This window comes from Ambystoma mexicanum, chromosome 10 (genome assembly GCF_040938575.1).
Source record: "Ambystoma mexicanum isolate Mex_15411 chromosome 10, UKY_AmexF1_1, whole genome shotgun sequence".
Taxonomy (NCBI): Eukaryota; Metazoa; Chordata; class Amphibia; order Caudata; family Ambystomatidae; genus Ambystoma; species Ambystoma mexicanum.
Genome location: NC_090932.1, coordinates 443,998,118 through 444,142,296, shown reverse-complemented (window position 1 = coordinate 444,142,296; position 144,179 = coordinate 443,998,118).

Genomic DNA, 144,179 nt, shown 5'->3' with positions numbered 1-144,179 from the left:
AAAAACCCAGTCCATGAACTGTTGAAAAACATCTGGAGCATTCATCAAGCCAAAAGGCATGACCAGATATTCGTAATGCCCATATGGTGTTCAAAAAGCCATTTTCCATTCATCACCGGACCAAATCTGGGCAAAGTGGTAAGCATCCTAAGATTGAGTTTGGAGAAGATGACAGCTCCTTGCAGTAACTCCAGAATGTATGAGATAAGGGGTAGAGGATACTTGTCTTTTTGAGTAACATGGTTCAAGTCTTGATAATCTAGACAAAGACAAAGTTTGGTGGTATCTTTCTTTGGTACAAAAACAGAGAAGCCCGGCAGGTGATTTAGATGATCTAATAAGGCTGTTCTTGAGGTTGAGGTCTAAATATTCCTGTAAGGTGGCTTTCTCGGGTGCTGACAAAATAAAATTCTCCCTAAAGGAATGATGACATCTGTAGTCTTCTCAATAGCAACATCCTCAGGGTGATGCATTGTTAGCACTTTTTCTTGGGACAAGGAAAATACATCAAGGTAGTCCTGGTATTCTGCGGGTACTTGATGCACAGAGACTTTGCAGACTGTCTTTCAGTATCAGTGGACATGCTAATCACAGTGTCTGGTGAGTCTCCTAGACAAAGGGTAATGCAAAATTCAGATCCCAAAAACAAAGTCCCAGCAGCCCAGTGAATGTAAGGGTTATGGCCTTGTCTCCAGGGTATCTGTCCTGATTCGCAGACCATGGCGAGTATGGGACCACTGGAGGAGAAGCTAATGCTGTCCGTCACGTCTTTGCATATTACGTGAGCCGCAGTCTAGTTGTTTCCTATGGTTGCCGTATACGTCTCTTTCAGCACGCTGGAAGAACATGCAGGTGCGTTGCAAACCTTTTCCATGGGTGATCTGCACTAGTATGTTTGTTCCCGCCTATGCTATCCCATTTGGCATTCCCTCGCTCTGCCTCTGTTCGACTCAATCTATTTCCTCCTTCTAAGATTTGCGTGCTCTGCGCGGCGCTCACCTGTCTTCTGTGACTGTGAGTTTACCGGCTCTCTCCGGTTGACCCTACCCTTGTTCGAGTGATTTCACTCATTCGTTCCAGACCTTGCTTACTCATAGAAGTCTTTTCCAGCTGCTTCAATCGAAATTTCTCCCGTACCATGCTTCCCTACAGTCTGCTGAACACCCAGTGCATTCTGGGATTTGTGGTAAATCAGTGATAGTGTTCCCCGACACTACCCAACCTTGTTACCAGGCTATAATTATAAGGAAGACCTAGCCTCTCACTCCAAGGACTGCATATCCATCACCTACTCTTCAGTCATCGATCCAGAGTTTTTCAGCACTTTCTTTTTCCTGGTTTGGGGTGGGCTCCCGGAGTCCTCGCTGCCGGGCACATTGCTATTAGGCAAAGTGGCCTCCGGGGGAACCCGTCCATATCTCTACAAGAAGAAAGGAAGTAAGAACGTGAGTCGAGCCTGGAGAGAAAGGAAAGAAACCTCATCGGATAAACCTTCTGAGGACCTCACCGAGATCTCAGGTGAGGAGGAAGCTGGTGGAAACGGTTATTGTTAGTGGCAATCAACCTACAGTTCATGAGAGTTTACAATGCCCTAGAATCATGATCAGCTTAGAGCAATACCAGCAGTTGTTTAACGCCATCCAAGGTCTTACAGTTGAAGTACAAACATTGAGAGCCAACAATACGGCATTAAGACAAGTACACCAGAGGGATGAGCACCGAGGAGATCTTCCACCATTGTCCTTGCGGTAAATATGACGGCAATCTTAGAAGACTAAAGGAATTTTTTGGATGCTTGTGTTATCTACTACACCTTTCACCCCAAGCCTTATGAGTCGGATCGGGCAAAGGTAGGTTTTCTCATTTCTAATCTAGTGGGCAATGCCCTAGCATGAGCAACTCCATAAGTGACTAATGCAGACCCTTCCCCCATTGATTACAGAACCTTTGTACAACAGTTTCGGACTGGGTTTGAAAGACCTGAAATATTGTATTTGACATATGAGAGTCTACTAGATATCCGACAAGGGTCTTTGATGTGCAGCAATATGTATCTTGTTATCAGAAGGTAGCCACTGAGGCTGGCTGGCCTGACGCTCCACAACAAACGCTCTTTCGGCGAGGTCTTCAAGAAGACATAAAGGAAAAATTGGCCAGAACAGCAAAACCAACATCATTCCAGGAACTTGTTTCTCTATCCTTACAGACAGAGTATCGCTTAATGGAGTGCAGAGCCTAAAGAAAGAAGCCAAGACATAATACCCTATTTACTCCCAGCCTTCCATATTTACCTGAGAAGACACCATCAGGAGTACTTACAGACAAACCAATGCAAATAAATCGGAATGGCCAGAGGTCCACTTACAGCCACTGAAAGAAAAAGACACAAGGACTTAGGTCTTTGTATGTACTGTGGTTCAGACAAACACCTTTTACGAGATTGCCCTGAGGTTCCTCCCAGGAGACAGGGAAACAACAGACCCTGAGCCTGATCAGGGACAAGGAAGGGGTTTCCGCTGCCAATCCCTGTGTTACTGCTCCACCAGAAGTAGCTGACTTCTCTTGTCATTTTATGGTCTTCAAGGTGGCACTCGAATGGACAATAGGATTCTCTGTAGAATGCTTGGCCATGATTGACCGCAGAGAAGCAGGAAACTTTGTGGATGACAAATGGGCCAAGGATCATCATATCCCGAGAAGACAGAAGTTTCGACTGGTACCTGTGGAGGGGAGGGTGTAGACGGTACACCCTTAACTTCAGGACCAATAATTCAAGAGACTCAAGAACTATGTGTTAAGATGGACTCACACCATGAAAGACTTGCATTTGACTTGATAAGATCAGAACACTTCCCAGTAATATGTGGGTATTCCGTGGCTCAGAAGACACAACCCTAGTATTGATTGGGGATCCAACATGGTCAAATTTCAGTCTCAGTATTGTTTTCAGCACTGTCAGAACCTGGAAGAAGGACAAACCCAGAGAGGATTCACAGCTCCACTGTCTTGTCCTTGTATCAATTCTATCTAATTATCCTACCGGAATTATGAAGATGTCTTTGCTGACGTACAACCCAGACAGTTACCACCTCATGGAAAGGAGATTTGGCCGTATGTTCCCATTGTCCATACCAGAGAAGGAAGCATTAGAGTATTTGGCAACCAATCTACAGAAGGGTCTAATCAGAGAATCAACCTCATTTCCTGGAGCTTTGCTTTTCTTTATTTCCATGAAAGGTACAACAGAGCTCAGACCACGCATAGGCTTCCGGGGGCTCAACAGCCTGACCATAAGGGACAGATATCCCATGCTCCTTATGAAAAACATCATGGAGGCAGTGCAAGGAGCTAAATGGTTCACCAAACTAGACCTTCGAGAGACATCCATCTTCTAAGGATACAAAACGGGGATGAATGGAAGACGGCCTTTAGAACACCTCTAGGTCACTACGAATACAGAATGATGCGTTTTGGTCTTGTTAACGCTCTGGCACAATTCCAGCGTTTTATGGACAAGATTTTTGCGGACTTGCTTTTCTCATTGGTGGTTGTCTATTTAGATGACATATTGATATACTCTTCCACGCTTGAGGAACTCTGCCAACATGTGAAGGAAGTACTACATAGACTTCGCCAACATCACCTGTTTGCCAAACCTGACAAATGTGTATTTGAGGCCTCCACTGTTCCCTATTTAGGCTTTATACTATCTGCCGATCAGATACAAATGGATTCAAACAAGACCAAGGCCATTACCCAATGGCCAACACACAACATGGTTAAAGACACACAGAGATTTCTTGGTCTATCAAATGTTTACCGTAAGTTCATTCCAACGTTTTCAGACATAGGGCCTCATTAGTACCCTGGCGGAATGGGTTTAACAGCGCCGGTATTGGTGCCTGTGCTGTTTAACCCATTCCTCCCTATTACGAGGTTCCCTCCTTTGGACCCGCTCTGGACGTCTGGTCTGACCAGACGTCCTTTGCGGGGCCCGCGAGGGAACTAGCATGCTAACAATGGGCCCGTCATTAACGGGCCCCTTGTTAACATGCTCCCCATTCCCATTGAGCACTATGGGGGCTCAAATGGGATCGGGGATTGTCCGGGTCCTGGTTCCCTGAATGGGAAAGTAACGGGCCCTCCAAAGTCGGAATGGCCCGGTAATTCCCCATTCAGGGAACCCGGACACGAGTTTGGAGGCAGCCATGCCCTTATTGGCTGGCATGGCTGCCGCCAAACTCGTAATGAGGCCCATAGTCCTTCCAATCACTGCCTTGCTTTCAACCAACTCAAGAAGGCTTTTGTGATAGCCCCTATTCTTAGGCAACCGGACCAGTCACTCCCATTTATGGTGGAATCAGATGCTTCGTGTTGGGCAATTGGATCAGCTCTGCTGTAAAAAAAGATGTGTTGGAACACCCCACAGCCTATTTTTCAAGAACAATAAACACCAGAGAGAGTAACTATTCAGTGTTGGAAAATGAAATCATGGCGATACGCCAGGCCTGTGAAGAGTGGAAACATCTGCTACTCATCCATATCTAGTACGCACGGATCATACTCCATCACAGCGGAGGTTTTTTTCCGAGATGTGGTTTGGCTTCATGGACTTCTGCACAGCATTGTGTCCGACAGAGGCACACAGTTTACCTCCAAGTTCTGGGCCCCTCTCTGCAAGCAATTACAGATCCATAGGGCCCTTTCATCAGGATTCCACCCAGAGAGCAACAGCCAGACAGAACACTTAAACGCCACCTTGGAACAATACATCAGATATTTTTGCAATCAGGTTCAAGACGATTGGTACTGTCTTCTGCCAATGGCCGAATTCTCATACAACAATGCCAAACACTCTGCCATCGGAATTAGTCCCTTCTGTTGTAATTACGGGTACGATCCACAGCACATTCCTTTATCCGGTGTATTGCCTACCACATTACCTACAGTAGATCAGTTTTGGACACATTGAAACAAGTCCACAGGAAAGCACAAGCCAACTTAAAATCAAGCCGTCAAGGCTATAAGAGATGGGCTGACCAAGGAAGACGGCCCAATCCTACCTGGAGTCCTGGAGATAAGGCTTGGTTATCAACAAAATTCTTACCCAGATGGGTGCACCCAGGCAAGTTTTCTCCCCGATTTATTGGTCCATTCACCATTGAAACCAATATTAACCCAGTGGCTTTTCGGTTGTCATTACTGCATCAATTGCATAGGATCTATCCAGTGTTTCACACCTCACTGCTTAAGGAGTACCTACCTGATCCTCATACCAGACGAGTCAAGAATAAATTGAACCCCTCTACTGAGACCTCTAAGGAATATGAAGTATCTCAAATATTGGACTCCAGGTACAAGAACAGGGTTTTACAATACATAGTACTTTGGAAAGGCTATCCATGGGTTGAAAGATCCTGGGAACTACTTCGGAACCTAAGGCGCCCAGACTCCTCCGCCAAATTCATAGACTACATCCCGGTAAACCGGGAGGGGTGCCTTTGAGATGGAGTCATACTGTCATGATCCACAGACCATGGTGAGTATGGGACCACTGGAGGAGAAGCTAATGCCGTCACGTCTGTGCACGTTATGTGAGCCGCTGTCTAGTTATTTCCCATGGCGGCCGCAGACATCTATTTCAGCATGCCGGAAGAACATGCAGGTGTGTTGCAGCTCTTTTCCATGGGTGATCTACGCTAGTGTGTTTGTTCCCGCCCATTCAATCCCACTTGGCATTCCCTCATTCCGCTTCTGTTCTACTCAATCTATTTCCTCCTTCCAAGTTTCCCGTGCTCTGCGAGGCGCTTACCTGTCTTCTGTGACTGTGAGTATACCGGCTCTCTCTGGTTGACCCTACCCTTGATCGAATGATCTCACTGAGTCGTTCCAGACTTCGTTTACTCATAGAAGTCTTTTCCAGCTGCTTCAGTCAGAATTCTTCCTGTACCATACTTCCGTAAGGTCTGCTGAACTCCCAGTGCATTCTGGGATTTGTAGTACCTCAGTATTACTGTTCCCCGACACTACCCAATCTTGTTACTAGGCTATAATTATAAGGACGACCTAGCCGCTCACTCCAAGGACTGCATTTCCATTACCTACTCTTCAGTCATCGATCTAGGGTTTTTCAGCACTTTCTTTTCCCTGGTTTGGGATGGGCTCCCCGGAGTCGCCGCTGCTGGGTACATTGCTATTAGGCAAAGTGGCCTCCGGGGGAGCCCGTCCCTATCTCTACAAGAAGAAAGGAAGTAAGATCATGAGTCGAGCCTGGAGAGAAAGGAAAGAAACCTCATAGGATGAACCTCCTGAAGACCTCTCCGAGATCTCAGGTGAGGAGGAGGTTGGTGAAAAGGGTATTGTTAGTGGCAATCAACCTACAGTTCATGAGAGTATCCCTGAACAAGCGGGTAATGGGCTGCTTTAATTATGTTGAAATGCAAAAGTTCTAGATGGTGATCAATCTTTACTCAATAGATTTTGTTTCCTCAATTATTGATCCAGAAGACAAAGGCTGACCATCTATGCCTTCTACGGTCTGCACTGATGACTTAGCCTGACAGGATATCAGGTTTTTGATTAACCCAATAAGAGACCCCTTGCTTCACAGTCTACCAGACCCAATACTGAGATAGGATCTACATCCTGTAAAAGGACCTCTACCTTGAGAATTACCAGAGAAGTCCATGACAGCGATTGTGTTAGAATTGAACTGGAGTCAGGTACATTCTCCCACTTCCTTGCTCTATTCAGAAACGGGAGCTGGCATTTCCCACCTGTCGAGGAGTAGCAACGGGACAATACCGAACTACATGATTTGAGGAGGCACAGTATAAACACAGCCCCTGGTTGAGCATGCAATTTCTTTCTTCATGGGACAAAGGGCCTCGAAGAGAGCCCAACTGCATGGACTCTGGATCTGATGCCAGCTGATTCCCTGTCATAGAGGTTTGATGCAGGACTTGGATAGGAGCAGACTGTCTCGATGGTTTGCCTACGTATTTCCATTGTTCTGCCTTCCTTTCTTGAATGTGGTAATTGGCCTGAAGAGATAAGTCCACTAGTGCCTGAAAACTGGCGTGTCTGGATATTCTAGCAAGTTCATATTTTACACCCTCATTGAGACTGCTGTGTAATAGTATAAAACATGCACTCTGGGATCAATCAGTGCCTTTGCTAGTGGTTGGAATCTAGTCACATATGAGATTGTGCATTAGCACCTGGACCGTATCAAGTGCTTGGTGGGATTACCACAATGACTGATTTCAGGCCCAATAAATCGGACAGACTAAAAGAATATGGCAACATACTACTTTATTATAAATTCAATAAAGTAGGTAAATCTGGCAAGCATAACAAATCGCTTCTCACACACTCTCGAATTAATTTCAGTTATACAAAGACTTTATACATCAACCTACATCAGCTATAATGTCATCCTATGTCGTAAATAGTAAAAACCTATTGGGCGGAGGGATAGGTTAGGGGAACATATATGTGTCTATAACTTATTTAGGTGTTAATAACATCATTGGATGCCCCTTATCAAGTAGGCACACCTGGAACAACCTCTAACTATGTATAATACACCTCCTAGAAACACTTGTGTATAGGCACTTTATAAATGCCATATCATATATCACATCATAATAGTAGTACAATAGCAGTGGATTGGATTCTGTAACAATGTGTGATCCATCATCATGTAGGCCATCCTAATTGGTTGGCACCCTCTTCCAGTCTTGGACATTCGGCTCGTTAGCAAAACATAAGCAGAACGAATCTCAGGTGCGGCTAACAACATCAGACAACTGCCCACTTGGCCAATTAGACTCCCATCTCTCATCAGTTAGGCCTAAGCAAGGCCTCTTCTTTGTACTTGACCTGCTGACTGTTCTCTTCCTCAGAACTTTAATGGGAGTGAAGGTGCATTTCTATCTTCGTCTGGAGCATTATGAATAGGCCTATTTTTCAGGACTTGCACCACGTTTGAGGAGACCAGGATTCTGTCCATTTTATCCTCCTATTTAGTCCTATTTGATTAAATTATACTAGATGCTATTACTCTTCTTGGCCTCTGGAGACTTGGGTGCTCTGTCTTACATATGCTTTCGGCATTTTTAACTGTCCAATACTTGGCACTCGCAAATGTTTACTCCTTATATCTTATGTACATGGCTTATCCTCTTGTACTACTTTTGTGTCTTGTAGTTGCTTCTTGCTGTGGCATCCTTGATCTGGAGCCAAACAAATATAATTTTTTCTTGCACAAATGTGTATTTCAGACCTGTCAGCTCTGCAGCCTTGGTCTCTCTTCTTGGGGCTTTTAACTTACTATTATACAGAGTCGACGTCCATTTTGTCATCATGGATGCTTTAGCTGTGTTATATTTTGTACTGCAGCAAGCTACTATATATCTCATCTACCTTGCGTTTCTTCGTATATGAATCTTTTGCATTTCTTCTCACTTATCTTAGTATATATGATTTCTTCGTATCCACATCTTTGTTTACTTTGTTACTTCAGTCACATTCCATTCTTTAAGTACATGTATATCGTATCAGTGCATGCTCGTCTTTTCTGTTACGCTCACCTGACTCCCACGGAGGCGCTGGCCAGGATCGTGCTGCTGTGACCTCTTCTAAGGTGTTGCGCGGGGCTCAGAAGATGGACTGGACCGGACTCCCAACTCCTGCTTGTCCGGCTTGCAAAAGTATCCTTCTGTAGGCGAGAATAAGGGATTAACTGTCTGCGGGGAATGCTACCAGCCTCCCCCTTTCCCCTCTCACCCTCCTCGAAACCCTTCTGTGCTTCCCGTGGCGTCTCACCTTAGGGTCTTGAAGGGCGAGCTCTCCTTCCTGCTTCTGATGCAGGGGCGCGTTGGTATCCAGTTACTTCACTGGATTCTTGGTTTTATGAGAACCAAACTTGCTTGGCTTCCAGGTAAGTTCCTTGAAAGGTTCCCCTTTTGTCCTTGCATCAATATGCTAATGTCAATGTCTTTTTCCCCATAGGGGCCGGGGTACGGAATGCCGGGGAAAAGGCACCGACCCGAGATGCGAGGTGCAATCCTTGTAGAAATCAGGTAAGTCTTGATGAGCGTTTTTGGGTAATGTCTTTTCATTCGCTCATTGACGCTAATGTCTTTTTCCCCATAGGGGCCGGGGTCCGGAAACGCCTGGATGCAGCGCCGACCCGAAATGAAAAGGGAATGACCCAACAGGTAAGTCTTAACATGGAGGTTTAGGTTTCCTCATTCCCTTCTCTCTCTCACCTTTGCTCTTGTCTTTTTCTCCCTAGGCGTGGAAGCGTGGCTGCGAATCCGGGTGATCGCTGCTGAACATGGAGGCGCCCTGTGAAGGTGAGTGGAATGCGGCGCTGCGGCGGTCGATGCGATGTGCTTTTAAATTAAGTGTCTTCCTTTGCAGGATCGTCGGCGAGCTGACTCCGGAATGCGGATCTTGCAGGTAAAGTCTTTTCCTTCTCCTATTCTCTCTTTCTCTTCCTTTGTAGGTGATCAGGATGCTGGCAGGCGTGGCAGAAGTCCGAATGCAGGAGCAAACACGGTGAGCGTCCAGCTGCTAGATGCAGAACAACGCGAAGCATGTGCTGCTCTTCGGGTGTGGTTTAAATAGCCTGTAAAGTAGTTCCAGGTATGTATCCTTCCACTCAGATATGTATTCTTCCTCAGACCACACCCGAGTGATAAAGTAGTCCAAAAGATAAAGTAGTCCCATTCAGTCCTCAAGAGGGCCTGGATGTAGCAGCACGGTCTGCTTCAGGTAAGTGCACATTAAAACACTTACACACATGTCTTGCTTTATGAGCCTGGCGCCTAAGGCGCCAGGACTGGGGTCCAGAATGAGCCTGGTGCCAAAGGCGCCAGGACTGCATCCAAAAGGCCCCAACTTGGGCCTGCTGAGACGTCCTTGGGGAAAATGATGTCTGCCTCTGGGGTTGCTGGGCTGGGCCTGGCTCCTTGGAGGTAGGCATCATGACAGTACCCCCCCACAAGGCCCCTCCCAAGGTTGTTTCCTCCGGGGGTTTTGGCTTGTTCAGGAATCTACGGTGGAACCTTCGTATTAATCGAGGTGCGTGAATATGGTTACTAGGCTCCCATGATCTCTCATGAGGTCCATAACCCTTCCAGTCAACAAGATAGAAGAGTTTTGACTTTAACATTTTGGAGTCTAAAATGTCTTTCACTTCGAATTCTAATTCCCCATCAATTTGAATAGGATCTGGAGGCTTGGACAGTCGGGTTCCTGGTTGTACCGGTTTCAAAAGTGATGTGTGAAAAACGGGATGAATACGCATGTTGGAAGGCAAATCCAGTTTAAAGGCCACTGGGTTGATTATGGCTTTGATGGGGTAAGGCCCAATGAATCTGGGATTGAAAGTCCGTGGGCCCTTGAGAGATAAATGTCTAGTTGCTAGCCAAACCTGGTCTCCTACTTGGTAAGGAGGTGTTTTACTTCGGTGCAAATCAGCGTTTTCTTTGTACTTTTTCTTGGCTTGCTGTAAATGAGTTGTAGCTTCTTTGAAGGCTCGGGTTATTGTGGAATGCAGATGATTTACTGCGGGCATTTCCAGGGTCAGAGGTGGATCTAGGTCAGAGGTTCGAGGATGGTGACCATACAAAGTATAAAAAGGAGTTTGACCGGTTCCGGAATGCATAGAATTGTTGTATGCATATTCTGCGATCCAAAGAATGTCTTTCCAATTGTACTCGGATTGGTGCAACATGCACCGAAGATATTGCTTGAGAGTCTGATTTGTCCTCTCGGTTTGTCCGTCGGTCTGGGGGTGGTGGCTGGTGGATAATCGCACATTTATTTGTGCTAGTTGGCAACACTTCCTCCAAAAATGGGAAATGAATTGACTTCCACGATCTGAGACTAGTACGGAAGGGAAACCATGTATTCGAACTATATTCTCCAGGAATTCCTTGGCCAGGATGGAAGCTGAAGGCAATCCTTTTAGAGGGATAAAGTGGGCCATTTTGGAGAACAGATCCACGATTACTAGTTTAGTGTTGTAACCACCACACGGAGGCAGGTCCGTAATGAAGTCCATAGACAAGGTGTGCCAAGGTGCCGGTGGAATCCCCAAGGGTTGAAGTAGGCCGGCTGGCCTGTTCCTTTGACCTTTATTTTGGGCGCAAACTCCGCAAGACATCACAAAAGACTTAATGTCTTTTCTCCAAGAAGGCCACCAGAATTGGCGTTTGATCTTTTCTTCCGTTTTAGCGATACCAGGGTGTCCTTCCATTAACGATTCATGATAATGAGCAATAACTAGTTCTTGCAATTCCTTACTTGGCAGAAATAACCGCTCTTGGAAATACGGTAAGTTATCCTTAACGGTGAAGTGGGGACCCTTTTGAGTCCATTCCAGTAAGGCTGAAGGGTCAAAAAGTAGTTTGACTCGAGTTTCAACGTCCTCGATGGTTTGCAATGAAGTCAAACCTAAGATTCTTTGTTCAGGTATTATCGCCACAGGTTCTAAACACGAATTGGGTTCTTCCATGCCAATCCGGGATAAGGCGTCCGCTTTGCCATTCTTGCAGCCAGGGCGATAGGTAATTATAAAATCAAATTCTGCAAAGAATAAAGCCCATCGGAGTTGTCGTGAAGATTGGGCTTTGGCCGTCTTTAAATACTGCAAATTTCTGTGATCCGTAATTACAGTGATGGTGTGTCTTGCACCGAGGAGGTAATGACGCCAAGCCTTAAAAGCAGATTTAATGGCCATTAACTCTTTGTCGGTAATTGCGTAATTAATTTCAGGAGCTGAGAATTTCCTGGACCAAAAGGCTACAGGGTGTAGCTGGTTAGTTTTCGGATCCCTTTGCGACAGGACAGTTCCCATGGCTAAACAGGATGCGTCAGTTTCAACAATATACGGGAGATCAGGACCCGGGTGCTTCAACACAGGTGCGGAAGTGAATTTGGTCTTTAGGTCTTGAAAGGCTTGTTCGGCCTCTGGAGTCCATTCAAAATGTTTATTCTTACGTAAAAGAGCAGTAATGGGTTGGACTATTCGTGAAAACTCCGGGATGAATCTTCGATAGAAGTTGGCAAAGCCAAGCATACTCTGAACCCCTTTCACTGAACCGGGAGATGGCCATTTGAGGATGGCGTCCACCTTTCGTGAATCCATTCGAATTCCTTTAGGAGTCAGAACAAATCCGAGGAATTCAACCTCAGTGGTATCAAAGACACACTTTTCCAGCTTGGCAAATAGTTTGTGCTGGCGCAATTTCTCTAGAACTGCTCGAACATGTTTTCGATGATCTGACTCAGAAGATGAGTACACCAGGATGTCGTCGATGTATACGATGACACAAACATCGATAAGTTCTCGCAGAACATCATTCATGAAGAATTGAAAAGCTGCAGGTGCGTTGCACAAACCGAAGGGCATAACCTGATATTCGAAGAGCCCGTATTTGGTGCGGAAAGCTGTCTTCCACTCGTCACCTTTCTTTATTCGCACTAGGTGATAAGCTCCCCGGAGATCTAACTTGGTGTATATACGAGCATCTTTTACTTGATCAAGAAGTTCAGGGATCAGAGGCAGGGGATAACGATTCTTTATCGTTATCTGATTTAAAGCGCGGTAGTCAATACAAGTTCTAAGGTCTCCTTCTTTTTTAGGCACGAAAAAACAAAGCGGAAGAGACCGGGGACTTTGATGGGCGAATAAAGCCATTGGCAAGGTACTGATCCAAATACTGACGCAAATGCTGGTTTTCAGGTTCAGTGAGAGCATAAATCCTACTACACGGCGGTTGAGCATTGGGAACTAGATCGATCTGGCAATCGTAAGAACGATGAGGGGGTAGCGTGTTAGCCTGTTCTTTCTGAAAAACGTCCTGGTATTCAAGGTATTCTGCCGGTAGTTGAACAGTGGCAGGGGTTACTGTGGCTAAACCAATAGCTGGATTTCTAGGATAACAAGTGGGACCACAATCTGGAAAAGTTATTCTCTTTGCTCGCCAGTCTATTCGAGGATTGTGTGTTTCTAACCAAGGAATTCCGAGGATTACTTGAAATTGTGGAGCCTTGATTATATCAAACACTATTGCTTCCCGATGTCCATCCTGACTCACAAGTGTCACTTCTGTGGTGGAATGCGTTACCGGCCCAGAGGCTATTTCGGTACCATCAACCGTAGTAATGACATCCTGGTTTATTTTTGGATGCAGAGGAAGGTTCATCCTGGAGGCCAATTCGCGGTCCACGTAGTTTCCGATAGCTCCGCTGTCGACGTATGCTTTGATGGCATGCAACCGTTGGGGCTTTTTTGGATCCACGAGCACCATTGGCAAGACAAAATGCGAGGTCAGAGAGTTTGTTTTCAAGCTCGGCAAGCGGACCTCTACGCTTGTCGAGCCAGGTCGTTTCCCGAAACAGGTTCCATTAAGTTGTTGTCAGAGGCACCAACCACCTTCCTAGGTGGTTTTACCGGACAATCACGAAGAAAGTGACCGGAAGCCCCGCAATAGAGGCATAGTTGCTTTTGTCGCCTTCTCTCGCATTCCTTCTGAGTTAACGGCCCCTTAACTCCCCCTATTTGCATAGGTTCCGAAGCTTCGGTATTCCTGGGGTTTACGAGGGTTCTGATCGGTACTCGGGTTTCAAACTTGGACCGATCTGCTTTCCTATTCTGAAGTCTGTGATCCAGTTGTACCACAAAGTCAATATATTCTGCGCAGCCCTGGGGTGGATTCACTACTTGGGCCAGAATGTCTTTTAGCTCTCCGCGCAGACCCCGGTGAAATAAAGTGATCCTTTTATTTTCAGGCCATCCGGTTTCCACCACCAGTCTGTTAAAGGAGGCTATATAAGACAAAAGATCTTGACTACCTTGTCGTAGAGATAGCAGTTCGTTGTCAAGGGCCTGTCCCTGCGAGTGTCGAGCGAACAACCTTTCCATGCTGGCCTGAAAGCCCTGAAAATCCTGGAGAATTGGATCGTTCTGGTTCACCAAGGGAACAGACCAATCGGCAGCACAGCCACTTAGGTACGATAACACGAAGGCCACTTTGGTCCTATCATCAGGGAAGGCTCCTGGTCTGCATATAAAATGTAAGCGACATTGGTTCATAAAAATGGCATATTTCTTTGGGTCCCCCCCAAAACGTTCAGGCGGTGCTAAAGGCATGGATCCCAGCAGATTGATCTGAACAGGGTTACTCGAACCCAACGAAGTGGAAATTCCCCCGGGACTAGGTAAAGGAATTTGTCCAGCCTGACTCTGTAGCAATCGTTTGGCCAGGTCATCAGTTTGTTCCTTGGAGAGAATGAGTTCTCTTTTGAGGGCATTAGTCTCTTGGCGAGCTGAGTGTACCTCTGCCATTAATTCCCCCAACAGCTGGGCCAGCTGGTCTGTCTCAGAAGTCTCCATAGCGCCCGGGTGGGAAATTGTGGGTAGGCTTCGCGTTCTGTTACGCTCACCTGACTCCCACGGAGGCGCTGGCCAGGATCGTGCTGCTGTGACCTCTTCTAAGGTGTTGCGCGGGGCTCAGAAGATGGACTGGACCGGACTCCCAACTCCTGCTTGTCCGGCTTGCAAAAGTATCCTTCTGTAGGCGAGAATAAGGGATTAACTGTCTGCGGGGAATGCTACCAGCCTCCCCCTTTCCCCTCTCACCCTCCTTGAAACCCTTCTGTGCTTCCCGTGGCGTCTCACCTTAGGGTCTTGAAGGGCGAGCTCTCCTTCCTGCTTCTGATGCAGGGGCGCGTTGGTATCCAGTTACTTCACTGGATTCTTGGTTTTATGAGAACCAAACTTGCTTGGCTTCCAGGTAAGTTCCTTGAAAGGTTCCCCTTTTGTCCTTGCATCAATATGCTAATGTCAATGGGCCTCATTACACGGACGGCGGTAAGGGTTAACGGTCACCGTTAATGGCAACGGTGACCGTTAACCCTTACCGCCGTACTACGAGGTCCCTTTGCGGGTTGGAGGAATCAACGCCTGCTTCTTGCAGGCGTTAAGTACCAACCCGCTAAGGGACCTCGGAGCTAATTACGGCACCGCAATATTGCGGTGCCGTAATTAGCGCCTTCCCCATTCCCATAGAGCCCTATGGGGCAGAAATGGGAATGGGGAAGGGCAATGGCGGAAGGGGGATTTACCGCCCCTCCAACCTTGGAATGGGGCGGTAAATCCCCTTTCCGCCAAGGCGGTGCCGGTAATTTACCGGCATGGTCCAGGGTGCTAATAGCACCCTGGATTACCGCCTTCCGTGTAATGAGGCCCAATGTCTTTTTCCCCATAGGGTCCGGGGTACGGAATGCCGGGGAAAAGGCACCGACCCGAGATGCGAGGTGCAATACTTGTAGAAATCAGGTAAGTCTTGATGAGCGTTTTTGGGTAATGTCTTTTCATTCGCTCATTGACGCTAATGTCTTTTTCCCCATAGGGGCCGGGGTCCGGAAACGCTTGGATGCGGCGCGGACCCGAAATGAAAAGGGAATGACCCAACAGGTAAGTCTTAACATGGAGGTTTAGGTTTCCTCATTCCCTTCTCTCTCTCACCTTTGCTCTTGTCTTTTTCTCCCTAGGCGTGGAAGCGTGGCTGCGAATCCGGGTGATCGCTGCTGAACATGGAGGCGCCCTGTGAAGGTGAGTGGAATGCGGCGCTGCGGCGGTCGATGCGATGTGCTTTTAAATTAAGTGTCTTCCTTTGCAGGATCGTCGGCGAGCTGACTCCGGAATGCGGTCCTTGCAGGTAAAGTCTTTTCCTTCTCCTATTCTCTCTTTCTCTTCCTTTGTAGGTGATCAGGATGCTGGCAGGCGTGGCAGAAGTCCGAATGCAGGAGCAAACACGGTGAGCATCCAGCTGCTAGATGCAGAACAACGCGAAGCATGTGCTGCTCTTCGGGTGTGGTTTAAATAGCCTGTAAAGTAGTTCCAGGTATGTATCCTTCCACTCAGATATGTATTCTTCCTCAGACCACACCCGAGTGATAAAGTAGTCCAAAAGATAAAGTAGTCCCATTCAGTCCTCAAGAGGGCCTGGATGTAGCAGCACGGTCTGCTTCAGGTAAGTGCACATTAAAACACTTACACACATGTCTTGCTTTATGAGCCTGGCGCCTAAGGCACCAGGACTGGGGTCCAAAAGGCCCCAACTTGGGCCTGCTGAGACGTCCTTGGGGAAAATGATGTCTGCCTCTGGGGTTGCTGGGCTGGGCCTGGCTCCTTGGAGGTAGGCATCATGACATTTTCTCTCTATGACATCACTTTACATCTGTCAGATTTAATTTACAGTTCTATGTTCAGTGGTGTCTGCAGACTTCCTTCTACCACTTCAGTTCGAGGGTACATTTGATAGGGTTGTCTGAGAGCATAACGTCTTTCATATCTTCGATGCAGTATTGGGATGATACCAGGTGTCACGCACTGTGCTTTCTTGCTGCTCTTCCAATATGACATAGGTGAGGGAGTGGGCTCCATGAGTGACATGTACATCTGCTTCTCTGGAAGAAAGTTTCAAGAATTGTATTAGGAATCATGTCCTGACAGTGAATTGCAGGTGTTTTTCATGGTTAAATGTCTGCGTAACCAGGTATTTCTACTGTTCCTGTATGAAATTCTGTTTTGGATAGTGTTTGGAACCGTGAGTGTTTTCTTTCAGTGACACCACTGTTTCATGCTTTTGGGTGATGTGTGTGGACCAGCTATGAGACTGCTCTTAGGTATACATGTGAATGAAAGAGTTTGAGTTTAGTCATGATTATCTGAATATTTAAAACATTGCATTTTTGCACGGGTGGTCCTTCAAGTAATCTATATCTACTTTCTGTTTGTCTTCTGACAGATTTGATCTTTAGCACAACTAAACAATTATTTTTGTATTTCATTGCAGAATTGTGTTTACTGACATACAAAGGAATACGAATATGGCAGACGAGATTGCATTTTTATGTTATCTCAACAAGATCATGTCTCGAGGGCCTTGCTGAAAGTTCTTTTTTGTTGAGCAGAGAAAACAATGTCTGGACAATCAAACATTGTCTTAAATGCAGCGATGTAGGTGGGATAGGTGTCCAGCAAGGGGACCCGAGCCGAGACCAAGGGCATTGCCCAAGTTTGTGCATTAATCATAAAATGTGACACAAGAAAACCCACTTTTGCCCTATCAGTGGTATACACATGGGGTTTAAAAATGAACTGCACCATACAGAAGTCCAAAAATGCTCATAACTTCTTGGGTGACCCATCATACTTCTTTAGAACTGTTGCCAGAGATGGTTGCCCTTGTGATAGGACATCCATGGTTAGAACCAATTGTCGGAGAGCAGCATTTTCTGCTTTTAAATGTTGTACCTCTGTATTTCGTTCCTGCATATCTTTCATAAGCTCCTGCATAGGCTCAATGTCAGGTGTTTTATCTCGGCATCTCAAACTGTCAGGATTTGAGCTCACCTGAGAGTTCCTGCATGAAGGGATAGATGGTGTGTGCTGGCTTGCCTGCCCTGATCTGGAGTCACAGAGGTAGGAGCAAGCCTCTCCAGAAGCCACACTTCCCACTAAGTGGATACTACAAGAAGGGAAAAAATCTTTGTAAGTCCCAGGTTGATTGAAGGAGCAACACAGCAGCAATATGGCAAGAATTCAGAGTGAAGAGGAGCAGGTTTAAGGTAACCCACAAAACAACGACGAAGCAGCAGATCAATTGTAGAATCCAACAGGAGGCTGGATAACACGGGAAGGGCAAACAAGATAAGAGGGAAAACAGAATGCCAGGTATAGAACGAATTTTGACATCCAGGCTTTAACAGGCCCATAGATGTGTTCTAACCTGTTGGAATCTTTGCTGTATTCCCCACTCAGCTCCATAAGGAGCTCAGTGTCGTCAGCATAGTTTTTAAAATAGATTCCCATAGATGTCAGCAGATCTCAGAGAGGTAGCTTTGAGACACGATGAGGCTGATCCAAATAATGGCATAAGATCCACTGAAACTGGAAATTCCCAGAAAGCAAGATGGCTGTTGCAGACATCTAGAACGGCAAAAACAGCCCTGTGATCCGATGGAGGGCACCATGTTGGAGAGGATCACAACTTACAACAGACGTGGTGACAAGCTCCAGGAAGACCACAAAGACCAGGGCCTGAAACACATGACAATCTACCTCTTAAGACCAGGTTTACAATTGAAAGAACAAAAGACCTCAATAACGACAATAACTTTGGATGGCTAGCTATGCATAAGGTGAAAAAGGTGCTCCAAAGATACACAGTTTCTTAGACCCTATAGCACTCCTTACTTTCTTGATCACATTACTGTGTGTGCCCTACGGGACTGTCACCGAGGTATCCATATGGACCTTTTCCAACATCTACAATAAGGATTGTGAAAACCTTGACTTTTGAGAGTTTTGTCCATATTTTGTTGTGGGCGACTGAGGCAAAGGCTTCATATAGTTAAGTCAGGTCATACTACAAATAAAAACAATACAGAATAAGAACAATATACTATAGTACATAAATGATAAGTACAAGATGTGCGCCACCCATATATGTTACAGAACATCTTGGATGTAAAAACAACATGGCATACTTGATTATAAGACTTCCAAGAATGCAACAGTGGCATAATATAAACTACGCTAAAAGCTAAATGGAGGGTGCAGCAGGCAGAGATCAACAATGGTGCTCGCTGCCTTCAGAGTCCCTCTGTCCTGGATGCTGGGCCCCCTGCTGTGAGGAACCATTTTCAGGACCCCCATGATTTCCAGATAAAAGTGGCAACCACAAAAACAACAACTGTACAATCAATACAAAATGTGTACATAAATGCCTCTAGAAAGTGTGCTTCCTTGCCACGAAAAGGACGAGTCTAAGAGTTGACCACCTAATAGTGCTGTAATTGTTGCACAAATAAATCAAGTGTACCACAGATACCTGCCACAAGCCACGCAAGCAAATAGAGCCATGAAGATCATTCTAAGCCACTTGCCTGTAATAAAATGTAAGGGTAAGATACCAAGGTGATCTTTGAGTTAAATAGTCCACATCTCTCGGAGCTAAATATCATCTATATATGTTTCTTGCTTCTCATGGCCCTTAAGATTACAATAGAGATTGAGTAACAAATGTGACCAGCCGAGTTCTCTACTGCCTAAAGCTGTCATCCCTCAGTTGGACACCTTAACAGTATTTAATTCTGCTGAGCAAATGGCATTAGATGCTTCTCTAAGGCGAGCATGATTGAGGTAATCTAATGGGATTTTAATGTGCCTAAACTGAGGGAGGATTGATGCACCTCTAAATGCGATTTCATCCTGCAAATGGATTGTAATGATTGTATCCCCTCCTAAAACTGTTCATACTCTTGCCCACATCAGAGCATCTATCAAGGCAGCCACCTAACTAATCTGTTCCAGACAAAGCTACTTGTGCACCAGAATGATTTCTGAAGAGTACCACAGCTGGCTTCAAGAATTCACAGATTAATTTAGATAGTTCTGATATGTTAGCAGATTTCACAACTTGGCTGACGATAGATTGCAGAATGGCCAGACTAATGGGAGACCATGGTCTATTCCTCAAACTCCCATACGTTCCCTTCACCCTATGCCGGGCTTCCCTACTCGCCAGTCGGTCACAAGGCACGACTAGTGGTAGGTAACCCCTATTATCTATTTCTATGGTGCACTTCAATGAGGGCCTAAAGGGAGTAGTCTTCTCTATTTTACTACCTTTGGGGTTATACTGAGGAAATCCCTACTCTGATGTTCAAGTGGTGCTTCTGTATCCCGTCACCCGAAATTGGGCTCAGCTAGGTATGGCTGCATGCTTCTCCCACATGGGAAAAAAAGAAAATAAGACACAGACACTAGAGTGTAGGGAAATATTTTATTTGATGTTGTTTTATGTAGTGTTTGTGTACTTTTACTTGAATCGATTTAACTGGACTAAACCATCTAGCCATGGGGCTGTAAGGAATATGCAAAAATACAAACAATTGACAGAGTGCCCCTTCCCAGAAATAGGCTGGGCAGGGGATAATGAAGATTCCAAGAGCAGACAGTTGGGAAAAAAAACATTGAGAGCGGAGGAAAAATGAGCAGGGTGTTGCAGGTGGCTTTCTGAGGGTTGTGTCTTTGATTGGCCCCCTGGGCTGGAAACTCTTGCAGTAATTGGGCTGTGTGCATATGTGTGGCCCAGCACCTTCCACAGGCCCAGGCTGCATGCCCGGAGCAGCTGGGCATTCATAGAGCCATTTAGAGTTAAAGGCCCCCCTGGGGGCCAGACCAAAAGGGCCTAACCGGTGAAATCCACAGACCACATGTGGCGGCTGTCTGGGTGAGAAGGTGACACCCCCAAATCCAGGCCGCATGGGTGTTTTACCCAAACTGAGTGCTATGGTGGTTCCCTGATGGAACGACCTCCCAAGCAGCGTTGCTAAGCACAACCCATGAGATGAAGAGCATAAGAAGGTGATGGAAGTCTGCGCTACCACGTCGGGCGGAGCAGTGAAGGAAAGCCCTATGCTGGCCTGGGTAAAAAGACAAGTCCTGGACCCCTCAGTCCTTGCTAAACAGGTAAAGAAAGGAGCTCAGGCACATGGGATGGAGGTCTGAAGAATGTGGTCCCACCCCCGTATGCCATGCCAATGCAGAGAAGAGAGGGAATGGGGCCTAAGAAAAATAGAGTTCACCGGGGTATGGTGGTGATGTGGGTGGCCCCCTGGGGCATGGGAGCACTGGAGAATGTCTTGAGCAGCACAGAGTGTGGCAATAAGTGCAGCAGCCCCTCAGGTCACCAGGCTGCAATGAAGATCAGCACGTGCGTGGTGGTGAGTAGGGGGCCCCAGGTGGCTGGCATGTCCACACTAAAGCGACATTGACATGACACGGGCAGGGGGTGGTGATTGGGAGACCCAATGTGGTGGACGGACCCACCCTTAAGATAACAAACAGCGTGGGTGCTCTGTGGTGCCTCATATGGCGAATATGGCACCACCAACAAAAAAACCTATGGCTGGAATAGGACAGCCCATTTTCCAGCAAGTGGCAGCTCCCCAACCACCACTGTACCACCCAAAAGGTACTGAGAAGTGGTGGATGATATTTATGTGCTAATGTTTATAATGTTGTTAAGTGTTTATTTATATGTTTGTGTTTATAGTTATTTATAATAATACGTATTAAGATGCTAGTGCATGTTGTTATGTAAGCAGGGAAGCAGATTTGGTAGAACTGTATAATCTAAACTATAGTATTGTGGTGCACACACCTGTCTTTTTCTAAGTACTGTTTTGAAATATTTAAAACTACATGAGTTTTTTGTGGGTGCTGGGGAAAAAAATGCAGCTCTGGCACAAGAAGCTGCTGCTTTGTTCAAAAACCAATTAAGTGTCCTTAAGTGGCGGACACTCCCATCCCATGCACACCTCAAATACTGATAACAATCAGTCAAAATTAATATAACTTCAAAGATTATATCATCACTTGTGAGGAACCTGAGAGCGTCCTCACTTCTATTTCCCCAGGATCCTCGTCTCAGCTGGCCAGGGAAAGGCCATTGCTTTTGGATCCTGACCCTGGGGGAGAATATGCGAGGGAGGATCACCTGGATGGAGGAACCTGGGGAGTGAGGAGAGGACGTCCTTAGGTGAGACATTGTGCCTCATTATAACATTGCCGGTCTGGTAACAATGGTGCCGGTAGGACAAGTAAAGGACAAGTTTGCATGCGGGATGCCCTCCTGCCCACCAGGTCTGATCTGGTGGGCGGAACATCACCCGCCTGCAGTCTTTGACGGATGCACCGCCACTGTAGCACACAGTGCCGGTGCATCTGGCCTCCCCATTTCCATTCGAGTCGAATGGGAATGGGGAGTGACATTTTCGGGTGCCTATCTTCAGGGACCGCCAGGGCTGTAATGCCCCAGTGATTCCCCATTGCCAGGCGCCGGAAATAATACAGAACTCTGGCGGCAGCCTGCCATTTTTACCGGCACAGCTACCGCTGGGGTTGTAATGACCCCCATTGTATCCACAATTCCCTTTTCAGAATGAACCCTCAATTCCTCAAGCCTCTGTAGACTACTGTCAACCTTTTCCCTTTCTTTCCTCCCGAAAAGTCCCCCAGAAACGCCACTTCAACAATGGAACAAGGAAGAGACTAACTAGGAGGACACACCCTCATCTGGGTGAGATAAACACACAGCAGCCTTATATTGTTAACGCAGACACATATCAATCAGATACCAAGAGGAGCGGGAGACAATACTTATTTAAGAGTTAGACGAGTGTGCCTCTGATGAAAGAAAAAAGCTTCACTGTCAATGGAAAGCAGTGGGCAATTGTTGATGGAAAGCAGATAAGAAAGGATATCGGTTGTATGACCTGTAATGGGTGGATCATATGGTCAGACAGCTGCACCTAGACCGAGTGCCGACTCTATGGAAAAGCCAATGAAAGTATCCATAAAGAAGCTTGTGTTTAGCTACAACCTCTTATGTGAATTTGCAGTCAAGAAAAATAAATACTTATGTGAACCAGTGAAAAGTGCTGATGTTAAGAGAGCTGGGTAGTATTCCCAGGAATTGTGTTGTTTTGAAAAGCTGGAACATTTTAACTCTTGGGGAAGAGGGAGCTCATTACAAGCCAAGAGCTGGAAGACACTCTGAACACTATTCATTTTGATGCTGATATCACTACACATTGTATACAGTTAGTTGTGGGTGCAAGTATAGGTTTTGGACACAGACACTCATTTGATTGGGACTTCCTGATACAAACTATCAATAGTTTTCTTTAGGTAGGGAAATCCCACCTTAGCAAAGTGCAAGATAGGACTTACTCCATCCTGCCTTTTAAAGTAATACAGCTATTGAGAACTAATTTTGAATCTGTTGTCTGTGTCTACTTCACTATGCCTTCACACACTATGACGAAAAAACTTAGTGTTGAAACTTCAAGTATACATTTGTGTTTTAATTCATAAAAACAAAAAGCTCAATGTGTTTTGGGAATTTCCCTTAATCAGGGGTACATTTCAGTATATTGAATCTTCAGAGTTCTTCAATCATCTAAAAAGTAAGTACAAAGAAAATCAATATCTTCTGATTTATAATTCTCAAGGAGCAAACGTGTTTTGCTATTGTTCTCACATGGGGTTCTGTTCCCATTTACCTGGTTGACTCTTGCAGTGGCTACACCCGTAGGATCTGTTCTCATGGGACAGAAGGATGATTACATTTCTCAATTCTTAATCAGTGTCTATTCAACAAATGAGAAGTAATAGTGGTATTTCTCTTAGATTTGTGTGTGTACAAAATCTATTGCCGGAGGAATAGCATAACGCTTACCTCTTAACAGAGCATTAAAGTTCAGAATGATCCTGTACTTCACAGTATTGAGGTCCAAAAATTAGAAAGGCAATGTGATTCAGGTTTAAATATAGATCTGAAAGTATATGGGGTGGATCGAGTAAGGTCCTTTGCTCTGTCCAGTAATGGAATGGTATCTCCAAATGTGTTAAAGGTGTACAATGCCACAGAAAGCTGCAAAGAGACATATACGTATGGTTTCACTAATAGTGGGGTTCATGATGGATTTCATTGAAGAAATCATGGCAAGTTCAACAACTGAGTTTAGGCAGTCTCTTGTACAATCTTACCTCATGTGTGTTGGGTTTCATCAGACAGGGTTCAACCCCTTTGGCAGTCTTGTGTATAAAGAGAAAGTGGCCACCATTTATTGAAATGTCAATTGGACATGTTCACATAGTAACTTGATGACGTCACATAGTTTCTGATCACAAGTGAAATTTCATGATCAATGTTTAAAACTATTCCTCTGTTGCATAACTATATTAATGATGCAATTAATAAGCCTGTTTTAAGAATACGTAAAGGAGAATATTGACTTTAATTCTCTATTACACAGCCACAGTAGTGGCTGTGTAGTTATGGCTAGGTTGCTGTTTCCATAGGAAGAGCACATTTTGGGCGGCTTATAACTCCGCTCCCCATGGACGAATCCTCGCCAAACTTTGAAAAAAAGGTATATGGGCCACTCTGACTTTTTTTGCAAAGTTTGGTGAGGTTTGGTCCAGGGGGGAAAACATTATAGGGGGGTCCCAAAACGTCTTTTTTTCCCATAGACTGAATGGGGGAAAAACTTTGCGCATGCCTACAGGCCAAAACGCTGGACGGATTTTCCAGTCCAGTAGTTTCCTTGAAAATGACCAAAAAGTATGTCTCAAAAAAATTTGTGATATCTATGTCCGCTCCGCGATCAAACTTCCCTGTTCGCTCCGCCGACAAGATACCGATTGGCTAAGGGGCTGGCGTCATGACCGCAGACACACAACGTCTCCGCCGATTGGCTGCATTGAGCTGTGATATGCGTCAGATTGTTTGGATGCGGCCGACATCTTGGATCCGCCGACAGCGCAGCGGCGACCAGAGGCAAACTGCTGTTTCGGAAACTGTTTTGGTGTGTCAGAGTGCTTGGGGAGGTTCAGAGAGTAAGAGATGGGTGAAATACTGTATTTGTTTAGGCGGCAGGTGTTAATGATGTATTCCCTATGCCCGCCTTGTCCGGGATGTTTGTAAGTACTGAAAATGAGGGGTCTCATAAGGATAGTACTTCAGTCCGTGCTGTGCGCAAGCAACTTGAAACTGTTCTAAGGACACGCGTGGTGTTAGTGAATATTAAAATTGAGTACATGCCATAGTTAAAATGTTTGTTTCTATGGGTGTGCTCCTGATTTATACACCACCATGGGTGTGATATGCTGCGGTGGTTGTGGCCAGGGCCTAGAGTCTTGGGTGCATGGCCGTAGGCCGTAGGCCATACTCCCAAGACGCTAGGCCCTGGCCACAACCACCACAGCATATGACAGCTATAGATACACCCGTAGTATCGCATATCGATCAGGTGGTTGTGGCGAGGGCCTAGAGTCTTGGTTGCAAGGCCAAAGGACATGCACCCAAGAACAAAGTTATAAGCACTGTACTTATAAGCCAACAGGGGTTTCATATACTGGACGCCTACAGATTCAATTATCTATGCCTACACACCCAAGACTCTAGGCCCTGGCTACAACCACCACAGCACATCACAGCTATAGATACACCCGTAGTATCGAACATCGATCAGATGGTTGTGGGCAGAGTCTAGAGTTTGGGTGTATGGCCGCAGGCCACAGGCCGTAGGCCACACACCCAAGACTCTAGGCCCTGCCCACAACCACCGTAGCATTTCAAATTCACACATCACACCCATACAATCAAATATCTATCTGGTATGTGTGGGCAGGGCCTAAAGTCCTGGGTGCAAATTGAGTGTATGTTGCAGTTAAAATGTGTCATTCTATGGGTGTGCTATTGATTTATAAGCCACTATGCATGTGATATGCTGTGGTGGTTGTGGCTAGGGCCTAGAGTCTTGGGTGCTGGCCGTAGGCTCTAGACCATACTCCCAAGACTCTAGGCCCTGGCCACAACCACCACAGCATATCACAGCAATAGATACACCCATAGTATCGCATATCGATCAGGTGATTGTGGGGAGGTCCTAGAGTGTTGGGTGCATGGTCGAAGGACATGCACCCAAGACCAAATTTATACGTAGTGAAGTTTTAAGCCACAATGGGTGTGATATGCTGTGGTGGTTGTGGGCTGGACCTAGAGTCTTGGGTGCATGGCCAAAGGCCATGCACCCAAGAACAAATTTATAAGCACTGCAGTTATAAGCCACAATGGTTGTGATATGCTGCAGTGGTTGTGGCCGGGAGCTAGAGTCTTGGGTGCATGGCCAAGGCCATGCACCCAAGACTGAAGTTATAAGCACTGAGGTTATAAGTCAGCATGGGTGTGATGTGGTGCGGTGGTTGTGTGCATGACCTAGAGTCTTAGGTGCATGGCCTTAGGCCATGCACTGAAGACCAAAGTTATAAGCAGTGAAGTTATGAGCCACCATGTTTTGATATGCTGCGATGGTTGTGGGTAGGACCTACAGTCTTGGTTGCTTGGCTGCAGGGTGTAGGTTGTAGGTTATACATCCAAGACTCTAGGCTCTGCCTACAGCCACTGCACCATATTACTGCCATAGATCAGACGTATAGACTCGAATATGTATGACATGTGTGAAATTAAACGTACTGTGTACTTTGTTGAGATTCGATATATTTCTTACATGACTTTAGTACTTGGCAGAAATATCCTTTTTTAATTTCTGTGATAAAAGAAAAGAGCATGTTAGTGTTTTTATTTTATAAAGACTTATTACATTGTACAATAGACATTTTAGCTTTTTTTACCCTCATATTTAGTTTACAAACCAGTGTACTGTGCATTTTGTGACACATGACCGTGTGTGAATCCAGTCAGGTTGCAGTTGTTTTTGGTACCATCTGCATTGTAAAGTAGAAGCATTAGTATTATGTAGTTACTATGGGCCTCATTACACAGATGGGGTAAGGGATTACCGGCACTGGTAAGGGCACCGGTGCCGGTAATCCCCTACCACCCTACTATTAGGTTCCACAGCAGGTCTCGTCCTTAACGTGTGGTCAGACCACACATTAAGGAAGGGACCGCTGAGGGACTTCAGAGCAAATAACGGTACCGCAAATTGCGGTACCGTTATTAGCTCTTTCCCTATTCCCACTGAGCCCTATGGGGCCTCAAATGGGAATGGGGAATGGTATTTGGCATGGGGACTTACCGGGTCCCCAAGGGTCAGAATGACCCGGTAAGTCCCCATACCACCAACCCAGAACCAGAAGGTGGTAAGGGGTAGCCATGGTGCTAATAGCACCATGTCTACCGCCTACCGTGTAATGAGGCCCTATGTGTTTGTATCAGTAAGGTGGAGCGATTATTTGAATTGCAGATAGTACATAATCTGCCATGGTTTGCATTCTGTAGAAGTTGCTGAAATGGAATGGATTCACAATTAGGTATGGATGCATACACAAATCGCTCATTTGGGATTTGTTCCAGTGTCACATTGTTGCAGAGAGTGTATGTATGTTTCCACATGTATGAAATCTGGAAGATTTCATTTATAGATATGGTTTTGTTTTCCAGTACTTGTAGCAAGTACATTAGAAATTCTTGTGGTTATTTTGTGAGTTAATAGTGAATCTCACCATTCCAGCACAGTAGTCCAATTCTTGTCTTATTCCGTGAACACTATACGTGTTGTCAGGATTGTTTTTTGCGTTTCTATGAAGGACTAACATTTGCAAACACAATGGGGCTGATTCATGGAATTATTTGCTCTGAAAAACGGGGATTTGTGCGCCATTCTACCCGCGAATCCCTGTTTAACAAAAGGGGATTTCCGGGCAGAATGGCGCACACATCCCTGTTTTTCAGCGCAAATAATTCCATGAATACACCCCAATTGGTCTGTACTGTGTAAGTAAATGTTGTTAACAATTGGTGGCAATTGAAATAGAATATTCATTGCTATATTTGCGTAGCAGCTTACACCAGTTTCATTTGAAAATTTGAATGGACCAGCTAGTTCTGTCTCTGAGTGATTTTTTCTGAGTTTCTGTTCCTTCTTTGAAGAAGTACCTGATTTACTTTCCCTAATAGGTTCTTCTTTGCTTGTGGTAATTGATGAAGTTTTAGATTCTTTTGTTTTCTTTGAAAGATTTGCCGTCAGATTCTGTTGCATTTCTGTTTGAATTAGTTTTCTTTTACCACGTTTTCCTTTTTCTGGAACAGGATATGATTTCAGATGGGGGGTGTACAGTGAACGCAGTCTATTGTATTCTAAAATGCAAGGAATATCAGCGTTCACTTTACTTGTATCAAAGTTGATTAGAAATAGACCTTCAATTGTACGTAAGCGTGATAGTGCTACATAGCTCTTGCCTTCTTTAAAGACTGTGTTTCCTATATGTATCAATGCTTTATCTAGGGTAAGACCTTCAAATTTATGAATGGTGACTGCATATGCAAGAGTTAGAGAAAATTGTTCTGTACGTACATACATGTCTTTGAAGAGAAGGAATCGAGCTGTTGAGCGCCCTATCCTTTTCACTTCTGAAAGTTTGTCAAAGCGAATATTGACAAACTGAAGGTTGTTGTCACGTGGATATGTTTGAAAGCCAACAATTGTACCCAGTGCCCCATTAACTAGCCCTTGCTCCACGTCAAGGTTACATTTAAGCATTACTCTACAATTTAAGGATAATTTTAATATTTTCTCCAACCCAGCTGTGTTGGAGATTGAATTTTCTAAGGTATTTATTCTTGTTGTGGCTTGCTGACACATGGGTAGTGTTATACCATGCACGTCCAGTTTGTCTGTGGAGTTAATTTCCATTATTGGTTGCATTTCTTTTTTTAAAATTGTTTAGTTGAATTTAAAACAGCTTGCAAGAGTTGGCATTAAGGCCATACAATTGACATTTTTGTGCGCTAATTGTTCCATAACATCAGTAGCACATGCGTTATCGCCATAAAGTGCATGAATGTGCCGGTTTTTCAATATTGCTTTTGCTTCTTGAGATAATACACCAACTCTAATACTTTTTAAAATGTTGGCGTCAGTGAGATATGCAGATTGACGCATGTTTTCTGTTAATTCTCTGTATTGGAAATGTTGCCAAAGGTTGACATTTCCTATGCTGCCAACAGTTTTACGGCAGAGCTTGTGTCCTAAGGTTTTAAAAATAGGTTCACCTTTCACTGGTGTCAATTGTAGAAGATCTCGGAAAACGATAATGTGTTTCCCTGCAAAGAGTTCTTCGTAGTTTGTTTTAAGTACTTCTTGTAATCTCAGGTGAATTAAAGCCAACATTAGGTTGGAGACCATGCTCACTTCATCTATTAGTAGCATTTTCATTTGTTTTAATACTCTGCGTAGTTCCATTGCAGCTTCTGCAGAAAGTTTGCAATAGTCTAATTTGTTTTGGTGTTCTACTGGAAGAAGTAGTCATCGGTGTAAAGTGACACCGCCTATGTTGTAGGCAGATAAACCTGTGGGGGCAGTCACAACAGCTGACAGTTTGTTGTTTGTCAATTGTTCAAGGAACTTGCTGATGATTTTGATTAAGAATGTTTTTCTTGACCCAGCTTCACCACTGACGTACAGCAGTATAGGTTTGTAATTTTGGCAGGTACATTCTTTATTTTCGTGTTGTACACCATGTGCAATTTCTTTTATTACTTCTTCAAAAATGGTGTGCTGATCTTTGTTAAGTTTTGATTGTAGTACAGTTAACAGGGTAATTCATAGAATTTCGCAGAAAAGTGTCGCAAGCGGCTGGCGCAGAGTGTCCGCGTGCGATTGTCTGTGCCAGGCGCGTACACCAAAACCGATTTCCGCGCACAGCGTATTCATGGATTTTAGGCTCCCAAACCAGCCGTGGCGCAGAGTATTGCAGCGACCCTGCAGCAGCGCCAGTAACGCCCTCGCGCAAGGAAAAGCCATCAAAATCGCTAAATCATCGCAAAGGGCTGCGCTAACCCTGGACCAGTTGATAGGGCTGCCAAACAAGGAACGCAAAGCGGGTAACGTTCATATCAGGGGTACGCGGGAAGTTTTACATGCGATTAGCCAGGGTACGTGTATGAAAGGGGTACGCGTGAAGTTAAACACGCGATTAGCCAGGGTACGTGTATTACAGGGGTACGCGGGAATTTTCACATGCGATTTGGCTGGGTACGTGTATGACAGGGGTGCGCGTGAAGTTTTACACGCGATTAGCCAGGGTATGTGTATTACAGAGGTGCACGGGAATAATCACACGCGATTTGGCTGGGTATGTGTAGTACAGGGGTGCTTGGGAATTATCACACGCGATTTGGCTGGGTACGTGTATTACAGGGGTGCGCGGGAATAATCACACGCGATTAGGCTGGGTGGGTCCTCACAGGTGTACCCTTTACACCCTCCACGGCCCCTGAAGGCAGCCCACAAAACAGGGGACTACCCTGCACACCTGCTCATGTCTCCCACCCCCCACCCCCCCAGCAGTGTGGGGCACCCTCCACCAGGCCCCCACCCATGTCTCCCACCACCCCCACCCCCAGCCACCATGGGCATCCCCCACCAGGCTCCCACCCATGTCTACCACCCCCCACCCCCCAGCCACCATGGGCAGCCTCCACCAGGCCCCCACTCATGTCTCCCACCACCCCCACCCCCCAGCAGTGTGGGGCACCCTCCACCAGGCCCCCACCCATGTCTCCCACCACCCCCACCCCCCAGCCACCATGGGCAGCACCCACAAGGCCCCCACTCATGTCTCCCACCCACCCCCACCCCCCAGCCACCATGGGCAGCCCCCACCAGTCCCCCACTCATGTCTCACACCACCCCCACCCCCCAGCCACTATGGGCAGCCCCCACCAGGCCCCCACTCATGTCTCCCACCACCCCACCCCCCAGCAGTGTGGGGCACCCTCCACCAGGCCCCCACCCATGTCTCCCACCACCCCCACCCCCCAGCCACCATGGGCAGCCTCCACCAGGCCCCCACTCATGTCTCCCACCACCCCCACCCCCCAGCAGTGTGGGGCACCCTCCACCAGGCCCCCACCCATGTCTCCCACCACCCCCACCCCCCAGCAACCATGGGCAGCCCCCACCAGGCCCCCACTCATGTCTCCCACCACCCCCACCCCCCCAGCAGTGTGGGGCACCCTCCACCAGGCCCCCACCCATGTCTCCCACCACCCCCACCCCCCAGCCACCATGGGCAGCCCCCACCAGGCCCCCACTCATGTCTCCCACCCACCCCGCCCCCCAGCCACCATGGGCATCCCCCACCAGGCCCCCACTCATGTCTCCCACCACCCCCACCCCCCCAGCAGTGTGGGGCACCCTCCACCAGGCCCCCACCCATGTCTCCCACCACCCCCACCCCCCAGCCACCATGGGCAGCCCCCACCAGGCTCCCACCCATGTCTCCCCCCCCCACCCCCCAGCCACCATGGGCAGCCTCCCCCAGGCCCCCACTCATGTCTCCCACCGCCCCACCCCCCCCAGCAGTGTGGGGCACCCTCCACCAGGCCCCCACCCATGTCTCCCACCACCCCCACCCCCCAGCCACAATGGGCAGCCCCCACCAGGCCCCCACTCATGTCTCCCACCCACCCCCACCCCCCAGCCACCATGGGCAGCCTCCACCAGGCCCCCACTCATGTCTCCCACCACCCCCACCCCCCCAGCAGTGTGGGGCACCCTCCACCAGGCCCCCACCCATGTCTCCCACCACCCCCACCCCCCAGCCACCATGGGCAGCCCCCACCAGGCTCCCACCCATGTCTACCACCCCCCCACCCCCAGCCACCATGGGCAGCCTCCACCAGGCCCTCACTCATGTCTCCCACCACCCCCACCCCCCCAGCAGTGTGGGGCACCCTCCACAAGGCCCCCACCCATGTCTCCCACCACCCCCACCCCCCAGCCACCATGGGCAGCCCCCACCAGGCCCCCGCTCATGTCTCCCACCCACCCCCACCCCCCAGCCACCATGGACAGTCCCCACCAGGCCCCCACTCATGTCTCCCACCCACCCCCACCCCCCAGCCACCATGGGCAGCCCCCACCAGGCCCCCACTCATGTCTCCCACCACCCCACCCCCCCAGCAGTGTGGGGCACCCTCCACCAGGCCCCCACCCATGTCTCCCACCACCCCCACCCCCCAGCCACCATGGGCAGCCCCCACCAGGCCCCCACTCATGTCTCCCACCCACCCCCACCCCCCAGCCACCATGGGCAGCCTCCACCAGGCCCCCACTCATGTCGACCACCACCCCCACCCCCCCAGCAGTGTGGGGCACCCTCCACCAGGCCCCCACCCATGTCTCCCACCACCCCCACCCCCCAGCCACCATGGGCAGCCCCCACCAGGCCCCCACTCATGTCTCCCACCACCCCCACCCCCCAGCAGTGTGGGGCACCCTCCACCAGCCCCCCACCCATGTCTCCCACCACCCCCACCCCCCAGCCACCATGGGCAGCCTCCACCAGGCCCCCACTCATGTCTCCCACCACCCCCAACCCCCCAGCAGTGTGGGGCACCCTCCACCAGCCTCCCACCCATGTCTCCCACCACCCCCACCCCCCAGCCACCATGGGCAGCCCCCACCAGGCCCCCACTCATGTCTCCCACCACCCCCACCCCCCAGCAGTGTGGGGCACCCTCCACCAGCCCCCCACCCATGTCTCCCACCACCCCCACCCCCCAGCCACCATGGGCAGCCCCCACCAGGCCCCCACTCATGTCTCCCACCACCCCCACCCCCCAGCAGTGTGGGGCACCCTCCACCAGCCCCCCACCCATGTCTCCCACCACCCCCACCCCCCAGCCACCATGGGCAGCCTCCACCAGGCCCCCACTCATGTCTCCCACCACCCCCAACCCCCCAGCAGTGTGGGGCACCCTCCACCAGGCCCCCACCCATGTCTCCCACCACCCCCACCCCCCAGCCACCATGGGCAGCCCCCACCAGGCTCCCACCCATGTCTACCACCCCCGACCCCCCAGCCACCATGGGCAGCCTCCACCAGGCCCCCACTCATGTCTCCCACCACCCCCACCCCCCAGCAGTGTGGGGCACCCTCCACCAGGCCCCCACCCATGTCTCCCACCACCCCACCCCCCAGCCACCATGGGCAGCCCCCTCCAGCCCCACTCATGTCTCCCACCCACCCCCACCCCCAGCCACCATGGGCAGCCTCCACCAGGCCCCCACTCATGTCCCCCTGCCCACAGGCCCTGACAATCCTCAAGCATGGGCCTCATGGCCAGCCACCACAGCCCAAAGACACAACCAAGTATTACATGCACCCATGATACTACTCCAATGGAAACAATGTAAATTAACACATGTGTCTCACACACACACAATGGTTGCAAGTGAACCTGAAAACCCATATCATGACGTGCATGAAAACAATGAGATGAAACCACACATTGAAGAATGAAAAAATCCAAATAATGTATTAATAACAACAGTAATGGCAATCAAAATTAAACAAAATACACAAGTAAAAAAAAAACAAAATTAAGCTGGCTGTTCCTTTTCAAATTAAAATCAATAAATGATAATCTAAAACAAGTCTTCCAAAGTTCAAGTCCATTAAAAGGAAATGAAGGGAAAAAAGAAATAGAAAAACATTGCTCCATGGGAAATAATATTCATAGTAAAAAAATGTCCAAATCCAAAGTCCAACTATGTACAAAGTATTCAGGGTCCATCATCCCAACAGAAGAAATGAAACCTACCAAAAAATCTAAAATGGAACTATATACAAAAGGTGGAGCAGTGTCCGTCGACTCCAAATAAAAATAAAATATAAAGGAAACCTATCACTAAATAACTATATACAATGGCGGCGGGCCAGTCCAGCGCTCACTTAGTGGTGTTCCGGGCCAGGGCATCATCGAACTCCTCGTCTATGTCCCGGAGGCAGTCCTGTTCCATGACCCTGAGGGTCTGCAGGGACGCCGACATGTTCACCTCCAACTCCCTGCGGATTGCCTCGAGGCACTCGGCCCGCCTCAGGGCCCTCCGCATGGAGTTCTCCGCCCTGACCATTGTGAGCCGCGCCTCTTCCGCCCGCCGCCGCTCCGCATCTATGGCGTGGCCCATCCGCTGCCACACGGAAGACACTTCCCGTCCAGGGTCCTCCTGCCCTCAGGCCGATGCCTGCCCCTCCGATGTTGAAGGCCCGAGCTATTGTGGCTCCCACCTACAGCCTCCTGCTGCTGCAGCTGCTGCTGTCCATGTGCCCTGTCTGATGGTGCCTGCACATCCTCCTCCAGCTGGGGTGCAGTCATTGATGTGGCCACCCCTGCCTGACGTCCGACTCCCGACTGTGGCAGGGATCTGTTGTCCACCAGCCTGGCCGCACGGTCGGAGGCAGCTCCACAGGGCACCCAGGTGACACATGGGTGGGAAGATGGCATGGAGGACGACTGGGGCATAGGGGGTTCCGTGTAGGAGGGGGTCGGAACAAGGTCCAGGAAACGGAGGAATCCAGCCCTGGTGAGCTGTCCCAGTGGGTCAACGCAGTCAACGAGCCATGCAAGAAGACGTGCAGACTCATCATGGTCAGCTCGCATGGCCCGTTGACGCAACGCCACCCCACCCTGGACACGCTCAACCTGCTGCAGGATAGCCATATCCGCTGGGAGAGGAAGGCCAGGTGTTGTAAACCAATCCCCTCCCTGAGAACGGGTCTGGAGGTAGGCATCCCCGCTGGTGCAAGAAGATGCAGTGACAGGAGCAGGGGCAGGATTGCACACAGGCACCTCTGCGGCGGCCTGTGCTGCCTCCTGTCCCAGATCCTGCACTGCACCACTAGCACCAGCGGAATCCCCACCTCCAGACCCCGTCTCTGTCGCTTGCACGGCCTCCTCCTCCTCCAAACCCCTCACCAACCTGGATGACTCCGTGCCTTCTTCCTCCGTTGGGCCCTGTGGGGTCTCAGCTCCCCCTTCTGCTGCCGAGGAGTCCAACTCCAACCTCCACCTCTTGGACCTCCCCTCGGCAGCTGCAGCCTGGGACACGGCACCGGACTCCTCACTCCCCGACGAGATCAGAACCTGGGAGGGGACCCGGGCCTTGCGTCTCCGGCTGGTGGTGCGACCCCTGCCGTTGTGCTCCACAGCACCTTCTCCGCCCTCTTCATCAGTTGATGCTGCAGACAGGGAGAAAGAAAACACAGGCATCAGGGCACTGTCCAATGGACTCATACACACATGACAGTCATACATGAGTGGCATTGGTAAACCTCAGACATGGCATCACAATCCTCAACATACATGTCATTTCAACTTGCACACATGAGCCATACCACAGGCATATTGCAACAGCCAGCACCATCCATTCACATACAACAGCATGAGCAGCCAAAGGTCATCCACACATCACATGCAACATAGGGAGTACACTACACATGCACACACACCACCAAACTTGCATGCATGTGTACACCTCCGCCAACTGTCGCAGTGTTCCGATCGACATCCATGTCACACCTGACAATCATTCCTCCACATCCTGTGCCATGCAAGCCCACACACACAAGCACCATCCATGTGTCACACATGAGACCTCTCGCATGTGTCACCCTCACGGCCCTGTACCCCCCCCTACTTGCCCACATAAAAATACATGTTCAACCTGCACACTCCTGGCACACCACACGCACAGCTTACAATCAGTATGCATGTACACTTACCGCTCGACTCCAGACGGGTCTGCCTCTCAAGGACCTGGACGTGGAGCGCTGGGGATATGCGTTCCAGGACCCTCATCTGATCTTCCGACAAGTGGCCCGGCGCCCCTTAGCATCCGCTGCCTTCAGGAGGCGCTGGGCCTTGTTGAGGGTCCTGTACCTGAATTCCTCCCAGCGCTTCCTGACACGTTCGTAGTCGCGGACTGCCACCTCCTCCGCGTTGATGGCAGTCACGATGTCCATCCAGATCCGAGTCCGTCCTTCTTGTCAGCGCGCAACCTTCCGAAGAGGGCATCATACTGCCCCAGGACATGCTCCACCAGGACACCAACTTCGGTGGCAGTGAAGCTGGTGCCCCTCTGCCTCCTTGGCTGGGGGTTGCCACTGGTGCCAGATGTTGCAGTGCCCGACATGGCAACCCCAGAGGCAGGAGTGGGTGGGCAACTGGGTCCTGGGGCTGGGCTGTGGGGCGATGGAAAAGCAGTCGGGAGTCTTCGGTTCCAGCAGGGGTGGTCACAGCAACAGCACCCCTGGCTGATGTGCAGGCAGCAAATGGCAGGGCACGTGGGCAGCAGGCAGTCAGGCAGCAGCAGATGGCAGGTGGGAGCGTGCTCAGGGCTCTGGGGGGCAGTAATTCGGCCTTCTGGGCAGGAGCATGGTCTTCCGTGTGTGAACGCGTGGCCAGCTTGATACGGAGTGATTTTGCATGTGAAAATCCAGCACGTCTGCGTGTAATTCGAGGAAAGGCCCTTAGCGTGTAAGTGCGTCAGCACACGTCTGTACATTCATTGGCCCAAAGGCCACCAGCGTATGCGCGTCTATGAAGTCACGTGCACGTTGAATATGGCACACGTTTGAAATGTTGCGTGTTAAAAAAATGAAAGACACGTCCGAGTGTCAAAGCGTGTAATTGGTGGAAATGGCCTTAGCGCGTACACACGGAAGTGACAAAGCGTGTAATTGGTGGAAATGGCCCTACAAGCGGAAGTGACAAAGTGTGTAATTGGTGGAAATGGCCCTAGCGCGTACACGCGGAAGTGACGTGCACGTTGAATATGGCACACGTTTGAAATGTTGCGTGTTAAAAAAATGAAAGACACGTCTGAGAGTCAAAACGTGTAATTGGTGGAAATGGCCTTAGCGCGTACACGCGGAAGTGACAAAACGTGTAATTGGTGGAAATGGCCCTAGCGCGTACACGCAGAAGTGACGCTGGACGTGTGGGCCTGCATAAAAGGTACGTGTAGAACACCATTTCCTTGTATGTGCTTTTCGTGGAGAGCGAGTGGGTGAAATCTGTACTTCTTGTCATTTCACACGCGATTTACTTCACGGCGTTTCAAGTTCGTACTCCCTGTTACCTCTGACAGCTTTTTCTCTTTTTTCTCTTTTTCTGGTTTTCCTGGGCCTGTTCCCTCAAACAGCGTTCCCTTCTACTGTTGTCCTGTCTCCTCAGACAGCGTACAATTCTTCTTTTGGCGGGGGTGTTGCCAACGCGCAAACGTGCTTCTTTTTCATGCTCTTTTTCCTGGCAGACGGTGAGTCACGCACGTATCTAACATCTGTGCTTGCCCCGTGTGTAGCCTACCCCTTCAGAGGTCATTCTAGGCTGCGTGTGACACGCATACGTTCATTCTTGTGTTACTACGCCACAGCGTAGTGCAGGTTTTTTTTTCCGCACACGTGGTCTAGGAGGGGTTGCGTGCACGTCATCTCCCTTTTTTGGGCTTCCTGTGCGTTGCGTGACCCGTCATCTTTCCCCAGGGGTCACATTCAGCCTTGCTAGAGCACTAGGGTACAATTACCATCTGGTACCCAACCCCTTTCACCCCCAATTGCCCAGGACAATAGTTTACAGCCACTCCCATACGCACATTAACATCAGTGCCATGGTTGGGAGGCGAGGAATCTGTAAGGGTGGCAAAGGTGGACGAGCCACAAGTGGTGGCCGGGGTGGATCCGGTAGGGGATATGGTCGTTACTTGCAGGGTGACCCTGTCCCCCCATGTGTGGAGGACCAGTCAAGGGCACCCATAATCCCCCCCGCCCCCCCTGGTTGAGGCTGATGTGGCTGACACCATCCATGCTCAGCCCTTGTTGGACCAGCCCATTGTGGCACCAGACCTGGCTGACTCCATGGCTGACTTCCAGGTCAGCAGGCCTATGACACGTGCGCTGGTGCACGTTGATGTCATCAGGCCACGTGGATCAGGGGCAGCAAGGTCATCTACTGCCCCAAGTAGGCAGGGTGGAGAGGCTGCAGGGGCAGCTGCGGCTCCATCCACCCCAGCTCTCACACACCCAGCCAGGACAGTGTCAGTCCTAGTCCATCCTGCTGACATTCCCCCTGACACCATTACACTTGAGCCAATGCCTGCACCAACGCCCATGCTGAGTGTGCAATCCCACACTCCTGATACAGAGTCCACCAGGGCTCGTGCCCCTAGTGTCCAGAGCGGCGTAGGACACTCAGGATCACCACCACCTTTCAAGCGGAAGAGGAAGAGTGCTCGTCCGGCACAGGCTGATGCCCCAGACACGGCTACGCAGTCCGGCCCGTCGAGGAAGCCCAGCTTCACGGATGCCGAACTGAATGCACTTGTCGAGTATGTGTCCGCACATGATAACGAGATGGTCATTGTTGCAGGATCCAAGACCACACCTGCACAACGCCAGGCACACTGGCAGACCGTTGCGGACATCGTAAGTGCCCTTGGAATCATGAGGCGCAGAGCCAATGATTGCTATAAGCGCTGGAATGACCTAAAGCGCAGGGCAAAGAATAAGCTGGCCTCAAGTCATGCCGCAACTCTAGTGACTGGAGGTGGGTCTCCAGTAGAAGACATGGAACTCACTCCACATGAGTCAGTCGCTGGGACCTAAGTCACGGAGGAACAGATCCAAGGCGTGGGAGATCTGCCTGATTATGAGGCATTGTCCGGTGAGTGCACATGCATGTGTGTGTCATCCATGTGCATGGTGTGTGTGTGAGGGCTTCTGTTTGTGTGCCAGGTGAGGGTGTGTCGTTTGGGTCACCCATGTGCTTCATGCAATACATTCTGCGCAGCAGCATTTGGCCATAGCAGTATCCCTTCTGCCAACAGTAGACATCTAGCCCAACAGCACGCCAGTTGCCCTTGAAGTGTCACCTTGCCACAACATTGTTGCTTATTTTTCTCTGTTCATTCAGGCAGATTGTTTGCATTCCACCACTTTTACTAGGCATTTCTCAGTCCTCTAGTCACATGTCTGACATGGCTATGGTAAAGTGGAGTGACTTCGTTACCTGGATATCATTTGTTTAGACATGTCCCTGTGCAATCGGACCATTTTGGACTGGCAGCTCCAGGTGAAAAATCAGACCTGTTTGAATTAGAAAAGCTATTACATGATGGAACTGGACTGAATGAATAAGTGCTGCCCTCCTCTCCATCTTCACTCAATAGCAATGGTACATGCCATCTGTGTGATGGCATGTGTATTTCACCTGGCAATCACAGGCCAATGCGTGATGCCACTGCCAGGCAGCATGCAGAAAATGTGTTCATCTTCCATCTTGGTGTCATCAGTGTGTGCCATTTGCCTGCCCTTCATACGCAGTGAGGGTGCATGCATGGGAGGGTTTTAGTCATGTGGGACATGTGTCAATCAAGTACTGGTTCTGTTGCTTCTCAGCCCTCATTGTGTGCCATGGTGCTAATGCCTGCTTCCATTTGTTTGCTTTTATGTCTTTGCAGGGGAAGACACACCTGATACTGCTGGGGTTGTGGAGATGGTGCAGACCCAGGAGGGGTCCGAGGGCAGACCGACCACCAGTGAGGGACGTGGTGTGGTGGTGGGTGAGAACCCACAACTGCTGCAGGTCGTGCTCTCAAGGGGTGTCTCTGGCTGCACCTCCCCCGAGCTGTACTCAGGTGTTGATTCGGATGATGAGACCTACGTGCCGTCGCATTTGAGTGTTCCTGGGAGGGATTCTGTTCTGTCCCACCCACCTGCACCAGGGTCAGAACCCTCAATGGGGATGTCAGTGTTGCCAGCTACGCCTTTGGTGGTTACGGATGCAGGGTCACACTCCGCGACATCTGATCCTGTTCCTGGGCCAGCAGATCAGAGGGGGAATGCAGTCCTGCAGCCTCAGGCAGTGCCGGCACAGCAAGGTGCAGTTCGCCTTGCCCCAGACAGGTGTGGTGCCCGCCGACATGGTGGCCGTACGCCACCTGGCAATACCGCATGGGAGCAATCCATTTACGGTATGGAACCCAACAGGCAGCATCATCAGAGATGATGGCTCAGGCCATGGATAGGGTAGCCACTTCCATTGTCCCCCCCGAAAGGCTGATGGAGCGACTACAGCAGGCAACCGACTCCATCTGCCAGTCACACAGGGAGGACATGTTGGCATCCAACAGGGACAGGCGGGCGGCACTGGCGACTCTGCAGGAAGCCATCTCCATAGAGTCCCAGGGCCACAGGGAAGCCCTGAGGCTGGAACTCCTTCACCTCAGGACGACTCTTGTTGAGCTTGAGGCTTCAACAAACCGAAGGACAGAACAGCAGCTGGAGCGTCTCACCCGTACGCTCTCAGCTGAGATGCAGGCAACTAGGGCAGAGGTCCGGGCATCCCGTGAGTTGTTGCATGGGGACCTCCGCACACTCATCCTCCAGAACGAGACCTATCACACCCGCATGCTTGCAGCCATGGAGGAACAGACTAGGGCCTTGCGTGGGCTGCCTCCCATAGTGCCACCACCTCCGGATGCAGCTGCACAGGGTGATAATAGCGACAGCAGTAATACTCCCACAATAGGGTAGCCGTGTGGGCCATGAGCCCATGGAGGTGTTTTTTTTTCACAAGATCCACACAGGTGGGTTTTGGTGTGCACCCTGTCCTCGGACCTCCTGGGTGGCCTCCCCAACCCCCCCCCCCGGGCCCATTAATGGCCATTTTTGATTTTTTTTTCTTTTTTTTTTTCTCTTTTTTTTTTTTTTTGGGACAATGTGTTGCCTTGTGTGGCTCCCGTGGGCATACGCTGCATTGTGGCTGGGCACATGCAGGCTTGTCATGTATTTGGTTCAGATGCTTGGGTTTTTGTCACACACACCCTTCCTGCTTCCCGTTTACATGGGCTTGCAAAGGGTGTGCCCAAGTGACATTGACGTACATGGTGACAATGGACTCCCACTACATGTGTGGGTAGTCTAGTCAATACTGTGTATACATTCCTAGTGCATATTGCTGTTGTGTTGTACACTGCATGTTGCATTGATGTGTAACTCATCATCCGTGTCTACCTCCTAATTTGCAGGTCCTTTCCTCATGCCTACACAAGGCCCTCTACTTTGGAGATGGGGTCCATGTTGGCAGCAGTGCACCTACAACTCTACATGGCGGCAACACTGTACAGTTGGAAGTGGTGGGAGTGCAGGCATTTCCAGGTGGTGAGACTACTAATTCCTTACATTCGTAATGTCATGTTAATGGTAGTTTTGAGTGTCAGTAGCTGTTAAGTGTTATTGCTAAATACCTGCTCAAGTGTGTTGTTGGTCCTGCATTACTGGGAGCATTTCAGGTGTCGCGAGTTTCAATTAGGGACACTGTACATTGTGACACTTGTGTCATGTTGTGGGGATTACTTTGTTTACCTGCACATAGCATGACATGGCACGGTGTGTCGTGTGGCGGTGCTGGGGATGGGTTGGGTGACATGGCACTGGCCTCATGTTGCATTTTGCAAGTGGGTATTCATTTTAGCTGCATGAATGTGTTTTTTCACGAAACTGCATTGGTGGTGTCTGTGTAGGTAGGGATGCACACATTGTAACACTTCCAGGTGAACAATCTCAGGCTGATATGGTTTTGACGGTTGATTCTCCAGACATTCAGGATCAGTGTCAGGTTGAGTCATCATTGATTGTCAGATGGTATGTGCCAGGGCAGTGTGCACTCCACAGGGGTGTGATTTCTATGTGAAGTAATTAGCCACTAGCTGTGTACGGGCTGCCTCCCCCGTGCCCTTTCCCCTCCCATGTGCAGCGAGCGTGCATGTGGTTGGGGATGTGGGGGCACCACCATGTCCACGGCCAGGCCCCGGCGTGTTGCAACGTTGTGCAGGACACATGCTGCCACTATGATCCTGCACACTACTGGGGGAGCGTATAACAGCTGCCCGCCAGAACGGTCAAGGGAGCGGAAGCGTGACTTAAGCACTCCGAATGTGCGCTCCACTATGCCCCGGGTTGCAATGTGGGCTGTGTTATATCTTACCTCGGGTGGCGTGGTGGGGTTCTGAATTGGCGTCATCATGTGGGGGCTGAGAGGGTAGGCACTGTCCCCTGTGGAGGTGGTGATTGGTATCATTGGTGGGGTTGCGACCTTGGTCAGTATCTGACATGCATGCATGTGCAGTGGCATTCATACTCACCAAGCAGCCATGTATCGCCATGCCGCCCAGCTTCTAGGTCCCGGCTTAGGGTGGACATTCGGTAAATGAAGCTGTCGTGGGTGGACCCGGGATAGTTGGCATATACTGAGGTGATGATTCCCTTGGCATTACATACTACCTGCACGTTGATGGAATGCCAGTGCTTGCGGTTCCTATAGATGTGCTCAGATGCCCTGGGGGGACGTAGAGCCACATGGGTGCAGTCGATGGCACCTAGCACTTTGGGGAATCGTGCCACACCGTAAAAATCCAGGGTGGCAGCATGCCTTTCTGCAGGTGTTCTGGGCAGGTATATGTGCCTGCGGACTGATGGGCGTGCAGTGATGATGTTCAAGACCTGGTATAGGCAGCGTGACTGCGTGGACTGTGACACCCCACCCACTATGGCACTTGTCCACTGAAATGATCCAGTGGCTACGAAGTGCAGTACATTGAGGACCTTCTCCAGGGGGCTGAGTGCTTGGGAGCACAGGGTGGGTGATGTGAGGTCATCCTCCCACTCACTCACCAGGTCCAGTATTATGTGTGGTGGAAACCTGTACCTCCCATATACCTGGTCATCAGGCATCCCGAAAAGGCTGGTTCTGGGTGTGAGTATTCTGGCCCTGACTATCCTCCTCCTCCTCCTTTGGTAGCCCACGGCCACTGCTGCTAGGAACGGTATATTCATCCTGGCGTCTGAGCTTGTTATTTTTTTGCGCGCAAATGTATGCGTCGCGGGTCGACGTATGCCTGCTTCCTAATGGCGTGTTTCTTTGCGCGTGTTGTAGGCGAGCGTGTGAAACTTCCCGCGCACCCCTGAAATCCAGTACCTAGGCCAATAGCGTGTGGAAATTCCTGCGCACCCCGGAATACACGTGCGCTGATGTACTCGCGTGTGAAACTTCCCGCGCACCCCTGAAATCCAGTACCCAGGCCAATAACGTGTGGAAATTCCTGCGCACCCCGGAATACACGTGCGCTGATGTACTTGCGTGTGTAAGTGGCCGCGCACCCCTGAAATACACGTACATAGGCCAATCGCGTGTACCACACTTTTGTCCAATTACACGCGATGACACTCTGACGTGCAGTCTTTCCACGTGTGCTCCGTCATCACGTGCTATGAGGGAAACACCCGTGCGGGTCACGTCACAGACGCGCTTACGCGCTGAGGGCCTTTGGTCCAATAGAATCCTGTATGCGTGCTGACGCGCTTATGCGCTAAGGGCCTTTCCTCGAATTTCACGCTGACGTGCAGGATTTTCACGTGCCAAATCACTCCGTATCAAGCTCGCCACGCGAAAACACACGGAAGACCACGCTCCTGCCCAGAAGGCCGAATTACTGCCCCCCCAGCGCCCCGAGCAGCCTCCCACGTGCCATCTGCTGCTGCTGCCTGCCTGCCTGCCTGCCGCCACCGTGCCCTGCCATTTGGTGCCTGCACATCAGCCATCTGCAGGGGTCCAGTTGCTGTGTCCACCCCTGCTGGAACAGAAGACTCCCGACTGGGATAACATCGCTCCACAGCCCAGCCCCAGGACCCAGTTGCCCACCCACTCCTGCCTCTGGGGTTGCCATGTCGGGCACTTCCACATCTGGCACCAGTGGCAACCCCAGGCCAGAGGGGCAGAGGGGCACCAGCGTCACTGCCACCGAAGTTGGTGTCCTGGTGGAGCATGTCCTGGGGCAGTATGATGCCCTCTTTGGATCGTCCCGCGCCAGCAAGGAAGGGTGGGAGAGGATCTGGGCCGACTGTGTGGTTGCCATCAACGCGGAGGGGGTGGCAACCCGCGACGTCCAGAAGATCAAGAAGCACTGGGAGGACTTGAGGTCCAGGACCCTCGTGAAGGCCCGGCGCCTCGTGGAGGGGGGCCGGAGCCGCATGAGTTCCATCCAGATGAGGGTCCTGGAACGCGTACACCCAGCGCTCCACGCCCAGATCCTTGAGAGGGAGACCCGTCTGGAGTTGAGCGATAAGTGGCCAAGCATTGCTGTGTGAGACAGGGCATGTTGCGGTGTGCTGGTTGTCTGATACTTGCCTGTATGTGTGACATAGGCCATGTATGCATGTATGTGTGCAGGGACATCATGGTAATGCATGTGCGACCAGTGATGTGTGAACCACATGGTTGTTGCATGTGTTTAAATGTGACATGGGGAGCCCTATGCAGATTTTACACATGAGAGCATGCCAGTCTCTGTTCCTGGACATGGGTGGGGGTGAGGGATGGGTGCTGATGCCAGGTACATATATGGTAGCCATGTCTGTGTGCCTGACCTGCGTGTCTGTGACTTGTGAATGCCATGGATGCATGACACATGTGTGTGACAATGCACAGATTCACTGATGCAGCCTAGTTATCCTTGTATCCGCTGTGTTTGGGGTGTATGAGGCCAGATGGATGTGACTGAGGTGAAGTGTGTGCATGTGATAGGCATGACCCATGATGCATGTGAGTTCCGTATCATTGTATGTTTCAAGAGTCCATTGGACATGTATGGAAATGTCCATGGCATGCACCATGCCTGTTACTGTGTGTGTTTTGCCTGGACTGACCCATGTGTTGTGGAGGGACATGATGGAAGTGTACTTTGACAGTGGTACTCATCTGCTATTGCTTCCTGTCTAGGGGACCATTGAACAGTACCCTGATGCTTGTGTTCTATGTCTCCCTCTACGCAGCGGCTAGTGAAGAAGAGGGCGGAGACGGCGCTGTGGAGCAAGGCGGCGGGGATGCCCCCACAGCTGCAGCGGAAGGGGTGGGTGAGCCCCCACAGGGGCCTGCTACGGCGGAAGACGATGAGCAGCCATCCAGGTTGGTGGTTTCCACAGAGGAGGAGGAGGCCGCCACTGAGGCACACATGGGGCCTGGTGGGGGCATCCCTGCTGGTGCAAGTGGTGCAGTCCAGGGGCAGGGGCAGGAGGCAGCACAGGTCACCGTGGAGGGGCCTGTGCATGTCGCTGTCCCTGACCCTGTGAGTGCACCACCATGCACCAGCAGGGATGCCCCGTCCCAGGCCCGTCCGCAGGAAGAGGGGATGTCCATGTCACCTGACTCCCCTCCACCTGCGGACGAGGGGACCCGTGGCCGTATGGAGAAGGTCCTGATTGGGGTCGCGATGCGCACGGGTGCAATTCGTGATGACGTGCGTGCTTCCCGGGAGGAGCACGCACGTCATCACGAAGAGCACCGTGCCGACGTGGCCCAATTGGGATCTTCCATGTTCGGGGGTTTCCTGCATGTGTCGGCCAATCTGGCGGCCCTCTCCTCCTCTGTGGAGGCTATACGCTGGTCGTTCTCCTTGCCGTCTTCCGGCCCAGATGCCACCAGGGCCCCCTGTGGACCTGCCCTGACCAATGCAGCCAGCTCGGTGGGGATCCCATCCCTGCCACAGTCGGGAGTCGGAGGTCCAGCAGGGGTGGACACCACAGCAACTGTACCCCAGCAGATGGAGGATGTGCCGGCATCATCAGGCAGGGCACGTGCACGACGTCGTCAGTGGATTCCATCAGCCTGGATGCCGTCGTGCTGGCAGAGGCAGTTGCGTCAGAGGCAGCAGCAGAGTCAACGTGGGAGGCATCATGGCTCGGGGCCATCAACATCGGAGGGGCAGCCATCGGCCGGAGGGCAGGAGGACCCAGGAGAGGAAGTGCCTTCCGTGTGGCTGCGGTTGGGCCAGCAGATAGGTGCGTAGCGGCGGCGGGCGGAAGAGGCACGGCTCACGATGGTCAGGGCGGAGAACTCCATGCGGAGGGCCCTGAGGCGGGCCGAGTGCCTCGAGGCAATCCGCAGGGGGTTGGAGGAGCAGATGGCGTCGTCCCTGCGGACCCTCGGGGCCATGGAACAGGACCGACTCCGGGACATAGACGAGGAGTTTGATGATGCCCTGGCCCGGAACACCACGGAGTGAGCCGCTGGACTTGCCCGCCGCCTTTGTATATAGTTCTTTAGTTTTAGGTCTCCTTTGTTTCTTCTTATGATTTGGAGTCGACGGACACTGCTCCACTTTTTGTATATAGTTGCATTTTAGTTAGGGATTTTTGTAGGTTTCCTTTGTTCAGTTGGGCTCATGGACCCTTGGATGTTTTGTACATAGACATGAGTGGGGGCCTGGTGGGGGCTGCCCATGGTGGCTGGGGGGTGGGGGTGGTGGGAGACATGGGTGGGGGCCTGGTGGAGGGTGTCCCACACTGCTGGGGGGTGGGGGTGGTGGGAGACATGAGTGGGGGCCTGGTGGGGGATGCCCATGGTGGCTGGGGGGTGGGGGTGGTGGGAGACATGTGTGGGGGCCTGGTGGAGGGTGCCCCACACTGCTCGGGGAGTGGGGGTGGTGGGAGACATGAGTGGGGGCCTGGTGGGGGCTGCCCATGGTGGCTGGGGGGTGGGGGTGGTGGGAGACATGAGTGGGGGCCTGGTGGAGGGTGCCCCTGGATGCTGGGGGGTGGGGGTGATAGGGGCCATGAGTGGGGGCCTGGTGGAGGGTGCCCCTGGATGCTGGGGGGTGGCGGTGCAGGGGGACATGAGTGGGGGCCTGGTGGTGCTGCCCCTGCACTGCTGGGGGGTGGGGGTGATAGGGGCCATGAGTGGGGGCCTGGTGGAGGGTGCCCCTGGATGCTGGGGGGTGGGGGTGCTGGGTGACATGAGCAGGTGTGCAGGGTAGTCCCCTGTGGTGTCGGCTGCCTGCAGGGGCCGTGGAGGGTGTACAGGGAATACCTGGGAGCACACAGCCAAATCTCGTGTAGAATTTCCCGCGCACCCCTGAAATACACGTACCCAGCCAAATCGCGTGTGGAAATTCACGCGCACGTACCCGGCCAAATCGCGTGTGGAACTTCCCGCGCACCCCTGAAGTCCACGTACCCTGCCAAATCGCGTGCGGGACTTCCCGCGCACCCCTGAGATCCACATACCCAGCCAAGTCGCGTGTGGAAATTCCCGCGCACATACCCGGCCAAATCGCGTGAGGAACTTACCGCGCACCCCTGAAATCCACGTACCCTGCCAAATCGCGTGTGGGACTTCCGGCGCACCCCTGAGATCCACGTACCCAGCCAAGTCGCGTGTGGAAATTCCCGCGCACGAACCCGGCCAAATCGCGTATGGAACTTCCCGCGCACCCCTGAAATCCACGTACCCTGCCAAATCGCGTGTGGGACTTCCTGCGCACCCCTGAGATCCACGTACCCAGCCAAGTCACGTGTGGAAATTCCCACGCACGTACCTGGCCGAATCGCATGTGGAACTTCCCGCGCACCCCTGAAATCCACGTACCCTGACAAATCGCGTGTGAGTCTTCCCGCGCACCCCTGAGATCCACGTACCCAGCCAAGTCGCGTGTGGAAATTCCTGCGCACGTACCCAGCCAAATCGCGTGTGGAACTTCCCGCGCACCCCTGAAATCCATGTACCCTGCCAAATCGCGTGTGAGACTTCCCGCGCACCCCTGAGATCCACGTACCCAGCCAAATCGCGTGTGAAAGTTCCCGCGAACCCCGGAATACACGCACACGTTATTTTTCAGTCAGCGGGTGTCCGTGTTTGTGGGTACCCCTTTCCACGTCATTTGTCCTGGAGGGCCACAGTATAGGACATTCATCATGGCTGTATATAGGTGCTATTTGTTGGTGCACCTTTTGGCGCACATTTATTACAGGCGCAGAGACGCTACCGCCTGCTTTCTTGTGGCGGTCGTGTTTGTGCTTGTGCGCTGGTTTCACCGTGCGCTTTTTTGCCCTATTCGATTCCATGAATATGTGTTGTAGGCGAGCGTGTGGGCGTTACGCGCACTTGCACCCTGTACTTCCTCCGTGACGCCCACATTTTGTTCCCCATTCCGAGTGTTACGCCCCGTGTTCCGCCTACTTTTGTTGTGTGCGCCACGCTATGTGCGATTTTCGCTGTGGCCTGTGCGATTTTCGCTGTGACCTGGCGCACGCCGTTAGATGGCCTGTGCGCCAACGTTTGCCGTGCACTTTTTTAGCGCACATCCGATGGTTTTCTCGTGCACGGCCTTCCATGAATCGATGTGTGCTGCTTTTCGTGCGATTTTCTTACTTGCACTGCGATTTTCGCTATTCCACTGCGAATCGCACCTTTTTGGCCACTTGCGCCGCGCTAATTATTCCATGAATTGGCCTGAAAATCTTCTATATCTTCTTCATAGTGACACATGGTGTTTTCCACTTCTGTCATAGGTAATTCTGCCTCATTTGCTATTAGCGGCTGTCCTAGTGGTTCTTGACTTCCTGTTACAGAAGGTTGACTACTGTCGGAAGTGTCCTTATCTAGTAGGTATTGAAGATCTTCTTCGTGTTGCTGTTCATTGTGCAACATTGTTTTGTACTGCGTAAAGTTCACATCGGTGATAGTGCTTTCATATGCTTTGAAAGCATCTTCATAGCAGTCACAGTTATCTAGAATCTCTTCCTCTTTTCTCCATGGTTTAAAATGTTGTAGCAGGGACATCTAATATATTTCTTTCTGTTCAGGAGTTTTTAATGACAATTTGACATGATTAATTAATCTTCGTTTCGTAAGTTTCACTAAGCTGCCTTCACAATCTGTCACTCTATATCTACCTTTGCTTTAATTGGGTTTTATATTATTTTTGTATGCAAAGCTTTGAGCTATGTGGTATAGACACATGGTTTCCAAAGTGGTACTCCTGTTCGCGTAGTATGTGTCCAGTAAATTGTTTTTTAAAATGTCTTGGCTGTTGGGATCATTTTTGGCAACTGTTTCTATGTCCTCATATGATTTCAGAACTCTTTTTCTAGATTTCGCAGGACCAAGACTTAGCCATACTATGTTTTCTGATTTTCCATACAAAGCAGTACGGGTTAAACGATCTGCAGCTTCATAGGCACCACATTCTCTATGATAGAGCATTTTTATGCCTGGGCTGTATAATTTCTTAGATAGAGTTTTGTCTGATGAAAGGTCATTCGAGAGGTCTTGAAGCTCTGTTTTTTCTGCTTTTGTTAAGTAGGCTGTAACATATAATGCAACTGCAGTGGAATTGTCTGCAATGTACTGCACATCTATGTTTGCATTCCATAAGAGGGCAATGATTGCATTGTAATCATTGATATATTTTGATTCTTCTGTTCTTTTTATGTAATACGTGTTCTTAGGTGATTTACCTTTAACACTATGTCGAACTGAAGACATGAAGTTGTTCACTTCACCTGTTTCTGTAAACGGTCTAGGGAAACCAAAGCGGCATTTGGTGTAGTATTTCCCTTTGCTTTTGTATTTGCGACGACAATATTTGCCACATGTGTGTCTTTGAAATTATAAAATCTGTCTATGAAGGTCACTATGGCCCTCATTACAAGTAAGGCGTTAAGGGATTAACGGTGCCGTCGGCGCCGTTAACCCTTAATGCCTGATTAAGAGGTCCCGGGTTTTAACGCCTGCTTTTTGCAGGCGTTAAAACCCATGCTGCAAAGTGACCCTGGTGCTAAGTACGGTGCCGCAATTTGCGGCACCGTACTTAGCGCCTTTCCCCATTCCCATTATGCCCTATGGGGCAAAAATGGGAATGGGGAAGGGCAAATGGGGAATTACCGCCCCATTCACCTTGGAATGGGGCGGTAATTCTGCCATCCACCATGCCGGAGTCCGGCATGGACCATGGTGCTAATAGCACCATGGTCCAGCGCCGGACTTGTAATGAGGGCCAATGTGTCCGTTGTAAAGGGATTTCACAAGTGACATATTTTTGGATGAACTTCAAAACAGTGGCATCACTGCCCTGACCAAATTTAGGTGCACCTTTGATCCATAAAAGCATGTGAATATGTGGTGCTCCTCTGGCTTGGTATTCTTTTCTCCAAAAGAAGTGTTGCACTTCTCCAAGGGGCGGAACAGTTTTATTACAAATAAAGTGTAGCATAGCAATGAAACGATGATGGAAATATCTTGACACATTAACAGGATCTAGAGAGCAAAGTTCTCAAGGTGTTAGTATATCTATGTTGGTTTTGTTGTTGTTTGATATGCGTAAGAAATCATGTAAATCTTCGCATGCATACTCTGCACAACTTAATGTAACAAACCAAGTGGGTGGTCCAAGGTTTCTGATCATAAAACGTACATCTCCGTGTCATCGGAAACCAGTATTCTTTCGTACCACTCATGCTTGCAAACAGATTTGTTATACTTGATTGTAAAAACTCATCTTTTTCTTGCACATTTTGTATTAATTGCGTAGCTGACATTTTGAAAGTGGGTTCCAGATTTCAATATGTGTGCAACTCCGTAACATAGGGTTGCTAGTTCACTTTCAAAGAGTAGGTGGAATATGTATTCCAGATTTTGTCTAAATCTGGGATCTTGAGAATACATTAGTAATGAGCGGTATCCTGATGTGTAATCTGAGTGTGTCTATCATGGTATCTTCCACCTTTGCCAGTAGGAAATAGCAGTGGAAAAGCACGTGCTTCTATACTTTTTTCCCATATGCTCATTGGTGACCCTTTGGTTTGTCACATTTGGTAAGTTTCTAGTGCATCATCTATGCTCTCATTAGAGTGCAATGGATGAATTGTGTAATGGTCCAAAAGAGTGGATACTGCAGCAGGATCCAGAAGATCAAAATGACATGTTTCTGATGACTCTTGAATTATTTCAGTTGTTTCCCTTAAGCTTTCTTCAATATTTATTTCTTTGTAGTATTCGTTATTGTCTTTCAGATATTGCAAGGCCTGTCTAACTTTATGTAAGTCCACCAGTTGTTGCCAATTTTTTTTGTCTTTTGTTGGTACACCATGTACTAAGACACTTAAAGAATGCTCTATTGGACTTTGCACTCCTAGAGTGTGCACATTTTCTGTCAGATCTAATGTCAAATAAACTACTTTGCCACGAATGCCTTTCACCAATTCAGAGGCAGGTAATTTTGCTGTTTTTGGTTGAAGGCGTATTATTGCTTGAAATGGGTGAACTGTTTGAATTATGATGCACTCATACAAATTGAGTTGTTGCAGGGGTTTTGGTAATGGGAATAATTCCAAATTATTTGTGATAGCACATGAAGGACTTTGGTTGTTGTCCAGTTTTGTAGTGCAGTAACTGCAGCATATTAGCGGTTCACTTATTTGGTATCTGTTTTCTGCTAAAAGGTAGAGAGCTAATTCAAAACATTTTGAATCTTCATTGTCTTCTATTTTGTATGTTACATGTATAGTTTTTGTGTTCCTTTTGTAAAACCTTCTGCGGCAACACACACACACACATGGTTTGGTACTTCAGCTGATGTACTTTCAAATTTTAGTATTTCTTTTTTCTATATGTGTAATAGAAAGTTGCTATGTGCATAATTGTTGCTAGTCTGTTCTAAAACTATTGCATTTTGTAAGTGGCTTTCACTTCCAAAATATTTTCTCTGGATACAGTGGACTTCTTCTTGTAGGTATTTGGGCGTACCATGCAGAAGAGTGTTATTTAAATTGGCTAATTCTAAAGCTGGACGTATAGCATAGTACAGTTTTTACACTAGATTTCTTACATTTGAATGATCTATTGATATCCTTTTGATATCATGGAAGGTGCTTTTTCAAATAGGTCCTGAAATGCAGACTAATGAATGTCCTTGTAGTCCGGTGTATTTGCGCACTGGACAGATATCCATATTTTGCAGCACTTACATTTTGATTTTGTCTTTACCTTTCACATACTGATTGAGGAACTGACATAAAGATTTGAAAGATTTGTTAGGAATGTTACACATTGACGTGCACAGCCATTTGTATACTGGCCGGTCTGCTTCAGTCGAATGGAGAGGTAATTCTCAGGGGATACTTTTGTAAGCAGTGTTTCTTGTTACATGATGGTATTATTGATATTTTCATACCCTCGTCCACTGCTATGGATTGCAATTGTGTTTGTTTGATTTTGTTTGTATGCTTCTTCATTAAAATATGGTTCTGTGGTTGTTGTGTGACTCCATTAACCTCCACAAATATTTAACAAGTTATTTTTGTCGACATTACGTTTATTGAGTTTCTTTTGTAGTTTAGTACTTAGTTTTGTTAGTGGTTTCATCCTATTTAACACTAAAATAAATAACTTCCTTTTGATAAGGATTGCACTGTCTACGAGAGCTTGTAGGATTAATTTTCTACGGTAGATTTTAAGGGTTGAGGATGATTTTGCTCCTCTTCTTATTAAATTCTGAAGGACTCTGTGGTGAAACATTTTTGCTAAAATACTTTTTTTGCTATGGATTCTTGCTAGTATATCAGGATTCATAGGAGCATTGTTAGCAGTACTGGTAGCGGAATTTTTGTAAAGCGTTTTCTGTTTTGTGCCACATTTTGATAGAGGAGCCAAAGTTTCAGTAGTTGAAGCTTCCTTTGTTTTGCTAAATGACTGTGGGCCTCATTACGACCCAGGCGGTAAGTTACCGCCTGGGCCGTGACTTTACCACCATGGCATAAACTACATTTACGCCATGGTGGTAGGCGGACTTACCACCCCATTCCAACCTTGGCGGGGCGGTAAATCCCCATTTTCCAATTTTCCCTTCCCCATTCCCATTTTGCCCCATAGGGCATAATGGGAGTGGGGAAGGCGTTAATTACGCCACCGTAAATTACGGTGGCGTAATTAACTCCATGGTCCCTTAGCGCCATGGATTTTAACACCTGCTAAAAGCAGGTGTTAAAACCTCCATGGCGCTAAGGGACCTCGTACTCAGGCGGTAAGGGTCGGCGCTGTTTACGCCGCTGTAAAACCCTTACCGCCTGAGTTGTAATGAGGCCCTGTATTAGCTGTTTTGTTTCAACGTTCTGTACAAACTTTGCTAGAGATTGATGCTTACTGTGGACACTTTTATTTTTATTTGCTCTATTTCTGCGTTCCTTTCTATGGACTTGCCTTTTGGTAGGCATTCTTTGGGGTCTGTTGAAAAAAAAAGAAGGCACGGTTTGATCTGTTTTACAATGTATGTGTGCTGTGTGCTGTGTGCTTGCGTGCATGAGTTTGATGGGGAAGCTGTTTGTGGTCGTGCGTGAATGTACATTGGGCAATTACAATGTGTTGGGAAGGCTATTTTTCTGTTTGTATATTACTACACGGTGCTTCAGATGAGAGTAGAAAGTGAGCTATTTGTGAGGAGAAGCATTAATAGTAAACGTAATGGTATAAAATGAAAACAGCTATTTGTTTTGTATTACTAACATTCTAAGGCTTCTGTATGTTATTTGTGTTACAAAAACACAGGGATTTGTGTACCATTCTGTCTGTTATTCTTTGTTTAATAAATGGGGATTCGTGGGTAGAATGGGTCAGAAATCAATGTTTTTTTTGGTGCGCAAATGACATAAATAACCCACACACTCTCTTTGAGGAACAGGAAGAATGTAAAGGTAGTACGGTACTTACTTTCTTTTGCAGAATGTCCAGGTTTCTTTGGATATGTTGTTTGCAGTGTAGATGCTGTTGATTTTCAGGCGAGTAGTCTTCAGTGAAATTGTAAAAGGAAGAGGTTAGTAACTTTGTGTGTTTAAAGCAGTGATGTTAATGTACACGTTCATTTTGCATCTTTCGTCGGAGTATTCTCCTTTGGTATCTGAACACAGTGCATGTGTGCATTTCATTTCACTATGTGCAGCCTTTATATTTTATTTGCAGTATGTTAGTTGAACCTGCTTCACAAACGAGTACAATTTTCAGTTCATGAAATTCCCTTGGTTTTTTAAAGCTGTGTTGTCCATAGCAGTGAGGTTTGGAAGTGATAGGTCATTATAGTAGATGGGAAAAATGTGACTACTTTCATATTATAAGTATGAATTCGAAAAATCGAGAGAGCCTCAGAGGGAGATGTCTCCACAGTAATCGGGAATGTTTATTTTTCTCATACGATCGCTTTGGAAGTAGCATTAATTTAGGCAGAAGACAGTAAACAATTGTGACATTTTCTAATGGAAAATCGAGTTTCGCGCCTAAATCGGGAGGGTTGTTACGTATGTATAGTTTATGCGGGAGACAGTAAGAAGTAGTGCGGTTTCTCAATGAAAAATTGGAAATCTTGCACTTAAAGGGGGAGTGTTGGTATGTATAGGCTATGCAGATTTAGTGGCATTAATTTGTTTAAATGGAATCATAAGGGTTGCACATGTTCTCTGAATAAAATATGCATACCTGTACTTTGTGCTCATGCATGTGCATATGCATGGAGCTGTAAGTAGAAATCTGCGACACTTGCACAGTAATTTTTGAAGTAGGTGCTTTGCAATGATATGCGACTAGCATTCAGAGTGATGAGCAGTACATTTGAAGTGCGGAACTCTGATGACGAAGTTAGATGCAGACATCTTGAATGTGATTGGTGGATGGTTGTGTGACTGCTTAGCTGTGCCCAATGATGGAATGGATTTGCGAGTGATGTGGAAAGGGTAGAAGGACAGGCTAAGAGTTACGTGCCACACGGACACCGCGCTTGTCTGTGGGTAGGTTGTGCCACATACCGGGTTCTACAGCAAATCCAGCATGGAAAGAGGACTGTAGGCATCAGCCAATCAGATGTTCACATTCTTCATTTGTGTCGAAAGACAGTGCATGTAGTGAAGATGGCAGAGGTGTAGACAGTCAGGGTGTTGATGCTTGGAGATATTTTCTTCCATGGTTTACAGCACTATTCCAAAAGTAGGCATGTAGCACACAATTTCGATGTCAGAAGAGTGGAGGTGGTGTAGAGTGCTGCAACTGATTGCAATGTTGCGGCAATTCTCCAGTTTGTAGAGATATTAGTAGGACCACCAGTCCCCATGTGGTAGTTTTGCACTACGGTGCTTGCCATTTGGGCTACGTGAGTTCACCTACTTTATTGGAGGATTTGGAACAGTTGGTACAAGCAGTCATTAACATCTTTCCAACTGCAAAAGTATTTTTTTTCTGGCTTACTCCCTAGAGGAAAATGAGACAACAGTTCTGTTTTTTGTTCTGATCAAAGTATTGGGAGGTGTACCATCAATCGCGGCATGCATGCTTTCATGTTACGAGCTGGTATGCTTTTCTGCAGCCACGAGAACATTGTATCCAGTTATGCGGCTTATTTTGAAGCAGATGGTGTTTCGTTACCTTTTTTGGGAAATGCCATGTTCTTTTGGAATGTAAGGCTTACTTTGGAGAAGGTTCTGTAATGATTGTAGGAGTAAAGTAAGAAGAAAAAAAAAATACAAAATAACAGGTGTCTGTCAGGCATCTGCCAAAAAAACTAAAAAACCTGTCTCTTTTCAGAGCCCACCTTAAAGGGGAAAAGGCGAATACTACTTAAATGTACAGTCGTCACCCTCAGATCCTCTACGTGTCCGCGGACATGGCAGTAGTCTGCAGGCAGCGCGTATTACCAACGGGGTTTCTGGGATGGAGACGCATGCAAGTGAGAATGAGCAAAGCTACGGATTGGTCAGTAAAGTTCAGTGGGTGTGTTCTAAATGGAGAGATTTAGTGAGAACGTCTTTTTCCTGACAGGAGACCAAACACCTATGGCTCTGTGTGCTCGAAAACAGATTATTTGGATTTTGGGAGACTCATAGATACATTGGTTGAAGGTGCATGCAGAAAGTTGTGGTATATCTGCGGATCTTGGATTTTCTCATGTGGAAGTGCACTGGCATGGAGTGCGTGGAATGAAGCGGCTGGACTTGGTACCTCTCTGTGCTACTTTACAGACAGAGCGTCATCCTGATATAATTATCATTCATTGTGGAGGAAACAGTGTAGGGCATGTCTCTGGTATTTCTTTGCAATTTGCAATGTAGGAAGGACTTGCGAAGGTCATGGACATGTTTCCAAATTGCCAAGTAGTTTTTTCCCGTATTGCACAAAGACAACTGTGGCTGCGTTCTTCTGCATTCGGTCCATAAATGGAGAAAGCGAGGCGCAATGTAAATAAGGCTTTTTGTGCCTTTTTAAGAGATGTTGGCATGTTCTCTTTCCACAATGAAAATATTTTGTTTCGCAGCACTTCCATTTTTCGCAGAGATGAAGTCCATCTCACATATGCTGGCAATTAGATTTTTCTTTGAAATATACAAAATGCATTGCAACCTTTTTGGATTCATAGTCACCTATTTTGCATTACGTTTTTTCGAATCCACAGTTTTTCAACAACACAAAACACCACCAAAAGGCTCTTTTCAGAGCCACCACCTACTCCCAGGGAAAAGTGCATTGGGTTTGCTCCGCTTGCACCCTCCATTTTTGTGCATCCTACGACTGTCCGCAGACTTTTTGAAAAATGCGCGGAGGCCTACACCGGTCATTTGATAGTTCCATTGTTAAACTGAGAAAGGTACTCTGAAAAGAGCCTTTTTGTATTTTTTGTTGTTTTCCATTTTTTTATTTTTTTACACCCGACACACTAGGAGAGGAGGGTAAAGGAGGGTAAGGAAGGGACACCAACCACAGGGATAAGAAAGGGCAGGTGGACACAGAAAGATGTAGGGTGGGCCTTACTTAGGTAGGGAGCAGTTGTTCTGGTGCTCCGTGACCGTAGTCTCAAAAGCACTTCAAAGACTTTCTCCCCTGCAGAGTACTGCATCGCAGTACACACACAATATTGTGACCCTCGAAAGGTAAGGGTCAACAGCATCGCAAATGGCCTGTGAGGCAGCTGGAGGGATGCGCTCTCCCACAGGAGTGTCTCTTGTGGTGAGTAGATAGGACACAGAGGATGGTGCGGAGGAACTCAACCTACTATGTTCTTCACATGGTACCACCTTGCGAATGTCCGCACTGTGGAACGAAGTTAGGTGTCGCTTCATGGTTGTAGTACCAAAGCTGTATTCACCAGGTCTCCCGCGACTCAGCACCAAGTTGCACTGGTTACACATGACCTGGTTCGCACATGCTTTTGGTGTGTTTCCAAAAACAGTAAACAACCGCCACACCCACGTCTCCCGGCGAGTGCTTGTAGTGCGGAGTTCCTCCACCTCATTCTCTTCTTCCTCTTCTTCCTTGATCTCTACATCCGCACGTGTATTTCCCTCTGCAGGCCCTTGGGAAGGTGGTGGCGGTGGAGGGTTTGGGGGTGGTGCTGAGGCTGATGAAGCAACAGCAGCCATGGATGCCATTAGGGTTGGTCGGCTAATCTTTGCTACAGCATTAAAGGCAGCAAAACTCAATGCGCTATAGCCAGAAGTACAATGAAGATGAGCTCGGGGTGTGGCCTTTTATAGGGGTGGAGAGGTGCGCCTCGTGACCATATCGATCACTGAAAAGCATTGCAAAAATTCTAAACAATACGTTGAAAGGTAGGGCCATTGTATGGGACATGTGAAATGGTGATTTTATACTGTAAAATAATTTCCCATGTCTGTATAAGTTGTTTTGAAATGTTATGGAAGCAGACAAACTGTGCAAATTAGGCCACACGCTCAGTGTGGGTGCGGTCACATGATGACATCGTGAACACATCCGCGAATGACATGGGTGCCTGCTGGACACCAAATGCAGAGTAACGGACTTGCGCATGCACGCGGGTGTTCTACAGACAGTGTTCAGGTCCTGAAACTAATTAAAAGTGCGACAGAAGTGAGACGGACAGGCGCGATGTTCGCAGTACTTATGGGTGTGGTGCGCATGTGCGTAGATGTTGTGCTGACTGTACGGCCAGGTACAGTGTCCTTAGGACACCTCCATTTTGTTTGATTACGGACATGCCGGCCACCGCGCCTTTTCTACGGACAGCTCCATCTTGGCTGCGGATGGTACGGACAGGTATAGTGTCCTTAGGACACTCCCATTTTGTTCATTTACAGACATCCCGGACACCTAGTGTGTTCTAAGAACAGTTTTATATTGGGTGTGACCAGTACGGAGAGGTATAATGTCCTCAGGATGCCCCCATTCTGTTCATTTTCAGACAACTTGGACAGCTGGTGCGTTCTAAGATCAGTTCCATCTTGGTTGCGAATGGTACGGGTAGGTGTATTGCCCTTAGAACATCCATATTATATTGATGACGGCCAGCCCGAACAGGCGCGCTGTCCACAGACATTTTAACTCTTTTTAAAAAAATGTTTTTGATTCAAACCATTCCACTACAACTAACATAAAACATTTTTTCATTCACACACATACATCAATCAAGAGAAAGATGGTGAAGCAGACACTGAAACAAATATAGGAGAATTAGGGTTCAACACGGGCTGGTTGTGAGGGGATGAAGGGATGGATGTTTCGTCAAAATGTTTATGTTCTTCTTGAGGGTTTGGGGATGGTTCACTAGGAAATGTAGAAGGGGGATAGGTACAGGTGGCACAGTGATATCTTATTTTTCCTCTCACATATTCCTCCACAAATTACCTTAACCTGTTAAAATTCTCATTTAGTATGTCCATTTTATCTTCTATCCATTTCAGGCTGTCTTGCTCTGTGTCCTTTGGTGGACTTTCTTCTTTTTTTATCTGGTCTGCTAAAAATAAATATATATATATATATATATGTTAAATGCCCATAAAATACTGACTATTAATTTGCTTATGCAGAGAAGTATGTACCATTATTATCACTATCTTCCGACATTTCCCCATGCGGAAAATTCTCCTCCAGCCACTCCAAAGTACTGCACATTTCTGTGTCAAAACAACAGAAATACATTATTTGTTCTGCACCTCATACAAAAAAGTATACACACATATATAAGAAAAATGAAGTTCACTTACTATTTCCTTGTAATTTGTTTTCGTTGTGCTGTGTGTGTTTACTGTCGCTCTTGGCTGTAAAGTTTCTGTGAGGTAATTACGTTGGAGGCATATCTTTTTTGTTATGGTATAATCCATTTAATTCTACATGGTAATTAAATGCATGGGTAATGTTTGAGACGTGTACGTTCAATTGGTTACTTATAAGTACTTATAATGTGTTTGTGTTCTTTTTTTAACTTGTGCATTTTTCATATGGCACAATAGTACAATTTCAGATTCCCCCTGACTGTTTGGGTAGTGTTGATCTCGTCTGCGCCCGTCCGCACACAGGCGCTCCGTCTGTGCCTTTCAAATATCATTAGCGTGGGGGTTCAGTATGTTCTATGTTAAATGTATATAAAGTAAGGGATTTATAGTACATATCTCCTAATTTCACATGATGAAAGTGAATATTCAGTAAACAAACTTTGTTAATGGGATGTTATGATTAAGTTGCACTTCTAAAAACCCGTAAAATTCACTAAAAACACTTTGTTAAGGGGACGTTATGGGTAAGTTGTGCTACTAAAAACCTGTGAAATTCACTAAAAAAAAACTTTACAAACGTGACATTATGGTTCGAAGCAAAACCGAAAAACCCCTGAAGTTCACCAGTTATGGTAGGCTAAGCAACCATAACTGCCCGCACCACTGTGCACTTCTAACACTAACTGATGACATCACATGTGCATTCACTTTTCAGACAAGGGGTTGTGAATGTAATTTTGGGAAAAAAGTATCAGGAATTATCGGGACATGTGTAATAAACTACATACTTCATCACGGAATGTAGTGTTCTAAAGAAAATTACATTGCAGTGTTCTTTCTAGTACAGGAACCTAGTCATACAGAAATGTAGGTATTGGCTGCAGCATACACTGCAGAGGTGCTATATTTGTAATTTTCCAAAGTTATATAATAAAACGGTGAATGCTTATGTATCAGACTTTTCTGGTCTGTATAAAGTTGCTAATAATTCATCACTTACTACATATTTCTAGTAACACACACAAAACATAAATAGACTACAATGCATACAAATATGGGGCTTATATATGGAGAGTAAAGTAGGCAAACAAGAGGCAGTAACATTAGCAACTGTGTATAATCTACATGATTGTATTCACACACAAAAATTATTGCTGTGTTTCAGACCTGCTTTTTCCCCTATATATGTACATCATAAGATGCAATTAAATTCTAAGGAAAGTATTGTAAGAACATGCGAGAATAGTAATATCTATAAATGTAATACCTTTTGAAAGTTAAGTTTCTGACTGTCAGTAAATAAACCCACCTGGCCTAGATATGGCAGTGAACAAAAACGAAGGGGCTACACATGTGATGTCATCAGTGATGTCATCAATGACATTTGTGATGTCATCTTTGATGTACTGGGTGTTAGTATTAGCAGTGCACAGTGGTGCGGGCAGTTATGTCACATTTGTAAAGTTTTTTTTAGTGAATTTCACATGTTTTTAGTAGCACAACTTAACCATAACGTCCCGTTAAGAAAGTTTTTTTTAGTGAATATTAAATATATAAAAAGTGACTAAGTAGGCAATTTGTTATGATATTGTGTGTCTTAAGTATAGGGAAGAATGAATGATAGTGCATGCTAATGTCGCATGCCTGGGCCCAACACTCTCTGTTTGTATATAAATATACAGACATACATTTCTTTCTAATGGTGAATCGTAGTAACTAGGGCAAAATGTGAACAGATATCCCACATTTGCATTCTACAGCAATAGGCTATATATATTTAGACAACATATGTAAGAAACCTTTCACAGAGACAATTTTAGTCAGATCTTCAAACCTATTTTGGTATTATCTGTGCATACAGCAGACAATTAATCTTCAGGTAAGCAAGTCACACAATGTGTCAACATAATTTCACAAAGGAACTCTTATTCAGTAACAACACTTTGTAATGGGGCATACCATCAATCTCGATCTATCAATGACATATGAATAACATTTGTGATATCATCTTTGATGCCCTAGGTGTTAGTCTTAGCAGTGCACGGTGGTGGCACGAGTTATGGTTGCTTAGTTTACCGTGCCTGGTGAACTTCTGGGGGTTTTCAGTTTTACTTGTAAGCATAACGTCCCTTTAACAAAAAAATGTCACCGAATTGCAAACATTTTTATTAGTGCAACTTAACCATAACGTCCCTTTAACAATGTTTTTTCACTGAATTTCAAAGGTTTTTACTAGTGCAACTTAACCATAACGTTGCTTTAACAAAGAATTTTCACTGAATTTCATAGGTTTTTACTAGTGCACCATTAATTTGCTACATGTTCCTCATATTGTACTCACCCCCCCCCCCCAATGTAGCAGCTGTAGAGTCCACGGACAGTGCGGTAGTCTGCGGACAAAAGGTAGCATCCACAAAGCTCAGAAGCAAAGGGGATACGAGAAAATGTTCAATACATCAACCAACAAACACATATACATAAAACAACATTACTTATATTTACAGAACCCAAACAGCGCTTGACTGGCCTATAGGGAACTCTGGACATTTCCCAGTAGGCCTCTACATCCTGGGCCTCTTTCGTGTGGTATTTCCACATTTCTCCATAAGAAAATGGTTGGGTTGCTGAAAATGTGTAATATGGGGCCACTTTGTAAATTATGTCCAGAGCATCCTTTGGTTCCCAGTCCACCCCTACACCCAAATATACCTTTTTGTACAAATGAATACTTCCAAATGTACAAATTATTTTTATGTATAACACACAATATAATGGAATGCACCAAGCATAAACCATAACAGTACACCTCATATTATCACTTCAATACAACTGTTCATAGAGACTCATAAACACCAAGTGCTCATTCCAAAACAATATCTCACCAAACAGTAAAAACACTGGGCCTCATTACACGGATGGCGGTAAGGGTTTACCGGTACCGGTATTTTACCGGTACCAGTAAATCCTTACCGCCTTACTACGAGGTCCCTTTGCGGGTTGGGGAATTTAACGCCTGCTTTTTGCAGGTGTTAAAAACCAACCCGCACAGGGACCAGGGAGCTAATTACGGTACCGCAATTTGCGGTACCGTATTTAGCGCCTTCCCCATTCCCATAGAGCCCTATGGGGCAAAAATGGGAATGGGGAAGGGCAATGGTGGAAGGGGGAATTACCGCCCCGCCAACCCTGGAATAGGGCGGTAATTCCCCTTTCCACCAAGGCGGTGCCAGTATTTTACCGGCATGAACCATGGCGCTAAAAGCGCCATGGTTCACCGCCATCCGTGTAATGAGGCCCACTGTATTTATTTGTTTATTATTGGCATTCATTATGTAAACATTTCTTATAAGCAAATATTACTTTTTTTTTTATTTAACAGAAATGGCAAACCCACTTGAGTTGTTGGAAGACAACTGTCCAACAGAAGAATTAAGTAATGATAACATCTCTAATGGTAAACAATACATATTTTAATATACAGAAATAATGTAATTTCTACAGACCTCACTGAAATAATAATGTCTTCTTTTCTTACAGTGCATAGTTTACATGAAGAAACAAAACCCAGTTTATTTATGGAGAATCCCAAAAATCACAAAGACAATCTCTATCCCCAACTGTACATAATGAAAACATGATGTTGTCCGAAAAACCTAGTCATGATTTTAAGGAACTTTTAAATTATGTTAAAAATCATGTTATTAAAAATGTTGATTATAACTGTCCTTCCCGCACCTGTCCTCCTTTCCCCCAGCCATGGGGGTCACCAGTAAAGTGTTCGGGAGGGGCCAGCGGAAACAGCAAATTTGTGGTCTGCATGGGACCTACCATGGCTGCAGTAGGATTGACAGCGGTCATATCAGCAAGCAAGGACATGATTGCTTGAACAAGCACATGAACAGAACTGACCGCCACCTTCCTTGCACCAACGGACACAAGAACTCAACAATCTGTCATCAACTGGTAGGAATACCCCGTACTAGTTGGTTGTGTGCCCAGAATTGCAGGCAGATGCATGCTTAAAATTAGCATTGGGCAGAAAATAATTTACCATAATGTATGGATAGTGAGTGGAGCACAAAATGAATTTTACATGGGCAATGACATCATGCACAGAATGTGTATGGTGTTAGATTTCCTTAATCAAAAAATATGGTCACGCCTAGGTGGTCCGGCACCTGAATTTGAAGACAAAAGAAGGGCTTATCATTGTGCACAACTAGTTCCTTATGCAGTCGAATTACAAATGAGGAAAAATACTATTGTTCCTGCATTTACAAAACAGTTTGCAATAACACTGAAATGCAAAAATGGACAGCAGATGAAAGGCTCTGATGCATTTGTATGCCTGAATGAATCCATAAAACAGCAAGGCCTGGATTATGAATACATTCCATTGGTAGACATTGGTGAGGGATCTGTAAAAATCATGGTAAATAATAAAGGTTGTCAGGATATTCATTTAGAGGAAAACTCCCCATTAGGAATGGCCATACAAAAATCACATTATACGGCAGATTTAAATAACATGGTGATTGGGAATATTCCTGGAAAATATGTAGATGCCAAGGGCGAGTTGCCAGAACACCTGGACTCTCAGCCCAAAGGAATATTTAAAATTCATTCTGTGTATCCTTATGATTCAAATGAGACAGTGTGCTGCCATCAAGAGGATTGCATAATATTTAATTTAAATGAAAATGAAACAGGAAATCAGCCCATTGAAGTGGAAGCTGATATGCCAAAATATTTAAAAGTGGCAGCTCTACAAAAAGACACAGCCACACAGTTAGAGGAAAGCGCTGAGATTCCTTTACCAGAAGAGTTTCCAGAATTTTCCAGAATGGTAGAAGAGCAGATCTCCTTAGCGGATGCATGTGACAGCGATGGGGATCGAAACGACCTGAGGGAAATATTTATGGAGTTTAAGGATGTATTTGCAAAAGATGCTTATGATTGTGGTTTAACTGATTTACATGTGGCCACACTACCAGAAGGTTGTAGCAGAAATCCAGTGTTTGTACGCCAGTATAGACTACCGCTGGCATGTTTAGAATCATTGGCAGAGATTATTAAAAATTTGGAATCACGGGGAATAATTAGGCCCATTCATAGCACATCCAATACGCCTATTTTAGGTGTGTTAAAGCCAAATGGTCAATGGCGGCTGTGTGCAGACTTAAGAGAGTTAAATAAAAGAGTACCAGTATCTAGATGGCCACTACCATTCATTGATCAGGGCCTAGCTCAGATACATGGTTCAAATGTATTTACCACGTTAGATCTCACATCTGGATATTGGTGTGTGCCATTGGCAGAGGAGATACAACACCTATTTTCCTTTACATTTGACAGGACTTAATATGCCTGGCTTAGAGCTCCGTTCGGGTACATCAATAGTGGGAGTGAATTTGGCATATTTTTGAGAAAGGCCATGCCGGATGCAGCGGAAAGAGGAACAATAGTTTATGTGGATGATGTCCTGATAAAAAATGAAAACCTTAAAAGCCATTTTGATGAAATAAGACATGTGCTTGGCCAATTGCAGAAAGCAGGCGCCAAAGTATCTTTGCAAAAAGCACAATGGTGCAAGAAAAAAGTGAACTTTCTAGGGCATGAAGTGACTGAACATGGGCTAAATCCACAAAGGAGGAAAATAGAGGCCATACAAAGATTAAAAGATCCTAAAAATGTGAAAGGAGTAAAAAGTTTATTAGGGATGACAGGCTATAACAGAAAGTTCATTGAGAATTATGCAGAAATCACTCAACCATTGACTAAACTGCTTAAACTAAATACTCCCTGGAGATGGGAAAGAGAGCAGTCTGATGCAGTGGCTAGATTGAAGGAATGTCTTGTAAAGGCACCATGTTTAGCATACCCCATAAAGGACAGGGATTTCTTTATAGAAATAGGCTTTTCTGAACATTGTATGTCAGCAGTGTTATCACAAAAACACGATTTGAATCACAAAACCATTGCATATGCAAGTAAGGCATTTTCCCAAGTTGAAATGAAATTTAATGAATGTGAAAAGGCCCTATTAACCACTGTGTGGGCGCTACAACATTTTCGCCCCATTGTTCAGGGAGAAAAGGTGATTATTGAAACAAATCATCAACCTTTGCAATTTTTAGAGAGTAAAAGAATTAGATCAGGCAATCTAGCGCAATCCAGAATCACTTCATGGACGCTGGCATTACAAGGTTTTCCTGTAGAAGTAAGATATGGACAAAATAAAAAGAGCCCAATTGCTCAAGGGTTAGCTGACTTACATGACTGTGCAGCTGAACAAATACCAAATGAAATGGAAGTGGAAGCTAGTTTGCAGGAATTTGAACAATCACCACACAAAGCTTTTGATGAAAAAACATGCAAGGATTTGCCAACTGTATATGTGGATGGTTGTGCTTTTCACATTGAAAATGACAGTAATAAACAATTAGTGGCAGGAATAGGAAATGTCTGGTTGAAATGTGAAGGCGTTCCTAGTATAGGGATGAGGATTGGAGATAGGAGCAGTCAGGTGGCGGAATTGGCAGCCATCTATAAAGCAATTGCTACTGCAGTTGATAAAAAGTTCAGTGAAATTGTCCTGGTGACTGATTCTGACTATGCACGGAATAGTTTTGTGGAGTATTTGCCTGGTTGGAAAGCAAGAGGCATGGTTACATACAACAAAAAACCACTTAAACATGGAAAAATGATACAAGCCATAGACAAATTGGTGTCAGAAAATAATTTAACAATATACTGGAGAAAAATTCGTGGGCATTTAAAAACACCAGGAGAGGATAAGGAGGGAAATGATAAGGCAGACCATCTGGCTAAGATTGGGGCTGTGATGGGAGAATTGCTACCTATTGATTATTTAATGGGTGAAATACAAATTGATGCAGTCACACGTTCTAAAGCACCAAAGGAGGTAGATCAACCGGTGGTGCAGTGGAGTCATGACACGCCAGACCAAGATTTGATTGAGGCACAAAAGAATGATCAAATTTTGGGAATCTATTATAATCATTTGATAGATCCTGAACAAAATCCTTTAACAGAAAAAGATTGCATGGGAAAAGAAGAGTTGAGGGTGTTATTAAAGAACAAAACACGAATTAGATTACAGGATGGACTCATGATTAGAGAGTCCATAACAGGGCAAATACAGTGGGTAGTACCCCTTTCATTCAGAGGACTAATGCTACACCATGCACACGATGCCATAACTGCAGGCCATAGAGGTTCACAAAAAACATTAGAAATACTAAAAGATTATGCTTACTGGCCACATATGTCCCAAGATGTGGAATTATATACTAGAGGATGTCTAGTATGCGCCCAATTTAAACCTGCTTCACCAATGCATAGAGCACCATTGATGAAAAGAGGCCTAACTCTCCCATGGTCAGATTTGCAAATAGACTATGTAGGTCCTTTAAAAAGGTCGAGCAGGGGACACCGTTATATTTTGAGTGTGGTATGTTTGATGTCAAAGTGGATTGAGTGCATTCCTGCACCAGATTGTAGTGCGCAAACAGCAGCCACATTGCTGGTGAACCATGTGTTCTCAAGGTTTGGGTTGCCGCAAAGAATTGAGTCAGACAGAGGAAGTCATTTCATTTCAGAATGTCACAAAGGGAAACCACATTCTCAGATCTAGTGCAATATTTAGAGGCAAAGTTATTTGCACATGGGAATTGGTCTTCGAATAGCACGTTAGAATGGAGTAACCGCATTCAGGGTGAGGTGCAGAAAGAAAAACTAGACAATATTTTTGCAGAAGGCAGCATAATTCAGGTCTGCCTTACAAGATTATTGAATGCAGCCGATAAAAATGCAGAGAAAGACTGTTTAATACGGCTATGCGGCAAAATATGGTTTATTTTAAACAAGTCCCTGCGAATGCAAGAGAATGATACTCAGCTAATTAACAGGTTAAAGACTGAATTAGATGGGGCAAGTAGAAATCAGGAAATGTTGAGAGCAGAATTGGATGTATGCCAAAAAGACATGCAATTAAAATGCAGAGACTTTGATACTCAGTTATCCAAAAGCAAGAAACAATTTGAAGATAGTGAGCAAGAATTGACACACTTAAAAGCCTTAGTGGATCACATTAGGCAGGATAAAGATGAGGTTGTTTCAGAAATGCAGATTTTACAAAAAGAACATTGTGAAAAAGAAGGTGATCTCCAGAGTGCAGAACAAGAAATGATTAAAATGATTCAAGAAAGAGACAAAAGAAATAAAGAGTTCAATGAATGCCAAATGCAAATGTGTGACATGCAGGAGGCGATTAATAAAATGAGCGATGAAAATAATTATTTGCAGAATGAAGCAACCAGACTCCTTAAAAAGTGTAAGGACTTAGAACAGCAAATGTGCATTCCCAGGTCCCAAGAGAGGCGGCAGGGTACCACATTCAATGGAGTGGAGGTGAATTCTAGCTCTGCCCAAAGAGCTAGTGCCCCAGTGACTGGGCCGGTGACTGAACTTGGTTGCAGCGCCCTTGGGGGATTTGATACTCCCATTGGGGGCAGCCACCAATCTCATACACCTGAAAACAGGATTGAATCACAAAATAGTGCAATTCCATGCATTGCAACAAGTAGCCCCATAAAAATAATGAAATCCATTAAAGCCCTGATCAAACCATTTAAAAAGGGAGGTGAATGCTGCATTGAGGATCACTTAGAAGCGGTACATGACATTTTTAAAGCACTCCAGATACCTAAGGAACAGTACAGACAATACTTTCATTTAACTTTAGATGCCCCGACGGCCAGCATCATAAGGGGATTAAATGAACAGCAGAATATGACATGGCTGGAGTTTGAAAAAGAAATTAGGCGTCATTTTTCTCCTTTTCAGTCATTGCAGGAGGCAAAGAAAGTCGCGTACACTATTACTGCTGGACCTAATACATCCCCTCGCCAATTTTTACAAGACTTAAAAAGAGCATTCTCTCGCTTTGATGTATCTTTTGACTCAAATTCCAATGAGTTTAAAACCGCATACTTCTATGGGCTACAGAAAGACATCATATCCCAATTGGTCCGTGAATTTGACCGTGACAAGTCCCTTGAATGGATTGTACATCAAAGCACCAAGCTATATGAGGTACTCTATTGTCAGGGTAGAGAAAGTGATAAAATGAAAGATACTAGGCCTAAATCTAAAGAACCCTCAGCCACAGTAATGGAAATCAGGTCAGCCAAAATGTCCCTTGAGTCTGCTCAAAGTCAAGGTAAAAATAATGTGACACCTGAACAAAGGGGTAATCAACAAAGATCGCCATTTCCTGTACCAATGTTCCAATCACATGATCCTAGTAATAGAGAGAGCTACATCAGCCCTAGATATTTAGGGGATAGACCCCGGGTAAGATATCGGTCTGATATGGCAGGTATGAACAATAACCAGAGACAAAATCAAGATCAAAGAAATGATGGTCCCTACCAGTCATTGGGGACACAGAGTAGGTTTGATCCCAACACCATGATATATGGTAATCAGGATAGGCCCCGATATGTGGATCGATTTACTGATAATGGAAATCAACATAGGGGCCAGTACCCACAATCTGAGAGACAGGACATGAGGCAAAACGTGAACTACAGTCCACGCCAGTACAATGATTCCCCACCAGGGGACTATAATCAAAGGATGGGTGCAACCCGCTCCCCTCCACAAATGAATCAAGAGTTCAGAAACCATCCCAACCGGTATCAATCACCTGAGAGGTATCAGAATAGATCCAATCAGGGGGAAAACAACCAATATCGACCTAGGCCACAGAAAGAGGATCCTAGAGAGATGGAAAGGTTCCAGTGCCTTGAGGCCCAAGTGAAAATGTTAGCTGAGCAAATAGGAAAGCTCTATACAGCGCAAAAACAACCTTCCAAAGAGGGGGCTGATGGCCCTAGCAATGACCGGGGGGCTTCCGAAAAGTGACTAAGTACTCATGATAACTGCAGTGCCAAAATGACAGATTGCTCTGATATAATTTTGCATAACGACTCTGAGATGCCTAATGGATTAAAAATGAAAGTACCAGTAAATGAAATTGTGATAGAAAGTGCAAATACTTCTAAAAAAGAGGTACGGTTTAACTTAGAGCTAAATAAAACAGTAAAGATTTGCACAAATGAAAAAGAAACATTAGGAATTCCAAAAGAACAAAGGGACAGATTTAAGAAAAATGACTCATGCATGGGGAATACCAGTGAACAGGGAGTAAGTGGGGATGCCATAGCTCCTTCCCTGGGCAAGCAAAACAATGACCAAACACAGACAGAAAAAGGAAATACTCACAAGGAGGGTACAAGTCAATCACCTGAAGAATTCTTTGAGCCACATATTTTTGAAGAGGCTGAAAGGGCTGGTATTACACTAAATGATCACAAATGCACAGAATTAAAAAATGACAAATTGCTGAATGATGTTGTTACACATGTTCAGTTGGGAGGTTGTAATGTGGTCTCTGATGTTACCCAGATGGATGGGCGAACAGTGGCCACACTCCAAAAAACCTCTGAACATGGAGAAATGAATAAAATATCTCGCACAGAAATGGGTAAAAAGGAGGGAAAAATGTCTTTTCATTTACCAATGTGCTTAGCCAAAAGTGAAAAAGACCTGAGAAAGGTGAGCCCTGAAATCAGTAAGAATTCACATTTCTTATGTGTATTAGAGGAAGTTGAGGACAGATATTATGCACCCATCACTGTAGAAGAAAAATGCCACACCTTTGCTATGATTGACACTGGCGCACAGGCCACAATTATGTCCAAGGAGCTGGTAAAGAGTATCAATGAAGGGAGGCCTCCACAGAGTCAGATCACAGTGAAGGCAAATCAAGGCCCAGTGCATAACTTTAATGGGGAGGAGGTGCCCATCATAGGTGTAACTGAGGTTGACATAAAAATAGGAAAGCACAGAATGAAACAAGAGGTATTGATCACATCTATTTGTGAAATTCCATTTCTGATGGGGACAGATTGCCTGAAAAGATTGTCTCCTCTCATAGATGGGGTGAATGGAGTGCTGTGGTCCTTAACCAAAAAACCATTGAGGCCTAAGAAACTAAAATCACAAAACAGCAATATAAAAGAATGTCACACCGTTGCCAAAACAAATGATGCTGTGGAGGTATATCTCCAGAATAGCTGCATACCTAGTGTCACTGTTATATTAATGTGTCAAGACAAAGATCAGAGCGACAATGAAAAACTACCTGTACAAATATACTTGGACCCAAGGAAAGATTGGCAGACTGCTATAGATGAGCACACATTACGTTTTTACTTAAAAGAGAATACATGCAAACAGAATATTGTTCCTAAAACAGATTCAGAAAAACACATTACCACTCTGGCAGAAATACACATGGAAGATGAGCAACCATGGGTTCACGTTGGTATAAATGATTATCTTAAAACAATAAAAGCCACTTTAGCGCTTGAACATGAAAGGAGTTTCATTAATGAGAAATTGTTGCAAAAAATTATGGAGAGCGAAGAAATCCCGAAATTTAGGATTAAAAACCAATATGTTTCTGGGTTGGACAGTCCAGACTTTGAAAACCGAATAACATCGCTGGTCGGGACATACCAAAAGAGACAAAACAAAAGTTCCGGCATATGAAGTTCCACGTATTTATTATTTTAATTATTTATTTTAACTTGTTATATTACTTATTTGTTTTAGTTAGTTGTTTTATTTCATTGTTTTTAATTGAATTGGAAAATTTAAACTTAAAGTAATGCCACTTCCACTGAGAAGGCAAATGTGGAACATTTTATGAACTGATGGACTCAGATGAAATGTTGATTGCAAATTTTCATTGATGCACATGAATATTCATTTTGTTGGATTGCTATATTGTAAAAAAAAAAATAGAACAAGTTGTTTTTAGGAATTGGCTTGGATTGTAGCCAAGTTCTAAAAACAAAAGGAGGGTATATGTAAGGATATTTAGCAAACAGCACAGAGTACAGCGCTACTGCACAAGTAGCAACATTTTTTGCAGCACCACCACCACAAGGGTGCGGTGCATTGCTATATGGGTTAGCAGATTAACAAGGAAAGACAGACTATTCAGTCAAAAACGATTTTAACATATAAGATGCAAATCTATTTTTACAGTTAAAAGCACACGTGTTCATTTAAAAATGCACACTATTTTTCACCTGAAATGCCTATATTGCTATATATTGCTAGAGACACATTTGAAAATTAACAGCTAACCTATTAACCATTAACCTGACTAATAAAACCTTATTTAATATAACCCACTAATAAAATGTGTTCTCTACTGCAGAATTAGGCATACTCTGAAAACCATTTAAATGAGTGTGCATATTTTTTCTCTTCTCTGCCTGATTCTCCGTGTTGTTGTGCACAGTAACTGCAGGAAGGAGGAAGTCAGATTTGCAACAATTGCAAATGTATAAGCGAAGCTATTGTTGAAGAGTAGGAGGATGAGAGATGATGGATTTCATTGGGACACGTCATACAGAGGGCTGAGAGGAAAGTTTTAGTGGGCAGTATCAGGGAAAAAGACAGGTAGACATCTTTCTGCACTACTGGGGAGAAGACCTGGCTGTGGGGTCCTGACTGAATGCAGATTCCTGTGTCCTGCTGCAGTCGAGATTGGGGAGAGCTGAAAGAAAAACCTTTCCACTGGCTGAGGCATTCCTATCTGAAAAAGCTGAGAATTCCAGGCAATGACCCCGGCTTGAGAAGGCAAGCGTTCCTTTTTGTTGGAGTTAATCCAAGAGAGCCACATTCACAAAGAGAACAACTAAAAAGATAAGGTAATGAGAAGTGTGGGAGCTGAGTGTGTACGGTAATATGCAGTCAGTGTAGGATTCCTGTGCGTGTCTTAATCAAATACCAATGTTGCAATTTGAATTCTGTTCTCCGCCACGCTCTTTGCAGTGTGTCATAGACAATGCTTTGACTGTACCATTTTATTTATTTCTGTAAAGAATGAGATCGTGTCTAAATGCAGCTTTTATAATACAGAAAATATTTGAAAACAGACGGGTGTTTTATTTTCTATTTACCATTACAATGCCGATGATGTGGGGAGATTTTTAAACAGTGCAATGGTCATTTTAAGACAGATGTGTGCATGTCAGAATCAGTATGAATAATTGTGAGTGACTGTAGCATAACTTGTTGGAGGTACATGAGCCAACGGGAAGAGAGACTCTCTGAACATAGCTCCCTACCGTATATAAGGTAGTGGAAATTACCACAAGACTACCACATATAGCTCTCTGTCGTAAATAAGTCAGTGAGTTCGCCCATGGTGGCACACCAACACTATCACTGGAAATGTGGTATTCCTAGAATGCAGGTCTGAGGTCTCTCTAGTGATCACACGAAAAATCTAAGCAAAGATAAGGGATTCTGGACATTGGGGCCACAAATAAAACAAGGGAATTATGCTCACCAAAATACCACCAACCACGTATACCAAATATGCAGGTCTGGGTGCTGAAATAATGCATGTCCATTGTATTATTGTTGCACATGGCCAAATCTGAATACAAAGAGTGATTATTGCTAAGTTATTTTTCGGCGGTAATAAAATACCGTCAGGCCCCAAATCTCCACAAAATACCCTACAGAAGACAACTGTCCAACAGAAGAATTAAGTAATGATAACATCTCTAATGGTAAACAATACATATTTTAATATACAGAAATAATGTAATTTCTACAGACCTCACTGAAATAATAATGTCTTCTTTTCTTACAGTGCATAGTTTACATGAAGAAACAAAACCCAGTTTATTTATGGAGAATCCCAAAAATCACAAAGACAATCTCTATCCCCAACTGTACATAATGAAAACATGATGTTGTCCGAAAAACCTAGTCATGATTTTAAGGAACTTTTAAATTATGTTAAAAATCATGTTATTAAAAATGTTGATTATAACTGTCCTTCCCGCACCTGTCCTCCTTTCCCCCAGCCATGGGGGTCACCAGTAAAGTGTTCGGGAGGGGCCAGCGGAAACAGCAAATTTGTGGTCTGCATGGGACCTACCATGGCTGCAGTAGGATTGACAGCGGTCATATCAGCAAGCAAGGACATGATTGCTTGAACAAGCACATGAACAGAACTGACCGCCACCTTCCTTGCACCAACGGACACAAGAACTCAACAATCTGTCATCAACTGGTAGGAATACCCCGTACTAGTTGGTTGTGTGCCCAGGGACGTACCCACCGGCTACCCTGGTGTCCCAATACCAGACAATGGGCCTGATCACGACCTTGGCGGTAACGCTAACGCTATTAGCGCGGGGGCTATTAGCGCGTCCGCCATAGCCCCCGGCGCTAATAGCGCGGGATCACGAGTTGGGCGGACTTGGAAGTCCCCATTCCCCATTGAGCCCATTCGGGAATGCCCCATTCCCCATTGTGCTCAATGGGGAAAATTCGCACTCTTACCACCAGCGGATTTCCCGCCGGCGGTAATAGCGCGAATTTTCAGCGGATTTCCCCCCAGCCAAGAGCTGGGGTGAAATCCGCCGAAGCCCTGATTCGGCGGACCCTTAAATCCGGCGGTAATAGCGCTACCACCGGATTTAAGGGTTACCGCCGAGGTCGTGATCAGGCCCAATCTCTGGTTGCTGCAAAACCTAGAGAGCGGATGAGCTGGTAATGGACATCTAGAAGCTAGAGGTAAAAGAAAAAGAAAAAAGCATCAGAACCTATACGAGTTTTAATTACCCAACACCCCGAAGAGACCCATAAGTTACCTGCACTTGTGTTGAAGAGAGACGAGTGGAAGTCTAAGGAATTCAGTGAGGTGAATAAACAGGAGAATGGGAAACATATCCCATAGAAGAAATGTGGCAGAAAAAAGCAAGGACCTCCCGTACGACAAGAAGGCACAATCTAATAGGGAGGTGAATACAATCTGGAATCCAGGTAGGAATAGTAAAAAACAAAGCTCAGTACTAGAAGCCCAATGAATGAAGAAGAATACAAGAGAGGAAAAACCAGGAGAAGTCCAGGAATAAGGTGGCAAAGAAAGTCCAGCATTAGGTCCAGGTAAAAAGGAAGAGAGAGCGATATCACCAATACTGATATGGAAGGAACTAAGGCAGTCGGGTAAACAACCGCTCAGGGAACCAGGAGGAAGCCAAAAAGGCAAGGACAACACAGAGAGGCAGTCCAGGAAACAGGCCAAGGCCAAGAGTCCAGAAATAATAGGAGCACAGGGGAATAATGCCAAACAAACAGAATGACTCATCGCGAGAAACATTTGCTGAGTGCCAGCATCTATCTATAGTCTGCCTTTATGGTGAAGAATTTCTGTGTTTCAGGCAAATTACACCTGTGACTTGCCTATGTGGATGGAATGTATGGGTCCAGTGATAGCACTTGAGCGTCCCTAAACACTAAGCGCATCCACAGCAAGGCCCGTTACCATTTACGGCTGCGTACAGGAATATCACAGCTATCCATGCAAAATCAATAATTTATTGTTTTTAAATAATCTATCGATGGATTAGCCCCCACTCAACGTGGCTCAACCTCTTGACGATACTCACCCCTTCACACTATAGGCTTACAAGATCTCCTTAACCTTACGTTCTTTAGCCACCATTTGCTGTCTCTTGCTTTTGCTTTGTTGTCCTCTATGCTCCCTGTGATAGTTATCTGCTTGGTTTTCGGTATCATAATGACAGTAACTCTTGAGTCTAGGTGCCAGCCCAACCTAGTGAATAGTGGGATTGGGGTTTTTCTGGTCCCATTGGTGGCCAGTACTTAGCAGGGGATTGTCACATGAAATCTCTGCAAGTCCACCAATGTCAAATAGACCCCTCCCTGAGCCCCTCTGATCAACAGCTTAATTGCAACTGTCACTGTACTAACCCTCTTAGCCATCCCTGGCTGCTTTCAGGGCATAAACATAATCAGAAGGCAAAACATAGTTACCCCAAAAAATTTGCAGATTCTGCTACGCTTTTCAGGGAGACCTATAGTTTTAGCCATGAAGCCGTGGCATCACCTGTTTAAGTGAAAGCTTTGACAAAGACCTAGCAAGTGTCTGTGTTTTAAACCATCAGCAATCACACGTGAGCTTAGAAAATATACCCTTCACAAGAACATGGCTCACTGCACTGAATTCCAGAGTAAATGAGTGAAGGAGAGTGTGAGGAAGGCAAAGTCCTAGCTAGCCAGATTAGAATAGTAGGGCAAGCAAAGTCAGCTGTCAAGTATTTTAGGAGAGCTGGAAGAAAATATATTCATTAGATATGACCATTTTCACAAACCGTGTAATCCTGTTTCATTTATGACACATGAAACTTAAATAGTTAAGCTTATGGTAGACATATATTTATTGTAGAAAACGTGTGGGAAAAATGTTGAATTTGAACTGCATTCATGTACTGTGCACAAATTAACAATTACAACTGAATACTCTGCACAATCTGGGCTTGAAGCCAGATTATTCATTGTTTATGGTACATAAGAGAACACTGTAAGCATAGGTCCTGGATTGGGATCCAGTGGATGTTTTGTTTATGTAAATAGTCCCTGATGTTCCTGTAAATAATAAAAAATGTTCTGATGCAATCCAAGCCACTGGATGCACTCCTAATATAGCATCAGGGCACAGACAAAGTTAGGTTTTCTCTGTGAATATGATAAACATATTACTGGAGAGCATGTTTTGAAATACAGTGCAATACGGCAAGAATATTCCTGAGAAATATGTTTTGGAATCCAGAGGTTATGTGAAGAGAGTTTCTGGGAGTAGTAAGACGAGTGCTGTTTGAGATCATCACAGAGTGGTGGCAGGGCAGAGTTTGCCTAAGGACCTAAGCAAGCTACATAGGTGTCTTCATTCTGGTGTATGGAGAAGGTAGGTTATCTCATTGTCTGTCCTGGATTTGCATAGAACTAAATTGGATTTTTGATGGAAGAGGCTAAACAAGTGTCTCCCTTTTGCTTTTTGAGCAAACTATACATATTTGATTGAGCAGTATATGCAAGCACCAAGAAATTAACTACAGCAGCTCAAACCCATTCAACTATTTGGTCTCCTGTCCCTTCCCCACCCATTGCAGGTTATATTTATTAACTATTACATCAAAAGGATTTGTGAAGCACTTAGCAGAGGGACTGCTCTAACCATCAGTATTCTTGTCACACATAGGGGCCGATTCATGGAACAAACGTGCGCCGAAAATCTACGCGCAAGTAGGCGCAAGCAGGCGCAAGCAGGCGCAAGCGGAAAAAAACAGGCGCACGCGCACGCGCGCGATTCATGGAAGTCCCTGCGCGTGTTCACCGCGCGATGTGCGCCAAACCCGTGCATGGCGCACAAGTCACTGCAACATCGCGAAAGGCGTGCGCGACGGTGCGCGACGCGCACAGTGAAAGCGCACAACCTCAGCGCACACAGCAGAAAGTGGGCGGGACATGGGGCGTAACGCGCGGAATGGGGAACAACACGCGAAAATAAGGGCGTAACTGGGGATGCACTGCACGGAAGCAGAGGTAACGCCCACACGCACACGAACCACACGTATTCATGGAATGGAATAGGGCAAACCCACGCACAGCCAAAGCCGCGCACAAGCTGAAACACGTCCGCCACACAAAGGCAGGCGGTAGAGTCCCAGCGCATCAAAAAAGTGGCGCCGCGGGAAGTAAAATACGCGATTGAGCGGGGTACGTGTATTCCGGGGGTGCGCGGGAAGTTACACACGCGAATGAGCGGGCTACGTGTATTCCGGGGGTGCGCGGGAAGTGACACACGCGATTGAGCGGGGTACGTGTATTTCGGGGGTGTGCGGGAAGTTCCACACGCGATTTGGCCGGGTACGTGGATATCAGGGGTGCGCGGGAAGTTCCACACGCGATTTGGCCGGGTACGTGGATTTCGGGGGTGCGCGGGAAGTTCCACACGCGATTTGGCCGGGTACGTGTATTTCGGGGGTGCGCGGGAAGTTCCACACGCGATTTGGCCGGGTACGTGGATATCAGGGGTGCGCGGGAAGTTCCACACGCGATTTGGCCGGGTACGTGGATTTCATGGGTGCGCAGGAAGTTCCACACGCGATTGAGCGGGGTACGTGTATTTCGGGGGTGCGCGGGAAGTTCCACACGCGATTTGGCCGGGTACGTGGATTTCAGGGGTGCGCGGGAAGTTCCACACGCGATTTGGCCGGGTACGTGGATATCAGGGGTGCGCGGGAAGTTCCACACGCGATTTGGCCGGGTACGTGGATTTCAGGGGTGCGCGGGAAGTTCCACACGCGATTGAGCGGGGTACGTGTATTTCGGGGGTGCGCGGGAAGTTCCACACGCGATTTGGCCGGGTACGTGGATATCAGGGGTGCGCGGGAAGTTCCACACGCGATTGAGCGGGGTACGTGTATTTCGGGGGTGCGCGGGAAGTTCCACACGCGATTTGGCCGGGTACGTGGATATCAGGGTGCGCGGGAAGTTCCACACGCGATTTGGCCGGGTACGTGGATTTCAGGGGTGCGCGGGAAGTTCCACACGCGATTGAGCGGGGTACGTGTATTTCGGGGGTGCGCGGGAAGTTCCACACGCGATTTGGCCGGGTACGTGGATTTCAGGGGTGCGCGGGAAGTTCCACACGCGATTGAGCGGGGTACGTGTATTTCGGGGGTGCGCGGGAAGTGACACACGCGATTTGGCCGGGTACGTGGATTTCAGGGGTGCGCGGGAAGTTCCACACGCGATTGAGCGGGGTACGTGTATTTCGGGGGTGCGCGGGAAGTTCCACACGCGATTCGGCCTGGTACGTGGATATCAGGGGTGCGCGGGAAGTTCCACACGCGATTTGGCCGGGTACGTGGATTTCAGGGGTGCGCGGGAAGTTCCACACGCGATTTGGCCGGGTACGTGGATTTCAGGGGTGCGCGGGAAGTTCCACACGCGATTGAGCGGGGTACGTGTATTTCGGGTGTGCGCGGGAAGTGACACACGCGATTTGGCCGGGTACGTGGATATCAGGGGTGCGCGGGAAGTTCCACACGCGATTGAGCGGGGTACGTGTATTTCGGGGGTGCGCGGGGAGCAGCACACCCTCTACAGTGTACCCTCTACACCCTCCACGGCCCCTGCAGGTGGCTCACACCACAGGGGCCTACCCAGCTCATGTCCTGCAGGCACCCCATCCACCATGGCCATGCCCACCAGCCAACCCACATATCAACTAGCACTACTGCCCACCAACGCATGTCCCCCTGCACCCCCAGCCACCAGGGGCAGCCTCCAGCAGGCCCCCACCCATGTCTCCCCCCACCCCCCACCCCCCAGCAGTGCAGGGGCAGCCTCAAACAGGCCCCCACTCATGTCCCCCTGCACCCCCACCCCCTAGCATCCAGGGGCACCCTCCACCAGGCCCCCACTCATGTCTCCCACCCCCCAGCACTGTGGGGCACCTGCCAGCAGGCCCCCACCCATGTCTCCCACCACCCCCACCCCCCCAGCATCCAGGGGCACCCTCCACCAGGCCCCCACTCATGTCTCCCCCCACCCCCACCCCCCAGCAGTGCAGGGGCAGCCTCAAACAGGCCCCCACTCATGTCTCCCACCACCCCCACCCCCCCAGCATCCAGGGGCACCCTCCACCAGGCCCCCACACATGTCTCCCAGCACACCCACCCCCCCAGCATCCAGGGGCACCCTCCACCAGGCCCCCACACATGTCTCCCAGCACACCCACCCCCCAGCATCCAGGGGCACCCTCCACCAGGCCCCCACACATGTCTCCCACCACCCCCACCCCCCAGCAGTGCAGGGGCAGCCTCAAACAGGCCCCCACTCATGTCCCCCTGCACCCCCACCCCCTAGCATCCAGGGGCACCCTCCACCAGGCCCCCACACATGTCTCCCAGCACACCCACCCCCCCAGCATCCAGGGGCACCCTCCACCAGGCCCCCACACATGTCTCCCAGCACACCCACCCCCCAGCATCCAGGGGCACCCTCCACCAGGCCCCCACACATGTCTCCCCCCACCCCCACCCCCCAGCAGTGCAGGGGCAGCCTCAAACAGGCCCCCACTCATGTCCCCCTGCACCCCCACCCCCTAGCATCCAGGGGCACCCTCCACCAGGCCCCCACTCATGTCTCCCACCCCCCAGCACTGTGGGGCACCTGCCAGCAGGCCCCCACCCATGTCCAACTCATGTTCCCCACCCAACATGTCATCACAGTCCAGATCCCTGGTCTCTATGGTCAGCCCCCAAATGCAAAACACCCACCCGAGTATTGCATCCACCCACTCATATTCTGCAATTACATCACAGAACACCAATTGCAAGTTCCAAAACAAACACATGTCCCTCACATACACCCAATGGGTGTCAGTGAATCTCAAAACACATAACATGAAATGCATGAAAACAATGAGACACCACACATTGAAGTGCAACAAATAAATAATGTATTAAAGGAAAGATGAATAGAAACAAAAATGAAGAAACTGAAATGTGAATGGAAAAAAATGAAAAGAAGCATGTCCGTCCAAAAAAAAGAAAAAATCAAAGAATATAGAAATCCAAAGTAATGTACTACAAAGTCAATGTCCACCAAACAAAATCCAATGTGAAAAAAAAACATAAGCCATTGATCCATGGATAATTCTAAAAAAAAAATATGTCCAAGTCCACAACTATGTACAAAGCAAGAAGCCAGGGTCCATCATCCCAACAAAATAAAGGAAACCTAACTAACTACACTAACTAATAAAAAAAACTATATACAAAAATGTGGCCAATGTCCAAAAGGTCCAAATGAAATAAAAACAAAAATGAAACTTAACACTACCTACATAACTATGTACAAGGGCAGCGGGCTAGTTCCACGGCTCACTTCTGGATGTGCCGGGCCAGGGCATCATCGAACTCCTCCTCTATGTCCCGGAGGCGGTCCACCTCCATGGCCCCGAGGGTCCGCAGGGCCGTCGACGTGTCCACCTCCAAAGCCCTGCGGATTGCCTCGAGGCACTCGACCCGCCTCAGGGCCCTCTGCATGGAGTTCTCCGCCCTGACCATTGAGAGCCGTGCCTCTTCCGCCCGCTGCCGCTCCGCATCTATGGCGTGGCCCAACCGCTGCCACACGGAAGACACTTTTTGTCCTGGGTCCTCCTGCCCTCCGGCCGATGCCTGCCCCTCCGATGTCGAAGGCCCCGAGCCTTCATGGCTCCCACCATGGAGCTGCTGCTGCTGTGCCTCTGCCCCTGCACTGCCTCCTGCTGCCTGCACATCCTCCGCCGGCTGGGGTGCAGTCGTTGACGTGGCCACCCCTGCTGGACGTCCGACTCCCGACTGTGGCAGGGATGCCTCCTCCACCAGCCTGGCCGCACCGTCAGAGGCAGCTCCACAGGGCACCCAGGTGACTGATGGGTGGGAAGATGGCACAGAGGACGACTGGCGCGTAGGGGGTCCAGCTGAGGAGGGGGTCGTGGCAAGCCCCATCAGACGGAGGAATCCGGCCTGGGTGACCTGTCCCAGCAGGCTGACGTGGTCAACGAGCCATTCGAGATGACCTGCAGTCTCTTCATGAAAAGACTGCAGGTCGCCTCGCATGGCCCGTTGACGCAACGCCACTCCAGCCAGGACAGGCTCAACCCGGGCCTGGATAGCCACGTCCGCAGGCAGGGGAAGGCCAGTTGACGTCAGCTCATCCCCTGCCTGAAAACTGGTCTGGACATGGGCATCCCTGCTGGTGCAAGATGATGCAGGGACAGGATCAGAGACAGGATTGCACACAGGCACCTCCGCGGCGGCCTGTGCTGCCTCCTGTCCCTGGTCCTGCACTGCACCACTAGCACCAGTGGGATCCCCACCCCCAGACCCCGTCTCCGGTGCTTGCACGGCCTCCTCCTCCACCAAACCCCCCACCAACCTGGATGACTCTGTGCCATCTTCCCCCGTTGGGCCCTGTGGGGTCCCAGCTGCCCCTTCTGCTGCCGAGGAGTCCAACTGCAACCTCCGCCTCTTGGACCTCCCCCCGGCAGCTGCGGCCTGGGACGCGGCACCGGACTCCTCACTCCCCGACGAGATGACAACCTGGGAGGGGAGCCGGGCCTTGCGTCTCCGGCTGGCGGTCGGATCCCCGCCGCTGTGCTCCACAGCACCTTCTCCGCCCTCTTCATCAGTTGACGCTGCAGACAGGGAGAAACAAAACACAGGCATCAGGGCACTGTACAATGTACACATACACACATGACAGTTGTACATGAGTGGCATTGGCAAACCTCTGACATGTCATCACAATCCCCAACACACATGTCATTACAACTTGCACACACGAGCCATACCACAGCCATGTTGCAACTGCCAACACCATCCATACACATACAACAGCATCAGCAGGCAAAGGTGAGCCAGACATCACATGCAACACAGGAAGTGCACCACACATGTACACACACCACCACACTTGCATGCATGTGTACACCTCTGCTAAGTGTCGCAGTGTTCAGACGGGCATCCATGTCACATCTGCCAATCAGGCTTCCACATACCGCTGTCACATGCATCCATGTTGCATCACTGTTGCACCCTTGTCAAATACACACACATGCACATGTACACAGCGCTGATACAATCAGCTGAAAACAACATACATGCGTGACATCACGGACATGTCTACTCACATACACATTCATACAGACTTGTGTGCCCACACAACTGCATTTGGCATGCAAGCCCACACACACAGGCACCATCCATGTCTCACACATTACAGCCCTCGCATGTGTCAGCCCCACGGCCCTGTACACCCGCACCCATATTCGACCCCATACAAACAGATGTGCAACCTGCACACTACTGAACAATCACCACACGCACTGCTCACAATCAGGATGCATGTACACTCACCGCTCGACTCCAGACGGGTCTGCCTCTCAAGGACCTGGACGTGGAGCGCTGGGGATATGTGTTCCAGGACCCTCATCTGTTCTTCCGACAAGTGGCCCCGGCGCCCCTTGGCATCCGCTGCCTTCAAGAGGCGCCGGGCCTTGGTCAGGGTCCTGGACCTGAAGTCCTCCCAGCGCTTCTTGACATGTTGGAAGTCGCGGACTGCCACCCCCTCCGCGTTGATGGCAGTCACGATGTCAGTCCAGATCCGAGTCCGTCCTTCCTTGTCGGCGCGGCAACTTCCGAAGAGGGCATCATACTGGCCCAGGACTTGCTCCACCAGGACACCAACTTCGGTGGCACTGAAGCTGGTGCCCCTCTGCCTCTCTGGCCGGGGGTTGTCAGTGGTCACAGATGGAGTTGGCCCCGACATGACAACCCCAGAGGCAGGAGTGGGTGGGCAACTGGGTCCTGGGGCTGGGCTGTGGAGCGATGGAATCCCAGTCGGGAGTCTTTGGTTCCAGCAGGGGTGGTCACACCAACAGCACCCCTGGCTGATGTGCAGGCAGCAAATGGCAGGGCACGTGGGCAGCAGGCAGTCAGGCAGCAGCAGATGGCAGGTGGGAGCGTGCTCGGGGCTCTGGGGGGCAGTAGTTCGGCCTTCTGGGCAGGAGCGTGGTCTTCCGTGTGCTTACGCGTGGCCAGCTTGATACGGAGTGATTAGGCACGTGAAAATTCTGCACGTCAGCGTGTAATTCGAGGAAAGGCCCTTAGCGCGTAAGCGCGTCTGCACGCATACGCATTTTCATTGGACCAAAGGCCCTCAGCGCGTGAGCGCGTCTGTGACGTGACGTGCGAGGGAGTATCCCTCATTGCACGTGATGACAGTACACACGTGGATCCCAACCAATCGCGTGTGAAAGTTCACGGGACCCCGAAACACACGTACCCCGGCCAATCGCGTGTGGAACTTCCCGCGCACCCCGAAACACGTACCCCGGCCAATCGCGTGTGGAACTTCCCGCGCACCCCGAAACACGTACCCAGGCCAATCGCGTGTAGAATTTCTCGCGCACCCCTGTAATACACGTACCCAGGCCAATCGCGTGTAGATTTTCTCGCGCACCCCTGTAATACACGTACCCAGGCTAATCGCGTGTAGATTTTCTCGCGCACCCCTGAAATCCACGTACCCAGGCCAATCGCGTGTAGATTTTCTCGCGCACCCCTGAAATCCACGTACCCAGGCCAATCGCGTGTAGATTTTCTCGCGCACCCCTGTAATACACGTACCCAGGCTAATCGCGTGTAGAATTTCTCGCGCACCCCTGTAATACACGTACCCAGGCCAATCGCGTGTAGAATTTCTCGCGCACCCCTGAAATCCACGTACCCAGGCCAATCGCGTGTAGATTTTCTCGCGCACCCCTGTAATACACGTACCCAGGCTAATCGCGTGTATAATTTCTAGCGCACCCCTGAAATCCACGTACCCAGGCCAATCGCGTGTAGATTTTCTCGCGCACCCCTGTAATACACGTACCCAGGCTAATCGCGTGTAGAATTTCTCGCGCACCCCTGAAATCCACGTACCCAGGCCAATCGCGTGTAGAATTTCTCGCGCACCCCTGAAATCCACGTACCCAGGCCAATCGCGTGTAGAATTTCTCGCGCACCCCTGAAATCCACGTACCCAGGCCAATCGCGTGTAGATTTTCTCGCGCACCCCTGAAATCCACGTACCCAGGCCAATCGCGTGTAGATTTTCTCGCGCACCCCTGTAATACACGTACCCAGGCTAATCGCGTGTAGAATTTCTCGCGCACCCCTGAAATCCACGTACCCAGGCCAATCGCGTGTAGATTTTCTCGCGCACCCCTGTAATACACGTACCCAGGCCTATCGCGTGTGGGGACTCCCGCACACCCCTGAAATACACGCTCCCCGCACTGCGTTTGCTGCTGCCCTTTGCGCTGGATTGGGGATTTTGATGGCTTTTTCCTGCGCAAGGGGCGTTCTTGGGGGCGTAACTGACGCTGCTGCAGGGTCGCTGCGCCACTCTGCGCCACGGCTGGTTGTGGATGTTGGAATCCATGAATACGCTGTGCGCCTGAATGTGTTTCGGCGCACGCGGCTGGCGCAGCCTACCGCACGCGCACACTGTGCGCCAGCCGCGTGCGCCACTTGTGCGCCGAATTCTATGAATTGGCCCCTTAGCTTTTTGCTGAAGCACATTTTAACTTAAAAATTAAAATCACATGCCAAAGTAAGGAGCAGGTGTAAAGGCAGAAGTGTAGGGAGGCTCAATATTAAGACATGGCCTTGGATTGCGAAAGTACAGTGGAGTAAAACAAACGCTGCTGCGGAGGGCTTCTCTCTTGTGTCCAAAATCAGGCGCATCTATGAAGACTACTTTTACTCTTCAACTTCACACAACACCTATAAAAACATTTATTCACACAGGTCCTGATTCATGGAACTATTTGCGTGGACAATCTAGGCTTTGCGTGCAACACCCTTCTCGTCGATTCATGGAATCAACTTTGTGGGACTTTTCCATGCCTTGCAGGCCTTCGTGCAGACCCGTCACATCTGTGCGAGCGGTCGAGCACCTTGAGCAAGACTCCTCTCAGAGTGTGCACCGGGGCTACGCAGAGACCCAAGTAGGGGGTGGAACATGCAGAATTAGGAAGAACAAGGGAAAATGTGGGCGTGTTGAGGAAAGGTTCATGCTAAGCAATCAGACACCCATTCCACCGCAAACCCAACCAAATTCATGGATTTCAATGTGCAACCTTGCGTTGGGAAAAGGCACACGCAAATGTCTTGATGCATGCGCCACATGATAGCAGTCGTAAGGATCCAATGCGCATAAAGCATGCAATGCACAGCAAACCAATGTCCACAGCTATGATGAACCCTGCAATAGCAGGAGCTATCCTACACGGACACTGGAGGAGGAGGAGGATGCCCAGTGCCCGGATTTTCACACAACGCACCAGGATTTTTCGGGATGCCCAATGACCAGATATATGCTAGGTACTGGTCCCCCCATGTAATACTAGACCTTGTCAGGGAGTGGGAACATGACCTAGCATCACCTACCATCTGCTCCCAGGCCCTTACGCTGAGAAAGTGCTGAATGCACTCCATGTCATTGCAACTGTTTCCTTCCAGCGAACCACTGCAAATGTTGGTGGGATATCGCAGGTCACACAATCCCACTCACTCCACCAGGTATTGGCATGCATAACAACACGTCTATGCGTGCACAGGCAAAATCGTATGCCGTGAACACTGGATGGAAGGCAGAGAGTCTGCCAGGAATTGCACTAGATGCAATTGACTGTACACATGTAGCGCTATGCCCCCCCTGATTGAGAGAGCACATCTACCACCATCACAAACACAGGCAATCTATTAATGTACAGGTAGTGTGTGACGCTAATGGACTGATCATAGAAGTGTATGCCAATTTCCCTGACAGCACGCATGATAGCTACATCTACCACCAGTCACCACTGGGCCCTTCATCCGCAAAATATGGCAACACATGGCTCATCTGTGAGTAGGAACTGTCAGGCACAAGCATACATGTGACACACTGAACAACAGACCATGACAATAAATACCAATACAACCATTTACACATTTGCAGGGGACTGTGCCTACCCACTGTCAGCATTCATGATGATGCCATTGCGGATTCTTGCCACACCAGCTTAGGTAAGATACTATTCAGCACACGAAGCCACTAGGGCCATAGTGGAGTGTACATTTGTTCTGCTAAAGTCAAATGTCCGCTTCTTTTACCACTCTTGTGGGGTTTTGCTATATGCCCCATCAGTAGTCTGTAAAATCATAGTGGCAGCATGAGTACTGCACAATGTTACCACACAGAGTGGCCTACCAGTGGAAATGTCGGTGGGACACCACCCTCAACAACAAGGCGCCACCCTTCCCCATGGCTGGCCAAAGTGCAGGTGGAGAGGCTGCACGCACCCTGCTCGTGCAAAAATACTTCATCTAAAAACATGCCCCTGTGGAGCACACACAGTGAGGTGACATCCCGGGTGCCATTCAATGATGAATTGGGGCCTATCCTCCCTGCCCACAACAACACCCTGAGAATGTGTGACTGGGAGAGGCAAATTGTGTGCATCCATTACACATAAAATAACATGCACAAAGAGTGCTCCAGATAGTATTTGCAAGTGGGAGTATTATACTCCCTATTTTTTTAAGTAGGGAGTAAAATGATTTCATACGGAAAAAAATGTAAGCTAAATTCTGAATGAGAGTAATTCGGAAGCGAGTAAAAATATGTCCTAACTGAAAAACTGCATTTATTTGGAAGTCAACATTCCTTTGCGCCTAGTCATGAATGCACATCACAAGAGACATGTTTACTCCTCCCATTCAGGCACGTTAAGTAGTAGTGTACACCTGTGATACTACATTCACCACTGGGCCATACATATCCATGTCGTTGTGAGGGTGAAAGCAGGGGCTCAATAGTCAACATGTCTATTTCATATTGTGGGCCACACACAGGTGCCCAAAAACATACACTAGGGGCACAGGGTTGCACCTCCACCCATGGGTGCCATAGGGGTATCCCATGGGTCTGTACACCAAACCAAAAACAGGAAGAGCTGCACTGCCAGGAGTCCCACATGGACTCCTGGGCAGAAAACAATACAGAACACAATTGGAAAAGGACTACAGGACAAGGACAGGGAGGCCCTGTCCCTCCAATGCATTTCCAGCATCACAATCATTTATCTGTAGGGCTCTGCATAAATCAACAACACAGTCATAGCAACTGGAATCAACAGTGTCCATGTATCACACCAAAGAACATACAACACAAGCAACACAGTCTCTGACCACTGTTACATGGACACTATTCTGGACGTAGCCCACAAACTGCATACACGAGAACACAAGTAGGAATCCAAAGTACAAAATGTAAATTAGTAACCAACACATGTTAGGAGTGCCATGGACCCCCTGTTTATGTTCCAGGACAAATAACAGGTCCAATGGCCAAACCTTTCCCTGACAACAAGTATAAGCATGATACGCATTCACACCAAAATGGTCATGCAGACTTTGAGAAAAACAACTGTACTGTAATAAGGATGCAAATCTCACCTCACACCATTTACCTTGTGAGCCTGCACCAGCTGTACCCTGGAATGCATGGATGTTCTCCTCTGTAGTCGTGCAAACCACCCAACTATGATTATGTGTCCTGTACACGCATGCAATATCCCCTTCAATTGGAACACCATCTAACCCGAATAGCATGCCTCTCTAGAGAAAAACAACACATTATGAGTGAGCCGGTCTGGGAATAAACATTTTCCGGACTGACTCACTTCGCGTCTGCCAGTAGGTGCACTGACCAACTGACAGGTCTGACCTGCCTTAGTTCAGGCCCCTACCAGCAGTTTTTCCACTGACGCACGGGCACTGCTACTAACAGTGTCATGCTTCAGGGATCCCATCCCCAAGTATTCCTATGATACTCCATGGAATGGGAGCTTACCATACCGCCACCGCCTGTGATATCCCGGTAGCACAGGGATGTCAGGTGGTGGTAACAGTAATACAAGGTTGACAACAAACCACTAGTGCTACAAGCAGATTACCGCCAACCATGTAATAAGGCACAAGGTCAGGGCAGGCAACACATCCATGCACCCAATTACACAGCAATATATGCCCCCCTGAGTGCCATGCACAAATGCAAACAATAACTCACAAGTTATGGTCATCACCATGTTTCCGTGCAACAATGCAGCCATATCTGCCCACCTCACACCAATGCAAAAAAAAACAACCTACACAGTGACACCTTACCCACTCACAACACCTACATTGTCTGCCTACCAGAGATCCATGCAGTGAAGGACCAGGTACCACTTACCCCTTGTTATGGTGATGGGACATTGTGAACACTCTGATCTGGCCAGAGCCATTATGACACTAAGAGGACTCCCAAAAAGAGATCACTGAGAGGTTGGAAACCCAGGATCTTGGAAGTACTCCCAATGCCATGACAAGGCATCCCCTGAATAACATGGCAGCACGACAGTGCAGTAAACACTGGTAGGAGAGTTGATGATGTAAATACCAAGACGATGGGATGCAAACGCATCAGATATTGCACTGAAAACAGGATCCGACAGAAGGCATCTGTTCACAGAGGCATCAGCCATACAAGAAAGCAGTGCAAAGAAGCAACTGGCATGAAAGAGACAAGCAGACATGAGAAAGGAATGAGAAACAGAGGTCAACGACTCTGCCACACAAAAAGGAGAAGGTAACAGGCAAGAGGAAGGGAAGACAGACTTCACAGGGACTGGATTGAATGGGGACCAATGTGCTTTAAACTGAAGTGAGCATTGAGATGCACTGAGCACCTGTCAGCAGGCTGCAAAATCTCTGCCGGTGTACCGTGCATAGTATATGTACACCATGGCAAACAACAGCACCTGGCCAATGACGTGTGTCTAGTGTCTGTGTTGAACATGGCATCACCAAAATGGCCATCAATGCAGTGCTGTGTGTGGATTTGTCTCAGGGACAGCACCCTCATAAGGGGCAGAAAGACCAAGATTGGACTACCAGCCTGGGAAAATATGGTAAGAAAAACTCAGTGACTGGGATGCCACGTGGCAGGCAAGGCACAAGCAAAAACTGCATTGAAGCACTTGACATCTCTCCCATCGCCATGTGCCCCAGCTTACATACAGCCAGACCTGCCACCCTCATGACAACTCACTCAGTACATTCCTTACATTGACATGCACTCTCACAACAATTACCCCACAACCACTGCCACCCTGATTGTCTTGATAAAACAGCATGCATAGACACACCAGCCTACCATCACCATCTGTATTGTGCACCCATGAAGCTGGACCCACTCACCTCAGTAGAAGCAAAAGACAAATAACCCCACACAGTGCTAGACTCCCTGCCACCAATGACACCACAACTGCCACCCAGAGTGTCCTCGACTTACCTGCACAAGGTACACACCTGGCTGGCATCCACTGCACCCACCTGAAACAACATTTTGAACTCACAAAGACATGCACTGCATCAATGTAAAGATAGTGTACAGCCATGACAACTCCCGTAGGAAACAAGGAAATAGGCATGGACCACCCAGTCTCAACATCTGGAAGTACAAACAACCAAGCGTGAGCAACCATCAAAATCATAACAGCAAAACAGACAAGCAGAGAAAGGACTGTCAGCAAAGCAAACACATTACAAGGACAGCACAACATGCATCCTGGAAACATGTGTCACTCAGCCCTGGGATGCAGGTCCAAGTGGGGACACTGATTGCAGGCATACAAGTACTGCACACCCACCAATGGGTCTCATGTGTGCCTTTGGGTCAACCATGGATGCAGGGTAGGAAAAGGACACCAAGTGAGGAGGTGACTTCCCAGGAGTGGAATTACAAGTGCGATAGCTGTGGTGAAGGATGTCAGAGGGCAAGAGGAAGACAGGACACAGAGTGATGAATGCATAGCATTGGAGTGAGAGAGAGAAAGAGAGAGAGAGAGAGAGGGAGAGAGAGAGAGAGAGAGAGGTGGGTAAAGCAGTGCAAGGAGGAGGCTGGCTAGTGGGGAGATGAGCATGGATATGTCTGACATCACAGTGGGTGAGGGCAGAGAGAAGCTGCCAAGAGAGGAAGAAAAAGACAGACACTTGTAAAATGAACAGCCTGGTTAGAGAGCCTGGAAGGCACACACATGGAAAGGTAGCACATGTGGTGGGCAAGGAAGGACACTAGTGGGTGAGGTTAGAAGGCACATACATGGAAAAGTAGCACATGTAGTGGGCAAGAAAGGACACAAGTGGGTGACTGAGAAGGGCGGACTGGCAAAGAAAGGCCAACTGTGAAAGGTCAATCATCAGATTCACATAATTGAAACAACATACACAACACACCATGGAATGCAAAGAAGAAAAAGACCCATGTCTGCAACATCCTGCAAATAATTGCCTACAACCCCATACCCATAGCCTGCACCAAACCCCTCATTGGACACCCCTGCAAATGGACCTCATGACAATATGCAGCTGTTCACACATCCTCCTTCAGACACAACACCCTGTGTGAGACAGTCCCAAAAAGTGTGCATGCATCCCAGGGTGCACTTACAACACCTACAGGGACAACAGATGAAGACAAGCTTGGGGAGTGGACGTTGTACCACATGCATGGGCCCACAATGTGCACATACACACTGTGCAGTCACTCACAGTGCTGAATTAGATCAACAAGTAATGTAAAAAAGTGTACACAACATACAAGAATGAACAATGTACAACAAGTGACCTGATTGGGCAACACAGGAGCAGTCCATCAAAGGGTTCATATGCACATATCTGTACAACCCGTCACACAGCAAGTGTGACAAACCGTGTCCAGTGGAGTCAATGTACACAAATGCCCAGAACTGTGTCACCATAGGCAATGCCATGAAGTGGAGCAGCTAAGGATGTGAAGACCCGATAACTGACGTGTGCGTTACATGTGGAATAGTAGCATGGCAGGTCATGTGAGCCAATAAAGGAGCAGAGTGGGCAGTGACACAGGTCAAAGAGTAAAGTGGACTGGGAGCACACCGGCAGAGCTCTGTAGGAAACATAGGATACGGGGAGTAGAAGGGTGTCAGTAAGGGTACATCATCACAGTTGTTGAAGCAAGTGTTGCAGAACCAAAATACACAGAGCACAGTTGCACAGAGAATGCATATGTTTATTAGAATGTACATACAGAATGTGGGAAATACTGCCATTGGCTCAAGTGTGACAAGTCCTGCACAACCCTTCAATTTTTGTCATCAATTGTGCATCCTCCATGTGAGGGATTCGACCATCCATACAGGGAGTGTGCGTTCATCTGGGTTTTATTGTTTTGTTTAGGAAATTGAATGATGTGAGATCAACCACTGAAAATATGTGGGGCTAATCCACACACATTTTCTAATGCTCGCCTCACAAAAAACATATTGTCCATTGTACTCTGGGGGATGCAGCCTACAGGTGCTTTCCTCCCTGTCACATTTATTTGACAGGTGACAGCAAGTGGTGCATGAGTGCATCCAGAGGAGAAGGTCAACACCTTCCTCCTCCCATGGCCAGCCTAATTAAATAACAAAGATTCCATGGATCTGCCCTCTTCTATTGTCAAAGTTCTGTGTGGTGGCAGTGCATACTAATGAGAGTTAATTGAAGCAGGCCTGCAAATCTGCCTGGTCATAGAACTTAACAATGGGCAGGAAAACTAACACTACTGAGCAAAGATAGAGAACAAGCACATCATTTTCTTGAACAAATCCTAAGTAGAGAATATTCTATTATGTGGAGTTCCAAAGGCTCACTGGTTGTTAGTGAAAATAAAGGGTGCAGGAGAGAAAAAATGACTATGGTATCAGAAGTCAGAGAGATAATGAGGTAAATGGAGAACCCATAATATATGGGCAACCCCGTCCCCTGCACACCTATAGATACTGGCAATGACGTCCAGTCAAGGTTAGTTCAACAAATTCATTAGTTAATGAAGTACTTAATCAGTTCATTGGTTACTGTTAACAAATTCATTCAATTCACCATTTAAGAAATAATAGTCATAGTTTGATTTCATGTGTATGTATTGCCCTCATGCACTCCAATGCTCAGGACAAAGACAGTGTAACATAACATATGCAACGCGCATCACTGGTGTGTGCGTGAAAGTACGATTGGGACGAGTATTTGTCAAAGTGAGCTCTCTACTTGCTGTGCTATCGGACCAGCATACATGCATGTGTACAGACACACATCTGCAGTGACATTTACTGTGACTCAATGATCATGCCCCCAGCTACCAAATATCTGTAATGCATGGAAAGTCTGTGGTGACCAATAAAATGGACATAACACAAGAGACACATCCTTACCTGCTGAAAGAGCTGGCCTGATGTTATTCCCTCATCACCTCCACCTCCACCGGAAACTGTTCCTCCAAATTCATGAAAGGAGGGGCCAGTGCCTGGTAAAGGACTTGGGGCCTAGGGATGTGAAAGGTGCAGTGTGAACCTTCCATGGAGTGCAGTCACCAGATGTATTAGGATCACTGCAACAAAATGGGACATAGTATTACACCAGCCATAGTTGCTAATAATGCATACAGCACATATCTGTCAATATTCCATCAACCCATTGTTACCTGCACATGCCATCCTGTCATCATAAAGGCAACCATGGCAGTTGACACCACTGTGCATGGCTGCATTATCCACTAATGCACTCATCATACCTTTGAGAGGGCAACATCACATCTCTCAAGGAAATAACAAATAAAAGAAAATGAGTCCATCTTGGATTGGGTCAAGAAACATGTGCTTCCATCGTGAACGGGGGTATCAAAACATCTAAAAAAAAAAATGTCATCACAATCAAGGGGTACCAATAATAAAAAATCAGAACACACTGGTCTCTTACATTTTTTTTTTAAATGATCCATTCTGTTCTGGACAGGGGTTGCGGTCCACCCTGTAGGGGGAGCTAAGGGCAAGGAGGAGGGTGCATTTCAATATCCATGTGTGGAAAAAAATATTAAAATAAAAAATTTACTCCATGGGCTCATGGACATCCCAGCAATGGTGGTTCAGGAGGTGTGGGTGTCTGCCCAACCATCCTGAGCTTGACCTGCTGGTGGTTGTGGTGGTGGAAGCAATCCATGCAGTGCCAAGGCCCGGTCTTCATTGGCCCTGGCCACCATCACACACATGCATGCACCAGCACACCAATGATGGTGAGTTCTTGAGAGACTGTAGGCGCACTCACTCGTGACGCAACAAGTTGCTGTGACAGTGCCTGCCTCAAGGCAGCCATCTCCTCATGGAAATGTGTTCTTGTGGCAGAGAGTTCATCATGCATTGCTGTCCTCAAGGCCTCCATCTCACGCCTCAGGGCCTCTCTACGTGCCTGAGCATTTGCAAGCAGAGACTCCTGCAGACACCTCAGATCAGCCCTTCAGCCCTTGATGTTGGCCTCCACGCCCAGTCTGTGGGAGCGGGTTGAGGACCGCATGATCTGCAGCCGTTGCGCTTCCTGGGCTGCTGGTCAGGTAATGTTCTTGGCCACTTTATCCATACCCTCTGCAATTCTGTCCAACACATTGCCATGTCGGATGCGCCAGCGGTACACAACATTTGCTAATCCCACACTGTCTCCAGCCTGCACATGTCTGAATACTAAGTTCCTGTAGATAATTTAGAGTCTCTAGTCTTTAAGATGTAGTAAGATTAAACTAACATTGGAGACCCTGTTAAGGACTCACTAAAGAGACACAATCAGCAGCTTGTGTCAGAGGCAAGAGTGGTGTATCCTGGACATCTCTGGGTGCACTCCAATGCTCTTGATTGACTTCACGGATCAAGGTAAGCTATACCTTTTTCCCACAGTAGCTTAGGTTAGAAGAAAATATTTTGGCTGATTTCTCCTCAATATAGCAGCGCTGGACCCGACCTCCGGATTCCTTGGTCTGATGACAAAAGGCAGGAAAATGGATGGGATCTCTCAGCAGCAGTCTCAAGAGAGGACCTCTGTCACGGCTTTCAGCAGCTTCTCTGGTCACTCTGAGGTTTTGGTGCCTTTTCTGCAGCAAAGGACAGAGGAAAATCTTCTTCAGTTCTTGAAGTGCTGCACTCTGTTGAGGCGGACTTGGATGGGTTAGATTGTGTCTCTGGAGGTTCACCTGGAACTCAACATTGACTTGCATGGATTCAGCCTTTCCATGACAATGCACTTCAATTGGATTGGAGTTAACCTGGTATTGAGGTTCTGCAGCTCTGGAAAGGCACAGCACCTCTGGAGATGGCTCTCATTCAAGTTTGTCTTGGGTCTGGCTGTTCCCACCAGTCAAAGGAAAGGAGAAGTCCTCTTCGACCTTTCTCTGTCGCACAGAAAACAGGGTCAGGACAGCAGTGGTTGCTTCACAGTGTTACAAAGGGTCTGCAGCTGTCTCGTTGTCTTCTTCTTTGGTTACTTCAGTTTTCAGTCGTCGACTTGCCTTTCACCTCAGGAGTCTCACCTTTTATACAGTTCCAGTACACACTCCTCTGCAATCTTTCTCATCATTTTTACACACCCGGGCGGGTGCATGTCCACTCAGAACAGTCAGACCCCCAGTGGAAGTTGGTTCCATTCGGGCACTGAGGCAGACAAAGGGCAGGTGAGTGAAAAACTCCCCCCCACTTCTTGCCTGCCCAGACACACAGGAGCCTAGGCGGGGACACCCAAGGGTTCCTGCCTAGGGCAAATCACACACACAGGCCTTCCCCTCCCAGGACAGAAGAAGAAGGGCTGACAAAGAATAACCATGCTCGTAATAGTGAAAAAGAAAGGAGACACAAAGTTAGCACTTGGGTGACCCTATTGTGCATAACTGGCGCCCTGTATAGACACCAAATACAACTGAGATGCCCATTACCCATCGACCCTCAAGGTTTCCCTGACAACCACATTACCGGGATCTACACGAACAGTTGAACTATTGCGCTTTTCACTGTGTGACACGAGAAAAACTATTCCTACAGATTGTGAGAAACACAAATCATCACATTGTGAATGAGCGGGCCCAGCTGGGATCTGAATGTCCACACGCCGACCGCGTGCGCGGCTCAATGAAGTCCGGAAGTTGCAGTCTGATATTGTGCATCCAGAGCCACAAGTAAGCGAGCTAAAACAAACAGTGCGCGTCGCCATGACACAGTGAATTCATGTAAAAAGAAAAGTGAAGATCCAAGCATCTACACTGATACAATTTCTGTTAATTATTTGTAGATCTTAATCACAGATAAGGACGAGTTGTTATTTTTGAAACTGGCAGTTGGAAAAGAAAGTCGTGGCAAACAAATAATGATACAAGTGGAAGTGACAACACTGAACCAGCCATCACTGTAAAGACGGTGAGCAAAACGATACACCTTTGCTATATAGATGAATCAACCGTGGAGTGGGACCCAGTGCTTTTTCTGAGCGACTGAATCCCACTCACGGTTTTTAGACATACAGGCTCATGATAAAGTTTTTGACACAAATATATCTCCTAATCAGGTATCAGCCCAATACGCTGCTGCAATTCTGAAAATTCAACAAGACATTAGATCCCACTGGATTCTTTCCAGTCACTATTTGATACTACAAGGACACAGGTCAGTTCTTTGTTTCTAAAAACCTAATAGACATATGTGATACTATAGAGATGCTTCAAACTTAAGCAGAAGTCTTATACAACTTTACTTTATTTATTTTCAGGAAAATCAAAGCTTGAAAATTGTACCTGAAGAAGGGCTAGTCCCGAAACGTGTCGTACAAATGCTTTGTGACAAATTGAATTATATATTTTTGGTCAATGTTAATGAAGTGAACTCTTATGTTTATATACAATGACGATTAATTGTTAAAATTGCTTACTTTTCAAAAACTTAAATGTATTTACTTTGTTACTGTCTGAAACACTTTTTGATTAAATTCACAAGTGAACTTTTGAAGATATACCTGTTCAAATTACACTAAGCTTCTTCCTTGAAGTAAAAAGACAAATTATTTAATTACGAGAGTAATTTCTTGAATGTAATTACTGAACTATGTCAGACAAAAGTGTGCCCTGTGTTTGTCCGCCAAGATAGTGGTGGACCACCTTCCTTTTTACTAGAACTGGGGCATGGACATAGCCTGCGGTAGAAAGTTCACACAATAGTTGGTAGAACACATCCACTGCAACCAGCCATGACAAGGTTGTCTATGTGACATAAGAGTCACAGGAGCAGAGAGAAGTGGGATACTAAGTATCCCCTTGGCACGCCACATAAATTGGTGAGGGCCAATCTCTCAGACTACACAGTTTTAGAAGAGATATCCTTAAGAACTGTAGTTACTCTAGGATATTTATGTATTGTGCATTTGTAAGGCGTGTATACATCAAGAAATTGTGTTTCAAAGCACCCACAGGGCAAGGGGCATGGGAACGAAAGGCAAATATGATAACAATGAAGAGAAAGAAAGGGTCAGTCCTACTAGGCCTTGTGAGCATTCAGAGCGTGCAAGTGTAGAGGGAGAGAGAAGGGACGCGCGAGGGGGTGTAAGTGCTAGGAGTTTCGCAGAGGGAGTTTCGCAGAGGGAAGTCCAAGCGAGTAAGTTGCAAGCAACTGTTAAGTGCCTGGCAGATATCACTTGTTAAGAGTGGTCAAATACCAATACAATAAGTGCAGGCCTCTGAGACAGCATAGGCCAGTGGTCACCCAAAGGCGAGTGCCTGGAGTGGGTGGAGGCTGAAGGCGGTTGGTGGATAAGGCCAGGACCCAGAATGACACATAGGGCCTCATACCGAGTTTGCCGGTCCAGAAATAAGGGTGCCGGTAAGCTCACAGGCACCCTTGTTTCCCGACTGGAAAACTACGGGTTTGCCTGCCAGAGGCGCTGTGCCCAACAGGTCTTCCGTGTCACCACTCCCATAGAGTCCTGTCAGACTCTATGGGAATGGGGATTAAATAAATTACTGGCGCCTGACTTCCCAGCCACCGGACTTGTAACAGCCCGGTGGCCCCGGGAAGTCAGGCGCTGGTAGTTTTTTATGGGTCCGGTGACAGCCCGTCAGTAGCAACGGCAGGGTCAACGCCGGGCCCCTAATGAGGCCCATAAGAGCCCTGGTCACTAAGCCTAGCGACTTGATGAAAAAGAATCTCAAAGGAGGACCCAAACGGTCCCCAGCAACACTGCCCTTAAGGAGCCATGTGCATCAATAGTAAATTACATATGCATTAAAAGAGATATGGAAGAAAGTAGACTCCATAGGACAGTAAAATACAAAGAACAGAGTTCCAAAAGACAGAGCCCATAAGAATGAATAAGTGAAAAAAGGCTCCAATCATTCAGGATTAAAGAAAAAGGTCCAGAAGTCCAGCAGCAAGTGCTAGGGGTCTCACTAGGAGAGGGAATGATGCATACAAATGATACATCTCCCTAACACATACGATACACAAGAAATGCCACTCACCAGTATGTCCTCATAGTTCTCCAGGCCTCTCACGCCTTTCACCTGCTCAAGGGTGATGAATTGACTTCCAGCCTCTTCATGCAGTGTCAACTGCTCCTCCTCTGGTGGTCCCTCTCCAGTGGCCAGTGCAGAAGCCAGGCTGACACTGAGCTTGTGCTTAGTCCTGCATGTGAGATAATCCCACCACTTCTGAACCTGTTGAGCAGTGTGCATTGCCACACCTACGGCATTAATCTGGTCTGCGACCCACTGCCAATGCACCATCCGTTGCGCGGGTGTATGGGTTCTCCCCGCATGCTGCCACATCTCATGATAGTGATCCATTAGGTAGTCAATGAGGATCTGGAGCTCCTCATCAGTGAAGCGCCTCTTCCTCTGCAGACTATTCCCCCATGCTGTATCTTGGGTTGAAGCGTCTTCCTGCTCTTCAGGGCATCCCTTCTTGACCAAAGAGGCCCTAAGTGGTGGTGCTTCACCTGTCTGATGGGGCAACGTTGGCGTCCAGGTGCCAGGTCACCTGGTGCCTGAGCCCCTGCATGTCCTCTTGGGGCTGGGGCAGATGTGTTCTTACCACGTTCCGGACCCCGATCCCGGCTGCCCCATTTCCTTCTTGGGGTCTTTCCGCTCATGTTTCAGGTGTAAAGGATAAATGGAAGGCACACCAAGATATTGTTCTGGACAATATGAGGAAGGGAACCCTCTACGTGATATGCGGTGTAGATTTCTGGTCCAGCAAGGCTCCAATGTACCCCAAAAGCAAAAAATATGGTACGCGATATGCAGAGGCACCCCAAATCTCAAAAATGTCATACGCAATACCGGAAAGCTTATTGAAAAACAAATAATACTGTATGCGATATGCAGAGGCACCCCTAAACTCAATAATTGCATATGCGACACAATGAAGGCCTCAAAAAGTACAAAAATCTATGCGCGTATGTGCAGAGGGAACCCCCCCCAAAACAAATATGAAGTATGCATTATCTGAAGGAAACGGCTTGCGTAGTACCCCCAGATACATATGCGATACTCGTCCCAATCGTACTTTCACGCACACGCCAGTGATGCGCGTTGCATATGTTATGTTACACTGTCTTTGTCCTGAGCCGTTTAGGCTTGCCGCGCAGGTGCACTGTGTCCCGGCACGTAGAATGTTACTTACACATTAAGGGCCTTTACCCTGTTATCAGATGCTACAGAAGAGAGATGCACACCACAGATCCTCCTGCCTGCGAACTGCTGTTTTTGCCTCCTCCAGCCCTACTTTGCCTCATTCACTCCTACTATGCTGCTGCCTGCTTGAGTGTGAGTGCTTGCTTGCCAACACTGTCTTGGAGTGCCAGCTGTCCTACATTTGCCTGTACTCTTGTGTTGGACCTGTGACCACCTCTTTGTACTAGGGACTTCCACCTCTACCTGCCAACAAAACCATAGCTCCACTGCACCTACCCAGGAAAGCCAAACCTGCCTCACGGGTGCCATGTCTGCCCCATCTACATCCTCTGAGGAGTGCAGCACCCCCACATCGAGGCAGAGTGCTGCCAACTTCACCTCCACCGAAGTTGGCATCCTGGTGAATAGGGTCCTGGTTGCCTGTGATGCCCTCTTTACCCCAGCAACACAGCTGTACAATGGCGCAATGCTGAAGGTCTGGGATGATATCAAGGCTGCAATCAGAGGGGGTTGCAGACCGCACAAAGAACACGGTCTGGAAATGTTGGGATTAACTCAGGGCCTGCAGACATTCCAAGGTGATGACAGCTCTCGCCAAGGAACGTGTAGAGGAGCAGCTGAATGCCTCTCTAGGAAGTCCCACCCCCTACCTCCTCTATGTTGGAAGCCTGAGATTGTGCCATGCTTGACACCAGCAGTTGTGACCATACCACAGCAAAAATTCAAAAGAAGATACCCATTGAGAAAACCATACCAAATGTATTCCCGAAGAAATGACAATCTGAGGGAGGAACTCCCTGAAGGAATATGAAAAAGAGCAAAAGAGGCACTAGTGACGTCACCAAAGATGAGCATGATGCACTGAGAATACTCACTGAAGAGAATGCATGGACCTTATAGAAACTGATGACGAAGTAAAGAATCGAGTAAGCTTTCACATGCGAAAAGAAGATTGCATGTGTGTGACGCACTGCAGAAAATACAAGCCCTTAAATAATTGTACAGATGCAGCTTTTAATATGCATTTTTTATGGTTAGCATGAGCTAATCCATTCATTCATTAATGTAAAATATGTTTGCCACTATGGTTTGTTCTGAGCTATCATGGATCAACATTTGCTGAGAGCCATGTAGAAAGATACAGGGGCTGATTCATGGAATTTGTGCGCCGAAAAACAGGGATTTGTGCGCCATTCTGCCCGCAAATCCCGATTTGTTAAAAAGGGATTTGCGGGCAGAATGGCGCACAAATCCTCATTTTTCGCCGCACAAATTCCATGAATCAGGCACATAATGTATACTTGTTATTTTGTAAAGCACGAATTCTAGTTTTCTAAGTGCTCAATGTGGTCTGTTTTTGTCCATTCTGAATCAAGCTTTGCTGAGAATGCAAGGAAATGTGTTAATGATGACGCAAGTAGATTAAGTAATCTTAGAAGCTGGCTACGTAGTGAATAGACTGCAGGCGGAGCTGCCATTGTATAGAAGCTGGACATCGGTGTCATGAATTTAGTAAGCCTGGACCCATGGAGAGGAAAGGCTGAGAACTATGTTGCAGCAAAGAATTAGCTGAGATTGAGGATAAAGAATGGTGAGGCTGTCTGGCCTGGTATCAAAGTTGAAGCAAGCCAATGCTGATTATCTATTCATACAGGTGGTGAATGTAAGAAGCGGAATCATCCCTTGTTAAGGTGCAGAGAAAGAACACCAAGTGTGTCAAGTTTTATGCATTTAAGTCATTTAAATGCTGCAAAATGGACCAAATTTTGGTCTCCTGTCACGTGAGCCTAGGATGGAAATAGAGTTGAGCTTGGAGTCCTAGAACAACGATAGTGCATGCTCACACTCCCTTATATTCCCAGAGACAAGAATAATCTCCAAGGCCAAGTTCAAAGACAATCTTCATGGTAGAAGGCATGGTTCATGAGAGACGATGGGCTAATTGGTTGGGAAGTAAAGTCAAGTCCACCTCCTAGCACCTTGGTATGAGCGTACATGCTGCTAAGTGAACCGAATGTTCCAGACATGGCACGAGCATGCCAGACGGCCGTATAATGAAGGGCCTCATAGTTTGAGAGCCAATGATATACTGATGTACTTAATAGTGTTGAAGATGACATGTTTTAGAGGTAGGCATAAGTTGTCCACCTGACAGTAGATGTCCAATCACAATCCCACCCCTTATAGAAAGTATACTTAGATATTCCCCTTGAGCCTATCACAACCCCTCATAGCTTTTTTTTTACATTTGCCACGTAGTATGATGTCACATATGATGAATTTTTAGTATATACATGTATTTTTATGTGAAATTAATCGAGAGCCCGAGCGAACGTCTGTTGAAACTCCCTGATTTAGATAATTGTTAATAAAACAGAAAACTTTGCCATCTTCCTGAGTTGTTTCGATTATTTGGTGTCAAAGTTATTCTGCTTCCCATCTGTTGCATGCGTGTTATCCAAAGGTCTCTAAGCTCACGTGGTAGCACTGCGGATGGTTCAAGATCCAAGCTAGTTTGTCTCCAGAGTCTTGGACGGTTGGGCATCCTCTGCCATTAGCCGGGAGATCACAGGGTTTCCTGTGGAGAGCAGCCAAATAGAAATAAACTTGCAAGAACAACCGAGAGGGCGGGCAGGTCCCCATTTGACGAAATCCCTGCCCGGATTCCACAAGCGCTCTGCAGACGGGCAAAGTAGTCGGATTGAAGTAGGAGTCGATACCGAAAGCCTCAAGTCGATTGACGAACGAATGGTAAGTAGACTAAGGGGAATGGCAAATGAAGGGAATGGGGTTGTGATCATTTTTGAGTAACAGGAAATATTGTGTGAGGAAAATATAGCACATAGAGTCCTAGCTCAAGGGATCTCAGAAGGAGGCGTCTCAAACTCCAATTGGAGTAGAGAGAAATATATAACGCTTGAACAGGTTCATGTAAGGTAACATCTCAAACCCTGTACAGGGTATTAAGTAAAGGTGAGAGAGAAAAAAGGTGATCACAGTGTTTATTGATGTGTAAAGTTGGCTAGTCTATATGTTGTCTGGTCTGTTGAGTACAGATATCGAAGAGCAATAGAAGTTGTGAAGTTATTAAAAAAGAATTGAGGAGCTACAGAATTACTACCCTAGCAAAGAGGTTTATACCAATCCAAAGGTACAGATAGAAGATTAAGAAATTAGAGGCTTGAGCGGCGATTGATGGTGCACGCTCATATTTGTTGTTTTAAAGATTTAAAAAAGTGGTGATTTAAAGCAAATGTATATAGGCCAGTTTATAAATCTAGTAAGTATTGACACTCAATTGAGACCTGTCATTATGTGTGACACTCCTTTCATGCACCTATGCAAGACACTGCCAAAGCACATGCCCAAGCTCAAACAGTATAGTGAAGAATGGGTGAAAGGCACGGCAGATAAAATGCTCATGCCGTGGCCACAAGGGGGATCACTGTCAAAAGTGGTATTGCAACACATGACCACATACTTCCATCCTGCGTACACAGGGAAGAAATTAGAGAAAAGGTTAGCTGTTCTAGAACTCTTGAAAATGTATCAGGAAGAAAGAGAGGATCTGCCACCTGAGGAGTGGATGCTTAGTCAGCGTAAGGAGGAAGAAATTGAGCCCTCAGCTCCCCTTACCTCGCTTGAAGTAAAAGACACTAGTGCAGAAGAAATAGGGTTGTATCCTTTAAAGTTGAAAGCGGCAATTGGGTATAGTAATCCAAGATACGAATCGCCCGCTTATAGCAGTCATGATAGTCCAGAGCAAAAGAAGAGAAAAGAAGAGATCTGTAAGATCATGCAATGCAAAGAAGAAAAGAGTGAGCAGTCGAATATATCGACAGAAATAGAAAGGGAGATGAAGAGATGGAAAGGAGAGAAGGATAAAGCTGAGGGGATAGCGTTCATGCAGAACAAATGGATGGGAGGATAGATATTTCTTAAAATCGATGGGAAAAGTATCAAGGAATTTAGGCAAAGAGAAGATAAAGATGAGCAAGAAAGAAGGGATAAAGAACGAGAGAAGAGATTGAACGAAGAGGAGCAGAAAAGGAAGAACAGGGATCGACAAGAGCAGATGTATCAGGAGGAGCAATAGAAAACATAAGAATGGGCAGAAGAGCAACGAAAGTATGACAACACACAGAGAGCTATAGAAAACAGGGATAGAAAAGAAAGGAAGAGAGAACAGGAGGAAGCATAAAAATGATGGGACGAAAAAATACAGAGACAAAGGGAAGAAGAGGAAAGAAGGGAAGGAGTAAGGAGAGAAGAACAAAGGCAAGAGGAAGACAGAATAAGAAGGAGGCAAGAAAGCGAAGAGAACTAGATGAATACATCGAATGAAGTAGACAGCAGGGTCTTGATACCAGTTTTATTCGTAAGGAGCCAGTAGAGCCAAGCCCAGAAATACGATGGAATAGAACAGAAGAGCTCCTTCTGATAAAGAAAGTAACACCATGGGCATCTAGAGTTGTGATAGATGAAGAAAGATATAATGCAGAAAGAATCAGAGAGGATCGATAATGACTATCGACAGCTGAGGTGAAATAGCGCACATGAAACTCGAGGGAATGATGATCAATCCCTAATGCCTCGATCACAAAGAGAGGAGGGAAGCCTGTTCAGTAATGAATGTAGAGCATTATCCTTAAGCAGACTGAACTTAGATAAAGGTGAAGGGGATGATAGTCAAACTAGTTGGGGACAAGACATGTCAGACGAGGAGAGCAGGATATTCAAGTGCGACAGCACAAAACACAGTGCATGATGGAGCGCCATTTAATAATTGCAGAGCAGATGTATGGACGGCTCTGAGGGTACAGTATCCTGACACATCAGATATGGGTGCAATTATGACATGTAAGAGGAAGGAAGATGAAGACCCTATTGCTTATATTCAAGACTTTCTAGAGAAATGGTAACTTGAAACTCTCCAGCCATAGGAAAAATGGTGGCATTATTTTACCACATTTTATGTCAGGGGTTGCCTGAGCCAGTATGGAGACAGATGAAGAAACAAGTAGGTATGGAAGCGAAACTGTGGGCTGAGATACAGTTGAGGATAGTGCATCACTGTCAGCTAATGCAAGAGAAAAATAGGAAGAAAGATGAGACTAGAAAAATCGATGAAGCCAAGTTAGTTCAGAAGAAATTGTCACAATTTACCATAGAAAGGGCGGTATTGACAAGCGGAGAAGGATTGGGAATGCAGGAAGCAATGGGTGCATCGCAGGTGAATAATACACAAAGTTTTGGATTAAGGTGCTATATAAATAACACATCATTATCATTATCATTAATCAGCGCCTGATGGATGAAGCTGGATATAGGTTTGTGCCATGAGGCAGAGGTAGGGGCTATAAAGGAAGAGGAGGATTCCAAAATAATCAAGGTGGGTTTCAGAACACACATAATGAGAACCAGAGTGCTCAAGGAGGGTATAACGAAGGGGGACTTGTCAAACAAGCACCCCCAGTATGTTGGACTTGTGGGATGACAGGGCACATTGCACGCGTATGTGGGAGCCAAGGGAATGTACAGAATGGACACTTCTCAAGAGGGGGAACCGCTTATCCTGCACCATATAGCACACAAACTAGGGAAGGGTTTGCCCAAGATCAGAGATTCTATCAGACAGAAGCGCCATAAGTACAGCAGGTATAGTAGCAACAGCGAGTGCAAATGAATCCACCACAAGGGCAGTCGCAACAAGCTCCTATTCAGATACAGCAGTATGCAAACACAGGACAAGTGTTGACACCTAGAATAGGAGGTGTCACTGTGGTAGTAGGAAATCCTTTCACAGGGACGGTGGATGAGCCTGTACCCACAATAGGACTGCTCACAGGGTGACTTGATGTGTTCAGTACTATCTGTGGCACCAAACACACAAGAGGAACCAATGGTTGATATGGCAATAGCAAATCTTTTTCTTTTCTAGTATCATAGACACTGGAACTACTCGTTCATGTATATGAGAGGGAACATATCCAATATCGGGAATTTCCATGAATGCTCAAGTGTTCTCTGGAGCTATGAGTCAAGTTCCTCTTACTAATGAATTGCCAGTCTCTATAGAAGAGTGTGACATGTCTGTTCCTTTGTTATATTCACGACAGACACTGGCTAACCATGTTGGGAAGAGATTTGATGACAAAACTTAACATGACAATTTCATTTACTGATCAAGGGATAGTTGGCTCCACTCCAGGAATCCACAATTTAAACGTGCACAAATGTATACAGGCATTCACAGAGCAAGTGGCGCTGCGAGGCATTCTAGTAGAGCCAGACGTTTTTCTGTATGGGGTGAACTTTCTATTGACATGGCTACCTGGTTTAGTGGGAACAATTGTGAAGATCCTGACAAGTTTACTTTTAGACCATGAATACCTATGGATGAAGAGGGGGGACAGACTATCCCTATAGAATTGGAAGCAGCCATAGAACAAAGGGAAATGCCAATGCTTGAAGAAGTAGACGATGAGGGCAGACCATGGAGAACGGTAATAGCTCTCGAGGAAGGGTACTTATTGACTGACATCACTGACAACGACATGTTCAGGGAAGACAAAACAGAAGATGAAGTGGTGTTCTTTATGTGTATCACATACTAGATAAGGATAGAAAAGAGGGAAGTCCGACAGTGAATGGCGATAATGCAGCAGCGTCCAGCATTTTTTCCTGAAGACTTGGAAAAGGTGTCAAGAGTCCTTTGGACCACAGGCCCTTATGACATAGTTTTATTAAAGGGAATAGGGGAAGTCAAATTAAAATTGAAGCCAGGAGCAATATTACCTCGAGCAAGACAGTACCCCATGTCTCGAGGGGCTGATGAGGGTATATTTCAGACGATCTTGGTGCATTGATGAAACAAGGAATTCTAGAGCCATCAGAATCATCGTGTAACACCGCAGTGTATCAGATCAAAAATTCTAAAGGAGGATTGTGGAGATATATACAAGATATGAGACCGATGAACCAGATTGTAGAGGCAGAGTTTACTTTAGTTCCTAATCCGGCAACAATACTATGCAGTATCCAGGTGGAAGATCAATATTTCATGGTGATCGATTTGAAAAATGTGTTTTTCTCGATCCCGATGCACAACGACTCACAAGAGTTGACTTCCTTTATGTTTCATCAAACTCGACTGCAACAGTTTGCCCCAGGGGTACTGTGACTCCCCATCTATCTTTAACAGAGTCTTACAGATGGATCTAGGCAATATTGATCTTAAGTGTACAGTGATACAATACGTAGGTGACTTTTTAATTTGTAGCACCACAGAAGATGAGTGCAGACAAGATTCTATTCAGTTGATGACTATTCTAGCAGGGATATAACGTAGACAAGGAGAAGTTAGAATACTGCCAAGAAGAGGTGTTATACATAGGGCAGCTGATTTTGCATGAAGTAAAGAAGGTAAACTGAAAGAGCTGAGGCGATCATGAAAACCTCAAAATCAAGTACAGTAAAACAGATGCAACCGTTTTTGGGGCTATGCAAATATGTTAGAGCCTGGGTGTTTGATTACAGTTCATACACAAGACCCATTTTGCAAGCTTTAAAGAAAGCACAAGTGGATAAAATAAAAATAGTAAAAAAATTGTAAATAGTGGATAAAAGTAAAAATAGAATGGCCTGAGAAAATGGAGGAAGGGGTTGAGAAGCTGAGAAAAGCAATTTGTACAACCCCTGTTTTGGAAATTCCCAATTATGTTGAGGAATTGTATTCATTTTCGCACAAAAATGGGACAGTCATGACAAAAGTGCTCACACAGAGAACTACATTGGGGTGCAAGCCTTTAGCATACTACAGTGGGATTTTAGACCCAGTTATGACAGGATACTTTCTTTGCGAACAGTCATTGGCAGCTGCCTCGTTCGCAATTGAGAAATTGACAAGTGTTGTCATGGACTTTTCCATGACCGTCTTCATTGAGCATGCTCTGTTTACCATTTGAGAGAAGCCCAAAGGTACATTGACAACCCAAAGAGTTTCAGCTTATGTGGTAATGATTTTGAACCCAACAATTGAAATTGTGAGATATAAAATAGTGAATCCTGCCACGTTTATAGCTGAGCCAATAGCAGAAGGCGAGCATGTGCATGGCTGTGCTAATTATGTTGAATTCTATGATGAGCTACCTCATGTGAAAGAGAATGCTTTGGCAGGAGGGGAAATCCTCTTCATTGATGGTTCTTTGAAAATTGATCGGGCTAGTGGGTAAAGGCATTCAGGCACAGTGGTAATAAGCCACAGATTGAATGGAGAATTTGAAGTTGTAGCAAGTGCAAGACTACTGTGTCACTTTTCAGTGCAAGCAGCAGAATTTGTAGCGCTTATTGTCATGCTCGAGAAACTTGAAGGACAGGAAATGATGGTGTACAGTGACTCTGCTTACGTGATGTCGACCGTTCATGCAGGGTTAGCACTTTGGAAATTGAGGGGCTTCGTCCATGCGGATGGCACTCCAGTGCATCACTCATACTTATTGGACAGGCATATTAAGGCACTACAACTCCCAGTGGCCATAGCAGTCGTTAAATGCGCAGCTCATACTAAGTTAACAGATTTTATCTCTTGCGGGAACGAAGCCACAGACATAGAAGCCAAAAGGGTTGCATATTCACCAGATATTTCATGTTTTGATACTGAGAGAATTAAAGATAAAGTAGTCACAACTATGGTAGTGCAAGAAGGGTTTAATACATTATTGATAACCCAACTAAGAGAGATTCAAGGAGTGCACTGCATGAAGAGCACGAATTATGGAAGCAAAGGGGGTGTTCTTTAACCCCCACTGAAGCATTATGGTGACAAATATAGCACTGGAAAGCCGGTGATGCCAGTAGCATTATTGAAGGTTGCACTTGAACAGCTGCATTACCCCACGCATGTAACTAGGAAGAGTCTTCCTGCAACGATTGCGGAAGACTGTTTCATTCCAAATCTGTTGGAACACATTGCATTCTTTATAGTAAACTGCATCGTGTGTCAAACGTTTACTGCTGGGTATACACTGAGAACAATTAGAAGGGGTAATACCTCGACCGATAAGTCAGTTTCAACATTTTCATTATGACTATGTCGATATGCTGCAAGTATTTAATGGGTATAGGTATCTATTAGTGGTGGTGTGTCCCTTTTCCAGGTGGATCGAGGCAGGTACATGTACACACCGTGATGCCACTTGTGCATCAAAGTCTTTAGTAAACAAAGTCTTTCCGAGATGGGATGTGTGTAAAGTGCTGAGATCCGACAATGGGCCTCATTTTGTTAATGAAGTATTTGAACAGATAGGGTGTCTATTGAACATTAAAAACAAATTTTCTTCTGCTTCTCACCCGCAAGCTAACGTGATATGTCAGAGCCTCAATGGCCTCCTTAAGGAAAGTATTGCCAAGATTAAATTGACTTTGAAGAAGGGATGGCTATATTGCCTACCCCTAGCTTTATATGCCCTTCGGAATCAGCCTGCTTCAGACCTTTACCTCACACCTCACGAGTTAGTGATAGGGTGGCAATGAGAACCCCTCTTACACCTCTGTCTAGGAGTAGAAGTGATGACCAGAGTTTAGCTAAAACATTAGCTGATGAATTGCATGACTATTTGACATACATGACCTCTAGCATTTCTCTCATTTCAGATCATCTCAAGCGCCAGGGGGGTCGGTCTGAGAACACAGAAGAAGACAATACAACAACCAGCACAACTGAACTTCTATCGGCACCAAGGTTATATGTTGGTGATCTTATCCTGATCAAAAACTTCACTAGGAAGTGGCATGAGCCACGCTTTAATGGCACCTTTTGCATTGAAAATATAACCCCTTCAACTGTAAAGGTCCAAGGAAGACGAGCTTGGCTTCACTTGGGCGATGTAAAAGCCTACGAAGGTGAAACCTTCCATCCCACCATTGCCGATCCAGAAGCAAGACAAGAAGAAGAATTTCAGAGTGTGCTGACTCGATCGATGACGAAGAAGAGGGACGACAAAGCAATGACCAGTGAACGAGGAAGCTTTAGTTTGGACTAAAATTCAGCAAATACTCCTTATAGATATTTTAGCAGGAGTACAAAGACGTGCAGCTAATTTTAGTAGGCCAACAATGAACTTTAGAAATACATTGACGTATCGAAGTTATGCCTAAATGTCAGTTCTTGATCAGAAATTGAAAACAAGATCAGTATCCAGATGAATTTCGTGGTTCATACCTGTTCTAAACAGTTAAACGTATGGTACTTACTGAGAGTGATGTACATAGGCTTGTGCTTGCTGTTTTTGTATTTATACTTGAAGCTTATCCTGCTCTTGTCAGAAGAGACATTGATAGTAACACTTTTTTACAGGATCCTAAAAATGGCCCTGTGATTAGAAGGCCACTAATTGCAATCATTGAACACATTTTACAATTACAGGTGTAAAAGTTGTTTGATAAGTGTATTAAAGATGAGAAATTTGGTAGGGCTGGTGATGGTTCTAGAGAATGAACAACAAGTAGCAGGATGGCACAAAAGGTGGTTGTCTATGTTGTGGTGCATACTGTGTGCCTGCATAAATACACTCTGTCTTCTGAGGCAGAGGCCACTATGATTCTCCCCCCTTTGGGAACTACTTTTGATTTCTCACTTCCACTAAGGTAGAAGTCCCTATGGTTCTCCCCACTGTGAGAACTGTTTTTGATTTGCTTCATGAGTATTATCTGACCTTTGCATATGGGAGACATAAGAGAAATGCAGAGGAATATAATGAGGGGATACTTACCTATCTACACAATGCAGCACACTTGGGTAATAAAATGTTGTATCAACACATGAGAAAGGTGGGACAGAGAACATCTAAGGAGAGTTGCTACATCTGTGCTCTTCATACCCTATGCCATGAATACAGTACACACTTTAATCTCCAGAGAATTTCCAGAACACAGTGATAGGTGCTTCGTTCATCTTGTAGCATGCATGACCAGAGGACAATTCCAGCGAAGTTGGGCCACTTTGCGATGGAGATCGAAATGGTTTCTTCTGTTCCAGGATGATTATATCAAGACTTCACAGATGGAAAAACAACCTGGATGTGAGAGCAAGATGCTTGTGTACCTGCAGAAGGACAGGAAGAGGTGGTCATGAAAGACATGAACTTAATGGAATGCCCTGATATAACATAGATAGCTGGATCGCCTGGATGTTGGGAAGGAACTCAAGTCTTAGTCTATGTACAAGTGAAGTCCAAGAAGGGATGGGAAGGAGGACTGATGTGCTGTGCAGCTCACCTACTGAAGTCAGTTTATGTACATAGAGTAAACAATGGGTGTTTGAAGTCATGGGCTAAGTATGCCAAACTGCTGACATGGGTCGAAGATGAATCAGGTCCAATGGTTGTGATCCCATTGGCGAATGCAACATTGTGCTTCCGAAGAGAAGGAATAATTGTGTAGGAGATAACGCAGGCTGCAAAACTACAGCTGATGTTTCCAGAATGGGAGCAGGGACAGCCGTCCTGATGGATCTATATTGGGTTTGTGGGCCTAGTGCCTACATGAAGCTGCCCAGTATTGGGGAGGAACATGTTCCTTGGTGCTCATGCATGTTCCAGCATTAGTGATTCCTCACAGTGATCTGAACTATGGAGGCTTTCCAAAAGTAGATGCCCATTTGAGAAAGAGAAGATCACTTGAACTTCTCAATCGAACCAGAAGAGAGAATTACTTCTTAGCCAAATAAATAGAAGCATTTGAATCTATTCCTTATGAGCACAAGTTGTTCACGATGATGAGAATGGGACCTTGACGGAGGCATAACCTGTTGATGAACCTGCATAATCAAATGGAAGACGAGACAGAAAACATTATAGATGACAGTTGGTTTGCTTCCATATTCTCATCAATTATGCAGTGGATGGCAAACATCTTCATGTTTCTTGGAGCACTATTGCTGATGGTGATGTCGGGATTATCTGTGATCGAGATAATAATTGCCCAATGTAAGAAGACATCAAAGAAAGCAGTAGGATTGAAGATCATGATCGATGTCGAACTTGGGTTTGGACCCAAGGAATTGACTGATGAAGATGTCAGAAAATACATAAAGGCCAGCATTGTAGCACCTGAAGGAACAAAATTCCTGTCTCCAAAGAATCATAAGAAGTATGTGGGACAATGGGTCTATTTCAATCCAAATAGACAGTGCAGCTACATGACCTGGAGTGTGGATGAACATGTTAAATCAGTCTGCACCCTGAGGGGGGTGATAAAGATCTGGACTCCAAAGAAGCACTTCTTCAAGTGAAAATATCAAGATGTGGAGACCGGTGAAGAGGTGGTCGATGAATCGACCAGAGGGGGCAGTGTAGAGGAGCAGCTGAAAGCCTCTGCAGGAAGTCCCGCCCCCCTAACTCCTGTATGTTGAAAGCCTCAGATTGTGCCATGCTTGATGCCAGCAGTTGTGACCATACCACGGTGAATATTCAAAAGAAGATGCCCACTGAGAAAACCATACCAAATGTATTCCCAAAGAGATGACAATCTGAGGGAGGAACTTCCCCCAAAGGAATATGAAGAAGAGCAAAAGAGGAGCTAGTGACGTCACAAAAGATGAGCATGACCCACTGAGAATACTGACTGAAGAGAATGCATGGACCTAATAGAAACTGATGAGGAAGTAAAGAATCGAGTAAGCTTTCATATGCAAATAGAAGATTGCATGTGTGTGACGCACTGCAGAAAATAGAATCCGTTCAATAACTGTAGAGATGCAGCAATGCAAGTAAATTAAGTAATTTTAGAAACTGACCATACGTAGTGGGTAGACTTTAGGCAGAGCTTCCATTGTATAGAAGCTGGACATCAGTGTCATGAACTTAGTAAGCCAGGTCCCATGGAGAGGAAAGGCAGAGAACTGTGTTGCAGCAAAGAATTAGCTGAGATCAAGGATACGAATGGCAAGGCTGTCTGGCCTGTGATCAAAGCTGAAGCAAGCCAAGACCTGTTATCTATTCTCAAAGGCGGTGAACATGAGAAGCTGAATCATCCCTTGTTAAGGTACAAAGAAAGAATACCAAATGTGCCAAGTTTTATTCATTTGAGACATTTAAATGCTGAAAAATTGACGCAATAGTGGTCTCCTGTCCCGTGAGCCACGGATGGAAATAGAGTTGAGCTTGGAGTCCTAGAACAACGATAGTGTGTGCTTGCACTCCCTTATATTCACAGAGACAAGAATATTCTGCAAGGCCAAAATCAAAGACAATCTTCATGGCAAAAGGCATGGGTGATGAGAGACGTTGGGCTAATTGGGTGGGGGGGTAAAGTCAAGTCCTACTCATGGCACCTGGGTATGAGCTTACGAGCTGCTAAGTGAACTGAATGTTCCAGACGAGCGTGCCAACCAATTGTAGAGGGCCGAATAACAAAGCGCCTTATAGTTTGAGAGCCAATGATATACTGTGCACTTAATGGTGTTGAAGATGACATGTTTTAGAGGTAGGCATAAGTTGTCCACCTGACAGTAGATGTCCAATCACAATCCCACCCCTTACAGAAAGTATACTTAGGTGTTCCCCTTGAGCCTTTTACAACCCCTGGTAGGTTTTTCTCATTTGCCACGTAGTATGACATCAAGTATAACTCATTTTTAGTATATAAATGTGATTTTATGTGAAATTAATCAAGAGCTCGAGCGAACGTTCATTGATGTCCATTGCAACTCCCTGTTTTAGAAAATGATTAATAAAACTGAAAATGTAGCCATCTTCCTGAGTTGGTTCGATTATTTGATGTCAGAGTTATTCTGCATCCCATCCATTGCATGCATGTTATCCAAAGGGCTCTAAGCTCAAACCCACCATGGAGGTGTACCATGCAGGCTGCCACCGTCTCACCCAGGTAGAGCTGTTTGTCCTTGAGATGTTCTATCTGGACCTTCACTCCCAGGTCTGAGCCTGGAGAAGTCGTCTGGAAACTGTTGCTGAGTACCCATGTTGAGCAATGCTCTACAGCTTAATTGTGCCATGCATGTTTGCAGATGTCACATCCTGTTTGCAGCTTGTGAGTGGTATGAGATGCAGCAGCTTGCTGCCTCATGCCATTGCTGAGCATATGTGGTGTCAGACATAGTATACTGGCATTTGCATGGGTATCGACCCATTTTTCATCAATGACTTGTACTTAGGCACATGCTGCGTGAGATCATGGCCCTAGTCCTGAGACAGTACGGATGTGGACATTCTATGTAGTGGGCATGTGAGGGATGTGCATGATGGACAACTCCATGTGTGGCACACCTGACAGTGCAGCCATGCAGACACATCTGCTGAGAGTGACATATGGGCTTCAATGTCTGTGTATGTCAAGTTGATGCATTGAAACCTCTTGTACAGGGATGTGACATCTCATCCCACTGCATTTGGGGCACAAGTGTATGTATGTACATGCAATATATGTAAGAGGATTCAATTCAACACTACAGCTAAGTCAATGCCTAGTCTGGGATACTGAATGGAAACCCTTATTAATATATCTTTATGTCCAGTTCATGCGTTCTGGATGACTACCCCTATATAACAACCCTCTCTTGGAATCCCCCTGACCCCACTGAGCCAAGAAGTAGTTCTGTTTTGCAAGTTTAAAGGTTTATTTGATAATGTAAACGATATATATATATATATATATATATATCACGCTTTATAATAAATTAATAATTGAATATGACACTTAATCTGAGCAGTAATCAATAATGGATTGTCTGGCACTAGCACACTTCTTTATAATCAATGATGAGTGGTTATAGGATGGATAAGATAGCAACACTGGTAAATAGGGACAGAAGAATAATGTGGTAGAGAATGCTTTATAGGGTTCATGGAAATGCAAGGTTGAATGAATGAAATGCAGTATAGAAATACTCAATATGACTTCAACAAAACAATGTAATCACTTTTCTCTGGCAATCCCCTCCCCCCCTTTATGCAATGCAAGGAAATGGAAGGAAAGCACACAGTTCTCAGAAATGCAATCAAATGTAATTCAGTTCACCCCAGCAAGCTTAGACCACAGAAGTTGGAAACACAGGCCCAAAATGCTTTTATATGTGCTGGCAATGAAGTGAAAAATATGCTAAAATGCTTTTAATTCCCTCTAGAGGTTCCGGGTGAGTGGTATCTAGTTAATATTAGTCCCGGCTCACTCTAGCAATGATTCAGGGATGGTTCTTAAGAGGCAAATGAATTTTTAGCAAGGAAACTGCTGTTTTCACACGTAGAGAAATTTGCAAATCGTGGTAAATTCGCGAGTGCGTTTTTCGCAATTGCGGCGAAAGTATCGGGGGTAAGCTAAGATTCTAAGCTTTCAGAGGAAAGTTACTGCAAGTCACTAGGACAAACGGTCACGGAGATATGAGCGATTAAATAAAGGTAGTTTTTGGGATTTGGAATGTTAAAATTCAAAGTGACAAGTGCAGCTTGCAACTAGAAAATGACAGGTGACAGCTTTACAAATGACAGGTGACAGTTAGGAGGCAGTTCTACTTAGATTAAAATAGCTTGGATTAGATTATTTTAACTAAGAGATTGGTTCTGCACAGTTCCGCTAGGTACTCACAATATCTTTAGAAATAGAATGGGCCTCGCCACGGATCTGGTCAGGTTTCAGACTAGACTCTGGTCTGGTCTCGGCTCTTCACAGTGATCTGGATCATCTCTCTGGTTCTGCTAACAGTGGTCTGGGTCAGCTCTGCTCTCTCTCTAGCCTCTCTGGATTCTGGAGATTGATGGATTTGAAGTCTGGATCTCTGGATGTGGTATGGTCCGGCAGAGCGCGTTGCAGCAAATGGAATTGAATGTCCCTATCTGTCCTGACTGTCTGCTTTTATGTGTTTTGAAAATGGGTGGAAAGGCTAGCTTCCTAGGCCCTACCCCTCTCCACTTGTCATTGGCCACTTCCTCCTCTTCCCCTTGATTGGGGGAATGAAATGAAGTGTCATCATGATGAGGTCTGTTTATGATACAGAGAACCCACCCCTGTCAACTTTACACACAATCTATATTTGATCCAAAAGACATATTTGCACAGGTACAAATTTGTTTAAAATTACATGCACCCATCACATATCACAAGAGGTATACCCTGTCCAAATCTTCTCTTCCTGGGAGCTTGCATTGAGAAATGGCAACATATTTCACTTTTTGGTCAGGTTACCAATATCAGATTCTTACTCAAATTTATACACATGTGCGCAAGGCATGCAGGCATTAATTGATGAAGTATCAGACTTTTCACATGCATACATTTTAAGTAATACCCTCTTAACTGCTAGCTTGCCCCCAGATCATGCCACCGGTTCTAAAAACCTCTTAAAATGTGGGCAGAAAAATCACAAGAATTCTGGTATCATTTAAATAATTATGACAAGTCCGTACTATGAGTTATTCATCTTTTTCTAAAACCCTATTCTGGCTACAGGGGTGTGTCTTTTCAGGTCACATGGTACAGAAACCAGTCTTTCCACTTTCTTCAAGCTCAGCCTCTGTCTCCAGTTTCTCCCCCTCCCAGATTCTGCCAAGAGGAAGCCATTTTTATTACCCCTGCAATAAACCATCTGCCTGGGCCCTGGAAGGCCAATTGTTCAAGAGGAAGCCATTTATGGCCACTTCCAGAAACCCTCTGCCTGGGTCCTATGTTTAGTCTCTAGCAGTCCCTTGATAATCCAATCAGAGAAGTGTCATATCCCTTTTGGTGGGAGCAGCAAAAGGCAGGTAGGCATGGGAACAAAGCAGTTGTGCAAGTCTCAACTCCTGTCGGGGGTAGCTGGTGGGCAGAATTCAGTTCCTTAAGCCAGGCCCCAGCTAATGTCACTTTTAGTTACCCAGTTTTCTGCATTCAAATAAAATTAACCATTTTTACATATGCAGCTAGAATTCTGATTCTAAGTTTAAAACTATGACATGAAAACAATTGCAACCTATGTGACACTCAAAAGTAGGTCACTCATTTCTTTTAAACATTTAGATTTTTTTAGTGTCTTTCAGTCCAAATTTACTTAAACTGCTGAAATCCACAGCTCAGCCAGTCTTGTTATAAACCTTCAAGTCACTTCAGAATATAACTTTACATTGTATCCACCTCTCAGTAAGTCTTTCTTTGGCCTGCCTTGGGTTCATTTATTCAGTTTTACACAAAAAGGAATCTGGTGGTTTTAAAACGCCGGCTTTCTGATAGTGGTGAGTACTGGTAATGCACCCATTTTTGGGATTTAAGAAAATGAATTCCCCACAATTCTAGGTTGCTTTTGGCAATCAGCATTGCCATTCCCAATGGTTTCAGACTACTGTGTGGGTAGTCCAATGGTGGTTTTAGGCAGTGCCCTTCTGTGCCCATAACATCGGCAAAAATGAGTGGCAGCCTATTCTTCATGCATTTCCCTGTGCATTTTCTGGGAAGCTCTGGCCATCATGATGTTTTCCATGTCAGTACTGTACAGTTTTGAGGTAGGGCTTGGATGCGTGGATAAAAACATCCCACATATATGTACGCTGGGCCACATTACATGTGAAATTTGTTCCCAGATATGTGAGGGGGTACAGGTTGCTTGCTTGCAGGTCATGCAGTCACATGTGCATGTTGATGACTGTGTTTGTATGGGCATTTGCTCTGGTGCTTTTCCCATGTCCATGGCTGCATGTCATACTTGTGTTGATTGGTCATTGATATGGTGGCGTTGCATGTTTTTGGTATTGTGTTGGTGGCGACTGAAAAATGTGTTTGGTTGACATGTGCTTGTTTCATTACTGTGATTTAGCCTTCACACTACACACATGCAGCAGTTGACATTCAGTTTGCATGGGCATGTACATGTGTGTGCGTGCATTGTGTTGTGTGTCAGTTCCTGGTTGAAACATGCTGAATGTTTTGTGATGTTAATGTTGTGTACGACACACATGCATTGACGACGATTACTGATGTCAATGTGCTTTTTCCCATTTTCCACAGTTGCTGCAGCTCATGAAGAGGGCACAGGCATCACCGTGGAGCTGAAGGGCAGGGAATGAGCCACCAGACTGAAGCTCATACCCCAGCTAGCCACCATTGAGACCACCTCATCTGAGGGAGAGTTGGCTGGGGGAGCACAAGGAACATTGGGTAGAGCTGATGGGGATAAAACCCAGGAGGTTGTTGTGGTTGGGGTCTCCCCAGTGGCTGTGGGCAAGGGTATAGAAACAGAGGGGCCATCCGGGGAAGAAGGCTCTCTGGAGTTATCCAGGGAGATGGAGGTGGTGGTGGAGGAGGAGGCAGATGAAGGCCAGCACACAGGGTCTGGTGGGGGCATCCAGGAGGTTGTTCAGGCTGCACCCCTGGGCCAGGGACAGTAGGACGTGCAGTGCTCCATGGAGGGAGCTGCTCAACCTCCTGTCCCTGCTCCATCTGCTGCAGCAATGACCACCGTCATGGAAGTCTCCACCCAGACCGAGCCTAGGGAGATCACCCATGGGATGTTGCATGCCCTGCTGGCTGGTTTTGCAATGTGGACGGACATGATTCATGATCATGTGAGATGCTATTTGTTCTGAGCCCTCACAGCATCTCAAATCCATGTGCCTCTACCTGGGCCAACTGGCACATGTGCTACTCTCAGCTGGTCTCTGTGCACTGGTACGTTCACCTGCCCCCTCCTCCACTGCCTCCTCTGTGCCCCAGTCATCCTCTGGGGTCTGTCCTTGCCAGTTTGCATCACGGCCCCCTCTACTCCAATCCCACGCACACTGTCCAGTCTGTTGCCAAGCATGTCCCTGCCTCCGCTGGAAGTCCCAGCAACAACAGAAGGGGTGGTTACTGTGCCATGCCAGGCACCAACACAGGAACAGGCATCAGTGGGACAACTGGCACCGCAGGACAGTGCTGGTACTGTACCCCTCCAACATGCAACATACAGACGGCGGGGGTACCTGCACAGTGTACGCTTAGCCAGGCAGAAACAGATTAGGGCCTGACAACATTTAGTTGGCAAGATAGGCAGGACAGTTCAGTCACCTGGCAGGGGGAACAGAGGAGACTCAACAAATGGTGTGCATCGGAATCGGCTTCCAAATTAGGCTGATGGCAGAGAGGCAGCAGGATAGGATGGCAATGGTTGGTAGAGCCAGGGCAGAGGTGATGGAGAGAAGCACTCTGAGGGAGTCTGCCATCCTAGAGGAGGCTTGAAGGAATGCAGAAGAGGAGGAGGGAAGGAAGTTGGAGGGAGTGCAAGCCATCCAGGAGAGAACGGTGGTCCGTCTCCATGTGGAGTACGATGAATGCGACTCTGCCCTGGAAGTCGTGATGGGAGACTATTGAGCCTGCTGCCTATGTATATAGTTAATTTTGTGGATTCTTTTTGTTCACTTTTTTTCATTTTTGCCCTTGGAAATGTCCCCCTTCCACGTAGTAGTTGTTCATAATGTGCTGATTTATAATACAGATTTGAGTTTTTCATCACACAGTTGTTGGTGTCTCTTTGTTCATGTGCTACATTTGGTTTACTTTGGTTTTTTTGTGTATTTGTTCTGTGATTGTCTCGTGGGTTGAGGGCCTCATTGTGGATGTGTGGCATACGCTCATCACTTGTGCAGTCATCATTCCGTATGCATGTCCCTCCTGATGCATGGCCACACACCTACACACATCGGCTACCACCTAGTGAATGCTCTCATGTCATGTTGCACATCTACCACTGAAATGCTTCATCTTCAGATGTGAGTTTTTTTTAAGTCTGGTTGTACACATCATACATCTCCTTGGCTCACACACTCTCAGACATCTTCACATCACCAAACACATGCCTGTCCAACTTGTGTCAGTTGCAGGTGCTTTGATTGCTATGCTTTCCTACCTGGCCTTCATTCATTGATTTTTGCACGCTACTATGCACATACAATACATGTGACTCTGTCCTATCAGTGATGTATTGGATTTGTGTCCTCCTAGGTCCTTCACCTAAAGCACTTTGAGGCCATTGCTTTATTATGTTGCATGTACATGGTGCGCTCACAGTATAGCTGGTGCTACATTCTGCTGTCCAATTGCTTTGCAACTGGATGTGATGTACCAAGGAGACATGCGATAAGCTACGGACATGGACGCTGATGCAATGCCCCCATCGTTTCAGTTTAGGGGTGGATATGTGGCTTGTGTGCTTCATGTTGGTGACAGGCCAGTGGCGTTGAGGTAAATTGTTGGTTAACATTGGACTGGTAGGAGTGTTATGTGGCCGGGGAAGGGTGGGATGGTGTTGGAGGTGAGGTGGGCTGATGGGTGGTGTCTGGGCCTGGGGGACTGCCTGGGGGTGTTGTCAGAGGTTTGGGGGGCTGGTGGGTGCTGTCAGGGCATGAGAGGCAGCCCTGGGGGTGGTGTTGGAGGTGAGGGGGGCTAGTGGGTGGTGTCTGGGCCTGAGGTGCCGCCCGAAGGTGGTGTCAGAGCTGAGAGGGTTGGTGGGTGGTGTCTGGGCTTGGGGGGCTGCTATGGAGTAGTGGTATATGGCAGCCGTTTAGGTGCATTGGGAGTAGGCTGGAGGGTTTGCAGGATCGCTGGGGTGCAGCCATTCCTTATGTGGGAACTTGCGCCAATTTGCAGGGGTGCAGCTGTTACTTAAGGGGGAGCTCATGCAGGATCGCAGGGGTGCAGCTGTTACTTACATGGAACCCTGCACAGATTGGCAGTGTGCAGTCGTTACTCATGGGGGACCTCGCACAGGATTGCAGGGGTGCAGCCGTTACTTATGTGGGACGTGGCACAGATTGGCAGGGGTGCAGCCATTACTTAGGGGGGACCTCGCGCAGTGTCGCTGTAGTGCTGGATGTTGGGTCAGTGGTGGACACAGAGGTTTTCTATAGCTTTAGTTTGCAGGGGGTGTGTTGCAGGCATTCCTCGCGCAGCTCGGTTTTCTTTGTATGTCGCGTTGAAATGAGCTTTTGAATCCATGACTACACGGAGCGCGCATTGGAAACGTTGCACGTAGGGTCGTGCAGAGTTGTTCTCAGTGCGCAGACTTTGAAGGATCAATGCGTGCTTTTCAATGGGCCTCATTACGACCCTGGCGGTATGGGGTTAATGGCGCCGGTAGAGCTGCCGATGCCATTAACCCCATACAGCCTCATTACGAGGTCCGCTCGCGGGACCAGTTCAGGACGCCTGGTTTTACCAGATGTCCTTAGAGGGTCAGGTGAGCGGCCCTCCATGCTAACCCCGGGCCTGTCATTAATGGGGCCCGTTGTTAGCATGCTCCCCATTCCCATTGAGCCCTGTAGGGTCTCAAATGGGAATGGGAATGGGGATGTACCGGGTCCGGGTTCTTTGACGGGGGAAGTACCGGGCCCTCCTAGGTCAGAATGGCCCGGTATTTCCCCATTCAGGGAACCCGGACCCGAGTTTGGGGTAGCCATGCCCTTTTTAAGGGCATGGCTACCTCCAAACTCGTAATGAGGCCCCATGAATCAGGGCCACAGTGAGCTATTCCCACAAAGTGCATGCTGAGAACAAAATACGTGAATTAAAACTAACAATAGAAATATTGAAACTACATCTGACAGGATACTCTTAAGTATAGAATTCGCTGCTTCCTCTTCATTACATTTGTAAGCGACTTTGTAAGCTTAGAGCTGGGTCTAGGTAGAGCCATGAATGAAGACTTTGAAGAAACATCGAAAGACCAATCACACAATGGTTTAAAATATAAGAAGCGGTGTACCTCCATTCAGACCGGAGGCAATACTTCTCAGTATTGCCTCCTCCCTTTCGGCTCCACACCGATGACCAATGCGTGTTTCCTTTGGCGAGCTGTGATTTTAACAACCTGTATACTTCACAGGCATTGCATATGTGGAAAGAGCTAATACCTTTGACAAACGCCAGCAGCATTCAGCAGCCAGTAAATTGGGTTAGCATCTGTTACATGCAACTCAAAAACACGCATGATATGTAGCAAAAATCAAAGAGCGTTGGAACATACTTTGTGAAACAGAGCAGTCATCCCTGCACCAAGATATCTGAGCAAATGTTGGCTAGCCAACATCCCATCTATTCCCAGGGCAAGCAACAGACTGCTCCCATCTGTCTTCGAAGAAAGAAAGAAACTTCACCATCTGCGCTTTCCTTGAAATTAATTGTTTTTTTGTTTTTAATGTTGTGTTTTATTTTGGATGCAGAGACAAGCTCTGGGAGAATGGAAGATTAACGCATGAAAGGTATTCATAATGAAATTGTGAAGATTTGTAGTTTTAAAATTAGCAATTTATTGTCTTTTTATGTAATTGTAGGGTGGTATTGAATATTATTTTCTTGCATTATTTATGTTGAACATGTTCACACTATGACCTATATTGCCTTTGGCCTCTGAATTACGAATTATTTCTAAATTCTTAATTTGAGCTGTCTCCTTGCTCAAGGGTTCAAACTGTTCCAACATCCATTGCACTTATATTCTTTCACGTGACATTCAAATTAAGGCAGACTGAGGGACCGATTCATGGAAAAGCGTGCTTTTCTCCCGCAATTACCGCATGCGGAGAACAACACTGTGCAAGCTTTGCCGCAGAATAAAAATGCATGCGCCGCGTATTCATGGAATTCACTGTATTCGCAAGTTGTGACCAGAACTCCCCTGACACGCCCTCACGCAAAGCATAAACAGCCAGAACAGCTACATTTGCGCCCTCACCCTGGTGCGAATGCACACACCCTTCAAACAGTGTGTGGGTCCACCGCATGAATACTTGCATCTCGCGGACCCTGCGCAGGGTCCCCAATAACTGTTGCCGGCACACGACAACGTGCTGATGACTCTTCGTAACTCGGGGATAACTCTGAATGTCTGCCTGTGGACCCCCTTAAACCAGCACAGCACCACACTACGCAGCATACACGCACCCCTATGACCGACATGCAAAGTCACCTCCGCGCTGCGAATCCAATGTGCAAGTGTATTTACGCCTGCCTTTAAGTGACGGAGAGCTGGAGGGATTTGTGTGGGCATTTCGCAAGCGAGAGGTTACACAGTCACATCCATGAATGCACTTTGCTGTGAGCATTTGTAGATGTGGTAGGCCCTGCCTGCGGCCCATCCCTCATAACGCCCACTTTTTCCCTTGTTCTTCCTCATTTTCCGAATTCCTCTCCCTAGTCTGCCATCTGCCAGTGGCGTAACACAAGATGTGGGGGCCCCCCTGCGAGCCATGCTGAGGGGGCCCCCCAACTCAGCAACAAATCAAGGGTCGCACCACACTCTGGGCTAGCCTAGATTATCACACTTGCGCAATACCAAAAACGTGCTTCTGAACGGATATGCCGCACACTGCACTAGGAGAAAGATATACATATGTGTTTTAATATAACATACAGCAAACTGTCTGAGAAAAATTGGCTAAAAAGCCAGAGTGTTTGCAATTGTTTTGTAGGGTAACACCAATCCAATAGATGCAAGTCACCAACAGAGCACAGGAACATTAAAGCTTTGCTATTAAAAATGCCACGCCACAATGAAAACATGTCCAACTGGCTGCACAAGGTAGACCAGTGTCGACATGTAATAACAATATAGTAAAGCTTGCCAGGCCACATTTAGACATATCTAGACTGGTTGCACCAAAATGGCATTCGAAGCACTAACACTCATCAAGAATAGAACACACATTCAAGCCTGTGTCTCTGTGGCATCTAACAACACGGCCAAACTCTTTAAAATCTGAAAAGAACTGGTCAATCCTGTTGAGGTCTTTACATCTCCTGTTCCCTCCCAGGCCCTCTGTGTGGCTCTGTCATCTCACTTCTATGCTAAAACTCAGGGCATCCTGTCCTCCATCTCCTCTTCCTCTCCCTCTTCATCTCTCGGCCCCCCTTTGGCCATCTCTACCTATCTTCCTCCTTTCTCCTCTTTCTCTCTGACAACACCTGACAAGGTTTCTAGACAAGTCTGATCTATGAAAGTGTCATCCAAACAGGTGCTCTCCTGCTCCACCAGAACCATCAAGAACCATATTGACACCTTCGCTCCAGCCTTGACCGATTTCTGTAATCACTCTTTCCCCTCTCCCTTTAAGCACTCCCTTAAGCATCCACTCCTCAAGAAGCTTTCTGCCGATCCTGCCTGCCTGGCAAACTATCGCCCAATCTCCATCACCCCTTTCCTGGGCAAACTGTTGAAAAAGCTGGCCATCCCCCAGCTTACTCTCCACATGGAATCTGTTGGTTGTCTCCATGATCATCAGTCTGGATTCAGTGCCAGAGACACAGAAACTGCTGTCCTGAACTCCTGTGAGGTTCTGCTCTCTAACCTTGATTTCAGCATTCCTTCTGTCCTCATCCTCCTTGATCTTTCCTGTGCTTTCGACACGGTCAACCATGCCATCCTGATCAATCCTGATCAATCAACTCCATGAGAACCTGGGCATCACGGATCAGGCCCTTGAGTGGCTGACCTCCTTCCTCTTGGACTGCCCCTCCCAGGTCCAACTTGGTCCCTTTCTCCCCGCTCCATCCTCTCACTCTGGTTTTTCAACATCTATGTGGCCCCTTTGACCCACCTGATCTCTACATTCTCCTCTAACTTTCAGTGTTATGCGGATGACACTCGGCTTTCCATCAGGCTCCCCTCAGACTCCTCTCATCTCTCGCTCATTCCCGACTGTCTAACCGCGATTCAGGATTGGTGTGCCTCCAACTATCTCTGCCTTAATGTCAGTAAGATGGAGATCCTTCTCATTTGGACTCCTGCCCCTGCTTTCCCTCTCTCACTCTGGCCACCCGCCTTGGGCCCTCTTCCTTTGCCTTCCTGTGAGGCAAACAGCACTGGTGTCATCTTTGACTCCACTCTCTTTCTCTCCTCACATCCCAGACGTTGCCAAGAAGTCCCACTACCAGCTGCTCTGCTCAAAGGGACTCTTCCCTTTCTCACTTTCCCCCAGAAGCTCACTGTCTGTAGAGCCCTGGTTCTCTCTAGGCTGGACTACTGCAACAGCCTCTTTCTCAATCTGCCTTCCTCTACTATCCAGCCCCTGCAACTAATCCAGAAAAGGACTGCAAGACTTATCCTTGGCCTCAAGCACAGGGATCGTATCTCTCCAGCCCTGAAATCTCTCCACTGGCTCCCAGTTGCTGCAAGTATCAAGTTCAAGACCCATTGCATTGTACACAAGGCTTTCTGGGCCCGGGGCCCGCACTACATCCAACGCTCTCTTCCAAAATATCTTCCTTCTCAAGCCCTTCGCTCAGCTACCTCCAACTCTCTAAAGGTTAGACGCTTCTCCAGGCAGAGTGTGGGGGTAGATCTCTCTCCTCTGCAGGTGGTTCTCACTGGAATGGCCTCCCTGCCCCTCTCAACCTTGAGCCGGACCACCCGAAGTTCTGGAAGCAGCTCAAAACTTTCCTCTTCTCCTCTGCTTTCTCTCTCTCCCTCCCCTGCTGACCTACTTGACCTACATGTCTCCTGTACCGACTGGTTGCTTGGCTATCCTCAGAGTCTCACTGAGTAGAAACTCTTTCTTGATCAGTCATCCTTGCACTGCCTCTGGTCCTACCATGCACTTAGCGGCTGTAACTGTAACCCCACAGTCCCTTGTTCTCCTTGCACTACCCAGAGCTGTGCTGCCGTGACAGCACTTACTCAGAGCATTGCTGCACTGTTTTTCCCCTCCCCTTTCCCTTGCACATCCCCGTCCCTTTCCCCTTGTGCTTCTCGTTATCGCACTTGCACGTTTTGAATGACACAAGGCCTAGTAAGATCGTTTGTCTTGTCCTCCCTCTATCTTCCATCCCTTGTCTTGTCACGCCTAGAAACACTTGTGTGCAGGTGCGTTGTAAATGACTTATATCATATCATTTGATCACAGATGCCCAGAAAAATATGCAAAGCTGCAGTAAGCAATGGCTGACTGGCAGCACCCAAATGGCAGTCTAGCCAGGTAATTCACTTAGCAGGACTGCTTTATCATAAATGCCCCATTAAAAAAAAGTAATACCAAATTGAGGAATGACTAGACTGGCTGCACCAAAATGCCTCTCTAGCCACTAATACCACATATGCCTGCTTAGCCGGGACATGGACAGCCATTATATTTTGTCGTATAATCCTGCCCCCCACATCCCCTCTCCCTCCCACCCCAACCTTCAAAATCAGCTCCTTGGCCCAGAATTACCTCCATGCCCCTCTTCCTTGCCCCAGAGCTTACGGTTGAGGCTCCTTGCCTCATAGGTAAGTACTGGGATGAGGGAGAGTGGGACTAGGAGTAATGAAGATTACAGGTAGCTAAATCAAGCATTACTTCCATGTACCTCTACCTCATCCCAGTACTTGTGTATGAGGCAGAGTGCCTTATACAGAAGTACTGTCTCATACACACTAGGACGAGGAAGAATAGGGCTAGGAGTAATGAAGATTACTAATAAGTAATCCAGGCATTAAACACAAGTATTGGTGCAACACCATTGAGTTGACTGTGATTCAGCACTCCCCCCACCCTCTGAAATGTTGGGCTATGTTGACCAGACCTGGCTGACCTTCAGAGCAGTTGCCAGACAGAAAAGGACACAGATGTTAAATGGCACCTGGGTTTCTCTGTTAACAAGAACCCACCAATTACTAACATAAAGCAATTCACTGTTAGTACCTGCATTCAAATGCCAAATTTTTTAGGCAATTGAAATCGTGATGTGGGTTTAATACTTGCATGCCAGGGGAGTGATTGGAAGGGTAGAGAGTCTCGGGAGGATAGCTCAGCGGCAACGTGCTCACCTTGGAAGCAAGACAACACGGAGCAACACAGGTTCGATCCCCGGGTCCGCGGTTAGAAACCTCTGGGTATTAAGCGCGTTATAAATAACCTATCATATCATACAGGAAACCACTCATTCTCATAGCAGTCCATAAGTGGGTGGTTTAAACCTTAAAGGAGAGAGTTAACTGCTTGTAACATTGAAGCTGCACTAGAATAGTCTCATAAAAATGCATAAAGAAATTAGATGACCCAAACAAATAAGTTTGCCCCTCCCCCACCGCCCATGAAGTTGGCACCCCTCCCAACATTTGAAGGGTTAGCCTCAAAATGTAGGTTTTGTTGCGCCCCTGAACGCAAGCACACACACCATTCACCATATACACACACGCACACCCAGCCATCCATACATTTAAGTGTGCATTCTTTCACCATACTGGCACACCCAGGCAGCCATCCATACATTTAAGTGTGCACCTTTTCACCATACAGACACACCCAGGCAGCCACCCGTATATTAAAGTGTGCACCCTTTCACCATACACTTGCACAGGCAGCCACCTATACATTTAAGTGTTAACCCTTTCAACATACACTCACACACGCACACATCATGGGGTTGAGGGGAGCCCTAATAACTTAAAAAAGAAATTGGGCCTCATTGCAACTATGCCGGACTGTAAACAACGGTGCTGGAAAGCTCACCGGCACTGTTGTTTCCAGGCCGGCATATTACAGCTCTGTGGGCGGTTGCTGTCCTGGCCGGTGGGTCAGACCCGCCGGGCAGAACGGCACCCACCCGCATAGTTTTCACGGAAGCACCGTTATTAACGGTGCCGGTGCTTCTATAGTCCCCATTCCCATAGAATCCGATAGGACTTTATGGAAATGGGGACTTACCATTTGCCGGCGCCTGACTTCCCAGACCGCCGGGGTTGTAATCCCCCGGTGTTACCGGGAAGTCGGGCGCCGGTAAATCATTACGGGTCTGGCGGCAACCTGCTGGTAGCAATGGCACAGTTGCCGCCAAACCCGTAATGAGGCCCATCGTTTCTTTTTGAAGTCACTCTGACTTCATAAAGAAATTATTTCTGTTACAGAAATAATTTCTTTATAAATGCTGAGGGAAGTCAAAAAGATTTTTTTTTTTTTTTTTGCAAAAAGAAAAAAATATATCTTTTTTCTACAAGTGGAGGCCCCTGTGGGGGCCCCTGTTACGCCAGTGCCATCTGCACAGGCCTCGACCACGCTCTGCGTGGAGTCTCGCGCAAGGCACTCGGTCGCTCACAAAGGCGTGCCAAGCCTGCACAAACTCCACGTAAGTCCAAGGAATATCCTGCGCATTCAATTCCATGAATCGATGAACCGGATTTTGTATGCAGTTTGGCGTGCAAGTACCCTATTTTCTGCACAAATATTTCCATGAATCAGGCCCTGCGTCTCTAGGGCGGTGGTATTCAATCTTTTTTATGCCGAGCCCCGTTGGGTAAAAATATTGTTGTTGAGCCCCCCATTAAGCAAAAATACTGTTTCCAGGAAGATGACATATCTGCTTATATTTTCAATTGAATGCAGTCACCATACAAACTTTTTTTTTTTAAACATATTTTTATTGAGAGAGTAGGTCAGCAGCAAGATACAACACTAACATATCAAAACATAGCTTAATTATTTTACAGCCTTCATGTTAAGGGAGGAGGGGAAGAGGAAGACATCACAGTTTTCGGACATGAGAGCAGCCAATACAAGAGTAGTAGACATTGCAAATCAAGGCGAGGACCGGGGTGTTGCATCAGGGTCCGAGTCCAGGTCGCACAGGTAAAAGCATAGCAATGACCAAATATCCTTGGGGTGACATGGTGACGGAACCGACAATACAAATAGTTCCTCATCGTCATTTACCATACAAAGGTCTTTTAAGAAAGTGGTTCTGGTTGGGGCGGTGGAGGACTTCCAACATTTAAGAATACAGCGTTTGACAACAATGCAAGAGATGTTGAATAGTCGCCTCGTGGTTTCCTTTACCTTGCCTATATCGCCCAACAAGTATTTCAGGGGGGAGAGAGTCGCCGGGATGGCCGTGATATCTTCAAGGAGCCTCACGACTTCCTTCCAGAACTCCACAATCAACGGACATGACCAGTACATATGATAAGACCCCGCATTGGGGGCGTCACATTTGGGACCGGCACCTGTGCAATTTTCCACAAATTTAGCTAATCTGGCAGGGGAATAGTGTAATTGGTTTAAAACTTTGAACTGAATCAGCCGGAGCCCAGCATTCATGGACACTGATCGAGTAAGCTGACAATACCGGGCCCAGCGGACCTCATCTATCTGAGTGCCCACGTCTCGCTCCCAGATTTCTCTCATCGTGTTGCGCGATGGGGAATGGGTCTGCACCCATGAATATAGCATAGAGACCCCCTTGCCATGACCGTCCATAGACACTATTGACCTAATGCATGCATGGGACTTGGGTTCCTGCGCAAATGACGGCCACTTCGCCGAGAAAGCAGCCCTCATCCTGTAGTATTGAAGGCGTTTAAGCTGGCCCCTCCCCACCGCTTCAGTAAAGCCCGTGAGGTCACAGAACTCACCATCAGGGAACATGTCGCGTAGCGTGAAAAGCTTGTTAGGGTCCCAGGATTGCTGGAGGGCTCGATCAAATGTGGGGGAAATGCTGGAGAAGTCCCACAGGGGGACTTCCGGGTCACAGGGGGATTCCAGTCGTAGCCTCTTGTAAATTGTAGCCCAAGCATGAGTGGTCGTGTATACTGGATCGAACGGGCATATGTCCCCATAGCTTGGGTTAAGAAGGACTGAGCGTATGTTGTTTGGGCGAACAGAGTGCTCTTCAATCAATATGTGGGGGGCAGTGTCCTCTGGGTCGAACCAGTGCTTTGCAAATTAAGCTTGCGCGCATAAATAATAAAGCTTGAAGTCTGGAGCCGCAATGCCTCCCTGCACGAAAGGCTCAACCATCTTATCCCTGCCCATCCTGGCAGTTTTCCCATTCCAGATAAACGAGGAGGCAAGTGATTTAAGTTCCGAGAAGAAGGGTTTACCAGGCTAAAGTGGGATGTTATTGAAGTAATATAGGAGCTTGGGGAGGACCACCATTTTGAGTAGCGCAACTCTGCCATACAAGGATAGTGGAAGGCTAGCCCACATCTGAAATTTGGTCGCAAGGGCTGACAACAGTTCCCCATGATTGTGCGTATATAGCAGGGTTTTATCTCTGGTGACCATTATCCCTAGGTAGCGTACATTGGTAGGGGCAGGTCTAAATCCCTCTATTTCAGCTAGGTCTCCCGTGCCGTCAGTAAGGGGAAATATTTCTGACTTCGGTACATTAATTCTATATCCCGAGTATTCTGAGAATTCATATATGTCCGACATGATGTGTTGCACATTTTCTTTGGGGTCGCAACATATAGTAAAGTATCGTCCGCGTAAAGTGATATTATCTGAGGGGGGCCGGTCATCCTAACACCTCTGTGTGAGTGGTTCTGACGTATGAATTCCGCCATTGGTTCAATGGTCAGAGCGAAAATTATAGGCGAGAAGGGACATCCCTGCCTGGTCCCCCTGTGTAGGTGGAATGACGGGGAGAGAGTGGTGTTAGTCAGGACCTTAGCTGTCGGCTGTGTATATAATAATTGGACACAGTTAGTATAGTACTGGCCGAGACCAAACCGCTCCAGCACCTGAACTAGGTATGCCCAGGAAACAGAGTCAAAAGCCTTCTCGGCATCTAATGCGACCACGGCCGCCTTGGCATCTGGGTCTATCTGTGCCATAACATTAAATAGGCATCTCAGGTTGAGAGCCGTGGATCGGGCTGGTATAAAGCCGGCCTGGTCAGGATGAACCAGGATCGGCATGTATGGCAGGAGTCTGGTGGCCAGCACTTTTGCGAAGATTTTTGCGTCAGTGTTGATTAAAGACAGGGGTCGATAGGACGCCATGTCTTGTGGCGGTCTACAGGGTTTCAAAACCTCATTGCCTCTTCCCACACTTTCAGCAGTATTGGGGCCAATTCACTAGAGAATTCTTTGTATAGTTCTGCTGGAAGGCCATCCGAGCCAGGGGAACGGCCGCTCGACAGAGCCTTTATGGCCTCTGCAATCTCCTCTGATGTGATTGGCCTGTCTAGTATATTACGGGTTTCGGCCGTTAATGTGGGAAGGTCGAGATTATCTAGATATTGAAACGTGTCCTCTTTGTTTTTTTTATCGTGGTTGGAATAGAGGTAGGAGTAGAACTCGGTAAAGGCGGAGTTGATGTCTCGGTCTCTGTTTACCGTCCCTCCTGTCGGTGTCTGTATGCTCGGGATCGGGTTATGGTGCCTATCAGTTCTAAGCATGTTGGCCAGGAATCTCCAGCCTTATTGCTTTCCCCGTATCGTCGGGCTTTGGCTGGTGCAGCCATATAGAGAACTTCTCTATGGGCCAGCTTGTGGAATTCTTTTAGTCTAGAATGTATTTGCGACAGGGTTCCCTTATCCAGTGTGATGCTGTACTCAGTCTGTAACAGGTCAATTTTTGTCTCGGCCACCCCCAATTCCTCACGTACCGACTTCAACATACCAGTCGACTTGCCCAGGATGGCTCCCCGGAGCCCTGCCTTGAATGCATCCCATAGTGTGGCATAAGTGGCAACCGAACCCTCGTTTAGTTCTAGGAACTCCGCAATCTCTGTATGTAGCGATTTGCATATGTTGGGGTCTCTTAGGATTGCAGGGGGCATCCTCCATCTTCTTGCCAGCGGGGAGACGTCCCGAAAGTTGATGTCAAGCGACACCGGCGAGTGATCCGAAAGAGTACGGGGATGTATATCGCATTGGGAGATCGCCCCAGATAGGGACTGACTAACGATCCAATAGTCAATGCGCGAATGAGAATCGTGCACCGACGAGTAAAAGGTGTATTTCTTCTCGCTTGGGTGTAATGCGTGCCATGCATCTACCATACTCATCTGTTCCATTAATTGTGTTACTACCAGTGCGGCCTTGGAGGGGGTTCTGGGGACAGTCGATGAGCGATCCAGGGATTGGTCCAATATCATATTGAAGTCGCCACCCCAGAGTATTTGTGTCTCCCCAGATGATGATAGCATATCCAGTATTGTGCAATAAAACTGTGGGTCATCTAAATTGGGACCATAGGTATTAATCAGAAGCACTTGGTGCCCCGCCAATTCCCCCCACACCAGTACGTATCTTCCCTGTGGGTCTATTTTGCTGGACTGATATTTAAAACATAATTTGGGGTGTATGAGAGTCAACACTCCTCTGGATTGTGCTGAATATTCTGTATAGTACCTGTGCGACCCCCTCCTTGGTAAAAGTTTAGTATTGACCTGCCCAAGCGCGTGCGTCTCTTGCATAAAAAGAATGTGAGGGTTATGGCGTGTGATTTATGTTGTGATCTTCCTTGCCTTAATCGGGTTATTCAACCCTCGGATATTCCAGGAAAGGAGCTTAACATTCAAGCCCATATTGACCTGTGTCATGGTCGTACCTGAAATGAGGCATACGTCCATACTCCCGCCCCTGCCGCAGGGAGAATGGGTATCCCGCTGCAAAACCGCTCTCTATTTTAACCGCAATAACAACCGGAAACATGGGTTTCCCCAACAAGCCCGGCATTCCGCACGGCAACACCGTATCCCCATTCCGCTACCAACCCCCTCCCGCATCATCAACCCCAACTGGACGATGTACCCCTAAAACCATAACATAGGAACACTCCTGGGGGTGTGAGCTGCACTCATATGACCGCCGACCCAGGAAGTCTGCACGGCTCCATTCCAACAAACATTTACATTCAGGGCCACCCAGCGGCCTTCAATTTAACACATTATAGCAGTGTGGCATCAGAAAAAACACATCCCCCCTGCGGGGTCGTCGGGCTCCACCGCACCCCGGGGTGGGAGATTCTGGTTCCCGGCCCGCTCCCGGGTCGGTAGAGGGATGGAGGCTTCAACATAGAGCATGGCTTCGGTTGGATTTTCTAAAAAGTGAGCCCTGCCTCCATGTTGGATTCTCATTTTTGCTGGGTAGACAAGGGAGTACGGGACCTGGCGAAGTCTCAGTTGTCTCTTGACGGGCTCATAAGATCTCCTAAGTGATTGCACATTGGTGGAAAAGTCTGGATATATGTGGATTCTGTTTTTTTCATGGAATAGGGTGCCCTTATCCCTGGATATCCGCAGGATAGCGTCCCTGTCCCTATAATTGAGAAGGCGGGCAATTATTGTACGAGGTGGAGCTCCAGGCCTGGGCGGAGGCGCCGATGTACGGTGTGCTCGCTCCACAAGGAAATGGTCCGAAAATGAGTCGGAACCCAGGAGTTCCTTCAGAAGGGCCTCTACATGGCGTTCCATAGACCCCTTGCCAAAGGTTTCAGCCACACCAACCACACGGATATTGTTCCTCCTGGAACAGGATTCCAAATCCTCGCATTTGTCAAGGGTTTTCCGGAGGTCCCCTTTCAACTGGGCAATATCGCGGCCATGTTGTAGTATCGAGTCTTCATTGATAGCGATCCTGCCTTCGGCCTCAGTAATCCGTGTGCTTTCCTTGCCCACCCTCGACTTCAAGGAGCTGATTGTTGCCCCTATGTCATCCAATTTATTGTTCACCGCTAGGAAGCCGTTCTGAACCATAGCCATCAATCGGTCCTCCCTATCCTCCTTGGCAACTCGGGCTGACTGTCCACTTGCTGCGACGGGGGCGCCATGGACCCGCTGGGCTGGGAATTGGCAAAGGAGTCTATTGGGCCTGTTTTCTTGGGGCGTGCTCCCTTCTGCTCGTACCGGCCCATGTGTAGATTCAAGCAGACCGCGTCTTCCAGCGCCTCCAGCCCCGTCCACCCCAACGAATGGTACGGACTCTATACAGGATTGGTAGTGAGCTTAGACCCAGTTATCGTGCAGGAGAGGTGTGTAAAGGTTATCACCCAGGGAGGGCTGTAGTCGGATAAAATGTCCCCTCCCCGGCAGATCCTGTTCGGGGTGTCCACCCTCCTCATGCATTGCCCCACCCGTTCTTACTTGTTTTTACGTCCGTCCACTTGTGGAGGGGCACTTCACCAGCGGGAGATATCAGGGGAGCCAAGGGCAGCTCCGCAGGCATGGGAGTCGGATCAACAGTGGCCTGCATAGCATGGTGGCTGCACACCACGCGGCCGTTGGCGGGGGACCACCGCGTTCGCCGCGCCCAGTGTGCGGCGGCGATATATACCGACGTGGCACCCTCACATTAGTCTGCAGCGATGGTCCGATCACCTCCAGGAGTTTGGTCGAAGCGCGGCCTCTCCGACTCGATCCGGCCCCTCACCCCGCAGCTCCAGGGGAAGTTCGCCCGGAACTCGCGGGCGGCCAATTTTCCCCAGTATGTGCCCACAGTCTTGCGCCACAGATCGACGCGCTTCATTTGTTCCGCGGGCGGTCCTGAGAGAGGATGCGTATCTTGAAGGATTTATAGAAGCCGGAGCTCTGGAACTAGGCGGCCATCTTAGATGTGCGCAACAGCGCCCCCACCATACTAACTTTTCGTAGAGCCTCGTGCCCCTCTGGGCCATCAATGGGCACCCCCTAGGGGAGCCAGCCCCACAGTTTGAAGACCACCAGTCTAGGGTCTTGACGAACTCCCCATTCTCAAGAAAGTGGGTCCAGTGTCAAGGTTAAGGGTGTTTGCTCATTGTAAATTACACTTCTTTGCAGCGTATCTGCATATTGCTGTATTTCTTCATTTGGATCTTCAAGAGCATCACTGCAGGTTCAGGTTAAGCGCATGCACGCACACACCCTGCACATTGCAAGAAACAACGTATTTGTGGGCATAGGTTGGTTGCCATTCTTTGTAAGGTCCGATAACCTCTCTGTGATGGGCACATCCTGCATTTGGCTACCTTACGAGAGCACAAACTACCTGACAATCCCGCCGGTGAAAACACACACAACGTTTTCAGGTATGTCCATGGCAACTGTTGTCTTCTTCATTGGACTGATGCATGTTTCAATGTTATGATGAATTATATGACATCTGCATCTGCATAAATGGAAGTACTAATACTTGGCTGGGATTACAGTGGGAACATTTGTATGTTGTATTGTGTAATTAATGCATAGTGAAATACACTTTTTGGACATGTCATCCATGAGAGAGAGAACTGAGTGCATAGGCACCGCAGAATCAAGCGCAGGAGTCAATTCAAAGTATCAGTACTTCCAGTCAGGTGCTGTGTTTGTATAGTATGAGTTCCCAGAGTTTAGGGAATACTAGGCTGGGCGCCATGTTTTTTGCATACATCTGCATAGTACCATCATTGTGAAGTGCCTTTCATTGTCTGGGAATTTGGGAGACCATAGTCTAAATCTTACTCTAAATTACCTTGAAGGAAAATAGCATTTTTTTTGGCAGACATTACTTGTAATTGTATTGTTTATTTGTAAAGCGCTTATACACAAGTGAACTGCTGCAAAGGGCTTCAAGGCGGGAAGGGAACAAGGGAATAGAGTCGTCATTCTTAGGCCTTGAAGATTCCGAATTATCTTAATAAAAATAACTACCATACTAGGTCAGAGAAATTTCAACTACTGCATGTGCATGACAGGAAGGAATGAGAGAGAGAAAGGGGGGGGGCATACAATCAATAAACTACCATAGTGTGCCTAATGACTTGTTAGACAGGGCAAGTGCATGACAAAGAGTGGGGAGAGAAAGGGGTTGGGGGAGGAGAGGGAAAAGGACATACAGAACAATAAACTACTGTTCTAGGCCTGGCAACATTTTAGATTGATTGGTGGTTGGTCGTCACTAATACGCCTCAGCTCAAGTATTTCAGGTACAACCAAGCAAGGGAGGGGAGACAGAGGGAGGACAGGACAGACAAACTTGCTAGGACTATTACATTCACAGTTGTGCAAGTGTGCAGACAGGAAGTGCGAGGGAGGGGGGTCAAGTGCGTCCACTCCAGCAAGGGCCTGGGTTAAGTGCAGAGTGCTTGCCCCTCTCATGCAGCGTATTCCGAGTGCAGTAGTGCCAACCATTGTACAGAAGCTCAGAGGCAAGTGCAGGACTGGAAGGGGAGCCTGGGACCAGTGAGGCTCTGCGGGTGCACCAGGCAACCAGTCAGAGAACTGAACAAGTGGGAAGAGAAAGCAGGAGGGAAGCAGGAGAGAAGAGAAAGTAGGTTAGCAGGGGAGAGGGAGAGAGAAAGAGGAAGAGAAGAGGAAGGTCTTGAGAAGTTCCAGAATTTAAGGAGGTCCGGCTCAAGATGGAGAGAGGTAGGGAGGCTGTTCTAGAGGGTGGCACCTGCAGAGGATGAGGATCTACCCTGCAAATCTATGTTTGGAAAAATGGCTCACCTGCAGAGAGTTGGAGGAGGCAGAGCGGAGGGCTCTAGATGGAGAGTATTTAGGAAGATTGCGTTGTATATAGTTCGGGCTACCGGCCCCAGAAAGCCTTGTGGATTATGCAGACAGACTTGAACTTGATCAATGCAGCCACAGGGAGCCAGTGGTTAGCTTTCCGCACTAGAGAGATGCAGTCCCTGGGGTTGAGGCCAAAAATAAGTCTTGCGGTCCTGTTCTGGATAAGTTGAAGAGGTCAAAGAGTAGCAGCAGGAAGATTGAGAAAGTGACTAGAGTATTCCAGCCTGGAGAGAACAAGGGCTCTGGAGACAGTGAGCCTCTGGGGGAAGGTGAGAAACAGTAGAATGCCTTTGAGGCGGTGGAGTTGATAGTGGGACTTTTTAGAGATGTCCGAGATGTGATAAGAGAAGGAAAGAGTGGAGTCGAAGATGACCCCCAGATTTTTTGCTCCACTGCTGGGTGAGGGTGCAGGACCAAGAGTGGCCAGCCAGAGTGAAAGTAGGAAAGTAGGAGCAGGGGTTGCAATGAAGATGATCTCTGTCTTACTGGCATTAAGGCAAAGATCTTTAGCAGTACACCAGAACTGAATTGCAGACATACAGTCAGCAATGAGCGAGGAGGAGGAGGCCGAGGGTAGCCTGAAAAAGAGATGTCTGTCATCCACATAACACTGAAAGTTGGAAATGAAGGCAGAGATCATGCAGAGATCATGTGGGCCAAATGGGCCATGTAGACATTGAAAGAACAGGGTGATAGATTAGATCCCTGGGGAACACCACAAGTATAGAGTGATAGCAGAGAGAAAGGACCCAAGTTCCGCATGGGAAGGATGGTCAGAGAGAAAGGACGCTAGCCACACCAGGGCCTGATCTATGATGCCCAGGGTATCACAGAGATTGGACATCAGGATCTTCTCGTTTACCGAATCGAAAGCACAGGAGAGGTCAAGAAGAATGAGGACAAAGGAAGAGTTAGAGTCAAGGTTTGAGAGCAAGTCTTCACAGGTGTTCAGAAGAGAAGTTTCCATGCCTCTGGATGCTCTAAAGCCAGACTGATGGTCATGGAGACAACCAACAGATTCAATGTGGAGGGTACGTTGAGAGATGACCAACTTCTCAAGGAGTTTTCCCAGGAAAGGAGTAGTAAAGATAGTTAGTTGGTGCGAGACAACTTTTAAATTGCTCTTAAATTGTTTTCAATTGTTTTAATTATTTTAGTTGTACATTGTTGAAATTGAATTTGGAAACAGTTAGAGTAGCCTGTCAAACTTAGTTTTTGATCTAGAAGTTACTCACTGTTGTTTCTTTTAGGAAATCTGTATCTTTGCTGCCTGTTCTGCGTGTTGCAACCAAGTCCCTCGGCACACACGTGCAAAGCGGGTGAACAAACTACATTACCCAGAAGTATTGTAGTCACCGCGCGCATTTTTCTCGTCCACAGGCGCGAAAGCTCTGGCGTGAACGAGACTAGCAGGTCTGTGCGGGTTTGTACACGTACGGGCGACTTGGCGGTGCACATTATCACCTTGAGACGATCAGACGCTTTAAGGGGTAGGTTTACTAATATTGATATAACTCATGCCATATGAAGGAACCTACTGTTTCGCCCGATGGCATATCTTCCAATGTTGGGACTATTGTTGGGACTGAAATACTAAGTCATTTGCTATACCTCATAAACACAAACAAGATAGCATTGTTGGTGTCAGGAGGAATGTTCGTACCCTCACTAAGCTAACCATTGCCCTTCTAAACACGTGTTCACTGGTTAAGCATGGCATCGAAAAAACACGACTATATTCAGGAACATAAACCAGATATTATGTGTCTCATGGAGACATGGCTTACAGAAGCACATGGACCAACTATTGAACAGGTGACTCCTACTGGGTACATGTTCTTTGGCAAACATAGAGAGAACACTATTGGGGGTGGAGTGGCCTTAATATGTAAAAAAGAGTTGTGGTTTTATGAGGCTAAAATGCAATGCATGGGTTGTGATATTATCCATGTAAAGTTGACCTCAAACCCTAACTATAGCCTGAACATTGTCTTACTTTATCATCCACCAGGAGATGGAGGTAATTTTAATGACGATCTAGTTAACCTAGTCACGCCCATGCTGACCACTAATTCTGGGCTAGTTATATTGGGTGATTTTAACCTATGGAAAAATGATAAAACAGATAAAAAAGCACTGCAATTAGAGAATATGATGAAAACTCATCATATTGTCTATTGTAATACTGAGCCCACCCATATTAAGGGACATATTTTGGATTGGATCGGGAGGGGGAAATGTCCAATTTGGGCCCATTTCCAGTACCCCATGTATCTGGTCTGATCATTATCTCTTAACGTGCTGTTGGGAGCTCCCTGTTAACCAGTAAAACTGCACACTATGGCACACACAATTAAATCGCGAAATTTTAAGAACATTACCTCAGACATTTTATAGACTTATGTGGAGTCACTCATGGATAAAACAGGATAACCCTGAAAGGCTCACAAATGTCTATAATGAAGTTATGTTGGAAATGTTGGATAAGTACGCCCCCTTAAAAGACAAAATAGTCAAAGACTTGCCCAACCGCCATAAGGGGTTTACTCCTATTCTAGCTGAACTTAAAGCTAACAAGAGACAGGCGAAACACACCTGGCATAAAGATAAATCCAATGAGAATTTGTTAGCATGGAAACTCATTGAAAAGCAGTACAAGGCGATGATCATAGAGACTAAGAAATCCTATAATGATGATCAAATAAACCAGGCTGGAGCTAAGACAAAGGAACTTTTCCGTCTTTTCAGAACTTGGGAGAAACCTATGGTTTGTGACTCCGATATCAAACCTACTACTGATGACTGCAATAGAGTTCAGAAGGCCTTTGCAGATGAACTGTTGAAAGCCCAAAAGAAAATTGAACAGGAAACACTGACTCTCCCATTGCTTGATCCTCCGCCTATACCTAAACCTTCAAAAATAGACAATCCAACTAATTCTCTAGGCACCTTCAATTTTACTGAACCCAATTCAGTTGAAATTCTGGAGCTATTAAAAAACATGCACCCCACTAATTGCCCTGGGGAAGTTTTTCCTTCAAAATACATACTGGAACATCGAGAACTGTTTGCTCCGTTTCTCTGTCAGTTTGTTAGTTCATCTTTCCGTACTTGTTCCATTCCTCAATCTATAAAAAGTGTGGCAGTTACTCCTCTGTTGAAAAAACCTGGTCTGGATTTGTTGGATGCAGCCAATTTAAGACCAATTACAAATAGCCTGTTCTTTCTAAAACTAATTGATAAGGTAGCTACCACACAGCTCCAATCATACGTATTTAACACCAGTAAGCTAAACGTGAAGCAATCAGGCTTCAGGAGTTTTCATGGAACTGAATCAGCGCTTTTGGACTTACAAACACACATGCTTGGTAAACTGGAGCACAGCAAGTTGGGGCTGCTGATGCTATTAGATCTTTCGGCAGCCTTCGACTTGCTGGATCACAAAATCCTGCTCAAAAGGATGGCGACTGTTGGAGGTTTATCCAGCAACGCCATCATCTGGCTTAGATCCTTCTTGGAGGGCCGCCAGTCTTGTGTTTACTGGGGTGATTGTGTTTCTGAGCCACAAACAATAATATGCTGAGTCCCCCAAGGGGCACGCCTCTCACATTTATTGTTCAACATTTATATATTACCTCTATGTGTTGAGTTGGAAACTCTCGGGATCTTTTTCTGCAATTATGCAGATGATTTCCAGTTGGTATTGAACATAACTGGGAGCTATGAAGTTGATCAACAAACTTTGACTGTAGCATATCACGTCTTTAAACAATGGATGTCAGTGAACTGGCTCTGTTTAAATGCCGCTAAAACGAAGCTGATGCTTTTCGGCTCACAACACGCTCAATCTAAATTGAACCAAAAATACAATTGCTTTTCCATTGAAGGCAATCAAATTAAGACTGTGCAGAAAGTTAAGAATTTGGGCACTTATATGTAGGAAAGTCTTGACAGTGAGGCACATGTCACAGCCGTTTCTACCAATACCAACTACCATCTTAAGGTACTTAGACAAGTTGCCCCGCTAATATCGGTGGAAAACTGTATAAAACTCGTAAGAGCAGTAATTCTGCCAAGTGTTGACTATTGCAATGCCTTATTAGGAGGAGGCAGTAAGGCAAATGTCCAACAGCTGCAGAAAATACAAAATGCAGCGATACGAATCATCTTTCAGATGAAAAGTTTCGAACCTACTAGTGCTGCTAGAAGAAAGCTTCACTGGCTCCCGGTGGCAGCTCGTATCCGATTTAAACTGCTTACTACATGCCATAAATGTATCTTCAGAAATGCCCCCTCCTATTTGAAGGAGAGGATTAATATCTATCATCCGAATAGATGCTTAATATCAATGGAGGGCTCTCTGTTGGTACTGCCACGAACAAAAAGATCTCGTGGACTGGGGCGGGCCTTTCATGTCCGGGGTGCACAAGCCTGGAATGCACTACCAACCAGGAAACGTAAAATTGAGGATCATCTTCTCTTCCGCAAACAGTTAAAGACTATTCTGTTTAGTTAGGATCTATTTTAGTTCCTTCACCACTTCTGTCTTTCGGCGCCTGGATGCCTGCGGGCTTTGGCGCCTTATAAATCTGAATAACATAACATAACAATATGACCACCCTGCTAAAGGTCAGATACGTCTGACCACTACCACCACAAAGAACTCTGATTAACTCTGGTACCACTGACAATCTTTCACTTTCTGTTCTCATACCCCCTCAATGTGCATTGACGTAGTTACACAGCATCGAGAAGCAATTTACAAGACTACATATGCAATAGCATGATAGTTTGCCTAATCAATGGCCTGGGAAAAACCTGCAAAATGGATGCAAAATGGATGCAATACTGGAAGTGAAAAAGAGGGTGATATGGCCCAATGTGGCTAAGGGACTGAGCTAATGGCACTGTGGTGTCTATTTAAATGGAAAACACCCCTTGTCATCTCTCCTATCTCTGGAGAACAAGGCCCGCATGGGATCAGGCTCCAATGTAGGTAAACTAATACAATGTCCTCATTTTCTACAAAGCAAGCATATTGATATAAATATACTTGAATGAAGTGCTATATGCCCCATGCCCCTCACTTATAAGTCTGTAATAATTGGCATTGCAATATATGCAAGCCTTCAATATCTGCTGAAACTTCATTATCATTTTCTGATTAAAGTCTAGTTGTGGCCTCACCAGTCACAAGTAATGAGACAGTTTCATCAATGTCCCACTGGGATTACGCATTACAGTTGGTGGCGACACCACAGTGCCCTCTGCAAGAGCCGTGACCCAATTTGATAGTCTACTGTCTATGTAGAATTCCAGGTGACAATTACATTGTTACTTGACAAAAGATGCATTTATAGAAGTAGTACATTGTGTACTAACGTACCATTCTCCAAGCCTGCCTTAGAAGGACAGCGTTGTTATCATAACATTCAAGGCACCATCTTCCTCCTTGCTTTCACAGAACTATGATCACCTAGCAGGGCTCATATGCACACATGCAATAACAAAGCATTCTTCCCCCATTGTATCATCCCTCCCTTTGTGGCATCCATTACACACATCCTCATATCTTCCCCTTGCTCATTTTCTTTCCTCCAGTAGACACAGGTCTGGATATCCTGGGCGGTGGATAAGTACACAGGCAAGCCTAGGTGCTCTGAAACTACTAAGGTGGTGATGTGGCACAGTTAAAACACATATTAACATAACATAAGCCAATAAGTGCAATATTGTTATGTTTTTTTTTCTTTCAGTACAGCCCCTACATGTATTCTATATATTAACAACAGCAAAGTATCTTGCAACAGAGCACCTAAGAGTTCAAGCACTGAAGGATACTAGCTGTACCCACATATCACAACACTGTCCTATGGGTCAATGAGCATTTCCCAAACTGTTTTTGCCAATTTCACAACTTTTTTAATGCAAAAAACAGGAGGGTACGCCCAAACTCTTCCCTTCCACCCTGCTCACCCTCCCCTTCTATACACCTTACCCAAACCTACAATATATATTTCTGCACCAAAATAATTGTAAAAATGCAGCAAAAAATTATCATGTTCTATCCCCTCTCTCTCGCACTCTGTCTCGCTCTCTGTTTTTCGCTCTGCAAAGTTTCTCTCTATGCATCACACTATGGGCCTCATTCCGAGTATGACGGTAAGGGATAGCGGCCACCGGTAACGAGACCGGTGGCGGTAATCCATTACCGCCATACTCCGAGTTCCCTTTGTGCCCTCGCCCTTAACGCCTGCTTTGAGCAGGTGTTAAAGTCGAGGGCCCAAAAGGGCCTCCAAGCCAATAACGGTGACCGTAATGAACGGTCACCGTTATTTGCATCTTCCCCATTCCCATTGAGCCCTATGGGGGCTCATTTGGGAATGGGGAAGAGCCTTGGTGAATGGGGAATTACCGCCCCGACCAACCTTGGAATGGGGCGGTAATTCCGCCATCCACCAAGGCGCTGCCGGTCCGGGTACGGCGTCAACCAAGGCGTTAATAGCGCCATTGCTTAGCGTCGTACTCGGAATGAGGCCCTATGTCTCTTTCTACGTGGGGACAGTCACATTCCCAGGTGCACGCTTGCCTAAGCCACCCCAGCTCTTGCTGATAGCTGAGTGACACGAGGAGAAGAAAACGAAACAGATATCTTGAAGGGGGACCCTGATTTTTTTACAATCACAGCCATCCAAAAAATGAAAATGATTTGTACTTACATTGTAAATTGTTTATTTTAAAATGTTACCGTTTTTACTTCAATTACATATTTTAGCCAAAGTAAAAGTATTACTCTTGTCGTGTTGAGAAAATCACATTATCAAGAACTATAATAACTACATAATTCTAAGATGGACCACATGGTACATGCCTATTGTACTCTTTAAAAATACCCTCATGACAAAGGGCAACGGGACACATAATTCTAGTGAGGGTGTGAGCCTACTTTGCATAAAATCAAATGGCATTTTGGGAAAATAAGAATGACCACAGATCTTTCTTTATATTTGGCAAGGATTAAAGGTATGTATTCTTGAATCACTAAGTACATAATGCACACTACTAATTTCATTTTTTACAACACTGACTTGAACGTTAAACCATTTTTAAGGTTATTTGAAGTTATATATCATTATATCAAATCATTATTAGTTTAAGTTATATATCAGTGAAATATATACACACTGATTTCGACAGCCTTCGGTTCTTGTTAAGAGGTTGCAATGACTAATATGTCATTCCCTCAATGAGGGTCCAAAGACTGGTGATAATATTTCCTTTTCCAGGAAAGAACCTTAGCAGGTCTCTACACACACATTCTAAAAGAAATATAAATATGGATGATAGTTGTATTCAATCTTTTAAGGAATAAAATATCCCCTATGCTGTGAATGAAGGACATTGCAATTAACTTTTCAGGTTTTCATTTTTAAACTGAGGATCACAACCCTTAGCCTTGTTCATCTATTTGAACACAGAACTCCACTGTGACTTGTAATATAATTATAGCTTATCGCAAGGAATATCTTAGCTCCTATAAAATGACCCCACTCAATGACACTGTGCAGCCCCTGAAACGAAGAAGGGCTGAGGCAGCCCTGCTGTGCTTCAAATGGCGGTACAAGCTGAACTGTACTAGAACGACATAGTTATTCATAGTGTTCTTTTTTCAGGCAAATCATCCATCTACCTGGTGCACCTCTGTACTACGTTCAACCCAATCTATTTCCAATAAACATCAGAATTAGGTTTCCAAAACACTGTTTATAATGTCCCCAGTAGATGGTTACTTGTCAATCAAAGCGGGTTGAAGGACCAGCACATGCAGTGCGGGGTGTAGACATTATGCACGCCTACGTTGTGTACCCTGGGTAAACTGGCACTAAGGGTTTGAACCTTGTTTGCTCCTCATCGACTGGGTGAACTCCTTGACCTGGTTCCCAGGTTTTTTAATCTGCTCTAATGTTTTAATGTTGAATGCTTCCAGATCCACCAGCCACTAGGTCAGTTTGTTTGTGTGTCTGTGTGATAAAGTAATAGGTATGAACATTTATGGTACATACTGTGGGTGAATGTATTGTAGGGTGTCCTGTTCAGTAGTAGCATTAATTAATTAATTACATTTATAAAGCGCTCACACAGCCCGCAGGCATCAAGGCGCTGTTACAGTCTTAATTACGTATTTATAACGCGCTTAAACACCCAGAGGTTTCTAAGCGCGGACCTGGGGATCGAACCTGTGTTGCTTCATGTCGTCTTGCTTCCAAGACGCACACGCTGCCCTGAGCTATCCTCCCGGGACAACTGGTTTGGTTACTGTTACTCTTTGAATGTTATTCAATCAGTTTTCTTGATCTCAGTTGGCCTCTCATGAACAGTGTCAGAACAGGAAACAATGAAGCCTGTGCTGCCACCCCTTTATTGACTGGCAGTGACGTATTACTTAAGAGATATGCATGATTATACTTATTTGTGATATAGCTGTGTGGAGGGAAGGGACCACTCTTGATTTGCATAAGGTGCCATGACTACATGCGATTGGTCCCCTTGGAACTGATGTCACTCCCACGGTCCATCCTGTCTATCCGCCTCATCCAACATGGCAGTGGTAGCACATTATGTGTGTTATGCAGCCACAAGCAAGGGGGCATCCCGGCAGACTATGGCTGCCATGGTGACATCCGCTTCAGAATCTCATTGTGTTTCAATGCACCATGTGCTGATGCTCTCTGTCCCTCTGCATATTCCAGGTTGTGCCCATCCTTGCCCCTACTCTCCTGGCCTATTTTCCCCCTTGTCCTGCTTTTTCATGAGGATTCCCTTTTTCCCTCTCCAGTCTCCCCTGTGTCTGTCTCAGTTCCCCTGGGACGAGCGCCTCTTCCACTGCCTCTACGCTCCTTGCTTTCCTGGAGATCCTTCGGCCTTCCAGTTCCAGGAATTATTCGCCTACATGAAGGTTTTCCCCTCCTTGAGGGTTTCCTTTGGTTCTTCACATTGTAGATGTCTGGTTTGCTTGGTATCAATCTACGGGTAACCAGTGTCCTCACTGGGGTCCACCACACTTTACAAGCGCTTGACATTGTTACTTGGACTCCCCATCAGGTTAGTGACCTTCATAGAACGAAAGGCTAAAAAACAGTGGTCTGGAGTGTTTGCTAAGAGCAAAGCCAGAGGTTATGATTGATTAGAGACCTTTCAGCTATAGCCGTTCTGTTTGCTAAGGAGACCCAGAGTATGATGGGTATTTCCAGATGTGGGTCTCAAGCTTGCCATGCCAAGACTCAAGCTACACCTCAATGTTGATGGCCAATGTGCTTAATACATTTCTGGTGTTGCTTACAATCTCTTGCAGAAGGACTGTGGCCTAGTATTTTGGGCTGAACAGTACCTTTTGTGGTGGGACCAAGCCTGATTTGCATATGGTCTGTCCCCTTCTATAAATTCATGACATGCTGAAACACGATGGTGTGGAGGGTTGCCAAGAGCAAAAAAGGACATTGGGCCATAGTATGGCGGTAAGGCAACAACAGTGCTGGTAGCACTACCGACACCATTGCTACCGTACCGCCATACTCAGAGCTGTGCTCGCAGGTGCATGTCAGCCCGCCAGGTCTGACCTGGTGGCAGAGCGGCACCCGCAAGCACAGTATGTCGGATGCACCGGCAACGTTGTTAACAGTACCAGTGCATCCGATGTCCCCATAATATGCCCTATAAATGGGAATGGGGATGTACCGGACCCGGCACCCGCGAAAGGGCAGTTACCGGGTCCGGGTGGGCCGGAATAGCCCGGTACTTGTCCATTCGCGGGTGCCGGACCCAGATGCGAGTTTGGAGGTAGCCTTGCCGGTTTTATCAGCAAGGCTAACCCAACCTCATAATGAGGCCCATCATGATTCATTCAAAACCTTCCATCCATCTCCTTTCTGTTTTGGTAATGGTTTTGAAGGCTGGCTGCACCATTTAGTAATAGCCTGCCATCTCCAGCTAATGCCCCAAGTAAAGTGAAACCATTACCAGGGGCTGCAGGCAAGTAATGCATGGTATAGCTTGCCCCCACGGCCATTTTCATCATTATCACCTGTGTCGGGTCCTCTGTTAGTGATGAACTTGAGTAACATTTTTTTTAAAGTGATAAGCTGCACACGTCACACATTCAGAGTGACAGAAGACCAAATGATGTGGAGATGCAAGCTTACAGAGACAGGGCAGGTGACCAGAAAATGCAGGAGCCCTTCATAGCTAATTGTCATTTGCCGAGTAGCTGTTTGGGAGAGGGCTTCAATAGAGGGCGGAAGGGGAAAAAATGGGTAAGCGGTAGGGAAGAGGGAAAACAAAAGACAGCAGGTGCGGTGTTTGGTTCATCCGACAGTTCACTCTGAATGCAGGCGGGATACTGGCATATTTTGGCCACATTTGGAGCACACTGATTGGCTTTTCTGGACAGGCAGTGTAATAGCAGATATACAGTGCTCTCCTGAGTTTCGAAATGTGTATTTTTAAAATCCTTTTTTAGAGAGAATGGATTATATGAATGAACCCTTTTAAAATTAGGAAGC